The following is a 141,071-nucleotide window of genomic DNA, read 5'->3' on the forward strand; positions in this document are numbered from 1 at the left end:
GAAGCTCGAGGTATTTAAGGTTGAATTAATAGGCGAAGGGCTGGGGGATTTGTGGTTTACGCACAATCGGCACACACTGGACACAAGGCAGCTCTCTCCCCTAGGCTCAGCCTGACCCTTCAGTGACCTTTGACCCCATGCTGCCCAAGCCCAGGTCACACGTCAGCACCGGGGAAAGCTGGACCTGGGGACGTCCGAGAGGGACGAATTATGTCCAAAGATGCCCCCGGATATTTCGCTGCCCGCATTTGCGTGACCCTTAATCTCCAGATGCAAGCGCTATAGTTATTGGTCCCGTCTAGGTGTAATTAAGGTGAAGAGGAAGGAGTAAGTGGAATAGAGATTGATCCGAGAAGTTACACAAACACAGAGGGAAGGAAATGGGCCCATGTGGTGACAAGGATACTGCAGGGTCTGCTGTTCTGGGGGAGTAGAGAGAGCTGTCAGAGTCGCGGGGGCAAGATAATGAACTGTGGAACTGTGGGACAGCGCCCCCTGCTGAGCAGGAGGGAGTTTGCAGTTATTTATACCTTGCTGTCTCTATTCCTGTTCGAATGGGAGACTCGAGCCAACCATCAGGATGTCTGTTTTTATTTCTTGGCTTTGAACGTGGAGCATCTCCACACGTCAGGTCTCAGCGGCCAACGCACAGGCAGGAGGACGTTCCGGACCCTTCTGCCAGCACGCGTCCCCCAGCTGAATAGTTCATAGCTGCCGTGCCCCGGCCACCCGACACCGCACTCTTCTGGCGACATCCTCTCCCACGATCCTCTGCTCCGGCCACGCCGTCGCTCAGAAGGTGGCAGCCATTTGGACTGAGAAGGTGTGGGCGGGGGGAGGTGGTGGGGGGGGGGGGGGAGGGGGAGTCGTTAATTTGTGCGACGGGATGCAAATGAGAGGAGACAGCTGGCATGCGGCGAGTGGTCCGGCCTGCCGCTGCGAGGACCCTGCGCCACGGCCGCCGAGGACCCCGGACCCCGGCCCTTCGGCCGGCCGGAGGGATCGCCCGGCCGCAGATGGAGCCCGCTGTGCTCTTCTCTGTCTGTTTTTTTCCTCACCTGCTCCATGGAAAGGTGAGGAAGAGGATAAGGAAGAGGGGGAGGATGGCCTGCCCTAACCCCCATCACAGATGCCAGGAGTTGTGGTGCCTCAGCCAGTCCCTGTCAGCATGTCAGTTTCAGACCCCTTAAATCCCCCCCCGCCCAAAAGCCCCAGAACTGACCCCCTGGACTTTATTTGACCCTTCGTCACCCGCCTGCTCCCCCCCCCCCACACCCAGCCAATTACCAGTGCAGCGTCCATGCGCGTGGAGCACTGCCGTGTCCGTGTTGTGTGCTGCTCATTCGGTGTGTTTGCTTTGAGTGATCTTGCACCTGGGAGGGGGGGTGGCTTTCTCCCCCACTCCATCCCTCCATGTCTGCCCAGATGCCAATAACCTTGGCAAATGTCTCAAGGTCTCCCTTTGGGGGCGCTCCGGTCCGCTGGCGAGGACCGGTATCTGCGGCCTGAGCCCCCGGCCGCCATGGGGCCCTGCGCTGGCCGCCCCCTCCCCCGTCACCCGCTTGTTTATCACCGCCGGCAACAAGACAAACAGGTGCCCCCGGCACGCTCTGCTGCAAGCGGGCTGCTCGCACTCACTGATGGGGGGGGGGGGGGGGGGGTTGGAGAAAGCCAGCCACCTTGACCTGTTCCCTCCCCCGAGCCGGCTTCCTGAACCTGGCTCTCCAACCCCCTGGCCCCCTGGCCCCCTGGCCCCAACCCCACCCCTCCCGACCTCGCCGTCCGTGCTGAGTTATTATTATAATTTCCTGGGGAGGCATCACAGGGACGGCCGTGTTTTACAGAATGTTTGCTGTTTTATTGCCTTTAAGTGGGCGGCGGGCCGGTGGAGAGGGACCTCGGTGATAGGAAAACCACTCAGGTGAAAAATGAAGGACTCGCGTCCGGGACCAACTGCGGGGAGAATGGAGCAAATAATAAAACACATGACAAATGTGGGCCCCGCCTGTATTTCATGTCTGCCCCCCCCACGCCACACGGCCCACCAAAAAACATACAGAAGGGAGGCGAGGGGGAAAATGATCACTAATTCAACCGACGTCTGAATTACAAACAGAGAACGAGCCTTTTTCTGTTTTGTTTGTTCTCCAGAAAAATGCCACATTAGACGCAAACCCCCCCACCTCTCCGCACAGCCCCCCCCCTTCGCCCCCCTCCTGGCTCCCCTGACAGCCTGACACCAGTGGGATGCTCAGGGGCATTTTAAGCTGCCACATTCCCAGTCATTTCATGTCCCTGCCCACCTGGGAAAGACAAAAAAAAAAAAAAAAAAGCGAGAGAAATTAACTAAACGGGTATGGGGGGGGTGAAGGGGTGGGGGGCACTTTCTCCCCACCCCAGGAAGATCTTTAACGAGGGCCACAGCGGCTGCTTCATCGCTCCTGTTTTTAAAAACCACTTTCTGTATAGATCAAAGGCTGGTATTGATCGGCACCTGAGCCCCGCCGCGTCCCTCCCCAGATGTGACGGACAGAACACAAAGGTTGCCCCCCGCCGATCGATACCTGCCTTGGTGCCCCCCCCCCCAAGGCTGGACAACCAGATTTTAATATTCATATTAACCGTGCTTTTCGGTTTTAAAACATCCAATACCGAACCCCCGCCCCCCGCTAATCGCTGGCTCTAGGTGCCCGCACAGTAACCTCATGGCAACCCAGGGGCATGATCGATAAGGCTTTTTTGCTCAAAAAAGGATCTGGGGGGGATGGGGGGCACAGGGTGCCTTGAAGACGATGTCAAACCCATGGGGGGGGCTGGTCGGACCCCTTTTGTTCCCCCTGCAGTCAGACACCTCCCTCCAGATGACTTTCAGCCTACAGAGTCTCCGCTCACTCGCCAATCAGGTATTTAAGCCTCTTTGGCCTCTTACATCCTGTATTTGGAAGGCGGGGAGAGAAATCTGCAGCCCCAAAGAGGCTCGCCTCTGAGAGCCCGAGGCATCGCGGTTAACGGTTCCGCCTGCCGCTGTTAGAAATCAGTACAAAATGGTAAACCTCTGGCAAAAACAGAAATGAGATGCGGGAGAAGAAGATCAGAGATGTTTGGTGGTTTCCGCATCCCAAAGGATCAGCACTTATGGGAAACTCAGTCATCATCTTACTTTTACGTCCCGTTCGTGAAACGCGGGGCCACTAAGAGAGGGTCGCCACGGAAGAGCAGGACTGGCAACACTGCCCCGCGCGACGGCCTGTCATCAAACGGCCCCGAACCTATGGCCTGAACCCCCCCCACCCCAGGACTCGTGCCCCATCCGTCATCACCGCTCACTCACGCGGTGCGACGTGCCCCGGCGTCAGGCCCGGCTATCTGCCCCGGCTATCTGCAGATCCGCATCGCAGACTTTAATTAAACGTCATCACGCCGCTCCTGGGCCATATGGAACCCAGATATCAGGCCCAGAAAATACGCAGAACTTCTGTCATCACCGCGGCCTATTAGACAGGATGGGGGCACCAGCGCACTCATTTATTTATTTATTTATGCGCGGCCCAATTAGTGCCCCAGATCAAAATGCATTAAGACAACTCCAGCAAGCACAGAGCTGCGGGGGTGGGGGGCATATTTTACGAAGGCCGCTGCACGATTTCATTAATTAAAGCGAAAAAAAGTATAACTTCCTGCGTTCGTTCTCCTTTACTAAACGAGAAAGTCGTTTCCATATGGAGACACAGTCAAAACACGGGCTTCCAGGATCCCGGCCTGAAGCTGTGGCCGAGTGTCACGTCCCCCCCCCCCCCCCCCCCCGGAACCGGAGGCCTGTTAGCGGTCCCATGTCCCGACACGCCAAACGACACCCTAACACATTCACAAGGCGCCTCTGTAGAGAAACACAGAGGCACCAGTGCAGGATCCGGGACCAGTGCAGGATCCGGGACCAGTGCAGGAACCGGGACCAGTGCAGGAACCGGGACCAGTGCACCTGGCTAAGAAAGCAGGCCAGCTCCTTACGCAGCGCAAACCGCAAGTGAGGTGGAGCCCGTCCTCTGATTGGCTGTCGCTCCAAACTCCACCCCTCCTGTACACACCCACCCAAGCACCTACCAGAGGGGAAGCTGGGGGGTTGGGCTTTCCTCCTAACTTGATCTTCTTGATGTGCCCCATAACTGTTGCATCATGGGAAACAAAGTGGCTAGCTTCACAAAGGTGTGTCTGTTCATGCATTTCCCTGGAAGAGTGTACGTGTAGTCGGACCATTTCTGCAACTGCGGAATACCCCCATCGCGCCGGAAGGTCATGGCGAGCGAGGTCCCTATATGGGTAAGGGGCGGGGGTGGAATCGGGGGGCTGGGGGGGGGAGGTCATTTTGAGGAGATGGAACGGGGACCATGGCAGGCGCACGGCTCTCTAATCCCCACTAAGATGCGCCAACATCGGGGCAGCGCCGCCGCCTCTGGGGGGGGGGGCCTGGCGCTGCCATCTCGGGAGAGACAGTTAGAGGTTGTCTCTACATGGATGGGCACTTCGCAGCTCGGCAGGGGCGGGAGGGGGGGGGCCACCGTGGCAGCTGCTCGAGGCATATGGGCAGAATTCATTAAGGCTTGCTAAATAAGCCAAAGGCTCGGTGGGTGTTTGTGTGCGGGGGGGGGGGGGGAGGAGGAGGATGGGGGGGTTGTGAGGTTCTCAGCTGGTCTGGGCACAACTTCCTACTTTGAACCAGTGGGCACGCGTTTCCCAAAGCGGCCTCAGAGGGGCGCCGCGTCGTTCAGGAGACGATCACGTGAAGCTCCTCATTCCGCAGCGTCGCTGGGCCCGACACACCAGCGGGAGTCGCTCACGCCCCTGAACACCGCGGCTGGGGGCCCTAGGGGTGTTAGCGCCCAATGGGAGGGTGGGGGTCTGAGCTAAAAGGTAATCAGCAGCCGCCAGGCACACCACCGCCGTCCAGGAGAGCAGCACGCAGAGTCAGGCGGCCTGTCGGCTGACACGCAGCCCTCCTACTGGGGTAATTCCAAGAATCACAGCTCACGAATCATCACTGCACACACAATAAGCTCATTCATTACTATTATACCCATGAAGTCATTACAGAGGCCTGGTTTGTAACTATATTATCATGTAAAATATTAACAGCAAAATATTAACATAGAGCTGATCCCAGCGCAACCCCTCACCCTGGAGGATAGTCCTACAGGTTTCTTGTGGGGGCTTAACAGGCAGTCATTTGCATGTGCATAGCCCCAGGGGGGCTGAATTTTGCCTACCTGTGCCAAAGCTAGGGAGACATACATGCCCCATCCAGGAAATCACAGCTTACGAGCCCCCCCCAACTGGGAAAGCACCATCCATCCATCCATCCATCCATCCATCACTTGGAAGCCACACCCCCTAAACAATTACACAGGAGGGTCTGGAATCTGGAACCGATAAACTCCAAAAGGCGGGAGGTTGCTGCAGTGGCGGTGGGTAGGCGGTCAGTACAGGCGAGCAGGACCGGGAGCCTTAAGCCCAGAGGCGTCAATAGCGAATCTATCCGTGGCGTTTTGGGATCATAGCGGGCAGCTCAGTGCTGCTACAGGCCCAGCGGCAGGTGAAGTCAATGCCAGGGTCAATAATAATAAGGTTCACTGCGATGTCCGTAGCTAATTGTACCACTGTTAACTGGATTTCGGCTGAGCCCATTATTAACCTCGAAATCCATTCGAGGGTCTGAAACGACACTTTATTCCTCCGTCAGCGCATCTCAGAAGGACCGTACCCCGCGAATTCGCCTAGTCCACTCTGACCGAAACTTAAACTTCGACTCTCCCCCGAAATGCATCAGACGGTCATCCTGACACTCCAAAGTCAATAAGAGTCAATAACATGAAAGTCTTGAAATAAAGCTATTTTATTTTTAAAACGTTGGATATTTACTACATACCGTTTATGTTACCGAAACGACAGGCATCACAAATGATGTTCGGGAAAGTTGTTGTTTTGTGTACTAACGCAGAGGCAGCAGCACCCCCTAGTGGCAAACTCGGGAGGTGACATCAACCCAAAGTGTGGCAGTTCTCAGGCCGCCGGCCCAGCCTGGGATAGGGCTGGACTGTCAGACCCCGGCCAGCGGGAGCTGATCCTCCTTCTCTCCTTGATCCCATTCCGTCAGCAGCTCTGAGGACACCTCTGTAAACAGATGATCCCAGTCCCAGCCCACATCCTCCTGGGGGGGGGGGGGGGGGGGGCAGAAGTAGGAGGGGTGGAGAGGTGCGTTAATCCATGCTTCATAAATCTTAATTACCGGAGGGATGCACCACCAGTCCCCCCCCAGCCCTCCACCTCTTCTTACCCTGTTGCCCCTGAAACAGCTGGTTGCACCCCCTGCCCAGTACGACCACTATATTTAAACACCTTGCTTTGGGGGTGGAGGGGGGGTTAAAACTCACCTCCCTCACCTCCTGCTCAGGTGCGAGAACTTTTGTGAGCAGCTTCAAGTCAATCTCACCATCCTGGGGTGGAAAAAAGCTAAATATTATTAAAACTATTAATCACACTGTTCTACATTTAGACACAGAACATGCAGAACAAGGCCCGCAATCATACAGCTGTACAGAGAGCAACAACAAACAGCTGAACAAAGACAACTGCACATTTACAGTTACAAATACAAAGAAGGCCCTGCTGTGTGAGGCATGTATCGATAGGGGAAACACAGCCGCAAAGACAGATGCTGTATGTCACACTCGTGCTGCTCATCCTGCACCACGCAGCAGTGAGGTCACATCAGACACCATCTGAGAGTCTGTCAGACAGGCAGCCGTGCTCTGGCTGAGATCTGCCCTCTGAGTCCGGCCTGAAGATGGCAGCAGAATAAAAGGCCGCCCTGCCGAGTCGCGTGGCAAAGGCTCCGGAAGCAGGCGGGTAGACGGGGGTGAGGCACGGAGCCCCGGAGCATCCCAGGTGGGACGCGTCAGACGCTGCGTCCGTGCAGGCAGGCTTACCAGCGTCTGAAAGGCCGAGAACTTCATCAGGTCGTTATCCAGGTCCCTGTAGGTCATAACTCGGTTCACCTGGACACTGGGCGTGAGGAAACAGAGAGAGAGAGAGAGAGAGAGAGAGAGAGAGAGAGAACGAGAAAGGCAGAGGCTGGACTCCCATGCGGAAAAAAAAACAAACATTACCCAGCGTACAGTGTGAGTGAGATGCGTTTCTCAGCCGACAGCCGGATAAGATCATCCCTCTGTGGACAAGACAGAGCGTTCCACTGTCCAGAAAGAGAACGTCTCACTCCACGACCAGCTGGCAGAACAGCTGGGAATACAGATCTCTAATATAAATGTCAGAAGCGCGGTTCTCCAATGGCCAGAAACGATAACAGCACTGCCATGTGCAATAATGGCAGCACCAGTAATAATAGCAGCAATAAATAATAAATAATAATAATAATAATAATAATAATAATAACAGTAGTGGCAGTGATGAGGCAGAGAGCTGCCTACATGTCGTGGTGAGACACATTTCAGGTTTGGGTGAATGTGGTTCTGCTGGGGGGGGGGCTTTGCTTTTTCCTGATCCTGAATCGGACAGCGTCCCGAGCGCCCCAGTAAACGCCAGTCACACTTACCAGGCGTCGCACGCAACGCTGCCCACGCAGTGAGCGACACGTGGATGCCATCTTACATCGCCAGTGTGGGGTTTCGCTTAATGACCTCCGGCAGTGTCTCCGATTCGGAGACGGGGTGACATGCCTCTCGCTGGCCCGTAAATCACGGGGCCCCTGGAGCTCGAGGGACGGGCCCCAAGGCTAAATCATCTATTACCGTTATTCCTGCGCAAGGCTTTGATACAGCACCTTGGCGGGAGACACAGTAATGCTGAAAGTCACTGCCGGCAAGCTGACCCCCACCCAGGACGAGCCGGCCAAGATGGACCGCTGGCCGTCTGGGCCCAGCCCCACTGCAAACACCTAGGCGAGCAACACTAGTGATTATCCTTGAGTCTAGTACCGTTAACTTATACCTCATCTGGTATCGGTCTGAATCGGATACAGCCAGTGATTCATTGGGTTAGCTGACTAATAACCCCGATTACAGTCCCGAGTCACCATCACAACGCACGCTGGCAGGAGGGACCATCACGTGAGGTGAAAGATCACCGGACCCCAGCTGGGCGGCCAAACGCCAGCCCCTAAGAGAGGTCCGTAGGTATGGTGCCTGAGCGAACAGAACCACCCGCGAGCGAGGTACCTGGGTGGGGCGGCCACTTGCATGGTGAGGTCTTCCTCCTGCACCTCCTCCAGGTCCGGGATCACAGGAATGTCTGAGGCCAGAGACAGATCCCTCAACATCCAGCTGTTCCCAAAAATCGTCAACACAACGTCAACATCAATGGCGTTTTACCACACGGGGTCAAGAGGACAGCAGTAACGAGCCACGGGGCTGGGCGGGGGTGGGGGGATCGGAGATTATCATCTAAGCCGACTTCCTCTGAGAACTTCCCGGAAAGTAACTCTGACGGACGTCACGTTACAGCAGAGGTGTCCACATCCGAGAGGAGCGGGCGGGATCAAATGGAGGGCGGCTTTTTGTGTACGAATTAGCATCTGATCCTCCATCTCGCCCCCCCCCCCCCCCCCCGTCCTCCTCAGAGCTGCCCTGTCACACCGGCCAGGCGGCCATGAATATTCAGGAGTCTGGGCCGGCAGCTCCTCCCGCTGCGAGCGGGGCGCGGGCCAGGGGCTCCCCGGAAAGCACCCCCCACCTCCCCAGCATTTGGGCCCTGTCAGCGGCCCGCGTCTGCCCCCCCCATCCGTCAGTGCTCGGCGCGGCCGACCTCCGCGTCCGCTCTGCCACTGCGGCCGGGGCGACGGGCGGGGCAGCGGGCGGGCAGGCGGGAGCGGCTGGAGTGCAGGCCCATCTGTGTGGGGTCGGAAGTCACGGCGAGGCCTGGCAGGGGCGGCGAGGCCGAGAGCAGCCAGCCCGCTGCTCGAACAGTAGGGACCCGCTTTAATTGGCAAAACGCAACAGGACAGGCGATGGCGGCGCTCCCAAGAAGGATGGGGCGAGCTCTCCCAGCACGCAGCCCGCAGACCATCTACCCAGAGGGGGAGAAAACAGGGGAAATGGGGAGAAATACCAGCAATAGCAAAAAAGGGGAAAATTTCTAATTCATTCCCCGTGATGGCAGGCTGCGGGCTCCAGCACCGCCGCTATTTCCGGAATCCGGCTGCGGGTTTTTTTCTGCGGCGAGACGGTAAATAAATAAGCAATGGCGGTGGAGGGGCTATGGCCGGGAGGGTGTGGGCTCACGCTCCGCATCTCCAGGGTGTGAGGCTGAAATCCCCGGTCTGGCACCGGTCCGCTTCCTGTCTAGACTCCGAAAGAAGGGGCAAGCAGCGCGCCTCCTTGTAAGCTGGCCAAAATCTTTGGGGGTGGGGGGGGGTGGGGGGGGTGACACGGAGCGGCTGCCCGGAAACCGAGACATCCCAGCTGACCCTGCGCAATCTGCCTTTAATCTTTCCTTTGTTTTTAAATGTCTGGAGATGGAAACTCGGAAGTGTTTGAATGTTGGGGTGACCGGGGGAGGGGTGGGGGGCTTTTGTTTTATTCCAAAAAGCTTCAACATTTATTTCCTTAAAATGCCCCAAAACCCCACTTCCACCCAAAGAGCACTTAAGAGAAGACAAAGGACCATCCGAGCGGCGTGGCACCGTAATGCCACGGTCGAACCCGGCCTGGTGAGCCCCAGCGGACTGCACCGGCTGGCCCCGTTAGCCAGCTAGGCTAGCAGCACGGCCAGGAGCCTCTACAAACATCTTATTTCAGCACGGCGAGGCTAACGGCCTTTAAAAAAGACAACAAAAGAGACGGAGACGGTCAAACCAGAGCCGATAATCATTATCCGTCCCGACAACTGACAAGCTTCCCCCGCGCCACCCCCCTTGTTTTTTTAATTAAGCTAAATTTAAGACGCTAGCCTCGTTTAGCTGCTGACAAGATGCATCTGCACTTCTGATATCCAAATAAATGCGGGTGCGGATCTTTCATATGCATGAGGCCTGGCGGACGCTCTGTCCTCTCATTTACAAAAGCACTGCTTCAGCAGAAACCGTCCCCCCAGACCCCCCATCAAATTTAATGGTCTTAGCGCGGTGACATAAAAAAGCCCCAGCGTCAAGTGCCCCCCCCCCCCCCACTGTCCCAAGTCTGCAGGAGCGTGACATTAACGCCTCAGGCCTGAGAACACAACCCCCCGGTCCAATGAGGAAGGACACGGCTTGGGGGGGGCGGGCTGGCTACCCAAAAACTCACAAGTGGACTTCGAGTGATCGATTCAGAGTGAGCGAGGGTCGATAGCTCCCCAAAAAGGTCCGGGACTTTCTTTGACTAGGGGCAAGTTCACCTCAAGCAGCAAAGCCTTAGGTGATGAGTTCACTTCAGTTTGTACCGAACAGCAAGACGAGCAAACCTGAGGCCACTTACAGACCTGTGACCCCATCACAGAGTACATTTACATTTTTTTATTCAGCGACATACAAGCGAGGAAAGCTCAGGGCCAGGGAGCAGCGTCAGCGATCATCCAGCATGCAGAGTATTCGGGGTTAAGGGCCTTGCTCAAGGGCCAAAGAGAGACATGATTACTCAGCTGGCCATGAGATTGGAACCCATAACCTTCCAGTCGTGGGCATAGATCCCTAACCCACCAAGCCATACACCCAAGAATAAAACAGTACAGCTACACCGAGGGAGTTGATACAACAACCTTCTGATGTCAGGTCCATGTTGTGTTCTAGCGGTAACCCTAATAGGATAGGGTGGCTCCCTAAAATCATTTTATGGCCAGAGGGACAACGTCTTATCAGCCGAAATGGAAGTGGTGGAGAAAGGGGAGAGGAGGCGACAGTCAGACGGCCCGAGTTTTACTGACAGGTGTAGATCTACATGCTGTGAGTACGTGGTAGGGAAGCCACTCCTCAGGGAGTAGTAAGGACATAAATGTGGGCACCAGACCACTCTCCCACAGGCAGAAGGAGCTTCTCCACACTATAACACTTACAGATGGATGCTGGGGGGGGTGGGGGGGGTGCCCTGATGGCAGCCTGTCTGCGACATGCACCAGCATCCGCAAAGCAAAGCGTGGGCAGAAGCAGCTGTTTCTAAACTTTTATTGGCTTTATGAAATGCCATTCTGCCTATTTATTTGCTTTTAGTTATTCATTTATCTTGTTAACTTTCATTTAAAGTGCTCTAGCTGTAACTTTTTGTCCAGCAAAGCAACCCAAGATTCCTTCCGTTGCTAGTAAGGTTCCTCCGGCGCCGCCCTGCTGGCCACCAGCTGCACTAGCACGTGACATTTTCACAGGCCCAAGCCACCTGTCAAGCACAAACTGGAGTCCTGCAGTCGTTTCCAGTTTCCCCAGTCACCTCGAACATAGAAGCTGATAAGCTCTACTCTAGGGGTATTCGGAAAGTGAATGGGGTAGGGGGTGTCCAGTCCAAACAACACAGGAAGAGAAGGCGGGTGTCCCTGGGGGGTGCTCTTACCTCCTTCATCATCGGACTCCTGGGGAGTTTGTGGCTGCAGGCGTCTGCTGCAGAAAGAAAGAGGAGGAGACACTGGATCAGCAACGACCTTCAGGTTGGGGGGGAGGGCTGCTTGGGTTAGGCATCCTGGCCTGAGCGGGCCTGCAGATGGGGCTGATGGGAAGCGGGCCTGCTGTTTGGCGAGCGCTCCCACCAGCACCACGAAAGGCCTGGCCGACGCCCCACAGCGCCACGCTGACCTCCCAGCCTCCGCCTCTCAGACTGGGACCGTGGACGGGAGTCCAGCGTGCCCTAAACCGGCAGGCCAAGGAGCTGGATGCCAGGCTTATGCCCCCCCCCCACACACTTTACAAACAACACAGTAGTTCAGCTGAGTGCATGGACGGTGCCCATTTTCATTTTAACGTTAATCAAGTAAAATCAAATAGGAAACAAAATATGTCGATATAATCTGAGGTAAATAGTCACTCACTCCTCCAGCTCGTCTGTGGCAGGTCGTCTCCCAGACCTAGAGAGAACAACAAGCAGATGTTACCCTCACAGCAGCCAAGGGGCTCCCACGATCTTGACCCGTCACCGCTAATCCCCCCTCCATAGGGATACGAGCCGCAAACACCAGAGGCATTACCAGCGAGACAGGCGGACACCCCGTGGCCGGTTCTCACTACCAAGAACGCAAAGATCGTACTCCTGGTCTCGCTAAGAGCAGTCTTGCTAACTTGCCTCCCAAAAAACAAACTTGGAGCGCAATGAAGCGACCGAGGATGCGACCGAGGATGCGACCGAGGATGCGACCGAGGATGCGACCGAGGATGCGACCGAGGATGCGACCTTGACTTCTGCGGCAGGGAAAGAATGACATCCGGGGATTTTTACTGTGTTCTGTACTTGAGTTTTGCAACTAGTCTTTGGCACTGGAAGACGACGTAAAACAGGTACAGGAGAAGACAAGTACGGTCAAATATGCATACTGAGGAACAGTCCGTGCTTCAGCATAGGATCTTCAGGACAGTAGGGTCACTTCACCAACAGATCCTTTTCCTCCCATACCTGTCCAATGCGGAAGCTGCGGAATAAGCTATTTATGAACTGACAGCCCTCAATTCAGAAAAACATTCAATGCATAAACTCAATTGTAAAAACACAAATTGCTTTTTCATTAATATATTTTTTTGTTTGAATGACATTGAATGACACCAATGCCATCTACACGCATACATAAGTCAATATTCCACTGATTTTGCTAACAAACGCGCATTCAACACAGAGAAAGATGTTGACCTCTCAGTTACCTTATTATGTTAATTCATGAAAGTCAAAGAAAGCGATTTCTGGCAGTTTGCCTGGCAGAGTCAGTTATGCTGGTTGAAGAGCACCCCCTTCTGGTCATAAGAAGAACAACATTTCTCAGTCAGGATACAGCATGGAAAATCCTGCCTTAAAACCGACATACTTCATTCTGCACATATTTTGCTATATGCACTCATACATGGCATGCTGTCCTCCAGGCCAATTTGCGAACTATTAATGTTTTAATTTAAGTTTGTTTAGATTACTAAAATAAGACCCCAAGACAAATATTAGATTTTCTGGTATTTAGAACGGCAACTAAAATAAAAATAACGTTTACATACTTTGTTTTCCGGACAAAGCCATAGAGGCCTTTTAACAACATCCAGGGCTAAAAAGAACATTTAAAGACTCTCCAGGAAGCCACCAATCTGTCACAGACCCAAACCCAAATCTCCATGTTCTAGGTCAACCTACCCCCCCCCCCCAAAATAAAAAATCTATGTGAGGACCACACACCTTTTAAGTCCTCCAGCCACAGAAGGTGAGGTTAGCTTGACGGAGGAAGATTCCTCTCCTACTGTGAGCAACACGAGTAACACGGCTTGGCAAATCCACCAGGTGGACCAACATGGAGATTGGTAAAGCTTTCTGAGCACCACACAGGTTTTGTCAGAGAGCCGCGAGGCAAACCACAGGGATGGAGAGACAGTCTGCCTCATGACTTATGTGGCTGTGGGGGGGGGGGGGGGCAAACGGTTCTGCGGGGGCCTCACCGCCCTTGACAGGGGCAAGGGAGAGGAGCACTTAAGGCCACATTACGGCCCGCTGATTAAGACCCATGTAAGGCAAAGTGACGGACAACCGTCGGTCGGAGATGGAGGGAAAAAAAAAGGTAGGTTAAAATATACTGTGACATCGCAGCTCCGAAGGTTCATCAATAAACTGACAGATCATTTAGTGTCAATTAGGAGTGATAGATCGGCAGATCGCGACATCACCGCGGCCGGCATTAGTAGGAGAAGGCTGGCGTGATTGAGAGAGAGGGGTCACATTGAGAGGGGGAGTACATACTGCTGTCAGGCATGGGGAGGACAGCAGCGTACTTTATTCTACAGCTGCACGGCCACTTAACTTCACGGCCCTCCCCAGACCCGCAGCCCCCCCAGGAGATGCAGATGAGACTCAATGGCTCCTTTAACCAAGGCTAGCTGTCTGCCACCATTCTTCTCTGATATTGGAGGGGGAAACTACAGAAACCAACTTTAGAAACGCCAGTAAATGTTTAGCAGCGCAAATAATATTTACCTGGTCACCAGAAACACCTTCTATTCAGCTTCAGCCTTGACTCTCGGCTGGCCAAGGTGAGAAAGGGGTACGGAGGCAGCTGGACACTCACTTTGCAGAGCCGGTGCCGGGGGTCTCCTCTGCCCATCCTCCCTGCCGTCGGAGGGGTTTTGGAGGGGCTCCCTGACCAGGAGCAGAAGAGGGGCAGTTAGTGTGAGGTAAAGCCAACATCAGCATCAGGCAGACTGACAAACATCAACTGCAGATGCTACAGGAGTGGCTAATGACCCCCCCCCCCCCCGCCTCACCCCAACACTGATCATGGGTCACTACGCATCCAAGCAGCAAAAGCCCCTTTCCCAAGTTTTCCCCCAGCCCAGAGAAGAGGCTACCGCAAAGTGAGCCCGTTTTAAGGGGAGTGTGGGAATGATACAAAGATCTGTGGGGGGGGGGGGGGGGGGGTGGATGACCTTAAATAGCTCAGAACCATTTCCCGCTCATTCTCCAATTCTGAAAAAAGTAGGCCGCTCCCAGCCGGACTGGGATCCCAGTTTTGAGGCGAACTCATGAATGGAGGAAGCGGAGAGCACCGGTAAAGAAGGGGGGGGCGGGTCGGAGCAAAGGGATTCATCAAGCACAACAAGCCTGCTGACCAAATTGGGTCTGCGAAGGACACAGCGCCGATGAGGAATTCCTACCACGCGACATGAAAGAGGCAATAATCTTTCCCCGGCGGCTCGGAGGCGGTCAGATTTATACGATTGAACAGGGGTGTTTACAAAAAAAAACAAATAAAATCAGGTTCAGGCCTCGTTTTGTGTTTGTGCCAAAACAGGAGATTAGGGATGGATGGGTAGGTAAATTCATGCAATTAAAGGAGAAAAATGGGACTTTGACAAGGACGCGGGAGGCAAAATTAACAACAAAAGGGGGCCACTTATCATACAAAGACATTTATCTGGGTAAATCCTGCTTTTACTGACTGCAAACGGAAATCTATGCAGCGACGCCAGGGGTGGGGTAAAGGCAACTGGACCCACGGGAAAACGCGTGCGCTTAGGTGGCGGTGGAGATGTATGAAAGTAGCCAGAACTGCACTCGGCGACAGGTCACAAGTAATAATTAAGTATCGATCTGCGGTGCCACAAATCCCCATTGTCGAGGGAGGGTACAAAGCCAGCTCTTACAAAGGGGTTTATTACAGAGGATTGACTGAACTTTCTGTACACGACTGAGACGTTCAATGCACAGCAACAGACGCTGAACAGTGTGGGCCGATCATCAGCCCGAGCTGCCGCTAATTTTATTACGAAATAACAAAGGGTACTTTGCTTATTCACACAGCTCACCGCCATGTAGAAACGCTCATGGCAGTTTTATTTACACAGAAATGTTCCGAGCGCAGAATTAAAAACGATTGGTTCAGAGGGTTAACCAATCAGACTGCAGAGAAGGTAAGTCTAAGTAAATAGAGGAGGCAGGACCAACTAATCAGATGCCTCCTCTAGTTGCTTGGACCCACCTCCCGTACAATCCGGTTCTCCCTCTGAACCAATCGTTTTTCATGCTGCCCTCAGGACATTTTTGTTTAAGTAAAACTGCCACGAGCTGCAGAACACGGATGCGGCCATTAAACGCCTTCCAGACACACCAAACTGCTGTGTCACTGAACACCTGATGTTAGAGCATCAGGCAGAGATTCAAAACCGTCATAGTCTGAAAAAAACGTAAATTTACTGCTGGCGTAACACAAAAGCTGGAGTTTTAAACCCTTAGAGACCAAGTGTGAGACTCTATTAGTGAGGGCAGAGTCTTGGCACATGGTCATGGGAGGATGGTTAGATGTTATTTGCGTTTAATAAACCTGGTCAGAGATCAAAATAATGGCCATTTTGGCTTTAATTAAAGAGAAACAAGATGGGGAGCAAGTCCACAGATCTGTGGGGGGATCAAGGGCTCTGTACACCTTTCTTTGCCCAATCCCTCATACCCACCCCTCACCCTCGTCACATGCTAAGTAACACTGGGACTTCACATGACCCAGCATATTTGCCACGGCTCTCATTAATGCTGAAGTCTCGCCAAACATGCAGCATTCAGTACAGTAATTCTTCCTCAGCTCAAATCCAGTTAAAACTGGAAAAATAAGCCCAATATGGGGCTGATTGAGGGTTATTTTCAGGAGGATGGAAATATATTTAAAAAAATGTTTGTGGACAAAACATCTACAGTGAAAGAGGCCCAAAGAATGCATCTCACGTGTGCTTTGGGTCACCGGGGTCGCGAGAATCCTGATTTTACAACAGGGAAGTTGGCCTAATTTGGAAAGACTACCGCAAACACATCGCTGGAATTCCTGTTCAGGGGACGCGGGGCCGCTCACGGCCTGCCGCTCGAGGGGACAAATTCAGGCCGCCATACTCCAAATTCCAACGACTTGAAATAAAGCAGATAGATAGATGTCGTTTCTAATTTAACTCTGTACAAATTAGGCCCGCGATTATTTTCTAGGATTCTTTAGGCGATCTCAGGACCTCGGGTGCAAAGGCCAGAAAGCGAGAGGAGTTCATGACGTGGCTGAGACACTGACTGATCTTGTCCCCACGTCGGACAGGAAAGCCCCTGGTTTTCCAGAGGAGCAGAGTACAGAGACCAACAATGGTGACGAAGGTGCAGGAGCATGAATGTCACCTAACATCACAAAATAAAACACAACCCACCTTGAGACTTGTTGGTCCTGATGGTTATTACCTTAGCAAAACTGTGTGTCATATTACAGAATCACTTACAAAACATAATGCACAACCGTCACCTAAAGCCGTCGCCTGTGGGAGCCTAATGGTCAGGATAGTGTGCGTGTTATCGGAAGGTTGCTAATTCGAATCTCCAACCAACAAAGGACCACTGAGGTACCCTGAGCAAGGTACTGCCCCCAAGCACTGCTCCCTGGGCACTGAATAAGCTGCCCCTTGCTATGTCACATATGGGTTAAATACAGAGGCCACATTTTGCTGTGGTGTATCAACAATGAATCAGTTTCACCTCACTATAGTCAAAGAGGTCTTAGACCACCAAGACCAGGCAGAGGTGGAAAGTTCAGGTCCAGAAAGTACAAATCCAGACCAAGATTTTGTTTCAACCAGCTAGTACTCGGTGACTGCAACTCTTTATGTTCAACTGGTTTAGTTGGAACAAAATCTTGGTCTGGATTTTTACTTTCTGGACCTGAACTTTCCAAATCTGCAGGCAGACAGCTAGCAACGTACGCTGAGTAAGGATTAATGGTGGCACCCTGTGAGGCCACAAAAGGCGATGATTAATATGAGTGATACACTGTGGTAGTGAGTGGACTATCTTTCTTGGATTGGGAAATCATGATAGTGACATGTAGGTACTTAAGAAGGATTGAGTTCACCGGAAATGAAGATGGGGGTGAGCAGTGCAGCTGCTCTCAAGGTGAAAATGAAAATGAAGACAGGCCAGATTGTATATAAATATTATTTCAGCTGCCTGTAAAAAGCCGGATTCACACTGGAGCGCAACCGCAACGTGTCAGGAAGCCGTTTAAGTGGCATGTGGATGCTGGTCCGGCGACACGTTATAAATCCCGTAACACTTGGTTAGTAAACATCTTGCAAAACACAGAAGACCACAGCTGTCCGGGAGAGCTGCAGAAAATAAACATTTTGTTCTACATAAATTGTGATACCAAGCAAGAATCTGTAATTAAAAAAAAAATCAGCAGGAAAATTGTTTTTTTTTTTTAAAAACATAACAAAGCACAACATCCATCTCCAACTTCCGTCTATGTAGTAATTTGGTATAACGTTACACCACCCGTTACACCACCCTGTGTGTGTTTTGTCACACAGACACGTTTACTCTTAAGAGATCCGTATAGCTCCGTGAGAGTAAACCAGCAACGCAGGGACTTTGATGCAAAGCCAAAATCAGAGTGCAGACTCCGGGACACCCCGCGGGCTGCCCAGCCACCTTACCTCCCCAGTCGGCGCAGAAGAGGCCGCTGACGCTCCGCGGCTCGTCCGGCGGCGGGGGCTCCGCAGGTTGCCGAGCCCTTCGTCCCGATTTCGCAGCCTGGAGTGCAGTAGCAGTCAGGGCAGTGAAGCTGACATTTTTCAGTTTTATTTTGCATCAGCTTGTCACATTTACGTACCGGGGCAAAGAAGTTAGGAAAGGTGTTGAGTTTGAATCGATCGGGATTAAAATCGCCGGCGTTAATTTACTCTGTGGCGTTTAAACGGTAACATTTACGGCGATGCTTTGGTGAATGATCTAAAAGCTTACTTTCCTTTTGCATCCAGCCGCCTGCTAATTTGCTAATCGTCTGACTAGCGAATGGTCAAACCTCTGTTAATAGCGAAACTTCCTAACCCCAGTAACAAAACAATGAGTATAATCCTCGACAGACTTAAAAGGTTTGAATGCATCGTAATCGGAGGTACATTTAGGCGCAGTCATCCTTCGTTTTTCAATTAACATTAGCTAAAATGCTAACCATGCAGTGTCAAAGGGAAAAACTAGGATGTGAACTGAAGAAAGTCTAATGGTGATCGTCTTTACCTGTGTCGTACGATAGCCTATATCATGTTTTTATTTATTAAAAGATGCCCCCCGACTCACAGTTTTTTTCACAGCGCTGTCTCCAAGCTGCAGACCATCGTCCATTTTCACTCCCGTGTTTATGCTCAGGGAATCTACTTCCTGGAGATGGTTGTCGGCGTCGTACGGCAACCGTTCCCATGGTGACCAGCCAGGTACTTAGTGCGCTGCTGGTTTCCATGGTGTTTGGAAGCCGAAATTACTTGGTCAGTTGATGTTGGTGTAAAGCATCTTCGCGATTACAGATTAAAAGTTCCCCTTCATCTCTTTGCTGCTTATGGGTTTACTGTGCTTTTTACGTTTATTTATTCAATTTGCATTTTGGATCAGTACCATTTCTGGAGTATACTGGCTTAGTTCTCATAAACCAGGGGTAGCCGATCTTATCTGCAAAGGGGTGTGTATGCAGGTTTTTGGGATAACCTTTAGGTCAGCTGTTTACACCCAGGTGTGAGGACTCTTCAGCCAATCAGTCCTCTAATTAGTGAACTAATTAGGGAGTTGCAATGAAAACCTGCATACACACCGGCCCTTTGCGGATAACATTGGCCACCCCTGTCATAAACACTTTAAAAAATTGCTTACGTATGAGGTTACAGGAATGTCATTTGTCATTAAATGAGAATGACAAATACGACAAATGTTGTCAGTAATAGAAGCAGGCTACAATTACAACAACTAATTTATAATGCGGAATTTCATACAAATCAATTAGAAAACACTGCACAATACGGTATCGCAGTAATGTTAAGCATGTTGTGGAATCACATAGCCAAGCACAGATATAATAGTGAGGTCATTTGTGGTTATGGCATCCATTAGGAACGTAAAGTTTATTTTTGTTAGTCAATGGATAGTTGGTTGGGTGCCAGCAATTCAAGGTCTTGTATTGTTTACTAGGACATCGAGACTATGAATGTTGATTTTAGCTCCTTCGTCTCTGCCTTATATAGCAATGTTCAACGCGAAACCTCCCAACACAAGTAACGAATGGCGAGTTACTTCATGCCGGGGTCATATATGCATTCCTTTGTGATCTAGTTGGAGGCCAGATACATCAAACCACTCGCCTTTTCTGGAATCTATTATTGGCTAGGCGGTACTGAAGATAACGCTAAGCAGGCGTGGAATTATCTGCATTAAAAAGACATTTATCAAATTCTATTTGAATGAATGAGCAGTTGTGAATGGCAACAGATATTTTGCTGCAAGTGTCCTGTTGACCAAGTCATTTAACAATGGAAATGATTTCCCCCTGCTGATGTATGGGCACTGCTGTCTGGGAAATGGGGGAGAGTGACAAAAACCAGAAGAATAACGGAATGTGAGGTTGTGGGACTGGGAAGGGGGGGGTGATACATGACCACCGCTTTGCAGAAGAAAGAGTCTCCACTTGATTTGGGAGACAAAACAGCACGGGATCCAACTGGGTAAAATGAGAGAATAAAAAACTGTTATTTTAAAATGGCCAATTTTAAGGAAAATTTAATGTCTACATATACATTTAATTACATGTAACTACAATGAATAGTTTGTATAAAGGCTACTATGACAGACAACCATTCGTTAAAACTGTACAATACAAAATGTTCCAGAAAGGTGTCTTCCTCCATTTTACTCATAGGGGCTTAAAAATTAATAATAAATGCTATTTTGTTTAGATGTTGACTGGAGTGATAATTGCCAAACATTTACCTTAAAAGGCACTTTTCTGTAATTTCAAATTACAAAGCGTTTTGTCCGACACTTTTTGACTATATATAAAATATACTTCAATCCAAAATAGCTCAGGGATATTACGTATGTAAACACAAAAATTACACTGAGGGGAAGAAAACGATAAAAAAGAAAAACGGAAAAGAGGGACCTGTCTGTTTATTAAGTTCTGGTTTATTTCAAGTTAAAAAGATTAAATTGCCGTATAATTCCACCAGAGGGAGCTGACAAACCGAATGTTTTTTAGACTTTAACGACTTTCAGTGGAAAAGCTAAATCAAAATGAAATATGAATTTTAATTCGTTTTCAATTCTTGCCTTGGACATTGTGTTTTATTGCGGAATGTATGGAGTAACTTCTAGCGGCTTCTCATAACCAGAAATATCATAACATTATTAAAAGTCTATGTAGGCTAAGTCAGTCACTTTTAACGAAATCACTTTACAAGGAATACTAAATTGCTAATGGATGATTTGATATGGGTACTCAAAACGGCATATCAACAGTCTAATGAATAACCGAAACATTTTGTAAATCCAATCAAGACGAAAATCCCATAAAAGTAGCTTTTGGGCATATTGTTTGCGCTAGATTGTCGAATGCAATTAAAGCCATCGGAATTTACGGGAGCGACCGGCGACACTCGAAGATGCGATAACCTGCAGTCCCCTCCCCCGCAACGTCACGGAGAAAAGTCGGTATAAATGATCCTCTGAAAGGGAAAAAGTGCGAGACTCTTTGCGATCGCGGAGGGAGAGGCGAGAGAGACAGAGGGGACCGTGTCTGAGAAGCCCGCATCAGCAGCGGCTGCTGAAAAAGGGAAGGAAAGTTGCGATCGAGACGCAATGCTGTACCTTGGTAGACCTGACGACTTCTGATCGTGCGAGCTGCGGAAACGAGATGCTAATGCTGTTCCCGATCGATGAGAAGTACGAAAAGTCACCGGGGAAAGCTTAATGAAGCTTCGTCTGCAATAAAGCTACGCTTTAAAATATGATTTGGAATATTTTTGGGAATATTCGCCCGGATTCCGCTGAGCGACTGCCCACTGTAAATCATCACTGGCAAAAATGGGATCTCCTTGGGAGAAGTATTCATTGAGTAGCTAAATGCGAAGGAGAAGGAAAAGAAGATTACGTAAATTACCAATAAACGTTAATTAAACAGTTTCATAATATTGCATATCCATTTCGTCAACGCACGGTTTGCTGATATTGGGAGTCACTTAGACTAGATGGGAATAAGTTATTTAATTTGTTTACTTTAACGAGCGACTTAACAATGTATTTGAGTAAAGCACTTTTGTTTTTCCTGTTTTTGAACTTCGTGACAATGAGTCTGTCGCTTTCCACTTGCACCACTGTGGACATCGACCACATAAAGAAAAAGAGAGTCGAGGCTATCCGGGGACAGATTCTGAGCAAGCTCCGATTAACCAGCCCGCCGCAAACACTGGGTCCAAACCAGGTCCCTTTCAACGTACTGGCGCTGTATAACAGCACCAAAGAGCTGCTCGAAGAGTTGGGGAGGGACCGGCAGCAGAGCTGCGGCCAGGATAACACGGAGACCGAATACTATGCCAAAGAGATATACAAATTCAACATGATTCAGGGACCTTCAGAAAACAGTAAGTATTTTTGTTGTTTACAACTGCTCCATAAATATTGTGAATAATTTTATTGTTACTGTGTTGAATCTCATAACGTTTTGATTGTCACAAAGCGCAGCTCGAGTCATTCCCTAGCGGCAGGTCTTTCTGCGTAATTGTCGGCGCTCAATGTTGACATTATTCCCTCTCTGGAGGCTCGGAGTGGAAACTAATGAATGAGGATGCCCAGTGAGTAAACACGGTCTGATTACGCGAAGAATGAAACTTTCAGCCCTCTTTCCCCACTTTAAGCCGTTTGCAAAACACCCACGCTAAAGGAAAATATAGAAAGGGAGTCGGGATTCGTACTGGTGAAATGGTCTACCTCATGTCATACGAGACTAAACGTTTCTGCAATATGAGAACAGCGAAAAAGAAAATTGGGGTTCTGTAAAATCCCAGTATAATACCACGGTCCAGTCATAAAACAGCTTTACTCCTAAAATGGTTTTCCGTCCGTCCTTTATTTCTGGTAATGTGGATTAGGTTTACTTTTTGCCTGTTAAATAAATCACTGGCTTGTTGATTTCCCCTTGTTATATAAGAATACGGTTGCCAGTGCTCTGACTGTCATCCCAGTTTTTTTTTCTTTTTGCCTGTGCAAAGTGTGGCTTAATCCAAAATACACTGGCAATAGCATATCCGAAAGAGGAGAATATTTTTGTGCCACTCTTCAAGCCCAAAGAGACATATATTATAAATGACGATGTTAGAAGACAAAAAAAAATACGTAAGGGAGCCGGTCCGAGCGCTTCAGACTGCGAGCGTTAGGTGGGGAAACCACCTGATTTCCCACGGATCGCCATCCCAGCGCAATCAGGCTTATAATAAACGACGATTGGATCCGCTGGATGGAGATGCTGTAAAAGGGGAGAGGAAATGTTAACAAATTAGACTAATGGATGGAGCTCCTCCTAGCTTGGCAGGGGGACCGCGTTCTCTCCATCCCCGTGTGGTTGGCCAGGACTCGGGCCCCGGAGGAGCGCGGAATCGGTGCATACACGCGTCTCGGCCCAGTGGAAACACCGGGGAGCCGGGAGCAAAAGCAAACACATTAATTGCAGTGAGAGCCGCATGACATCACCCTGCGGACACAGAGCTGCAGGTCCACTGCCGGACAAGACGGGCCATTGCATCGGAACCGTTTTATTGGACTACCCCCCCCCCCCCCCACACACACACACACACACACACACACACACCACCGCTGTCCGTGATCTGAGCTTATAGTGTCACTTTTTCCTTTTCAGCTTAATTTGCTCCAAAGCAGTCATTACAATGCGAGTCCTTTTACTGCACTCGGCAACCCCGGTGTTTATTCGTCTTGCGTTTCATTGCCGTCATTTAAATTTCACTCGCTGTTTATACTGCTGTGCCTGGACCACAGAAACGGGGCATAAGCAGCAAATAGGTTGCATTCCTCTCTCCATTATCCTTTCTTTAGCGACGCCAATCCGCTAAGATTAAGGACGTCTCAACAGCCATCGGGAGGTGCTGCGTTGAGCCAAAGGTATCAAAATTTTGCCAAAGAAAGAGGGGGGGGGAGGCGGGGTCTTTCCTGAATGCCTTGAAGTTTTGCGGAGGAATTTTCAGTTTGTGAAAGGCGTCTCGCAGGACACTGGTTTGCTGAATTGGTTGCAGACCTGTTGCGGATAACGCAGGAGCCTGAGCGATTGCGTCATATCGCTGCTTTGAAACGGACAGGTGTTTCATGCTAAAAGGACACATAACAGAGCGCCCCCTGGCTCCCGGGACAGTCGTCCCGTCCAGATCAGTTTCAGTTTGCCAGGAGTGTTATTGACACTTAAAAAAAAACAGTTTAATAGCCAACCTGCAATACAACCCCAGTTCAAAATGTAACTTCTTTCAGTAGACGTCCAGAGGGTACCACTTCCTTGCTAATGCATGCAAGAAATCACACGACTGACAGCCATACCAAGACCACATTCCAAGGCCATATTTTAGGAGTCAAAGGAAAAGATGATAGGTTATAAAATACGTAAAGTATGCCCCAACAAGGCTTAAAACAACTTGATCTGTTTCTCTTGGATGGGCACCCCATTCTCTCTCAAGGTATCCTGCTGAAATGTAATCTCACACGTGGTCGGGCATGTTTCAGTATTACGGTGCCCCGCGCCATGTCCACACTGCCTGCTCACCTTCATTCCATCCACATAGCCTAATGCCTTTAACACACATTGCTCTTGGATGCTGGGAGCAAATTTGAATTATTTTCAGGTCTGTGCTGAATGGGTCATCTTTCCTTCATGCGGTTTACAGTTCCCTGGCAGCATTAGCAGGGTTAGAAAAAAAATTACATATAATAATAAAATAAAAGCCGTTCTCCCGAATCTTAAAAAGTACTAGGAAGCTCCAACAGGTTTTTCTATTTAGTTATAAAAAAATCACATTGTAAAACCTAGTTGAAATCTCAAAGGCTTTTCTGTGTGCTGAAATTCTCAGGTCCCTTTCTGGAGAACCAGCTGCAGATCTGAGCGGCCCGAGAGAAAGAGAGAGAGAGATGGAGAGAGATGGAGAGAGAGAGGGAGATGGAGAGAGATGGAAAGAGAGAGTTGGAGAGAAGGAGAGAGATAGAGAGAGAGAGGGAGAGAGAGAGAGATGGAGAGAGAGATGGAGGAGAGAAAGAGATGAGAGAGAGGGAAAGAGAGAGATGGAGAGATGGAGAGGGAGAGAGAGAGGGAGAGAGAGATGAAGAGAGAGATGGAGAGATGGAGAGGGAGAGAGAGAGGGAGAGAGAGATGAAGAGAGAGATGGAGAGAGATATTGAGAGAGAGAGATGGAGAGAGATATGGAGAGAGAGAGAGAGAGAGGGAGCGAGAGAGAGGGAGAGAGAGAGATGGAGGGCCATCAGCTTTCAGATTACTAAAGGATCAGCCATTGGAAGGATGGCTGCCCTCCCAGAACCTTAGTTCAGATGTGAACAAAAAAGGTGGAAAATAATCTTGTGAGGGAAAAAAAAGCGCTTTCGCATTTTCTATTTTACATAATTAGATTTTTAGGAGAGTGACCTAACTTCATGTTAGAAATATTTGGCGGCTTTTCTGAAACCTGAGCCGCGGGCCGCTGCTGCAGTGAGGCTCCCACGCAGCCGGTCCCAAGGTCAGGGTACGGCCAAGGTGCATATCGGTCGCGACCCCCGCGTGCGGGCTATGGGGGGGGCAGTTTGTGAGATGTTAGGCCCCTCTCTTCAACCAGGGCTGCTCTGAGGTTCTCTGTGAATTTTCGTGTTGTTTTTTCCCCCGGAATGTTTCGCCTGATCGTCACCTTGAGTACTGATGTGTTTTATTACCACCACAAGTCTCGCTCGCTGCAGACGATGCTCTGGGTTTCCCATCCAACATTAACATTTGACATAGTACTCCGGAAGACTGCTTCCAGCAGCTGACCAGCGCCGCTCGGGCTGCTGGGGTGGGAACCCGCTTGGGCCCGGCTGCCTGGTGACAGGCTCGCCAATCAGAATCAGCACCAATACCCTTCCCCCCCCCGCTAATTACCCCACAAGCCACTTCGGTGACAGACATGCTGAATGGGGTTGGCGGGGGGCAGCTCCTTTCGTTAGTCGCCACTGCCAGGGGAGACCGTACCGGACAGGAAGTGATGCGGCAGGACGCGAAGTTCATGGAGGACACTGACATCCTGGAGCGGCCGTCACCACATGGAGGCCCCGCCCCCACTTCTAAAGTCCAAAACATTTATTCTGCATTTGATGCGTGTGCATGAAGCAGAACGAACCAAAAAGACAGGGACATTGGGGGTGTCACATAGTGATTGGTGACACGGGAGCCCTATGGACTGACGTACATAGATATTTGTCATATATGGAAGAATAGAAAGGTGATGTCACACTAAAGCGGGGGCTAACATTCCAGTCCCCGTCTCCTATTATGTTCCCCCTTTCCTTCATCTTTGATGAGGTGGAAGAAAAGCGGACTACCTCCCAGATAAGTGCACATTATCTCATCCCACACAGTCATGGACTCCCAGAGTGCTGGTTTTATTCAGACGACTGGAGACGTTCATGGGTGGGGGAGGGGGGGGGATCATCGGGCTTTGATCTGCATTGTATCCAGTCACCGCATGGGACCCAACAGACTACTGTAATCCATCATCACAGGACTGCATTTTAGTATTTAAACCCCCCAGCCCGGCCCGGCCCGCTCGCCGTCATGGAGTCTGACGCCAGCGGATCAGCGCAAGCCGCTCAGCCAGCAGCTAAAGCCAACCCAACCGACCGCACACTGCTGACAAACTGCATTTCTCTATGCTTAAGTTGGACGGGAGCTTGAAATTACAGCTGTTAATTGGCCAGATAAGGGGCTAAACACATGAATATCCTGAATGTGTTTAGTAAAGTGTCAGGCAAGCAACTGAGTAATAAATCAGAACAAACTGCGATAGCCATACGGCATGAAACCCAAACAGACACATTTACCCATCAGTTGAAGGAAATATATACATGCTGTGTCCAACCAAAAACTATCCCTGGGTTTGCTGTTAAAATTACTCTCTGGGCTGTGAATTTTAAATGCTCACCAGCATACCCTGTTTCTACTGTCACTCCTGATACTGATTGTGTCTGAGTAAATCAGCCCCAGTTCTTTCACTGGTCTTCCAGCACCTGCTCTCCACATTTCCCCATTTCCCTCAGTTTACTTCCATAGTTTTGGAGAGACTGACATCATAGTTAATCTGCAATAGTTTTTTTTTTTTTTTTTTTTTGGGGGGGGGGGGGGGGGTCATTGAGTTCCATCATTTGCTGGAGTGAGCTCTCCAGCCTGGCAGGACATCCCACTTAAAAACAGGGGGAGGGGGGCAAGGGCAGAACATCCCACTTAATAATATATAGGGGGGACAGAACACCTGGCATATTGATACAAACTCAAAAAACAATCTGCAGGCCACTGTAAAGCAAATGGTTATGTTCCAGTCAGGACGGTGAACCAGCTGGCAGTCAGTCACATCCCAGAATGGTCTGTTTCTCTACCTTTAGGACGGTTATTTAACCCGAATCGACCGGATAAAAAAAATCATCTGTCTAAGATCAGTAAGTCATGGGCTGCTGTTACCTCTCAACAACAGAAATCACAGTGTATCATAAAACTGCCCGTCCTCCAACATCCCAACACCCCTGTGAGAGTACCTGGGCTGACTCACCTCCATTAAGGACTGACTCACAGTTCTCACAGTATCATGAAGCGGGGGGGTGGGGGCGCGGGGGGGGGGAGGCGTTCAGGATGAATGGTAGACACAGTTAGCAGAATAACACTCCGGTGGCAACACCACTGCAGAAAATAGCTACTTGGAAAAGCATTACTGAAGTGGAAAAGTATTCATAGGGGCTGTCGAAGGCCTCTACCGCTGGTCGGGATCGACACGGCGATCTTCGCGGGGCTGGAAGGTGCGAGCCGGCCATTTCGGGGGCCAAACCTAACCGGGCCAACAGGTACGGTGGCGCTGGGATTTTCCACAGCTTTGGCCTCCGTCATAGAGCTGACGGACGTACGAGACGAGACCGCCGGCGGCACATGGCACACGGATCTCGATTTCGCGCAGAAGGCATAAACAGCCATAAATCACAGCGGTGGCTTTCGTCCGCCAACGTTCCTCTCCCCTCTACAAGCACCCAGGTTGAGGCACTGCTCATGTGAACGTCCCATCCTGATACTCAGGATCTGATAATGGAGGAGAATAAATTAGGCTCTACATTTAACTCCAATTATCCCAGCAATCCCTAGCAGTCACAGCCATGGAACAAATTACCTTCAGAGTCTTGGAAAAAATAAGCCATGATGGGAAATCCAACTAAAAAGATCGCAATAGGAAAAATGAGGTCATCCAAAGGGAAACTGAAGACTTGATTAGAATTTCAAATCTGCTGTCTGACGGGGGTGATTCCACCTTTGGGGAGGGGGGCATGGCGCTAACCCCTCGCCACTCCGCTTTTGGAAGAGAAGACTCTGCTATTCACATGGGGAGGTCACCTAAAAATAGCCTGGTACCCTTGGAAGGGTAAGATAACAGCTAAGGTACCAGAAGCGACGGCGTGCCCTTAAGCAGCTTCCCGTGCTCGCGAGCAGACCTGCGTCTGGTATGATTATTAAGGGCTCAGATTATCAATCTCATCTTAAGAGGCAATTTTTGTATTATTCACAAACAAATCAATGATATATAATGGGGGGGAAGGGGAGTGAATAGCTGAGGTCCAGGCCGAAAATGAGTGTTTCCATTCGGCTTGTAAAACAGTTGCCACACGCTTGTTTCTGCCGCTGAGGCTGCACGCTGCCTGTTAGACTAATAAACCGCGCTGAGGGAGTGAGCTGGAGCAAGCTCATTTAGCGGTATGTTACCGTAGCGACACCAAAAGCCACTGGCTTCCATCTTGGCTCCGCAGGCCGCTGGTCTGGGGCGACAGTCACACTGAGATATTACCCAGCATCCCGCCGTCCCAAACACCTGCCGAGGGCTGGGGAGCTGCTGGTGTGTGTGTGTGTGTGGGGGGGGGGGTGCACTAGCTTGTCTGGCCGCCATACGACACATTTGTTTTTAATTTCACAATCCCGCTAACTTGGACTTTGGATCCCCAAAGGCTCTTACAAATGGTCTCCTCCTCCCACGATCAGCTAAAAATCAGAGGGAGCTCATGGTGGTGGTGGGGGGGGGGGGGGGGTATGACGTGGTGGTTCCGCCCACTTTCACCTGGCCCCTCCCTTCCAGACGACCTGCTCCATCACTGCCCCAAGGGCATCACCTCCAAAGTGTTCCGCTTCAACATCTCGTCCATGGAGAGGAATGCCACCAACCTCTTCCGGGCGGAGTTCCGGGTGCTGCGTGTCGTCAACGAAGCTGCCACCACGCCTGAGCAGCGGGTCGAGCTCTACCAGGTGCGTACAGGTGCTGTTTTCCTCGTCTCTGTTCCCGGGGGATGTGTGCTCCCGAACATGAATAAAGGGTACAGGAAGTTCACCATCTTCGGCGTCCTATAATTCTACCTTTTATATAAACCATACCTACTGGTCCCTGTATTGTTGTGCATGATACTTTACAATAATAAAAACTAAAACATGAAGGCTCCACTGGAATTCATAGATTCTCAGGAGACGGACCATATGTATTTATGGTTTTTTTTTAGAGGTACGTTTTCACTTACGCACAAAATATTGGATGAGTAAACACTAGGTGACTGTCTTCCCTCCTCCGAAACTCCTGGTCAGGAGCATCTGCATGTGTCTGCATATTTGGGGGGGGGGGTGCTGTATGGAGCTTTCTTTCCATTCCCAGCATGTTCCCCTGTGAGGGGAGGACAGCCACAACTGGGTTCCATCATTTCCTGTTGGGGAGACGGATGTCTCCAGGCTGCATACTGTCTCTTTGGTGGGCCGGGCCAGGCCAGACCCGAGCCCTGTCAGGCTCGCAGACTGTTTTCAGGAGTCCGGGAAAAGATAGACAGCGGATCAGCAGTAGTGGAGGCGGGGGGAGGCTTCAGCTGATTGGCTGGTCGGCCGCCCCCACTCACGGGCGGGAGCCGATTGGCAGGGTCTTGCGTTGACCTTAGCCACAGCAGTCCCACAGGAAGCTGGATTAGACACTGATATTATTTGGGGGGGGGGGCAGTTATCCAAACTCAACCCCGCAGGCTCCCCCACCCTGTGTTTTTATTGTGCAGGATTGTTTTTTCCATTTATCATTAATGGCTCAGCCAGAGAGCCAGTTCCCATTGGCCATATACACTAATATTACTGTCCACTGGCCGCTCGTACAGGAACAGGAGCCACGGGGGCGGGGGGGAACGATTCCCTCGTTCAGGGTGGTGTTAAGGGCTGGAAAACCCCTCCTGACGTGTGAATCGGAGCACTGGGCCGGGCAGGTCCCCACCGGGGTAGATTTCCATGTTCCGGAGGCACCTCACTCGGAAGGTGGTCTTGAGCCTCTGGTAGTGGTGGTCACTCCGATTGTTCGCCCGGCAGATCCTGAAGTTATACGGTCACATCGGTAAGCAGCGTTACATCGTGGGCAAGAACGTGCTGACCAAGGCACCGCCCGAGTGGGTCTCCTTCGACGTGACCGACACCGTCAGGGAGTGGCTCACACACCGAGGTAAGTCGGGGGTGGGAGGCGTCCCCTTCCTGGGGAGCCTGTGGAGGGGGCGGTGAGGTGAGGTGCCCCCCCCCCCAGTGCTGACCATCTCCTCTCCCCTCAGAAAGAAACCTGGGCCTGGAGATCAGCGTCCACTGCCCCTGTCACACCATCAAGCCCAACGGCGACATTGATGAGAAAAACAACGAGAAGCTGCAGGTCAAGTTCAAAGGTGAGGTGGGCGACCCGGACCCTAACCCTCAGCCATCAGAGAGCGGGATGAGCTGGAAGCTGACGATCCCATGCAAAGAACACGAGTCCCACGTGACACGGGGAGCGGAGTAGGATCTGACACAAACACAGGCCCTTTACAGCTAGGAAAAACCTGCCTGCTTCCATGCTTCCGAACAATGATTCAGATGCTGGGAAGGGTCTCCGTCTGGTATCTCACTTACATTATGGCCCTGGGTCCCTCAGCTGCGGGCGGGGGAGGGCGGTTGCAGGTGTACAAATTCCAGGGCCCACGTTAAGGGGCTCCTTCACGGTGTCGTCTCCCCTGGGCTCGCCCCTGCTTTAGCTATCAGCTTTAAAGCGGATGTGCAGGTGGTGAAGGAGGGGGGTGGAGCTCTGATGTGTGCCCCTCCCCTCAGGCCTGGAGGGGGACCCTGAGAGCCTGAGGCTGGATTTGGACCGGCTGAGGAACCAGAAAGAGCCGCGTGAGCGGCCCCACCTGATCCTTATGATGCTCCCCCCGCACCGCCTCGACTCCCACACCTCGCCCCGCCGACGAAAGCGGGCACTGGACACCAACTACTGCTTCAGGTAGGCGCCCTGCCCTGGCCCTCACCAGACGGCACGCTGTCCGTGTGGGTTAGCTCCGTGACTCTGCATCTCGACCCGGTTTGGCACCACAATGAGTGCCGGCAGCACTGCCTGTCGAGATCCGCCCCGGTGCTCCCTAGGGAGCGCGTGTGCAACAGTGGGGAGGGAGTGGGGGCATTAGGCCCAGCGCCGGTGGCCCGCGAGCAGCGGGAGGCACCTGGGCAGGCTCCAGGAAGCCCGACACACCCAACGGTGGAATTCCGGGCCTTCTGCAGCACCAGCCTGTGCCATACAGGAGACGGAAGAGTGTAAAAAGTTGAAAAGAGCCGGCTGTGTTTATCCGGGGGCAGAGGGAGGGAGTGCATGTCAGCAGGTCCACCGGAGCACAGAGAAGCAGAAATAACACCCCCCCCCCCCCATTCTGGCAGTAATTATGAAGAGAACTGCTGCGTGCGCCCCCTGTACATCGACTTCCGGCAGGACCTCGGCTGGAAGTGGATCCACGAGCCCAAGGGCTACTACGCGAACTTCTGCTCCGGGCCGTGTCCCTATCTGCGGAGCGCCGACACAACGCACAGCTCGGTGAGGCCCCGGCACCTACGCATGCCAAGCTCCGGAACATTCCGCCTTGCCGTATGAAGTCAGTGACGACTCTCGTTTTTTTCCATGAGATTCAACAGGGTGTGAGATTCAGTGTCACCTAGACCGGGAACACAGCACTGCTGAAAGAATTGTGTCTGCAGTCGCATATCAGTCTGACCATGTAATAATATGATAATTAATGAATCATTCTGACATGCAGCAGTGTTTAGCGCGTGTGTTGCCTTACAGGTGTATGCGTTGACATGACACTCTGCCCACTCCTCCCTCAGCTCCTGAGCCTCTACAACACCCTGAACCCCGAGGCCTCAGCCTCCCCCTGCTGCGTGCCCCAGGACTTGGAGCCCCTCACTATCCTGTACTACGTGGGCCGGACACCCAAGGTGGAACAGCTCTCCAACATGATCGTCAAATCCTGCAAGTGCAGCTGAGAGCGCTGCCACGGCTCGGCAGAGTCAGCGGGGTGGGGGTGGGGGCTGAGTAAGGAGTAATCGGGCTGGCCCCCAACCGCCCACCCCCCCAGCTCATCAGCCATGTGGCCAGACCCCCACGGCCCTGAAGCGCCACTACGACCGCTTCAGAGTGAGACGCACTGGAGACCTCTAACAAATCCATCTCACTAGTGCCTCTACAATGATCCCAAGATTTTTTGTCTGCCCCCGCGCCCCACACCCCCCTGCCCCCAACAGCCCAGGGCATTTCAGACACGCATGTTTATAAAAGACAAAAATGGAACGAGGACAGAATCCTGTTTCCTTACGGTGACCTGCTGGCTTTGAGGACGTAACTGTAACCCAGACAGCCGAGGTGGAGGCTCCCGCCGGACCTGGAACCGGAACCACAAATAACCGGGCCTGAAGCGAGGGCGTGTCACACGAGGAGGAGGACGGATGGGATGCTGGACACCGGAACGCCAACACTGTTAATCTAGGAGAAGTACTGATTCCCATAGTCTTAGGAAATCTTAGGAATGCTGGAAAAAAAAACTTTTCTTAAAAAAATTAAAACAAAAAAAAAAAATAAAAAAAACAAAAAAGAACAAAAATTTAAACAAAACTATTTCATTTTCGCTTTTACCTCTATTTACACAACACAGTGTTTTAGGGACTTTTTTTCATAAATGAAGTGGATTTTTCCTGTTGTACAAAAAAAAACCACCATTGTATGTCACGAAGTGATCACTGTGCTAAATCACAGACTGTTCATGTTTTTACTTCTGTTACTCATGAAAACACCTTTTTTTTTATTAAAAACAGATCTTGGACAAACTTTGTGTGTTTTCCCCGCAAGGTCACCCCACATCTCAGCTGGAGGTTTGGACAAATTCTTAGACAAAACCAAAATTCAGACGGTCAGGCAGATTTCCCCTCCCCATGTCAGTGACACACGCCACTTCACAACTGAGACAGAATAAGTCGCGAAATTAATGTAAAAAACATACCTTAAGTGTCTCATTGAAAAGAGTCGAATGAGTCTAGAATATTCACATTCTACAGCAAACAGGTATTAGTTACAATATAATAATGGGCAAAATAACCTGAACACCAACCAGAAGCCAATTATCAATGGACATACATGAACCTGCATCATAAAAGAATCCAGTGAAATTGCCAGATAGAGATGGAAAGACAACACCGACGTTTCTTTTCCCTGCTGACAGCAATGTTTCTCCGGGAACGTAATCCCAGCATAGGTTTAGCTCAATGCCTAGACAACTGTAATCCCACTGCCAGCCATGTTAGTTCGTCTGACTGCAGTCACGCAAAAGCCGGTGTGTGTGACAGTCAGCCCAGTGTAAACTTCTACTCCACAAACAATGACTTTGACTTCAGTGGCCCTTAGCCGACGCAGCCTCTGGCACACAGACGCAGACGGGCGTTTCAAAGGCAAAATAAAACGCAGAAGATGTTGTCGCCTTTGAACATGTTTATTCAGTGATGTGCGAGATTGTTCTCCGCTTGAGGAAACGCAAAATAAAAAATATACATATAAATTAAAAATGGTTAAAATCTACAACAGGGGTCTCCAACTCCGGTCCTGGAGAGCTACTATCCAATAGGTTTTCTATCCTACCTGGCTTCTGATAAGCCACACCTGCTCTCAGGTAAATATCAGGAACAGGTGTGGCTCATCAGAAGTCAGGTAGAGGAGAACCTACTGGACGGTAGCCCTCCAGGACCAGAGTTGGAGACCCCTGATCTTGAAAAACAAAATAGCACTCAAAACAGGAATGTAAACATTTAAAACCTGATGTTCAGTGACTAAGCACAGGGAGGACATGCTGTTTCTGAGACTGCACTACGCAGAGCCCCAGCCACAGATGACAGTGACAGCAACATGTAGCTATAGTACCAGCTGCACTATATGATGGTGCCGCGTGAAATTTAGCCACAAAAATGGCCTCCTTAAAGGCAACATGCTTTAATCACTGATGATTTGAAGTCTATTCTGGAAATGCAGAGGAGCTCCATGTGGTAATGATAGAACCTTCTAGAACACACTCCACCGACATGACTAGAGGCTGATATTTGAGAATGAGCTTACAAATATGGGGGGGGGAGATAGGGGCCCTGAGCATCCCTCCCACCGCACGGAGAGTCTCCTCCCTGGCAGGGACCCCAAAGTCACCAATGGAACAAGTGAACAAGACAGATTCCACAGCAGAGTCAGACAGGATTACCAGCAGATCAAACCCCCCCCCCCCCCCCCCCCACTCTGCAGCGCAGACAACACCCTAAAACCCCAGAGCGGAGATGGACAGACGGGTGGACTGCTTTTGCAGGCGCGCACGCTGTCGTCCAGAAAGGGCTGAGGTCTGCCCCTGTGGCTTTGGCAGATGGGGGCCCAGTTTCATGGCCCCTTCCTGTTGGCCCGGTTCAGCGCGGAGCTGCCTGGCACCTGCCTTCCCGTACAATGAGGTTCTGAGATATTTCCATGGCTGTCTCCACTCCCAGCATGCACTTCGGATTCCGAGAAGGACACAGATCCTGGCCTCCTCCCCCATCACCTGTTCTTGGGGGGTTGGCTCTGGAACAGTTTGCTGCAAATGGAAAGACCTGAGGAGATAGAGGTAGGCAGCTGAGAATCGAGCCGAGTGGGGAGTTCAACACCCTATTCTCCAGGTTGAGGGGGTCATGAGGGGTGGGGGGAGGTATCGCTATACGTCCCTCCACACTAAATGCGAAACAGCCGTCATGGCCCCCCGAAGGATCCCTAGGTGTACCCCTCCCTGCAGCCAAAGCTAATCAAATTATCCTGAGATATCCTACTAGGTATTTTTCAAAAGCATACTTATAATATCAGAGACCTCCAAAAAATAAAAAGCTTATTCAATTTAAGCCACGTTACGTCATGTGTTTAGAGAAGCGTTGAGGGGCTGAGTTTTAGTCACGCAAATACCGTGTTTCCCTGGAAGAGTCACTCGTGTGATACGTGATCTGCGGTGTTAACAAGCAGATGGAGGTGTTTCATGTTCCTGCAGCCGGGCCCCAGACGGAGGCAAGGCCAATGCCGGGGCACCACAGCCAGATAGTCTGAGCGCTCGAATTCAGACCATCCAAAACAACCAGAGGAAACCTTATTCAAGCATGTGGGCGTCCTGACAGAGCGGCCCAGACTGGGAGAGAGAACCTCAGACAGAGGGGGGACGGCCTGTTATTTCGGGGCAGACGAAAAACACGAACGACACGCATGAGGGGCGATCAAGGACACCCAGACTCACACCTGCTCAAATATGTACATTCAAGCAACTAACCAACCCGCAAAGGTACTATATACCAAGCCAGGCTGGGTTTAATGAGGGGGGGGAGGGGTCCGCGGACATTATCTGTCATGGCGGAGGTACTGGCGTCAGGGCCACGCCCCCTGGCTACGTGCCAGGAATCCGCCAGTGGAGGAATTCGGTGATCATGCTCGCAAACAGTATTGTCTTTCATTGCGCTCCGCGCAGACGTTTGTTTTGGTGCTCCTTAACGCTCCGGGGCCAGAGCTCGGCCGACGCGCCTCCGGAACGCTGCGCCGTTACATGGTGACGCGATCGCTGCACATACACGGGGAGATAAAAACAAAAGTCTCTGAGTTTCTGAGTTTGAACACAGACTGCCAAGCTGGGAGGAACAGACGAAAGACTAATTCGATGCTTCTTTAATTTTTGCATTTTAAATCCAGAAAGTGCTAATACGTCCCCCAGCCCCCCAAGTTTATGGAGGGAAAGAGACGATGGAAAGAAAGCCTGACAGCCAGGCTCAGCCATGCATATACGGCTCCCTTTTGTCCGAGAGCAAAAGTGGCTTCAAGAACAAACAAACAAACAAACGTAGCCCCGGCCTCCGAAGTGGCATTCGTTTGCTCGCTGTGAGCGAATATTAGGCCCACGCCGGTTCTTTTTTCCCAGCTCAGAGCCCTACGCAGGACCAAGGTGTTAAGCTGTCCCTGTAAAAGCAAAGCGCCCCCCTCACCCCCGGCCTGACCCCAGTGCCCGGTCAGCTATGGTGCTGTGCCAGCAACTAGTGGGGAGGACTGGCTCTGCTAATGCAACCCGACAGCTGCTCAGAGGGAATGCCGTCCGCTTGGTGGAACAAAGAGAAGGCAGGTGAGGGGAAAAAACAACCAAAACAAAAAACACTAGGTCTAATCTCTGCAAAAATAAGCCGTATATAGACTGGGTGGGGGTCCAGGATTCCCGGGGGGGGGGTTTTGGGAGTCTATGTCACTCCTCTCTCATCAATGTGGTTTAACCGAAATTCAGCTCAGCCAAGAGAATCTGTCCCCCCCCCCATGCCAAACACAGGCTGAAAAATGCATTCATGCAGCCCAGAGACCACTCACTGGGATTGGGTTTCAGTTATTGATGAGTTTATAAGATGAACCTTAGAACTGTTTGGGAGGGAGATTTCATATTTTTTTGAAAAAGAACTGTTTTCAATGATGACACCCACATACGGAATCACAGACGCACACACAGGCCACGTCCTGTGGTGGGCTCTTACCCCCCCCGCTTAATCACTCAGCGTTTGTGAGACACGCCAGTAACGGAATACGAGCCCATCGATCTGTGGAAGCCGTGGGGGGGGGGGGGGGGGGTTCCCTGACCAGAGTAACAGACATCCAGCTAAAACTGCTGACTATCAGTGTTACTGCAATAAAATCATCAGCTCCTGTGCTCTAGTAAAGGGAGGAGGTGAAGGTACGGTGGGGCTGGGGGATTATGGGTAAGGACATGCCAGCGACTGGGCTGGATAGACATGGAGGGGGTGGGGGAGTATGGGTAAGAACGTATCAGTGACTGGGCTGGACAGGTATGGAGGGAGGGAGTGGCTGCATTTACGACCCACAACTAAGACAGCCTGAGTCCTCATTGTAACCCCCCCAAACCTACACCAAGGTCCCGCTCAATGGAGGCCGGTCTGCTGATACACATAAACACCAACGGGCCACTGGGATCCAAGCGGATGCTTCCCGTTTAAAAAGGCTGCCAGAAATGGTGTGGGAATGAAAAGTGATGGCGGGGTAAGAACGAGGAGGCCCACCCACCTGCTGTCCTGCAGACGGCCTCGTGGACGGCGTGCTGGGCGCTGGACCCGGCCCCGCTGGCCCACACCTCCGGAGGGGCCTGCCTGTAAAGAGAAAGGCGATAGCAGTGAGTGTTTACGTCAGGTCCTGCAGGCACTGAGCGGGCAGCCCCACCGGGGGAGAGGCGGGGCTCTCATCTCCATGTCCTGCTTCACCCCCTGTCTCCCTCCCTTCTGCCCCACTGTCATCAGGTGCTGTGTTAGAAGGGGGGGGTCATGGTTTACCTTCACAGGGCCCAAGCGGGGCACAGGGCCAGGGAGGGGCACATTCCCCAGGCCCTGTGCAGACATTAAAAGCTGTGCTGAGCGATCAGACCAGGCCATTTGCCTCAATAGGGCACGACGCAGACGCCTTGCCAGGTCTATGCCATCTGAAGCCTATCACCATGGTTACCGCTCGCTTCTACCTCTTAATTCTTGCTGAGGTCAGCCTCTTCTCGAGGTCCCGGGGGGTACAAAAGCACAGCTCTAACATGAGCACCAGGGATATACCCCAGGGAAATGACAGGGCATGGGATTAAGGTGCAAAGCCCGATCTTCAGAGGAAACACCTAATTACTGATTTTGTGGGGGGGTTTCCCCACCAAGCGATGAATGGATGTTGATCTGGCTCGGCCCCTGCTGGGCAGAATTCCTGAACATGAACATGAATCTTCGCATCCACAACGCCATGGAAACATGCTAACGGTTGGCAAGGGAACAAGCTGATATTTCTTGAAAGCAAGCTTGATTATGGGGGGAGCGGGGGGGCTCAGAGGAAGACAGCAGAGGTGAGATAGAACAGGGAGCCCTGCTGGGGGAGGGGGCCAGCTAGACCGACACAGCCGCTGCACTACCCATAAAACCAAATAATCAAAATTTTCCCAAGCTGTATACAAAGCTTCCCAGCACAGAGCGGGTCGCCACGGCGCCTTGCCGACGGCACATCGCCACGGTGACAAGCGTACAACAGTGAGGCCCCGCAGCCACACACGTGTCGCCTTTTACGCGATCATGTGACCATCCCAGCGACTCAGCTACTGTGAATGGTGCAATTACGCAGCACTGCTGCAGGGGTGGGAGGTCAGTTTATGGGTCTGTTAAAACCCTGTGCCTGCCCCTTTAAATGGCGACCGGCGCACACATCAATATGATCAAAGCGGAGAGTGACTTCTTAGAACTTAAATTAAAAAAAAAACACCGCTTTTACAACACATAGTGGTCTACAGCTTAATGAAATATGTTTAATATATATCTGGGATAGGCTCCATGTGTCTTTGACCAAAAGGTCAGAAGATGGATGGATGGATGGATGGATGTTACCCTAAAAAAGCTCCTAAACATGCGACAGAAACCATGGAGTGCTGATCGGGAGTTGACCATCAGCAGTCCCTCGTCTAATCCCATGCTGAGCAATGGGGGCCGATGTTCTCATTAAGGGGGGGGGTGGAATTCATACACTTATAAAAGTCACGCAATACTTTGGCCGGGCTGCCCACTATGCCCCCAGCCTTCCGCAAAGCCCAATGAGGAACATGCTGGTTTGTTTGCGTTACAAATGGCTTCCCCTAAAAGCTGAAACCGGAGCGACCGCGACCCCCGCACGCTCCCAGCCCAGGACGCCTCCCCCAAACCTTCCCCGCCACTTTTGCTGTTTACAGCGCTCCACATCCCTTTTTCACAGAGCGGGAAAAAAGTAAAAATGGAAAAAAGGAGAGATTCCAACAGCTGGACCTGATAAAGGGCGGTGTGTTGACCGGTGCTGCAGCCGGAGGGGAAATGTAAACACCTACCGTTTGGGGGGGGAATACAGGAGGCTTGGGGAGGCCGGGGGCCGGGGATAAGACCGTTAGCAGGGGGGTGTTTGCAGGGAGAGACAGGGCAGCTTCATTTGCAGGTAAGAACCTCCTGAAGGGATTATGATTGGCCCTAAGGGCAGCTTACAGCAGGGCCAGTATTCAGCTTCAGAGGCTGAAAAGCCCAAACGAAAACCCCCCTCATTTGACCTGCTACTAGTCTGGCTGCAAGGTCCCAGGAGAAGTGTCTCACCAAGCCCTCTGAGCACTGCACAGTCCGGTTGCAGCATGGACCCCACCCATAACCTCTTAAATGCCGTGAGGCAGAGACTGAGTGTGGGCCGGTCCTCCGGACGATGAGGGCCACTCGGTGACTGTCAGTGTTTATCGTTACTGTATCTCACTGCTGGAAGCAGGCGAGGACAACACATGTTAGTGATTACAGTGCTGGGCAGCAGGCCGGGGCTCAGACCCGGCCACTCGGAGGGGGCGCCACGGATTGGACGCCACAGTGACGCGCGTACGATCCCGCGAGGGACCGCGCTTCGGGCGACGAGGGCCAGCGGGACTGAGAGCAACAGCGGAGGTGAAGGACTTAAACATCTGCCTCCTCCTTTCTTTGAAATACCATCTCCTCTTTCAGGCCCCCATCCCCCCCCCTGCCTCCATCTTCTTTTCCATCCGTGCATTTTTCTGCTCATGCAGCTTTCCGCTTTTCCCACACTCGCTCCCGACGCTAAGGGCCGGGAAGAGCTTCACGCAGGAGAGCGCGAGGGGGCTCTGGAATTTCGCACGCGGAGGGTAAACACCGTAGCTGCCAGGAAGGCACGCTCAGAGGAGAGGACCTCCCCCCGCCCCCCAGCTCGCATTCAGATCCATGGCTCTCGCTGCTTCACCGGCCCCCGTGTGAATCACACCCCTTTGATGCACTGCCAGAGCGCCCAGTGCATGTGCCTGTAGGCAAACCGCTCTGGTGTTCCCCTATCACAACCAGGTCCAGCAGCTCACCTCCTCCAAGCTGGCAACCCCCCACGACGCAGACGCCATCGCAGTGACCTCGCCCGCGTGGAGAAGGTCCCAGTAATGTGCCGCTGTGGCCCCATGGCCACATCCACAGGCTCGATGCCAGTGAAGCAGTTGGGGGAAAAAAATTGAATTAAAACGAACAAATATGGGCAGCCTCTCTTCATTTCCGACTACACGCTAATGCACACCACAAGAATGAGAGCGGACCGGCACTCGGCTGGCGAGGCCGGGGGAAGAGGCCTGACAGCAGTGGGAATGGATGCTCCGTGCGTGGGAGGCAGGGAGGGGGCGCCTTCTGCGCTCGCCGGGGGAGGGGGAGGGCGGGGCCTCCACTGAAGCCGGTGCTTTAAACAAACAGCCGTTGCTATCATGGGGGTTTGGGGCCATTGTTGTGTAATTTGGCCAGATGTTCACCAATAAAGTCATGCTGCGGCGTGGGAAACACATGGCAGCCACCCCCCCCCACTGCACATAACAAGGCCCCGCGGCCAGGTCGCACAACTCTTCGCAGAATCCCTCGGAAGTCGCCGTGTGGGGGTGGGACAGGAGGGGGCACTCCCGTCATTACCGCGGCCTGCCACTTTCTCATTGGCCCGAGAGCAGCGATCGTGCTGCGAGATAAGCCGGACTCCCCGCCTGGCGGACGCCAGCCTGCGTGACGCAGCGACGCCAAGCTGTGTGATTTGTGGTGCCTGGGAGTCCCTGGGTGTCGAAGCATCTGGCAGATAGATACGGCATGAGGATTACAGTTCAGTGCGGCGCAGATCCACCAGCACCATGTCACTGCGCTCCTGCAGCCTCGGCGCACACGCTTGGCGCACGCGCTCGGCGATCGGCCGTCATTCAGTCAGCAGACACAGTGGTGGGTCCCTATATTTACAGCGCAAATGGGTAACAGATCTGTGAGAAAGCACCAGTGAATGATAATAGAGGCACAGCAGTTATTACTGACATTATTTCATCTCTGTCCTTTCTGCTCTCACCTGTGGAGGCGCTGTGGTGCCGTCTTCCTGGGGAGGGCATCCCGGGCACAGCTGGGCGGCTTAGGGGTGAAAGCGAGGGTCCCAGGGGCTGGAGTCTGGCTCTGCCACAACGGAAGGGCTTTCGGTGGGAGGGCCGGGGCCCCAGAGAGCCTCTGGGGTGGAGCGGCAGAGGCCTGTGAGGACAGGGCAGCCTGTGGACACATGGGATGGGATGGGATGGGATGGGATGGGATGGGATGGGACAGGGCGTCAGGCAGTGAGGGTGCACATGCTGCTGCCAGAATCCAAGAGCAGGAAGCCCGGATTAACTCTGGGAACAAACATCTTAAAAGCTGGCGCTACCCTTAATTCCCCATTTACGAGGCCTGGCAGCGCCGAATTTCTGCTAAAGCCCCAGAACAGAGGTTTACTGGTCCCCCGGCCTGCTGACCCACTGTTTGGTTCATCAGGAGGGTTGGCAATAACCAGGGGCCAGTAAATAAAAATAAATAAAACAGGCACATGGCACTCGTGAATAAAGGCGGTAGAGGGAAAAAAAAAAAAAAAAACACGGAACATTCCGGCACCAGAAGAACAGCAACAATAACCTTAAAACCATGTGACCAAACACAAGCCCAGAGCTTGAACACTCATGCGTTCCAGACATGCCGCTCTGTACACCATCGTTCGGTGAACAGGGCTAAAAGAGAACAAGCATCCTGCCAAGAAATATGGATGCACCCTGGAAGAACTTCTGCAGGAGTGTATTTAAGGGCACCTGAAGTTAATTCCTGAAGAATGATTAACCCTTCACCTGGCTAATGTCTGAAAACAGTTACAGAAAACACAGATGATGCAGGAGCTGGCCTACAACAGGTATTTACAGAGACACACATGCTCACTCCACTTCATAGCAGGTATTTACAGGGGCATACAGCTTCATTGCACGTCTCAGCAGGTATTTAGAGGGACATACATCTACACTGCACTCCAGAGCAGGTACTTACAGGGACTCACACACTCAATGCACTTCGCAGTAGGTATTTACAGAGACACACACGCTCACTCCACTTCATAGCAGGTATTTACAGGGGCATACAGCTTCATTGCACATCTCAGCAGGTATTTAGAGGGACATACATATACACTGCACTCCGGAGCAGGTACTTACAGGGACTCAAACACTCAACGCACTTTGCAGTAGGTATTTACAGAAACACACACGCTCACTGCATTTCACAGCAGGTATTTACAAGGATAAAAAAAAATACTTGTACTTCAAAGCAGAGGGGTCTGCAATATCCAATCTTTCCACTGTCACCTCCCAGCGTGGGTCACTGCCAAGGCAGATTCGGCACCTCGGCAGCTGATAACAAACATGCAGGATCAATTAACAGCCAGGCTGCTCTGTGGCTAATCCTAATAGTGGTGCTGTTTCGCATCATACTGTGGACCGGTGACGCCAATGAGCAGTAATGAGCGACTGCTGTGATGCTATGATTTTCTCAAAGAATAAAAGTCACGTGTGCATGTGTATGGGTCCGTGCCAGATTACCGAACGCAGGGTGTCAATATATACATCAAATTTCGACAGGGCCAGCATGCCAAAAGGAACATTCCTCTCAAATAACGCTGCAGGTAAAGAACGGGAAGTAGGCAAGCTGGATAACCTTAGGAAGGCTAAAGCGTAAAAAGGAGAGAGGAATTTGTAGGGTTGATGATGCTCGAAAAGGACCACTGGCAGGAGCAAGAGAAACATTTCGAAAGGTTTCAAAACCGCTAAAAACGCAGCTGTTACACCACTGGCTCGTCACGGCGAGTGTCGCCACGGAGACCTTGCCAGGCCCGCTGTGGCGTAACCGCCTGTGAACGTTGCAGGGCAGTAAGGAAGACTGCCAAGTGGCCGGCTGCCCGTGAGGGCGCAACGTGTTCCCAATTTGAATTTAAGGGGGGAAAAAGCTCTTATCCTCAGGCTACCGCTATAAACGTGATGAGTCGACAAGTTCAGGGTGACCTGCACCCGTGTCCACGCCCCACACTCCCTGCTGCAGGGTCGGGCGATGCCGAAAATCAGGCGCTAACTGTGAGTCCTGGGAAACATGACCGCATTTCGCTGTGACGTTTAAAAGCCAACCCTTTTCCAAGAGTTCCGTGCCACATTCCAATTCCCCGGCTGCCTTCGCGCCTGGTCTCCGGGCCACTCAGCGTATCTAACGGCCTAATCGCTGTTTGGCTTCTAAGGGGCGCATTTCAAAGGCGCTGGCTGCCGCCGCATGACAGGGAATATTTTGAAACGATTTACGTGTTGATAAATGAAAAGCTGAGTTTCCACGTTGGAGGGTCTGCAGCGGCGCGGCGGTTGAGCCAGGCCAAGAAGGGCACCTTTCTTTGGTTGCCAGGTGGCGCCAAGCCAGGCACGCGGAGGAGCCGCGCAGTCTGCAGCCCGTAACTGAAATACGGAGCGCAGGGGTAAGCACGGGCAGCTGGCCCTGGAACCTCCCTCGCGGCCCGCTCACGCTCACACACACACACAGCATTTACAGTGAGTTTACTGTGAGGGGCAGGGCGGCCGAATGGACTGACCCAGGAACAGTGGGAGTGCGACACTTGTGCTGCCTTGAGGTTGGGCTAAGAATCTGGATAACCAACACCTAGACATGCTCCAGAGGAGAAAGACAGACAGGTAAATGAGAGTCAGAAGGGACAGTGGAAGACAGGAAGAGGGGAACAGGAGACAAGTAAAGGAAAATCAGAGGGGCAAAGGAGAGAGGAAGACAGGAGAGCGGGAGACATAAGAGTGTCAGATGGGAGAGGAAAGAGGAATAAAGGGAGAGGGGAGGGGGAGACAGGTAAAGGAGAGTTAGAGGAGGAGAGGAGAGAGACAGAGAGGGAGAAGAAGGTAGGAACTACAGGGTGGAGGGTATCCTGGACCACAGTCAGGGAGTGTTGGGCAGCTGGTGAGTCACGCCATGACCCTCGCTGCCCCCTCCCTGCCCCCGAGTGGATCGATACTGGGCAATTTCCTGAATTTATTATTATTTATTTTAACCAGCAACCCTCATCAGGGAAACTGTACAAGGGGGGGACTGGAGGTCACAGGGATCACTTTCACACCTCAGCGCCAAGGAAGAAGCATCATCTCCTTGTTGATGATGAGGCCCGACCGGACTGGAACGCTGACGTCACCGTGACGGGATCAGCAGGGAAGGAGGCAATTCAGACAGGGGGTGCGGGGGGGGGCTACCATTACTGGTCTTAAAAGATGGTCATGTCGCTCTCCAATTACAATAGACAGAGAGACATTTCTCCAAATAAATCCTAATAAAACAAAGTCTTTTAAAAATACTTTGCGCTTTGGAAGATGTCCATGGTCACGAGCACAAAACGCAGCGTGACTTTCTCCGCCGGACCCCCTGGGTGAGCTGGCTGCAGGCTCCAGGCCGCTACTTACTGTTACGTCGCTCCAGCAGTTATAAAAAGACAGAAAGCTGAAAGGGCAAAGGAGAACTAAGACAGAGGAGAGAGAAAAGAAGGCGGCGGCGATGCTCAGGAGAGGCACGCTGGGCCGCAGGCAGGAATCCCCAGATTTCCTTCGCTAATGCTAACGGGGGGGGGGCTCTGTTAAAAGTGCGAGGTGCCATGTGTGCTTTTACCGGGGATTTGGATAGTATACAGAGAAAAGAGAGGGACACACTGATACTGCGCAGGCTGTAAAGACGGGGCCTTCCCCTTTTTCCGGGGCCCAATCAGCTTTGCCTGCCTCGCGAGCGGGTCAGGATCACCAAGTGTTTACGTGTCGGCTTTACGCTTCGCACTTTCCCTTTGATCCCCCATCAAAGGAACGGGAGACGGGCAATACAGCGTTTCTCACACAGACCCAGGGTCTGGCATGTTTACAGCCCCCTCCGGCCTCCTCCGGCTCAGCGAGAGAGGCAGCGTGAGCCAGTGAGCCCCCAGTGCGGACCTCCACGCCTCCTCCCCAGAGATACCCCCTTGGCCTGAGTGGCGGCAAGCCCACTTGGGGCTCCCCCCCGCAGAGTAAGTGGGCTCGGGGTGCTCTTCTTATTTGTTCCCATTATTAGCTGCGCAGCTGCCCCCCCCAGATCCAGCTCTGGTCCGGATCCAGTTAGTTGGACTCCTTGTAGTGCAGCTCTGAGGTGAGGTTTCAGTGAGGTCATCCCAGCACCAACAGCCCCAGCACCACTGTCCTCTGCTTCACTATAACATATTAATATTATTATTATTATTACTCAATATACATTCTTCCAAAAAGCAGGTTACCGTTTTACCATTTACATGGCTAGATTTGTATCCGGACCAGCTCATGTTAAATACCTCCTGCAGGTACAACGTGACAAAGGTACAACAGAAGGGCTCCTAGAGCCCGAGGCAGAAACACACACTGTGGAACCCAGGTGCGCTGACACACCAACTTCCGTGCACCCATTAGCAAAGCGAAGGCCCCGAAAGAGGGGAAAACAGACCATCAGGAAGGCTTAGCATCAAGGCATCTGCACGGGGAGCCTCATGTGGCATCGCGGGCGGATTCTGGCATGAAATGCAGAGCCTCATTAGCGCAGGGGTCCGGGGGGGCCCCAGGACAATAAAGGAAATGGACGGAGATCAGAAGATTGAAATTCACTCTTGGAACTGATGTTGGTGAGCGTGCACCATTCGGCTGCTGGGCCCCTCTGACAAGCGCGTGAGGTCGTTTTCCGAGGGCCTTCGACACACATCTGCTGACAGGGATCAGGCCGGGGCCATCTTTAGGGGCTGCCATTATCCCTGGCGTGACTCACCTGATGCCGGGCGCGGCTCTGCTCCAGCAGCTGCTGGGATTGCGCCTCCTGCTGGCGGAGCCGCTGGATGGCGAACTGCAGCTGGTAGCAGCTCCAGGCACGTTGGTGCCGCCGTCTTGGGGGCAGCGCCATGGTCTCGGGCTCCAGGCTCCGGGACTCCCCGGGTGGCGGACTGGCGTCCTCATGCCAAGTCCTGTGGAGAGGGAGCCAAAGTGCGGCGGAAAAACGCCGGATGCGTGTTACTTACACACAGACAGGGAGAAGCAGATGGAAACTTCACATCTTAAAATTCTCTCGGGGGAGAGGGAGGGATCTCTGACAAAGTGATACCTCCACGCTGCACCTCCCTCATTCTTCCTCTTAAAATCGGTCCCTTTCTGCTTTTCAGGACCGTGGATAGAAAGCAGCCACTATATTTACATAAAGGCCTGAAGGCAGATGGAATGGGTGCAGAGGAGAGCGAGCAGAACAGAAACAGGTGAGGCAATAAATGGGGAGAATGTAAAGATCAGGGGGAGGGGGGCGTCATGGAGAGGTGCCCTCTACCTGTGCAACACCCAGTTTAGGCTGCTGCCGAGGCGGGACCCCCCCCCCAAAGACACACACTGGCTGGCTCTGCCCCTCAGTGTTCTGTAAAGGTCTCAGCTCTAAACATCTAGTGGGATTAGAAGAAGCATCAAACCAGCCGCTCGTCTTCCATCGTGTTTGTTTACAAACCTTACTGAGGCAAAAAGAAAAGAACCTCAGACTGTTTCCCAGGTATAAACTTTACTGTTCGCAACCAAACAAACATCGGCGCCTCCTGAACCCCCAGAGTCTCCGGAGGACGTAGCCGTGCGAGGAACCCTGGCTGAACCTGCGAATTTCAACTATTTCAGACAGGTTAGAGCCCCACCGGGAGGCCAAAGGCAATCACAGCCGAACAGGGCAGGGAGAAAGTGCTTAAAAATGCTGATACTGCTATGAATTATAATTCCTACCCTGCTGACACCACAACACAGAGAGGGACTGGGCTTAAACCATGAGCAGACTGTTGTCGTTAGTCTGTTCATTTACAGAGATAACTCAAAGCGACATGGGAGCCTAACTGATCTGCCGACCCATTACTCTCCTCGCTTCAGCCTTTCTAAGTCCAAGGTGCAAGATGGGTGGATGGACAATACCCAGGATCTGCTGGCTGGGGATGCACAGCCACAGGAAAGAGCGCCAAGCCCCAGAATCCCCCCACCCCACTCCGGTTCATGGAGAAAGGAATACTTCCCAATAGTAGCCGGATTCTCTCTCACTTTGACTTATTGGGCTGGTTCTGCTGCCCTGGAAATGAGCATCTCTTTAAAAAGAGCATGTGGTCAGAGAAGAGAAGAAGTGGAGACTCGCTGGAAATGCCACCTGCGAGCTGCTGGCCCTCAGGAAAACACCGCCAGGGCGGGAATGGAGCTGTTAACTAAGCTCTGGCTTAAAGGAGGGGAACTCGAGGTTAAAAGAGGGGGAGAAGATGAACTCAGAGAGCTCCTGGGGATGCAGTAAGACGCAGGGACCATGAGCAGGAGTACCCGAAGGCCACTATGCTCGCGGAACTGACACACCCATTAGCAGTCGACATGCCCCCCTCCCCCTCCTGTCCCAGCCAATGATACACAGAGCCCTCTTAGGGAACTTCATCATACGTCAAGAAAAAGGTATGGGGAGGGAGGGGGATGAGCATGGCCTGGCCACCTTTAGCTCACAGGCGCAAGGCTGACATGAGGCTAACACGAGGCTAATGCAAGGCTAACATGAGGCTAACGTGAGGCTAACGCGAGGCTATTGTGAGGCTAACACGAATGTCACCAGTGCCGATAGGGCTTAAAATCAACACAGATCACACATTGGCGCGAGGCTAAATGGGGTGATCAGCAATGACCACTGAGCTTGAAAACAACACAGGCCGCATGCTGGCGTGAGGCTAGCGCACCAGTAGCTAGATGGGGTACCCGACGGTCAGAAGTGCCAATAAGGCTTAATATCAACACAGGCCACAAACTGGAGCAAGGTTATCATGACGCTAACATGAGGCTAATGTGAAGCTAACACATCGGCAGCTGGATGGGGCGGCCTGTGGTCAGCAGTGCAGATAGGGTTTAAAATCAACACAGGCCACACACTCGCGCAAGGTTAACATAAGGCTAACATAAGCCTCATGCTAGCGCGAGGCTAACGCATAATTTAATCTAACTCGGCATTCCTGTCACCCACCTCCCTTCCCGGGGCCACAGCGTGGCCGTGACCCCTTACGCACTGCCAAACACTCAGAGCCCTCCCCTGCCTCCACACCGTGGAAAAGGCCCACGGAGGAAGGGGTTAACTCCGGAACTTTCCGCGCAGCCCTGTGCGGTCGTTACTGCACCCCTGTTATCTGGGAGTGGAACTTCTCACTCTCCGTTCACAGGAAACGCCGAGCTGTTCAGCGTTACATCTGCTATCAATTAAGGTGAATAAAAGAAAAAACATTTTATTAAAAGGAGAAGATCAAACAAGGGAGAAAAAAGCGCAGCCTCACATCCCCTCACATCCCCTGCCCACGTGAGCTTTTCAGGGTCTTTTTCTCCTCCAAGGTTTCTGATGGTCTTTGTTCCATCTGCAAATTGATTGATGCTGCTTGTATGAAGCCTTTTATGACCTCAGGCACCGATTTGCCAGTACAGTAATGCCAAAAAAATGGCAGCGCTGGGGACACGGTAAGGAATGACCAGGCACACAGCTTGAGCACATTTCCAGGGACTGACACTGCCTGATATCGTACTGAAATTGACTCTGATGAGTTAAATTATTACCTGCCAAATACCATCCAATCATTTGCATACATGCAGCTTTTTTAATGCAGATTTAAAGCCTCGAACGTGGAAATGCCTGCCAAGTCTGGGCGGGTCTCAACCTGACAGCCTCCTGCTCGCCGATTGGCTGAATTCAGCACAGACGTCCATTCGCTATTTCCGGTTCCAATTCCCGACTTTTCATCCCGATTTACTGGAAACCGGAACCTTACAGGAGGCAGAGCTACAGCTAAAAAAAAAACGAAGAATGGATATGATACGTGTGTTTCTGCGTAAAGGAGGCTGGCAGTTACTTAAATATTCGGATAAAGGAAAGAGAGGGGCCAGGTTTAGATGGCTGGGGACGAGAAAAAGTCTCACAGACCAGTATTACATTTATTACTCAGGCTCGAGTTACCTACCATTGTCTGTTCCAGACCCAGCCATCCGACAATTATGACGTTCCATTACAATAAGTCCAAACCACTCACATTAGAACGAAACTGAAGCGGAACCAAAGCGCTTACGGGAAACTTGGCCCCCACCTGAGCCAAGGACGAAAAAAGACCCAAACCCAGAAACCCAGAAGCGGGCGGGATGGCCGAAGCAATCCCATAAGGGTCAGAATATTCCCGTCTCTGTGCGGAGTATTAAGGCTTGGAGACAGAAGGCTGACTGAGATTCGCACTGAGAATCGGTAAGCCACGTGTTTCAGGCCGGACCCCCACGCCAGAGGGCCAGGGAGAGGGTTAATATCCCAAATGATCCGCCCAGGTATACATCCCCGCCTGCTCGAAACAGATGATGGGGGTGAGGCGGAGGATCAGTGGGAAGCGTCCCTCAGAGCACGGAGCCAACATACCTGATGCACCCCCCCTCCTGCACAGGTCTTCAAAGGGCCCGGCTCACTTTGAAGGCCACCGTGCTACACCCCCGCTGCTTCCTGCGCCTGGCCAGGGCGCCTAACCCCTTCAGCATGTTTGGCATGGGCACGGCAGCTGGTGGATCGGGGTGGGGCGGGCCTTAGAGGCAGCCTGTCCCTCTGACCGTTTCATTAGGGGCCTCGGGGAGGGCAGGGGCAATAACACCAGGTTCACAGACACGGATGGTCCCTCGGTCTCCGTGGGAACGGGAAGCAGGCCGTCCATTGGCCAGCTCCACAGAGTCAGGAGGGTGAGGGGAACCAGCAGGAAAAGCCATTTGCTTTCTGTGATGTCCCCCTCGGATGCCTGCTTGCACGGATGATGTGGGGGGGGTTAGACTGGCTTCGCAGTGGAACGGCTGATGGCAGGATTAGCCATTTACCCAGCCGCCTGCTTTCTGTGGGATCTCCACAGCACCGTGGCTACCTCCATTCCAGTTCCTTGTCTGTAATATACATTTATCTGAAAAATTATATACAAAATTTAATAACCCCTCCCACCGTTTCTTTCTGTGGAAATAAAAACATTTTAAAAAGAGAAAAAGCCAGACATTCCATGAATTCCCTGACAGTTCCATACATAAAGAAGGGCTGGACTGGAAAAACAGAGGGGAGAGAGCCAAGGTGTCTGAGACACCGTCACACACGTATCACTGCAAAAATAGCGGCTGAGCAGGCGGGGGGGGGGGGGGGGGGGGGGGGCATTTAACCCTCGGCAGGCCCTGGGGCACCGCACACAGCCCCCAACCAACAGAGGCACAGGCACCAGTGCTTAGGTGACGCAGTGACAGCTAGGGAGGGTGGTGGGGGAGGGGGGGTGGGCTCAGCACCAAATTTTACATACAAAACAGTCCACAGGGGGCGGGGGGTTCTAAACGCGATCCGGTGTCCTTGGAACACGACACAACTAGTGGGCATGATCCCCGAGCTCTGAGTAAGAGTGCTGTCGACCCCCCTGGCGCCACAGTCAGTCCCTGCACCCCCCCCCCACGGAGCTATCGGCTCATTCCACCCCCTTACAGGAACCGCAGTTAAAGTGTGACACTAAAAAAAAAAAAAAATATTAAAAACTATTCTTTTCAAGGGGTTCTATAAAAAGAACCTTGCAAAACACAGCGGCCCCACAACTTTAAAAAAGGCCACTTTTCAATACATTAACTTTCAGTTTTAGCTTTAAAGATTCTTCAGAGGCCGTAAAACTCACTCTTAAGTTTTATTGACTGTGACCAAATACCCCAAACTGAGCGCCAATGAAATAGTCCAATGTGGGTTACGCAGAAAACCCCCCCAAGGTTAATTTGGACACACCGGGTCTTACTCACAGAGAGCCGCCCGTGTCTTAAATGAGGCTTTGTCGAGAGGCACTTCGGAGCTCAGTAAAATGGAAAGACCTTCGTTTCAGGGATACAAAATTCCCTGCCTAAGAGGTGAGAAATTATGGACCTCGGGAAGGGGCGCAGAGAGCCGAGGTTTTAGCAAATGGCCTGTCACACAGTCGGCGGACGCACGTGAAGACGTTCTACTGGCTCGCCGTCGGACCAGGACGGCCAGTTTCGGGCGTCACGCCTAAATAAATATCAGACACATGCTGCTGCTGCTGCTCACTGCGCTCTTCTGACGTGGAGGTGGTGGGACGCGGAGGATCCATTTATATTTCAGACAGGAGCATCGACTCTCCCGGGGTTAGAATCACAAAGGCGGTGGCTGAACATCACAACCAGCCGGAATATTAGAAGAGACAGTTTGCAGGAACACAGACTAAGACGAAGAAGAACACAAAGACGAAGAAGGCGGAGGCAACGAAGACAGAGACAGACAAGAAAAAGATGGAGAAGACAAAGATGGAGAAGACGAAAAAGGAGGTGAAGGAGATGAAGAACACAAAGATGGAGAAGGAGGAGGCAAAGAATAAAAAGGCTTCTCTGTGAACTCCACATATTCACCCTGTCGCCTCCAACGCTGGTATCGGTACCAGGCTCAGACACACTCCAGCCGCCCTCAGTACAGTGACACTGCCATTCCCCTCGCTCGGCCTTCAGGGGGACCAGTAATGGAGATCAGCGTCCAGCATCAGAATCCCCACTGAACCGCTGCTTCAGGAACGTAACCGTGATTAAACACCATCCAGAATATTCTTAACCGCCTCCAATTAAAAGGGAAACAGGCCCTGTTTGTTAGTAAGAGGAGAGATCTGCCCCCACTCCTCCGGACATGGAGCCCCCTCCCACACCAAGTCACTGCCAAACAGCTGGGGCCGCCGCTGGCAGAGTGCTGTGCTTTCCTGCGTCCGAACCACAGCCAGCCTTCACACTGATGTTTATCTTTTGCAGTAATGGCTTCTTCTCGGAGGCGCCGGCTTCCCATCGCTGCCGCCGACCGGCTGCCACGCGAAACACGCCGTCAACGGGCAGAAGCCAAGGCCTCCATCTTGATTTTTTTTTTTCTTCCCTCCGCAGAACGAGACCAAACGATTCCAATCAGAACCACAGCTTACCAGTGCTCAGCACTAAACACAGCAGCTCCAACCCAGAGATAGTGGGCATTAAGCACCCTGGGCGAGGAAGGTACCGCCACCCCCAGAGCCTCTCCCGCCACACGCCCTGTGCGTCTGCAGCACAGCACCCCCTGCTGGGGGAGATGGTGGCTGCAGAGAAACACTGAGCACTGCGCAGTTGAAGATCAAGCTAATATCATTAATATCAAGCTCAGAAGCAGGATGCAAGTTAGCAACACGCTAAGAAAGAAGTGTCCGGGCCCCTCCTCATCACCCCCCAGGACCTGACAGCTCTCACTTCGAAATGTTGCACTACTGCAGAATAGATTTCGATACACAAAAACAAAAGAAAAACAAACCATTAGCCCTATTTCTCCATCATGAATGGGGGACAAGTCTGTCCATCCTGAGCACAGTCATGGCTGCTTTTATCGAAAACAGTCATTTTACATCCTGCATTATCAGCTGCAGTGACGGTATTTAAACACCGAGGTGTTATCATGGTGTAAAAATAAACAATACCCGACACACCATATGTTATTCTCTGCATAAATAGATATGCCGTCACATACTCGCTCGTTCCCACACATCACATCACTGTGATGATCATGTTCCTGTGGACAGAGTGAAATTCCCGACATCCCCGAAAGGCTCCAAGAGATTCGAACAGCACGCCACTAACCCACGGCCTCCGACTCACCTCGTCGTTCCTGTGGGCCCGGTCTTCAAATGGAGGGCCCGGGGGGGCCGGTGGCTCGCGGCCGTGTCCCGGAGGTCCGTGTTCAGCATGATCGCACCCTTCCGACAAGCTCCACTGGCCAGGTTGAGGTTTGTCAGCTGTGCAGAGGAGGAAAATCCACACAAGCCATCAATGCACTGTCAAAGGTGACAAGAGGCTGCTTCATGGTCGTTTGTGCTCCACTGAATCCACAAATGTCAATTTGGAAACATCCATACGTGTTGACAAGTAACCTGTGAACCTCTGAACGGATCAAGCAAAGGTGCTGAGGCGTCCCACCCCCCCCCCACGCAGGTGCCAAACACTTACTGGGGCAGAGATGGCGAGCAGAACAAAGCTCATCTCAGACTGATACATGCACCCCTGAGCCCAAGACTAAATGTAAAGGTATCTGACAAGAGAAATCTGACAACAGAAGGTGCTGGAAATGTAAGGGCCGCGCACACAGACACACACACACACACACACACACACACACACACACACACACCTTTGTGGGGACTGTTCATCCATTTCTATGGGGAAAACTCTAATCCCAACAATGACGACATTAACCCCGAACCAGCCCTAACTTTAACCATGAGTAAATAAATAAATCCTAGACTTTTGGCATTTTTCGTTTTTTGATTGCATTCACAGTTCTTCGTGGGGACCTGAAATGGTCCCCACAACGTTAAAATTATTGGTTTTTTATTACGTCGTGGGGAACATTCGGTCCCCCGCAATGTCATATAAACATAATCCGCACACACAGACTAACACGAAAACACCTCCAGGAATCACGAAAGGGTCATCCCTTGGCCGGGTTAGGGTCAGTGGGAGATCGTGTTAACTCCTCTGCGGCAGCGAGAATGCAAGTTAAATAAACTCACCCTTGATTAAATGAATAGCTGGAGAAGTCAATGAAAAAAAATAAATGATCGCTTACACAATAGCAGAGCATGTAAGCTATGGGAAGCAGGGTGTCTCTCCCATGAGATAACGCCATGCGCTGGGCGTGTGCGGGGGGGGAACAAAGGAGACTGACGGAGGGGATCTCCGTTTCACTACAAAAAAGATTGGGTATCCCCACCCCCCCACCACCGGCCGCTCTGTCCACCACAGCGCCCCCCTGGGGATGGATTCCCAGAAGCTTGTCTCCGCCCTTTAGTGACGAGACCCTTCCTCCGGTAAGTCGTTTTTGCGCAGCAGTCCACAACCAGAATGGGGTAATTAGTGGTGAACCTGTGCCACCCCCACCAGCACCCACCCCCCCCAGCACCCACGCCCTTCTCTGCCCTCTCCCACAGCCTGGGTCACCTCAGAAAGCCTCAGGGTGGGGAGGGGAGGATGCACTGTTCCCCCGGACATCGCGGGGCCTGTGGTTTTGCCGTCCCGCTGCACACACGCTATCTCGGGAACCGCTATTACACTGGAATTCAGTGGGAATGAATAATTCTGCACGTCGCCACGGTGAGGGGAAGGCAATTAAATACCCCCCCCCCCATCCACCCCCCAGGCCAGCTCTAATCAGGAAGCCTAAAAGAAACGGCAGTGATCCGGCCATATAAAAAGGACAGCATACGGTGCGAAAACGAGCAAACATGATAAAAACATGAGGAATATTTGTTTATTTTTTGCCGAGACCAGTAGAAGATGTTATCCCCCTTACAAAGCCATTCAAGTGAAGTATTAAACATTTGTATATAGATAAAACAAACATCTCTGAAACATTTTTCTGGTTTGTTTTGAAGAGACACGCTGATGTTTGTTTTTTTCCGGGGTCTAAGTACCATCTGGGGCAGGTGATGGCAACATAAATCCCAGACAGGTGCTTAAAGGAACGGGGGTAGCGGCTGATGGAGAGGAGGCAGACAAAGAGGGAGTGAGGCGGGGAGGGACGGGGGGAGGGGCTCCGGTCACTGGTCACGCTCATCATGAGGCACGGCGCAGTGGCACGAGGGAAACAGGCACCAGCCAATACAAATAGGACGAGCAGGAGGAGTCACACTGAGATTTCTCTCATGAAAAAATGGGGCGGGGGGGGGGGTGTTCTTGAAGGTTTTCTTGACTTGATGCAAGAAATATTTGTCCTTTGCTGCATGGGACTGCCTCCAGATACCCATTACCAACTGATGAGCAACTTGAAGATGGATGGATGGATGGATGGAAGGAACGAGCATGTGTGAAGTCAAATGACTATGCAAAAACACTTGGATCCCCTTTCTCTTGATATGAGTTATGTTAAGCTTTTAGAGTCCCCCGTAAGAATGGCGCCCACATATGAAGCGCTGCATCCTTCAGCCAATCAGGGAAGGCCGAGCGTGCCGCCGTATGACGGTCACCTGACACACCGGGCTTTCGGTTCAGGAGCGGGGCGGCCTAAGTGTCCCATGTTCACCTGGATCCCACCCTTGGACCCCTGCCCCCCCGAGGGCTACACTCAAAAGAAAGTCCCTGACCTCAAAGCCACACTGTTTCCAGCAGGAAAAGACGGTAAACACCTTTTGTGTGCAACATGGAGGAGGGTGCAAACAAAAGTACAGTCTGTGTGGTCCAGTGGCATGGGGGGGGGGTGGGCTTCCTTACAGCAAACACAGGGTGGGGGGGCCGTGGCTGTGGGGGGCAGAGCACTCACGCCTCTCCTAGTGGTGCCAGGTTCCCACATTCTTCTATTTATAAGCATCAATTACCAGCGAATATCTGAGTGGCTGTGAAACATCAGCGGGAGGCTCTGGCCCCCGGGGCATCTGATAATGAGACCTCACACACAGCTGCAGCTTCCAGACGCGCTGCTTCAGGGCCCCCCCATGGTCAGAAGGGGGGCGGTGTGGGCGTTACCCTGCGAATCACCATCCAGTGTGCATGGCCTTTTGGGACAAACCTCGCTGCTGGACACGCCTGGGACCTATTGTCTGCTCCGATAGAGTCCCTCCCCCCCCCACCCATGTGGTGACACTCTCTGCCCCCCGGGGGTCATGCAACGGAGGCACGGTCGACCCCGGAAGAGCCCCGCGGGAACAAAGCTGAACAGCATGGCTTTTAAAGGCTGCTCTCTCAGCACCTCGCAGAGGTGTCAGCGGAAAGTTACTCAGCGTGTAATTAAACACGGCATCCCACACACAGAGCAGAGCATCCCGATACTCACAGCAGCCACTGCAGCCTCCATGGTGGACTGTCTATATCTTTCTTTGAAGTATGACCAGACTTGAGGTTGTTTCTCAATGTGTGTACTTGACTTCCTTGTTCTTGTGTTTTACTTCATCTTCCATTACCGAAGACCAGTTCCAATACTCAAGAACAGAAGTACAGAGGACAGCGAAAATCCCCGCATGTCATTATTGCTCCACCCCAAATATCAAGAATACATTGGCTGCATCCTCATTGAACGAGACCAATCCCGACGAAGCACGATCTTTGCATTTTTGGTATTGAGAGACACCCCTGGTGTTAATTAAGAGATGATTGGCTCCTATAGGTCAACGTGAAAGGTCATAGCCAAGAAGTCAAAGGTCTGGCAGGGACTACTCACGTGCTGGGTGAGCAGACTGATGTGGTTGGAGGCAGCATACTGCCGGCTGGCCTGCTTCTCCACCAGCTTCCGCAGGGCCACCATGATGGCCTGCTGATTGTGCTTGGTGGTGCTTGCAGATGACTCCTTGGCGCCCCCTTCAGAATCAGGCCTGCCACTACATGGGCTGGCTTTCCGGGATGCTGCAGGGAGACGGTAAATGGAGGGCCGAGATTCTTAGTGACTCACAGTCTCTGCGGAGCACCAGAGCCCCACGGTTTGACACAAACTCAACCATCAGGCCAAGCTGGAGGAAGAGATAGGCCGGCTGCCCGGCACTGCGTTTACCCTGAAACAAGAGGGCGCCACTGCAAACTGAAGGTCTGAGGACTGGTTTGAGAAACACTGTAGTAGAGGGACGGGTTACAATAAAAAAAAATTTTCTCTCCCTCTCTCTCTGTCCCCCTTCTCCTTTGTTTCCTTTTTTCCCCTCTCTCTCCCTCTCCTTCTCTTGAGGAAATAAATAAAAATAAATAAATAGAAATAAAGCAGTCCTCCGCAGAGGGGGGGTGGTGGAGGGAGTAAATTGTTAAAAAAAGAAAAGAAAGGAAAAGCACTATTTCAGATCCGATGCAGCAGATCAGTCTTTAAGAGCAAGGTAATATTGACACAAAGAAAAAGTGCAATATTTACTGACAAATCAACGAGTTTTAAACTTTCATACAGTATAATACTTGGTGACAAGAGTGGGTGTATGAGGTACTGATATGGATTTGAGCAAGCAGTTAAGAGGCATTGGTTCTTAATGTTGCTAATTGTAAAAATATTACTATTGAGAATTTCGTTATTTCAATACGACTTAGCCCTGTCAACCTCCTCTCCTGTTGATTTTCTCACGTGTTTTTTCCTTCTATATTTTATGCCTCCTAGGGTCACATATAGACTGCACATTTAAAATGCAGTGTATATTATAAGATAAAATAATTACCAGTGATATTATTATTATTATGGTGAATAGAGATTGAATGATTTCACGGGACAGCAGACACTTCAATGACCATTCAGGAACTTGGGATTCCCAGGAATTTTTAGGAAAAGGAAAAAAAAAAAAGTTACAATGTATGTATGGGATCCGAACCAACAACCTTGTTGCTGTACTTGTTCAGCTGCAGAGTTAAGAGGGCTGAGAGCCACACCTGAAGGTGCCGGACTGGCGTCTCCCATCTTGCACAGGCCCGTGGTGATACTGCCTGGGGGGTAATGAGGCCTGTTGCTTCATACACATTCCTCTGACTCCATGCCTGCACGTCAGACTCAGACCTCAAGTTTTGGCTAGTGGGGGGGGGGGGGATTACCTGGTCGTGCGGAGATGGGCCGGGACATCCTCTGGCTATAGATCTGCAGAGCGCCGGCCACAGACGAGACTGGCACGTCTGGGGGGGGGGCAAAGCACCGCCACCCCCGCCTTGGGGGATCCATGCTGACTGGCGCCAGTACTTCAGACTGAGGGTCACAAGTGGGCTGGGGGGGTGCAGGGGGGCCGGCAGCGCTGCAGCTGTACGTGGGCGCAGTCCACAATGGCTGGAGATGTTGCAGGGGGGCCGGGGGAGCTGGATGCGGGGCTGGGGGGTGGCAGGCCTGGGGGGGCCCTGTGTTGCAGACTCCCCCTTGGAGGCAGGCATATCTGTAGAAGCAGAGGAGCAGAAGATAAAGCCAGAGAGCAGCGATTTAACATCCACATCCACATATACACACACACACATCCACACACATCCACATATACACACACACACATCCACACACACACACACACACACACACACACACACACACACACACACACACACACACACACACACACAGGGGTATGGTAAATCCGTGCCAAAACCTGTATGAGAAATCGAAAACATTTGGGACAATTCTGAGCAGGCGAGGGCTGGGGTTGTGGGAGGCCCTGACCTCCAGAGCCTCGAAGGCAGGGACCCACCTTCTGTTTCATCAGATGCGAGCACAGCGCCCCCTGAGGGGAGGTTAAAGAAGCAGCTGCAGGCCCTCCATTTAATAGCGTCAGTAATAATAACAAATGTCACTGGAGCGCTTCCCCGGCGCCTCTGCCATGCGTTTGAAGGCTGACTGGGAGTAATCCCACCGTCAGCCGGGGGGCCTGTGGTCTCTGACCACACCGTGCAACCGCAGCCCGTGGCGGGGGGGGCAGGGGACGGAGGTGATGTTCTATATTTCACATTAAACGTAAAGGTAAAGCGCAAGACATGGCTGTATGGGAAATACCTACCCAGTCACCATTGTTTTGCGTTCGATAAATATTAAAATGGCGCAGTAAAGAGATCTAAATACAGGCCGACACCCAAACTACAGCCACAATGTCAAAGCCAGGACATGAGATGGCTTTCTGTTGCCGTAACTAAGGCCCACAGTCGGGCTTGCACTATAAAACTCACACTTATTCATTAAACAAAGGCATTTTTTAGCAAAAGAATCAGCATAGACCATGTGAGCGCCCCCCCCCCCCCCCATGGCTACCTCACACTGGTGTGAAAAACACAAGTCTGAAATCCAGGCTCCCTCAACAGATTTATACCAAAACGTAAAACTCTGCGGTTTTACAAAGCTAATAGGAGTCATATGCACCGAGAACGATGCCGCCACTCGGTTTGATATGGCTGGTGGGGGTGGGGGGCACTAAGTTTGCTTGGTGCTATTATGGCAACGGCGGGGGAGGTGCAGCCAGCGGCGTGAACGTGTTCCTTAGCAGATGCCCCCAGCGGACGAGGGGACAGACAGACAGACTGAGACTAGATCAGAGTGACATGCTCTCTCTCCCCCGACAGGACCCACTGAGGGCACACTTCTGGCATGATGCATGCAGTGGATAACTGGTACCGCAGTGGATGTGCGGGAGGGCCTGACATCACGGTGACGGTCCAATCAGCTCACCGATCCGGCCGGGCCCTTCTCCGGGGTCTGCGTGGCCCCCACTGCTCCCACAGCGTGTCCCCAGAAAGACGCTGGCCGACCTGTTCTTCTGAGTATAGAACGTCAGGACCTCCTCCAGATCGCTCTCACTGAGGGAGGGGGGAAATGCGGCGGGTTAGAAAACCTGTGTGCAAAGGGTTGGGGACTGGAGTAACGAGCCAGTTTTCTTGAAAGCACTGAATGGGGAAGACGCAGGAATTCAATGGCGGGAGGACAGGCAGAGAGAGACACTAACCTGGCTTGGGCCGCAAACTCCCGGAAGACATCTGGATCGAGGCGGCGCTCCTCCTCCTCTGCAGTCCGCATCTGCTCCGTCTCCTGGGAAGAGAGAAAACATGTGGAGGCCTGAGGTTATCTCCAGTAATGGCCCCATCCGGCTGGGATGCGGGAGGTCAGCGGATCCCGCCGGGGAGGTGCCTGACATCAGCAGCAGCAGAGAATCACACGGACCAGCGAGTGGCCAGGCAGCGCTCATTTCCAGTCTGCGATGTCAGCCTTCTAAGAAGCCGGTACAGTTCGGCGAGTGTCAGAGGTGTAGGAGAACCGCTGTGGGAGGCACCTTGTCGTAGCGCTGGATGAAGTTGCCCAGCTGCAGGGACAGGAGGCGGCGGCGGTCAGCTGGGGGCAGTCCGGGGCTGGGCAGGGACATCTGCAACTCTGGATGCAGATTGTTGGCGGCACGCTTCAGGAAGCGCATCACCAGCTCCTGGGGGGGGGGGCATCAGGTCAAGGTCACCGCGTCACACACCCCGACTAAGAAAAGCAGCACAGCTAGGCTACGCATCCCCGCCCTACCTCTGCCCACCGAGACCCCGCCCACATCCTCATTAACACCCCCAGGGACACCCGACGACTTAACAAGAAGCAGCCGCACCTTCACATTCCTACAGGTCTACATTAAACTGTCCCCCTGGCTTAAAAAAAATCATCAAAAAAAAGAGAGATGATTGAAGCACTCGCAATCAGACTCGGCGTATTTAGAATCACAGCGAGACATTCTGTTATGATTCCTCTTCGCCGCGATTCCAGCAGGTAGTGCTCACCATTCCGACGTGAGGACAACACCATTTCCGATCCAAATTCCGATTCAAAACCACCCATTACTTATCCCGATTTGGCCGTGGAAATGCGGCGTTCCCGATCGGAAGTGAAGCGCTTACCATTTGGTCATGGTCTCTGTCCTGCCAGGCCGAGCCGCGCCGTCCCCTGCATTCCGTCAGCAGCCTGACCTGCACCCGCTGGAGGTAGGAGGAGAAGGCGGTACGGGCCTGCACTTTGCTGGAGGGAGGGGGGGCCGGGTGAAGAGAATTCGGGCGCGGTGAAGAGAAGGATTACAGAAGCGAAGGAGGGCAAAAGACAGAAGTGACAGTCGCACGTGTTATTCACATAAAGTGAGATCCTCACTTGACCCTGAACGTGTGAAAACCAACAGCTACACCCGGGTCCTCTAGCAGGGGGAGACACCAGACAGGAGTCATGTGCCCCATGGCAACACTCTCCCCCCATGTTCCGAATGTCATTACAATGGAGAGAAAGGATTCATGCTTTCGGCAAAGGGGGAGAAAGGTGTTTTCAGAAAGAAACGAAAAGAGTCGAACACAACAATGACACAGTGTGCTGTGATCAGCCCGGCTCCTCCGAAACGCTGGCAAGCGCAGAGGAATGCCTGCAAACTCAGACTTGTCATTATAATTCCCCTTCCAATTAGGATTTCAGATACACGTGAAGAAAATAACATGGAAAAAAAAAAACGACAGCAGCAGGAATCTGTACGTGATCCTCATTAATGTCGTTATGGGAAGAGAGCCAGTGTGTGCATTAGGCCACGCCCCTAGCTGGACTCTGCAACTATGATGCATGGAGGAGACCTTCTCGTGTGAGGAGGATAAACACACTTCAGCAGTGAAAGTGAAAGGGGGTGGGGGCAAGGAGAGCCGTCTCACCAGCTGGGGCTACCGAATGCCGGGGGGGGGGGGTGTGGGCAGTGAGGAGCAACCCAGCCTGATGAAGGCATGGTGAGGGGGCTTATGCTGACCTGAGCTCCCAGCCATCCTGCAAGATGTGGAAGAGGCTGATTTTGGACGTGGGCTGTGGGGGAGTGGGCATGTTGTCACCTGGACGGGCCGCTCCCCTCCTCCCATCCTCCGCCTCTTCCCCCTCCATCTCCCGGTCCTCTGTGCCACCCCCCTCACCATCGCTGGTCTCCAGGGTTGAAGCTGTGCATTTTCTGACTGGGGGGGAACATATTTCAGGATCTCAGTCCACATTTGGGGAGGGGGGGGGGTGGGGGGGGCGCCTTCAAGTTTCATATTCAGGCACATGCAGCAGGTGCCAAGTTCACACAAAGACGGTCACAAGAAAACAAGCTAAAGGGGGCGGATCGGCAGCTTGTCAGTCGGCATGGTAACAGGCCCCCGCATGCCCACCTCCTACCTGCTCGCATCATGATTATCCTCCGCCGCTTACATGAGCTGCCCAGGTGGTGCACTGAACCCCCCCACTCAGTGTGCTTTACTCTGATCATCGCCAGGATGACTTTTGCTGACGTTTACTATGATAAGGATTCATGGCAAATATCATCTGCTGTCCTCCTGGGCGACCAAACAAGCCTTGTCATCGTTTGTTCACAGTGGGGGGGGGGGGCTAACGCATAGTTTGCGTGCTTCAACAATCCCGGTGAGGATTTCACAGTGGGCCGAGGCACCTAGAGCCAAAGGGAGCGGGAGGCCGAGATCCGGGGGGGGGGAGAGGGGGGGAGCGATTTTAACCACATGCTCTGACAAAAGACAAAATCTGGAACAAATACACAGGGCAGGTGCTGAAACTGAGAGCGAAACACTGGGAATCCTGTGGAAGATGGGAAGATAAGGCACCCAGTCATGCAGGGTGGCCTCTCTGCTGGCTCCCCTGCGCGTTCCTGAGCCCCGGGGACGAGCGATCACATGACCCCGGCCGGGCACCTGCTCTCTTTCTCCCAAGGGCCGAGTGCTGGGCGGCCCTCCGGCTCCTCCTCTTCCTCACCTCCAGGGAGAGTAGTTTCCGTTCATACTGCGCGGTGCGGACGGCGTGGGGCGGCCTCGGCCACTGCCGCATCTCTGCCCGTCCCGCTGCCCCTGGGCGGGGCAACATGCAGTCAGCAATTACAACCATAGCGAAGCACCATTTTAAAACCAGGAATGAGATTGGGGGGGGTGGGCGGAAGGACACCCACCGGGACTTCCAGACCGGTGCCAGCTTCCTGGACCTGCAGAGTGGAGGGAAACAGAACGGGCATTGTGTGTGTGTGTGGGGGCACGAAGAGGAGCTAACGGATCTGACATTGTGCAACACTGACAGCGGGAAGAGAGAGGAGCCAAGGCGGCGAGCGGCCCCATGGCGGAGGCCTGTCAGCGCGGCTCCTGGGACACGCAAGACGGCCCCTTTATTTCACAACACGAGACCCCCTGAATGTGAGCTTCTCATACACCGGCCCCCCATTCACAGGCAAGGGGCTGTTGCTCAACCGCCGTTTGGGGCCCCCATGTGTACAACACAAGAGATTAATGTGGCCCTGCAGAGCCCCCCCCTTCCACCCCACAAAGACCCACTTACCTCTCTGGAAACAGTCTGCTGGCCAGCATGTAGTTCATTGACGTCTTATACTCCAGGTAACCGCTGCCGGGGCGAAAGGAAAATTTGGGGGTTTTGAATTCCACGCAGAGCCCTCCCAGCGGAGCAGGAAGCCCCCCCCCAGGTCACCCCTGCTGCAGCACCCGTATCCCATCCAGGATTCCCGTGCCTCACCCTGGAAAACCAAGCTCCCAACATAAACACAGCTAAATCGGCCATAAAGCCCTCCCGGGGACCCCCGAAGGCTGTGTGCGGGGGTCCGACCCCCCCCCCCCCCAAGGCACCATGCACGGCCCGGGGTCTTACACAACCGCCCCCGTGTACAGACACAGAGGTCTTCATTCAAGTGACGACGTGCATGCAGGAAAAGTCAGGCTAGAGGCCTTCCTGGTGTGACACAGCAACCGTTGTTGCATGGCGCCCCCCCCCCAGGGCAGAGAGCGCCTCCCACTGGCCGCCAACCACCTTCCCAACCCACAGACACAGAAACTCAGGTTGAAGTATCAGACAGTTGCTCCCTGGCTCCCCCCCCCACCCCCCCCCCGTCCCGTCCCTCTCACCTATAGAGCTCCCAGGTCTCTGCGGTGGGGAATATCCGGATGAAACCGCCTCTCCTTTCGTGCTCCTCCTTCATTCTCCTCAGCACCTTCAGCTGACAAAGGAAAAACTGCCCCGTGACAATTTGCTTTGTCGCTGTGTGGGGGCGACAGAGAGCTAGGAGGAACGGACAGCCGGCACAAAGGGCTTTACCTCCTCCGTAGTGAGGCCCAGGGTGCTGTCCACCTCATTGGCCCCTGGCTTGTCCTTCAGGCCATTTGGCTCCACCTCATTGGCTGACATGGGTCGCTGTCGCTGGAAGGAGGTATCAGCACTGGTCACATATTGGCTATCACAGCTATCATGTCAAACCAGAAAACAGAATCATAAACTAGCCCACTGGCTCTCAGGCCATCTAGAGGATTCCCGCTCCCCAAAGCCATCTCCCCCAAATAAGATCACTGAGCATGCACAGCCTTACACAAGCAGGCCACCCGAAATGGTGTGGGCGGAACCTCAGAGGCAATCGTGCAAAACTTTCCAGAAATTTCCCAGAGTCAGAAAACACATCTAGGTGCTTATTTGTGAGAGAAGCGGGTCCCATATTCATGCCTTGAGTTACACCCCCCCAGAGGGCAATGTAACATTTAGTGCCCCCCGCCCCCCACCCAAATGCCGTCTCTTAAATAAATGGCACATTTTATCTCCCTGTTGGTATTCTATGTCTCTCCCCAAAACACGCATTACCATAAATGACTGACGACCTTGGCAAGGAGGCTCAGTTCTCAGCCAAGAGCCAGCACACAACCCTCTCCCCACCTCAGTATTCGCATATAGATCCTGTCATCTAAACAGCCTCTGGATTGTGTTTAATTTGTCTATGGGGCCTGCAGCCAGCGACTGACGGGCTCCTAATTCCACGTAATGATCCCCGCCGGTGCCTCTTAAAGGGCCGGAGAGACAGACGAGATCCCCGCGGGAATCCAATCAGGTCCGCTGACAGCACTCCTTTACCTCCCTCTGTTACCATCTGAGCGAATCCCCCAAACCCGTTGCCCAATGTCAGCCAATCAGATCGTAATGTTCCTCCAGCATCTGGTCCAAGTACTAAACTGCCCAATGGAATCATGTCTATTAGTCCAATTGGTTGTGCATTAAAGGCATTTTAATACTTAAATAGAACAACTTTTAGAATATTTCCATAATTACAGGAACGCCAGCCTAACTAGCAAAGAAAACACTTAAAACTGTTCTTTCACAATTACCATCCAATTGAAACAGCTCTGAGCCTGAGGACTCCACTGAGCGATTTTTTAAAACCACACTTTCCAAAGGGATAGTCAAAGACTTTCAGTCTCTTACCGGTGACAGAGTACAGCAGCATTGTGAAGCGAGGACAGGAAAAGAGAGCGAGAGAAAAAGGGATGAGGGGAGGGATAAACAGACTAATGGGTCATTTTATGTCCCCAGATGAGTGCGCAGTAAAACTCACCAGTCTAGTGTTTGCAGTGGCTGGCTGTGCTGAGTGTGGACGCTATGGGAAGCACAGATGGGACATGGAGGTGAGAGCTAATGAGCACTTACGGGGAACCAGGCCCTCCCTCCCTCACTCACACACACACACACACACACACACACACACACACACACACACACACACACACACACACACACACACACACACACACACACACACACACACACACATTTGTATTCATATCTTTCTGGGGATTGTCATTCATTTCTATGGGAAAAACCCTAACAATGACAGCCTTAACCCCAATCTAACCCTACCATAAGTAACCAAATGAAATCCAAAACTTTTGAGATTTTTAGTTTGTTGCTTGCAGTCACAGATTCTTTTCAGCGTGTGTCACCTGGCTTTGGCACTGTGACTCCAGCCGCGCCAAGCGGGTCCAGCGGAATGGTAGGAGCGCGGCGCTGTCACTGCACAAGCGCTGGTTCTCCCAACACCGCACCGTGGATCCACAATACACTGGGAACCCCGGAGCGCAAGCCATGGAATGTTTCCAAGGAACACGGGCCTTACCTGGGCCTTGCGAGCCTGGGACCGTGAGCTTGGGTCTGGTGGACCCCGTCCAGCTCGGGTCTGGCGTAGCAGCGGATCTTGGCAGACGAAGCCTGGAGGGAAATTTAAAAATGAGATAAAGATACAACACAGTCATCAATCACGCAGGAGAGCGTGTCACACCCTGGGCTGCACGCGACACAGACGAGGGCCACCGGAGGGCGAGCCCTGGGGCCAGGTCACCTGCCTACCCCCAGGAAGACTGGTATGGAGCCGAGGGCCCGCAAGCACCTCTGTCAGGTTACTGACAGCCACGTCAGCTGGGGGGGGGACGGTTAACAAACTTTAGCAGAAGACTGTGATTATTTAAAGGGCTGGGACATGGCCCAAAGCTGTGGGCTTGTTTGGTGAATAATGGATGGGGTATGTTTTACACGGCGGCGCCCGTGGCCCCCCCCCCCCCTCCCCGGCTGGCGCTAACACGTCCCTCCAAAGATAACTGGCAATTTATGATCTCCCCATTTCGCTTAATGACCACTTGGGATGGGAATTCAAGCCATATGTCGGGGGAGGCTGGGGGGGGGGGGCACACTGCCACTCTGATAAGTTACAGGGAGAGAAGAGGCCACGAAAAGTCACCCCATTACTGAGACGCTGGCACCAAAAGTCACGATTACCGCCCAGCGCACCAATCGGAGCCCCATTCTGAGTGGGGACAGGAAGAAATTCTACCAGGAGTGCGGACGGATGTGCGCCGGATCTTTATAGAATGTTCCAGAAATTATTTCTTGATCCCAAATTCAACAGCTCCCATGAAAGCAGGATTCGCTCTCCCCGATGTTAAAAGTCAGGACTATAATAAAATATCGTGGGGGAAGTGGCGAGGATTCAGGCACAGACTTGCGTCCTGTGCGAGAGAGACTGAGGAGCAGAGCCGACTACCTGAGACTGCAGGAATGACAGGATGTAAAGGCGCACGCCGCCCCCTAAACTCTCCATTTGTGTTGTGTAAACAGTGTTAATCTCGGCCCAGGGCTCTGTGTCAGAGCAAGCGCCAAGGAAAGCTCTGGATGCATAAATGAAAGATCCCGTTTCTCCTGCTCCGAACGGAGAGAGCGAGGCTCAGGAATAAAGCCGTCTTTCTGTTGACAATTTGACTCTGTAAGCCATTTAATGAGAGTTAATAATGCCTGTGGTTTCCAATACCATTAGCCAATCGTAAGGCTCTCTAACTAACCTCAACAGACAATGTTTAATAAAAACGGGCGAGTTTGAAGCATAAAATAATGCCCAACTGTCTCCACGGCAAAAACCACAGCGGTGCTGCAAAACAGCCAATTAGCAAGTGTTCTTACGGAGCATAGATTTACAGAGTGGGGTTTCATAAACACGAGACACCCGGCTCACAAATAAATCCTAGATTCCCAGATAGGGGAATGAGGTACGAGGGTCTAAAAATTCCCGAAACCTCGAGAGCACGGCCCCTGCTAAGGTGAAAGCTGGAGAATAACCCTTATGACAAGACGAGGATATTCATGAACAGCACGTCCAGAGTCACATGATGCTTGAGAACTTTCACCCCCGCCAGAGGAGTGTGCAAGGGTCCCCTCTCTTTCCAGCTACTTGTCCCATTTACGTCAGACTGACTCTGAGTTCTGTGATTAAGATGACAGGGGCAGAATGGAATCACAAATCAAAAGGAGGACCTCTTCATTCCACTTAGCCCATATCAAGCCGGCTTGTCAAGCTATTGGGAGCACAAAGCTATTCATGTTTACACAAGGATCACACACCCATAGTAGGCAGGATTGCTGTCAGTCACCAATTGGTTTAACCCAGTGTTTCTCAACCCAGTCCTCAGAGACCCCCAGACAGTTCACATTATTTGCCCTCCCAGCTCCCAACACATCTGAACCAAACAATGAGATGTTTACAGACGCTCATTGATGCACATTTAGTAGTCATCAAGCTTTGAATTCTGATCTGTTGGCACTTTAGTGATATTTCGTACGATACTTTCTACTAATTCCGGCCGATGGCAGCATCCAAACAGCCACGATTCCAGTCTCTGTAGCGGTGATGAGCGCTAACATCTCATACACTGTTTAACACATCGTACGGTGCTTTTTTTCCTTTGTGATTTATCATATTACATTCATATTCGACTTACGATATTTTCAAATAACAATTGGTTCTTCGGAGCGTAACCCCATCATAAGCTGAGGGGGGGCTGTGTTTGTTGTTTTTCTAAATTTAACCTGAGGACTGGGTTGACAAAGACTGGTGTGACCCAAATGTTACCTTACAGATTCCCATTGAGCTAAAACAAGCACTGGAATAGCACATGGTCCCCCCCCCACAAAAAAAAAGGCAGCCTTTCCACCTCATTCCTCTTTCAGTTTTCAGATGTACAGTCGCCGGGGCGAGATGGAGGCCAGGCCTTCCCTCCAGCCAACACGAGACCAACTTGTTAACAAGTTGTTTGCGGTGGAGATGTTCATCTGAGCCTGCCATCTGCACAGCAGCCGACATCCAGAAACGCAAAACAAGAACCTCCCTAGAACCTCTACCCCCCCACCCAAAAAAGCCGCCCATTAAGCCTGTATTAATCACTCGGAGAGTGCCGAACTCACCCACAAGGGAGAACATGTCAGAAATCATGCTGGCTTTGATCTTCAGGTCCAGCGGAGCATCACTGCAGCCAACAGAGAAGAAGAGATAAAATGTGTTGAGCAATGAGGTCTACGTCAGACCTCCAAAGCAGCCCGGAGCAGAGCAGCACAGTCTTCCATGACAGGAGGAGACGGGGCAAGCAAGATACAAGTAAATATATTCAAAAAGCAACTCCATTCAGGTGTCCAGCTGTACACTAGCAAGTGTTAAGTTTACCAGCACTAGACATTCAAGATGACAGCTGCATCATTTCATAATCTGTTAAAGCTGGTGAAAGGTAAAGCAACGTTTGTGTCCATCATGTATTTCGTTGCGCAGCAAATGATGCAGTTTATTGCTAGTGGCACTGATATCGCCGTTAAAGATTCCAAAGGCAGACTGCTGGGTATCAGTTATGCTGAATGGTAACAAACAAATGGCAGCAGGGAGACGCCCAAAGCATTCGCCCTCATCACCATTCATCATGTCACTGAGACCGTTCGCGTTTGTTTGTGTAGGGAAACATGTAATGTAATCGTAGGTCCCACAAAAACAATAAATACATAATAACAATAAAGTCATTCACAAACCATTTTTAGAATGGGGGGAGGGACAATTACAACGTAAAAACAAAATACATTTATTAATTCAACTGGCAGTAAACAGCTAATTTGGGGTTGCAAATCTCAAAGCAGCCTTAAACGTTGCGCACCATCAGTAAGACATTAATTGCACAATAAACCCTCTTAACGGGGCAACGGACAACCAATTAATTGCATTTTATAAGCCAATCGTAGATTGTTTCCATATTTTGACACATTATAAATGTTCGGCTTGTTCCCTTGTTAACAAAGACATTAGTCAATTACGGGGTTAAAATGAACACAACTGTCACATTATACTTAGAGGATTAGTGAGCTGGAATGTCAGCGAAACTCAATGTTGTTTTTCAAGTGGATACCAGCCTTAAGTCCAGCTGAGCAGCTTTTATTGGTCTAATGAACTGAAAATCCCGAAACTCCCATTTCCTTACGTGCAATATTCCCAGGTCTATTTATAGAACTAACCAGATATTGTTTATGAGTCTTTAGGCAGAGCCGGGTTTCCTAAAAACAGTGTTTGACTCATTCCTGCTTTCCTTAAAACCAAAACCTCTTGATTTTGCACTGTTTGAAGAAATGGGCAAACAAATTTACAGACTTTGACATCATCCCTTGGTCCAGTTGCCATGGAAGCATAAGGAATCGACATCGACTCACGAATCAGAGCCGAGTGGATCCCAAAGAAACGGCCTACAAGCCACAGACAGCGACGTCTCAAACTATATCATCAAAGGGGGGACAAGAAGGGAAGTACTGCTGACTCACCAGGCCAAAGATGGGGACAGGTTGACCTCCAGAAGCCAAGGTTTCAGGTTCGAATCGATGAGGACGTCAAAGCCATAGAGTTCTGCAGGGGTAGGACAAAGGGGTGGGGGGGAGAAAAAGCCCTGAGTCAAAAAACCACAACACACAGGGTGTGTGTTACTAGGATCTCCGGGGAAAACAGAGGCAATGGGGCGACTGGCGGCAGACAGGGCTGGGGTCTCACTGTAATCGCTCTGATTTGGGGGATTTGTGGGGGGTGTGGGGGTGTAGAGAAGCCATCCAAGGAAGAAGTGTCAAGAATCTGTCTGAAGCAAATAAATCATTGGTGGGCGGGTTGAACACTCAATGTTGACGCGAGATGTGGGATCCGTCAGGTTCTGCTACTGATTATCAGTGCATTAGGATCCGATTGCTGACTGTGAGATCAGAGGAGGATGCATGGAGAGTGGCTTCTGATAACGTGCTGTGCCACACGCCGTTACACCAACCCTGCCTGTCCAGGGGACACTGGATGCACACTCACAAACACGCCATTTGGAAACAAAAGCAAACAAACATCTTCAAGGCAGCCATTTCTGACATCAGCTAGAGTCCTTACCTTCATATCTTGGACATTTTCAGCATTGCTGGTCACTTACACACCCTTTAAACCATTTTGACTTAGTCAAATTGGTCCATTTACTCATGGCTGTTGGCTCAATTGTTTACCTTCCATCCTAAGACCAATTAAGTGTCTATTGCTCACATGATAGAATAAAAATCTGCCTGAATGAGGTGGTGCGCTCATTCGACGTCTTAGGAAGGCCTGGTGAAATGGGACCCTCCCAGGGATACCGTGATGGGGGGTTGCTTGTCTGCGTGACGGAGCACATGCCCAGAAACAGCGACCCTCAGTACCCAGCTCCTGAGGAACACTGTCCACTTGTTTAGCAGTCACGTACGCGATCGGATCGTAAAAACAGCCTCGCCTTGCTGGCGATTTACGGAAACCAAGCCAGTAACAATGACAGGCCTATGTTTCAAACAGCACCCGCCCCCAGCCCAATTAAACTATCAGGGAGAATGAGAAGGGCCCCCTGCCTTGAAAACAAATTAAACAGCCAGGCCAGGTCTCCAGAACTTGGAGGAGATCCAGATTAGCCAGATCTATGATAGAAAACTCATTGTGCGGCAATGGCCGTGTGCAGCCTGGGGGGGGGTGTCCTTAACCCAGCAGGACTGTATTGAGTTTCCAAGAATAAGTGCAACAATGACAGCTCCTCTGTATAGAAAGAACACAATGTCACCACGACGTCACGCTTCCTGCAGGCTTCCTGAAGAGCTGCTGCCACTTCGAGGCTCTTTGGTTCTTGGAGAAACAATAAAACCTTTTTTCCCTCTCTGGCAGTGCCATGAAGGTATGATTACATGCTGTAATCTCTCCATCATCCAAATCGGCCCAAATAACAATAACTCACAATGGAACCTCTGCATGCTGACCGTGATTAGTGGAGTCAGCCACCAAGCGGGGTCGTTATGGTCACAAGGCGTGCAAATATTGGGGGGGGGGGGGGGGGGGGGGTGCCGGGATTCCACAAAAAAAAAACAGAATAAACTGTTGATAGGACAGAGTTCTTTTCCCTCACTGCGGCACGGTTGGAAAGTTCTGGGAGGATTTTCCATGTGAGAGGGAACGGCGCCTGGGGGGGGGGGGACCCTGTGTATCCCACCCCAAAGCCAGCCTGGCAAAATGCAACATAATAAAGCCCTTTTACTAAACCGTCTGGAGCTCCGTGTGTACAAACAGGAGTGCCTGCCCCCCCCGCCATTAAACGGGCCCTGACTACATGGCAGGGCATGTCCCTCAGCCCGAAGGCTGCAGTATGGGGGGGGGGTTCCAGGAGAAACCACAGCTTATTATTATTATTTTTTTTTAACGGAGGGGAAAATCCTGCCTAATGCTACTTCAAAACAAAGTCGGACAGGAAAACGGACCGGCAGACCGTGGCTGATGCCTCGCGAATCTGTCGTACAGCATGAACGTTCCTTATCCTCACCACCGAGGTCGAAGGATCAGAGACAAAAAAAAAGGCAGTGAATCCCCCTCCTCTGGTTGCCAAACGCCCCCCCTACTCACCCGCTCATCCTCCCCATGATGACATCATAGCCTCCGTCTGACACGGGACTGGATTTATGCAGGAAAAACGACAATGGGAATCGATCTCTGGCTCGAGTCATTCTGTATGTCTTTATTTTGGCGACCCTGATATTAATGGGGCCTCATTAGTCTAAAGCCAAAGAGCCACCAGGCCACTGGCGAAGACAACAAACACACCGACAACATCTACTGCTGCTTACGGATCCCAAAACCTCACCTTTCAGAGGTGATGGCCTGGCTTCCATTCCAGAGCAACATGGTGGGTATTCGAAAACCTTCTCCCACATTACCACACAGAGACGGGAAGGAGCCCCACTTTAAAGCTGGAATTCCCAAAAGCACAACCTCAGACCCGTCTCAATCCGACACTGAGTATGGAAGAAGCCGGCATGTTTACGTCGATCCTGCTGAATCTGCAGGACTGGAGAACGGGTCGTTCTCGACCCCGGCCATTACAGCGGGAGGAAGCAAAGCGAAGGCGCCAATGTGATTCAGAGACCCCAAAACCCCCAGGTCCAATTTCTGAATGGCTAAGGAGCTACATCAAAAGCCAAAACAGTAGTCGCCTGCCCACACCCTCAGAGGAAAAACAAGCCGTCGTAAAAGGACCAGGTAAGGGTCGCAGAACCCTGCAGTAAATTGGTCTCAATAAAAAAAGCATATGCACACACCTTTGGTCCCCACCACCGTAGCAACCATGTGTTGTTCATTTGGCCCCAATTAGGAGTGGGTGCTGCCCCTGCCCAGCCTCTCCACCTGCTCCCATCCATGCCATTTAACACTTTATTGGGGTGGGGGGCATATATGAAGGGAACGGGCAGGGTGGCCGGCTTCTGCTGCGGATAGCACAGGCCACGGAGTCTGCATTCCTCATCCCGCGGAGACGAGGAGTCTGAGCGCCCGCTAACTGGGGAGCGGGGACGCCGTATTGTTTGAACCTCCCCCTCCCCCCCAGACAGAACTGCTCGGTGCAAACACAAGCCAAACGCCGTGCCGCCGTTTACTTTTCTCAGACGCGCCGATGTGCGGAGGAGGCGGTGGGAAAACAAATGTGAAATATCGCGAGCGATACGCCAGCATCCCACGGGACGGCTAAAAAACATCAAAAAGCTTAATGAGAAAAATAACAATAACGCCGTCCAATTCATCAGCGATAAATCACGCCCCTCTGCAGAGGCACAGCCCACAGTTGAAGGGTATTTGGGAAAATGACGCTATTTAATTTCACAACAAACCTCGAACGTGGAGCTGTGGTTCGCAGGCTACTGCGGCAAACGGGAGAGACGGACACAGTAATTCACTGCCAGCTACGGGGATGTTCTGCGTGTAATAAAGCAGGCGTCGAACCCGGTAAATCAAGGCTGGGTAATAACATCGTTTAATCAGTGGTCTAAGGCGGGGAGAAGGGGTAATCATTAATCATGGAGCAGAACAGGAGGACCAGCATGGGTGGGCATAAACACACTCTGATTTTTCCCCGCTAGAACTTTCAAACAGAAATTTTTTATATCTTACAGATCAGAAGGAACGGTGAAGGATCCCAGCGCTTCACCGAGGAATCCAGTGCTGAACGGTACTGAGTGCGTGGGGGCCAGGATCATGCCATCAAGCAGGAATGCCGGGCATCATGCCGTCAAGCGGGAATGCCGGGAATTGTGCCGCCAAGCGGGAACGCCGGGAATCACGCCGCCAAGCGGGAACACCGGGAATCATGCCGCCAAGCGGGAACGCCGGGAATCGTGCCTCCAAACGGGAACACCGGGAATTGCGCCGCCAAGCGGGAACGCCAGGAATCGCACAGTCAAGCAGGAAAGCCATCAAGCAGGAAGGCTGGGTCCCTATTTCGTGGTGGCCCCCTCGAGTCACGTCTCACGTCATATTAAAGCCTACATCTGTTTTTTCTTTTATTGGAGCACAGAGATGTGGGCTAGCAGTGTTTTAGAAGATGAATTAGCATCGTATTCAATTTTTCTTTCCTGGGTGTAGGGGGGTGGTAGGTTGATGAGGCCGTTGTGGGGGGGGCAATGTCTAAGATGAGGTAAAGGGATCTATAGGAAGCAGATGAACGCAGGCCTTCCTGGGGGCTTTTTTCCATTTGAGGGTGTGGATAAATCCCACACCAGTACTACCCAGGACATTCTGGAGCCAGGCCAACACTCCCGACAGGCATGGTGCGCTCCTGAATGCCCCCAGACACACACTTATTCGGGACCTGAGGAGGATGGGCTCCCAGATAGGAATTTTCACCCATGCGGTCACCTCCATTTGTCACTCCCCAAAAGCGTAATTTTACCCAAATGACACAACGGACAGAGCGGCGGCTCCAGCTGGCGTGTGATTGGTGCTGGTGGCGCGAAGGGAGACTGTAAAGTCACCGCGCTGGACGGGGGCCCGAAAAAAAAGAAAACATTCGTTACGAGCCGAGGGGAAAAAAAGAAAGGAAAAGAAAAAGTGCCGGTTTACAGTAAATCTAAATTACAGAAGGGGCTCTCGTCGTATCTCGTCAGATCTGATCTGGGAGCAGCGCTAACAGCCACGCCGTATCATGTTCCGAATGGAAATTTCTCCCTTTTATATCAGATGAATTAATGTGCGGCGCGGCGTCGGAGGCGCCTGTTAACCCTGCGAACGGCCAGCATGTGCCCAGTGTGGACGCCGGCGACGGGGGGGCAGTGGAGCCAGATAAACTGTGCGCGACCCCCTCCCCCCATATGACCGCCAGCTTGCTGGACAGGCAGCCATGTTTCCTTTGGCCTGGCAGCCGCTTGGGGGCGAGGCTGTGTGTCCCTACATCTGGTTGCTGAATATCACCACCCCCCCCACCCACTCCATTCTACTCATGAATGTGAACACGGCAGCACCCTGCTACGCACACCAGGCACACGGAGAGGGTCATTCATGTATGCACAAAATACATGTACACACATGACACCTAACTGTACAGACAAAGCCCACGGAAAGACATACAGGAACACGCATGTACAGCCACACACACCCACAAGCCGATCATACTCCATGTGCCTCACATACATCTTCCCATCAGCTGATAGCTTACTGATAGCTTAGTGTAAGAGACATAATTTAGAAAAGCATGACACAGTATGACACAGTCCCCCGTCGCCAGGGAAACCACACCAGCACAGCACAACTGCCATCTAGGCCTCTGTCCTCATCACCAGTGCCACTGCCGTCCAACAGAGGGCGCCTGCACCCAAAGACTTTTAATGATGGCCTTGCTTCACTTTCACCACAAGACGATTAGCGCCTCGTTTACCTCTGGCCCAGCATGGCCTGAAGGTGACTCCCCAATCTGGCCCCCGCACCTCAGCCCTTTGTCCTCCTGAGAGACTCTCTCCTCCGCCCCACCCCCCACCAACTAACCCGGGTTGGGAGTCCAGCTAGCTGAGCAATTTCATTTCAGTGCCAGAGCCGCATGTACTAACTGCACCCCCCACCCTAAATCAGCATACCCTAGTGCTGAGTAAATGATTGCCAGCCTCGGCCAAGGGGGGTGGGATCAATCACACCTAAAAATAGAGCCAGGCTCCAAAACCTAGGCATCCTCCGTCACCGTGCAAGGGAGAGCGCTAGCCCCATCCAGCTTGGTGGAGACGCCGCCAGGGCCAACAAGGGAGGAGGGGGGATTGGGGAGGCAGGCCCACGGAGCCAATACTAACAGGCGGAACGCCTTTGAAAGGAGTTCACAGGAGCCGGCCCTGAGACCCAGCAGTTTGGAGGTGCCTCTGCTGGGGAGCTGAATGGAAACAACTGAAAAATGAGGGGAAGTGGAGGGGGGCTGAATACCTACACATGCCCTAGGGGGGGGGTGGTGGGGGGGGAATATTTTCTCTGCTCGAGCCAGAAGATCAGCACTTCCATTTGGAGGCATTTGGACTGGATTTGTACGGGTTTGAGTGGTACTCTTGGGGACTGCAGAGGCTGGGCAGGGGCCATTAGTCCTGGCGTCAAAGATTTAGGCAAGAGGTTCCTGGGATAGGTCACGGGGAAGGGGGTGTGGTCCTTAAGAAAAGGGGGCGGGGCTTAGGAGAAGGGAGTGGGACTTACCAAAACAGTTGGTCCTATGGGGCACAAATGACTTGCAGGCTGTGGCGATCTGCAGCTCGGCGCTGAGGACAGCCTTGATCACCAGGTCCTCCACCTGGACCATCAGCGCTGGAAGGAACCAAAAAGCTAGGTCAACCATGGCACAAGAAGCCCCTTTCACTCACCGTGCAGTACATTGTGCTGCATTCGGCCTGTGCCATCACCACCTTCGTAGACACATGCCCGACATCACTGGCCAACCCGACAGGCTGAATACAGAATGAATATTCAAGAGTCTGTACTATCTGTGAAGTGAACACCAAAGCCCTGTCACAGTGTAAATCCACTCCAAAACACAGGGGGCCCCCCCATCAGCAAAGTAGAGAAATAAAAATATTGGCGCAGACCAAATTCAATGTGCAGAGTGGGTATCGACGGCAGGGGTTAAAACTACAAGCACTCACATGTTGTGTCCTTCCCTTCCTGCTTCAGATACCGCAGCATGGCGCTCATGCTCCACTTGTTCCCATAATCCTCCACCTCAGGGTCATCGCAGCTGAAAAATCACTTTAGAGAGTCAGTGGTATTCTGTCTGCTTCCCAGGGGCTTCCTGTGGCTGATTATTCTTACATTTACCTTGCTTTCACTACAATAAAGACTCGTAACCCTTCCAAGAAATGGCCAAGATCACATGACCAAAAGACTAAAACACAGAATAAACACAGCAACTGAAATATTAAGGTCCTGATGTACAGTATGTGTGTGTTGAATATGCCTTATTCCTTTCGGTTTAACCCTCTGGCACATGAAGCAGCACTGAGTGGCTGGGTGGGGGGGGGCACCTGACATAATCGCTGCTCTTCTTGTTGACACTGTAGTTGGTGAGGTGCATGAACTGGTTCCTGATGTTCTTCGAGGAGTGGTCGTACTTCACCGTGGCAAACCTGAGCGTGGACGAGATCAATCCCGTTTACCGCAGCACCTTGCCGGGCTGTGACCCCTCCCCCCGCTCCCCCCGCTTTCACACCACTCCTGCTGATAGCTACGCGGATTCCCTGCTCCACCCCCCTTCCAAAGGAGCGCTCCAGTTCAATGTGGACCCGATCAGGATCTCAGGATCGCAGTGTGTGGCTTCACTGAGGATAGGAGGCCTTGGGGTTTATGTTTAATAGGCACTCAGTCAGGAGACTCTCTGCAACAGGCAAGGCTTTCTCTGTTAATTTCAGAGTAACCTGGAGCCTTCCTTCCACTGCAGGATGATAAAAAGCCTGTTTGGACAGCAGCCGACTCCTTCTTGACGCACAGCTGCCGTTTATCGGGAGAGCTGAGATGAAACGCCCCAGAAGAACTGAACCGGGAGGTACGGAAGCCTGACTGCAAAACTCAAACGAGCCAGGCCTCTCGAACAGAAGCAGCTTTGTGGGAGGGCTGCAGAGGAGGGCGCAGGTGATGCAAGGCTGCCCTCCTACCGTGTAGGTTTGGGAGGACTGGATGCCACATGTGAAATAATGAGAATTCCTTGGCATAGTGCAGCCACCTGGAATATCTGTGAGGCTGCAGGAATGTCAGAGATAAAGAGGTGAGGGGAACAGGAGCTGGCTAGGAGTTGCCCGTGGCTGATCCCTCAGGGAAATCAGAGGCAGGGAAAGAGTGAATCCTCCAAACAAATGTCAAACAAACATCTGATGATGGGAGCACAGCGGCACTTTCGTTCGAGCTGCCTGTGGCTGACCAAGCAGGTGGTCTCCTTGCTTCATCAACCAATGACATACAGCAGATCCAGAACAGAGTTGTAAAAATCAAACTGGCGCAAAAACAAAGGCCCGGAAAAAAACCTTATGACTCACGGGTGTTAACACTGCACAGAGCTGGTCACCTGTGACGGCCAAAAGTCTGAAAAACATGCTTTATACTTGTTTTTAGCCCGTAAAAAAACGACTTTTAGAAAATAGAATAAAGTTGTGTTTTCAAGGATTTGAACAGTAAAGTTTTCGCTGCCATCTAGTGGTCATTTCCATGCCAACACAGTTTGTTCATCACTCTTCTGGTCAATGCAGTAATGTGCTGTATATGTATTTAATTAATGAGTGACGTGAGTTTTCATCAGTAGGGACTGGATGCAGAGAGAAGAGTGGATTTCCTCTACTATACTGCACCGCCAGACCTCTTTTTCTCTATGCTCCTGTACTTCAAAACATGGTAATCATCATCGCCATCGTCGTCACCGTCACAAGCGCCATCACCGTCACAGCACGACCACCATCATCACCATCATTGTCACCATCACCACCATAACAATCAATGTCACCATCACCACTTTTATCATTGTCATTCACCATCATCATCACCATCGTTACCTACAGCAAGCCTTAAGCTGATATGCTACAAAAGGCACATAAACAGCTAAAACAAACTTCCAGAATCACCTTATTACTTAAGGCATAAATAAAGAATTAAGGCTAATTAAGACGGGGGCCTTGCATGGGTGAATGAGAGCACTTGTTTTACCTGGCTAATCCTTCTTCGTAGAGGTAAACAATCAGGGGTTCATAGGAGGTCACCAGAACATACAAGCGTAGGTCGAACTTGAAATCTGAAAGGCAGGTAGAAACATGACTCAGGCCGAGCAGGACGCGGCACTCAGAGGCGGCCCAATGCTACGTGAGACGAAAACAAACGGGCCGTGTTACTACAACGCACGGGTGATCGGGGCACGGGGAGGGGCGCGAGTCGCATTCCTCGCACGAGCGCACGCTCACCGTCAATCAGCAGGGGCTCGCTGATGTAGCGAGACACAAGGATGTTCTCATCCAGCTGGACCTGGTTTGGCTGCCACCGGGGGAGAGAGAAGGTATTACAGTCATGTGCTGTGATGTGAAGGGTAAGAAAACATTTGTAGTTGAGGAGGGGGGGGGGGGCACAAACTGAACACACCCATTGTGCCCCGATGATGTTGTGGGATTTCTCATGCTTCTAATGAGACTGATAATCGCTGACATCCCCGCCCTCCCCTCAAAAGAAATTATTCAGAAATAGACAAGAAATGATAAAGAGAACCTTTGGCACCTTTCATCTGCAATAAGGCAGAAGAGGCAGCCGGGGGCAGTTTGGCGAAGGGGGGAGGGGGCGTTTTCACAATATCGGTCCCCACGGAAACAAACAAGTGACACAATCGTTACTCCTTCTAAGAGCAGCCAGGCCCCTCCCCCCTCCGCGGCTGCTCCTGTCTGGAACATTCCACCAACAGCCCGTTTCAGGGGGGGGCTGCCGGGAATTAGCAGGGAAAAAATGGCAACAACATGAAATGGTAAGATGAGCCAGCAGGGGGCGTGAGGCCGGCGAGGTGGCCAGCGCGTGCCGCAGGTGCGGCTCCCGGAGAGAGCCCTAGGCCGCGGGCCTGGCAGGAGATCACACGCGGCGTACAGATCGATCCCTCACCGTCCAAGTACATTCTTTCCACCATTTCATAAAAATTCTTCCAATATAAAAAAAAAAAAAAACTCTGTTTGATGTCCAAGTGGGAGAGCCTTACAGGGCTCTTACAAGCAATCGCTTGATTTACTTCAGGGGTGTTTAATAGGAAACACAGTCCATGACGACTCTCTCGACTAGGCTTCCCCCTCAGCTGACACTCTTCGCCAGCAATCACACTGGGTGTGAGATCTGGGCCGGGTCACACCAAGCAACCAGATTTATGTAATTACACAACCCTGCCTTCCCGTTTAATCCCGCCCCTTTATCCCAATTGGTCCAGCAGCATTTCTTACATTGCTAACCAGGTAGATTCCGCGCCCTCTGGAGGACGCCACCGGCTTCACAATCCACGGTCCCCTGTCCTTCGAACACGAGCCTGGAACAAGGAGCACACAGACGTTGGAGCCTCAGCAGGAAAACCCCGGAGGCGCGGTCAGGCTGCAGGGAGGCTCTACGGGCCGAACGCTTACTGCAGAAGTCCTGGTACTCAGCCGGGAGCAGGAAGGTGTGCGGCACGATGTGAAAGCGCTTGAAACCATGAAGCTGCTGCATGCGCTGGATGTTCTTGTATAGCCGGTCTTTGCGGGTCAGTTCGTAGGACCTGGAGTGAACAGGGGCAGCAAGGCAGCACGCAGGGGGGTCTTTAAGAGACTTTATTCAAGTCATTATTTGGATGCTGTAGGGGGGGTGACCTGCGCTAACTTGAACGTGTTTTCAGTAGCTGCAAGATGCCAACAGGTAACAGGCTGCCCCCCTTCCAGGCCCGTAGCAGAGGTCTTGGACATGTGGCGCTGTGGGGGTGGGGGAGTATTACCTGGGGAAATGGTTGACCTTCTGGAAGTCCTGCAGGCTCCTCAGGAGGTGCGGCTTGAGGTGCGAGCCGGTCCACATGAGGTTGAAGTCGCTGCTGTTGGGATGGACCTGGAAAGACACATCTATTCAGGAATGGGACCCGCTAGCAAATCGTCTGGGCTGCGGTGCCCCCGACTGATGGGCCTGTTGCGCAACAATCTGAAGCCGAAATCCACACCCAGAGCGAAGGCAGCCAAGCCAGTGTCATCCCGCCCGGCCCGGCCCGGCCCAGAGGCCCAAACAAGAACAGAGCCCAGAGGCCCGGCCCAGAGGTCCGAACAAGAACAGAACCATGCTGACTTGCGTCATCACTCACAGCTCACCCCCGGGGGGGGGGGGGGGTGGGTGAGCAGGGAGAGCTGCAGTTCTGCGCAGATACATTGTCATTCAGTTGGACAGTGCCCCCCCCACCCCCGCCAGAGGCTATTTATATACCAGCAGCACTAACGAGATCCCCTTCAGTTTTATCCGCACCCACAGCGCTCCTGCTTTCCTCATGCAAACCTACCAGCCGCAGATGTTTGTAATAAGAGTTAATAAACGCTGGCCTCTGGGCTGTGGGGGGGGGGGGGTAAGGAACAGCAGTCAGCGCTGCCCTAACCGCCAATGGAGCTGAGATTACGTCAGCTCTAGAGCGACCCCTGTTGGACACCGCCTGTACAGTAACCCCAGGCTTAGCTGACCTCAGCAGCTGCACTACTGAACGTTGACGTCACGTTGTACCCGTGCTCACCTCGTGGAATCCGTGACCGGTAAGGATGCTGCGCACCAGCCGGCTCTCCGTCCGGACGATTTTGAAAGCCAGGTTATATCGTTCTAGATTATTTTTTTTATTAAAAGAAGGGAGAAAACAGGGGCAGTTTAAGTAGAATTTCCCACGTTTTTACACCCTATTCTTCCTGGTACTGATTGAATAATCCACTAATAAAGACGGACAGATGAATGGATGGATGGATGGATGGATGATTTAAACCAATTTTTCCCCTTGCTCATTTTCGCTTCTCTCTCCTAATACTGCACATTACCTCCAATGCTACGAAAGTTCCCATCTTTGGAAACGATGGTCTCCGCATAGAACAGCAGCACTGGAACCTTCCGGCTGAGTCCGCTCCAGATGATGCAAGGGTGGTCCCTGGGGAGGGAGCCCAAGTGAGGCTGAGATAAATGGCATTTAAGTCACAGAAATGCTACAAGAGTCTGGAATCCTGAAGGCCTCTGGGTGTCTGCTGGGCTCAAAGCTCATTTCCAGGCAGAATCAGAGGCATGGAGAACTTTAAATCCAACAATCTGAGGACTTCTGGCCAGTCAAGAAATAAAAATCAGTCTCCGCAGGACCTCAAAGGCAGCAACTGTCTGCTGTGCAACAGAAATGTCCCCAGCTTCCTTTTTCAATTTTTTAAAAGCAATAAATTTCCTTTAAAATGAGGGAAACAGTCACAGAAGCTTAGATCATGATGCTGGAATGCAGTTTACCAAGATCCTTACTTGTGCATAGTCAAGAGATGTGCTATTGGCTGACCAACCCTTATAGCAGGGGTGCCCAACTCCAGTGCTGGGGGGCTGGAGTCCTGTGTAGCTTAGCTCTTTCCCTGTTCCACCACAAATGATTCAGCTCAAGAGCTGTGTGGTGATTAGCACAAGGAGTTGAATCAGGTGTGCTAAATGAGGGGAAACCCAAAAATGTGCAGGGCTCTGGCCCTCCAGGACTGGAGTTGGGCACCTCTGCCTTATAGGAACAGTGCTGTGAATATATGAAATGGGAAACCATACAGCCAAGAGGTACATATCTGATGGCAGTGATAAGGAGATGATAAACTAACTAAACCCAGAGGTAACCTGAAAAATTAATCCTGGCCCATTTCTGCATGGCGAGATCCAGATTATCATTCCGAGGCATTCTGAGCGATTGCCGTCGTGGGCCTCACACTGACAGTCTCGGCAACCCCATCGAGCAAGCACCTTTGAAGATGCCGCTGAGATACATATTATTGCCCTTTAAGGGAAATTAATGGGAAACATCTAATGCAGGGCTTGGCAAAGACCATCCAGGCTTAGACAAGATGGGAGGAAAAGAAAAACAAGACAAAAACAAAAGCAGTAAGTGTATTTGGAACACAGCCACGTTGCTTAGAGCACTAGCCAATAAATAGTAGGGTCATCCTGAAGAGCAGTAAGCCTTAATAGGATAAAATGATGCTTTTCCTTGGCTCTCTCTCCAGAATTAATACGCCCAGTCCATGATTGATGCAAGCTCAGGGGGCACATTAAGATCAGGACCATTCCAACAGGTATTGGTTTTTAAGGTTTGCGGTTTAAGGTGATGCCTAGAAGCAGCAAACAGAATATCCACCAATGCTAACAGAACCAGTCAGCGTTTATTATTAGAGATTCCGAGACCTAAGACACCGGGGATAGGTAGAGCAGTTATATAAAAAGTTATCAGAATGCCAACTTAGCAAAAACACAGTGCTTATTCACAGTTACACTCATATAACATACCGTCGTTATTCACCTTGACCTACATGTAGAAAGGCTTTTTGGTTCTACGTATGTCTAAAAAAAAATCACAAGAGGATAGATAACTCATGCTCAGTGACCTCACAGGAAGTGAAGGAGCCTAAACAGGAAGTGCTGTCAGCCCAGCCCCAGGAATAACAGGAAGCTCTCGATTTTTTACATCGCTGTCATGGGTGATGGTTTTATTAGGCGAGCAGCTTTTGGACTTGTAAAGCACTGTGATAAAAAATTCATCCAGGCAGAATTCTTTGTCAAGCACTTAAGACTCTAGCTCTGAATAATTTAGAGTATTATGCCAGAAAAATGATATCCTGTATATTTATATCCCTGACGTAGGCCATTTCATGACAGACTCTCTGTAACTTGAAACATGACAACTGGATGAGAGTTAAGAAGATAAAGCAGTGGAATTTTTACGAGAATAAAATGCAGTAGAGTAAGCCTGGATAAATGGGAGAGAGAATTTACTAAACAAATAGAAACCATGACAGATGGGAATGGCTATTTTCCATAATCAATCCCATTTAGACTAATAAACAACAGTTTATTAAAGCAGTACAATAACAAGCACTTGAATGTTTCGGTAACATTATGCAATTGTGGTGCACATACATTTATAATTTCTGGTGAACATAAATCATTTATATTCTATTGTTGATTTTTTTAAATGTTTTGTCTATAAGCGATACTGAAATTATATGGTATGATCTCCTATGCATTATAATTATTTTAGGGGCAAATGGAATTAGGATACATTCATTAAAATCGAGAATCAACAGACCCCAAGCAGCGACATGTCTCAGCTCTGCCAAAGCACGACAGCTTTTGGGTCACCCACTCACTCGTGTTCATCTTCCGAGGAGATCTCAGGATCCACTTTATCCTGGATCACCGCAGGCATTTCCACCAGCCTGGGGGTTGGGTAACCACCAGAGGAAATCTGCTTTGTGTCAGCTCCGAGAGGCTATGGCCGTGCTCATCTCCAGACACCAGCAGTCCCACGTACTGCAAGGAACCAAACTGATGAGATGCGGAAAATTAGTTACGATTGGCTGAAACTAACTAGAAAGCCTATGTGTTACATGGGCACACATCTGACAGCATCTTTCACGCTGCGGACTCGAAATCCGCTATTTCTTGGTTCCGTGCTTATTTTAAATCACAGGAGATGATCAGCTTGAAAACCGCGAACGTTTAAGAGTTTCATCCAAAATGTTAAAGAAAGGGTAACGATAAATGAAAAATAATTGCGAAGTAACAGCAGAATACAAAACCAGCTATGACCACAGACTGTCAGGCATGTAACTGCATAAATAAAGCTGTTCTCCAGCTTCGCTGCTACAGACTTGTCACGTTGTGATATTCAATCACTACTAACTTAAATAGTTTAACTTAAAAAGATAAGCTAAGAACCGACATCTAATAGCTAGCTCGCTAATTAGCCACTACTTTTTATAGCAAATGCACAATTTTCAATTTTGAATACAGCAACATGACATCTTCACAAGATTTAATTTACATACCTATGTTAAATAAGTGTTTAGTATGTTTTAACAAAGCTCCGAGCCCTTGTCAGATTTAGTTAACTAGATGGTTAACTCATATTAATTCAGTCTATACTACAGCTTGCGTTTTCCCTTCAGCTGTAACTACAACAACTAACCGGCAACCTACAAACAGGGCATGCGCACACCACGGCGTCTGATTGGTCGTGACGTTTTTGAACGCTCGAAACCGCCGGAGCATGCGTCAGGTACAAAGTTGCCTTCGTGTCCCATGGCAACACTCTCGCTCCGTTTTGTGGTCGCGTTGACGTTTACGTGATTGGCAGAGAGAGTAAACGTGGGCGGGCGCAAAAACCACGCAAGTACCGAACGACTCGGAGCTGGCGCTGTCTTACATTATAATTGGCTATATTACACGCCCGTCAAACATTCCATTGTTGAGCGATAGCGACTCAGTCCAGAGCCCTTCGCCTTTTTTTCTGACAGGTTGTAACAAGTAGCCAATTAACAATAGAATGGGTGGGACCGTACTGGTCTGTCAGTTATGTTTCGTGTTGGAGGTAAGTTAACAAAGCGCGTGAGATGTGCCAGTCTACGGCAGTGCGTGGGAACAGCAGAAGGTAGTAGGATACCTGCACTGAGCCGTGGCGTCCAGTTCCGTGTCTAAGTGCCTGAGAGAGGCAGCTTGCTCCCCGATTAACCTTGTTTCTGCGTTACGGTGTCGGCCAGCTGTGATCTGGTACGTTGCAGTTTTAAAGCTTGTAGAAAAATGCTGTTTGGCAAGCTGAGCTAGGTATAGTGTAGTCTGACTAATGATGCTGGCATGCTGAAGGAACAGACAGCATATGAACGTGCCGCTAAACGTATTCGGTGCCGTACCCAGCTCTCTAAAATGTCTTTTAAATGCAGGTAGCTGTGTTTCAACATTCACGGTGGTGCCAGTTTATTTAACCGTGTGTGTAGAGCAAACGCTATCAGCACAAAATCAACCTGGATGTTTTGCGATAATATGCTAATGCGTTGCCAGTACAGAAGAGGTATAACCATTTAGAGTGTTAAATTTAGCATCGTTTCTTATTGTTATTCTTCATAAATGATTCGTCCCTTGATACATGATTCATGCCTGATGAGATGTTTTGGCGAATATCCCGTATTTGCTAATAATACTTATTTCTCTATGTCATCGACACAACGTTTCACAGTGGCCCATGTGTTTGTATCACACCTTGTAGTTCCAGGTTGAGCTTCTGAAAGGATGAGCCGGTTTCTGAACGTGCTGCGCAGTTGGCTGGTGATGGTGTCTGTTATTGCCATGGGCAATACCATGCAGAGTTTTCGGGATCACAGCTTCCTCTCTGAGAAGCTCTACACTGGGACACCAGAGTTTGGTAAGTGGCAGCTGGTCTTCAATGATATAATTGGTCACAGTGATCAGGAATACGTTCTGAAAAACATCTCACCTCAAGGTTCTGGTCTTGATGTCATTTGGAGGAGGGGATTAGAGAATCTTGGAAGAATGAAGGCAGAAGGCACAGATTATGCACACAGGGAGCTAGCCCTGGGCCAGAAAATCCTAACCCTAATGTACAACCTTGGAGTTGTGCTGAAACATGCCGAGATCACCCCCGCCATTGTTTCCGAGGGCCAGGTCAAATCAGGGAAACCTGTCTGTATGGCTAAATGGGAAATTTGTGGCTAAATCAGAAATGATTGAACTTTAATCTCAGGAACCCTAAGGTTGGCCCAGCTCTTTACAGTGAGGAAAGAAGAGACCAGAACCCTGGAGCCAATGCATATTAGTTTGAAAAACAGTATTAGCCCACCCGGTTTGAAAGCACCATGCCTCGATACGAGACTGACATCCCATTGGTTTTGGGGATCGTAAATTTGCTTTGCTGTGGGCCCAGCAAGCGGAGAGCTCTGGGTGGCTCCCTCAATCCGCAGCTCGGGGGAGCTTTCCCAGCACGCCCTATTTCAACCACACCGCGGCCCCTAATAAAGACCAGACGCGGCTTAGCGGGACATGGGCTGGCCTCTCTGCTGGCGGTGTGTGGGGAGGGGGTGGGATTGCAGAAGCAAAGTCAGCGCTGATGGGGGGACAAGGCAGATTAGGGGCGTGCTGATTTCGTTGAGATGTTATGCCACCCTCTCTACGCCAAGAGTCTGTTTAGAGGTTCGCCAGCAAGGGCTGTTTGTAATGGATTTGGACTCAGAAAGCTGCCATTACAAACTCAACCATGACAGAAAGACCCCAGAATAAAGTTCTCAAATTTTTGCCCTTTATATGTCATGATGCCTTAAATAAATTGAAAATATATGGAAAACTTTGTGGCTTCTTGTGATGCTATTATGACAGCATTCAACAGCATTCTAATAAAAGGTTATGCCATTGGATACTTTCCTACCGATTCCACCAATAGCTACAGGTTATACTGGCTGCTGCAACTGAACGGGTGTTCAGCTCTGTGTTCGTTAGCTTAGTCTTTAGCAGCGCTGCTGGCCTGACCGCTACAATGCTATGCCCTCACAGTGAACGGACTTCAAGCACGAACCTTCGGCATCTGGACCCTGCTGTCGTCGATCATCCGTTGTGCCTGTGCCTTCGACATCCAGAACAGAACGTAAGGCAGAGGGCACTGTGCTGCGCACAAGGGGTGTTGGCTTTTTGGGCAGGTGGAGGAGGCTGTATTTACCCAGGCTGCTCGCCCCTCCTCCCTCTGCAGGCTGTATCACATCACACTGTGGACCTTCGTATTGGCCCTGGGCCACTTCCTGTCAGAGGCCTTCATTTACAAGACCGCCCCCCTGACGATCGGTATCATGGCGCCTCTCATCGTCGCAAGTGAGTAGCAACTTTCCTCCCCTGCGTGGAGGCAGTGAGGTAACACCTTTACCGTTTACTCCTCTGAGTCCTCTTGTGATGCCGTCATTTACGATCCCGTTGAGTTTGATCTGCAGACGCAGCCTTACCGTAACCCGTTCGGTGGTTGTCATGGTAAATTCGACTTCTCTAGGCAGTTGAGTTGGGATCAAAGCCACACATGCCAAAGAGCCTGCCCGCCTCCCCCTGGTTTTCCCCAAGGTTTCTCCATCGTGGGCATGCTGATTGGCTTCCAGTGTATCGCCGAGCCCCAGGAAGTGGTCGGGGCGCGACAGAAGAAGCGGAACTGAGCGCGTGGAGTTGCGGGGGAGTCACGCGGACCCTGACCCAATGAGCAGGGACTGCCAGGACTCGTTCCAGAAGGCACCTGCATGAGCCTGCTCCAGCCCTGCCCCAACTCGCCCTTCCGAGCCCCCCCCCCCCCCCCCCCATCACTACGCTACGGGTTCCCGTTTTTATATGGTCATGATTGCGCTCTACAGAACGCTGTACTTTTTTAGTATTCTAATGGAGATGCATTAATGTTTTACACTTAAGTTGGATGGATGGTTTAGCTCCCGAATAGTGAACACATTTGCTCAGTTACATGCTTTGTACATGAGAAATTGGTGTCCCCCCCCCTCCCCCCTTCTGGACTAAGTGCAGATTTCTGTAGATTTTAATGAAGCCCAAATCTTAAGTGTCAGTGTCCATTTGGGACATTGGATTACGGTACCAGTACTTGACCCTCTTGGTGCCTTCTCAAACTGAGGCAGCCCGGTCAGGCACCTGACCATAGGAGAAACCGCTGCATAAGGAGATCAGCCGTTGATCAATTAATCAGCTGATTCATTACCCTTTTCCCTTTTAGCATCGTTTGATTCATTAATTTAATTGGTCCAGTTGTTGCGAAATCTCTCTCCTTGAATTCAGATTTGGACTTGCCCAACATTAAAATAATTCAAGTGATTGGGATCGATCGGCCAAGTCAGGTGGAATATATTTGATAGCTGGGACAGCGGGGGAGTGGGTGGGGGCGGTTGGGGTTGATGGTCAATCCAAACTGGAGTGGTTACACCATGCGCATGTGTGTTACATTACTAGCCATGCCGGGGTCACCCGCAGCGCAGGCAAGACATCAAGCCAGTTCTGTAATGACAGAAATCAAAAAGAACGTTCCTCATCGGGTTTTCTGTAAATGTACTGGTGAAAAGTAAACAATGAATCTTTTCAAGAATGACTGGAAAGCAGCTTTGTGACTTTAAGTCTTTACTTTGAGGGGAGAAACATAGTGGATGACTTTTTAATTTCATGTACAGCTAAGAATTATAATAAAATTACACCAAACTGACGTCCTTCCACTCCATTTCAAATGTGTCACATCACAGTGGATAGTTTATAAAAGTAAAAGAGACCAAATTGAACAGAAAGGAGGAAATTTTGTGTACTTCAGACTCCATTTCTCAAGCACATTAGCATGCCCCAGATGGTATAAAGCGCTCGGTATTGAAACGAATAAGTAGACATTGTTTTGAATTCAAATCGTAAAAGGTTCTTTTGTGGATTTTTTTCTTCTCCCTCCTCATCTTTGGAAATCATGTCCTCTTTATCCTGAAACTTTGACACCAGTTACTGTGCCAAAACAATTATTTAATCTTAAACAATTATGTAAAATTCACCCAGCGGTTCCAAAACCCATCAAATGACACGGAGAACAGCAGCCAGGAATGGATGTCGTCCCATTACCCAGTGTATTTTCAAAGAGCTTTTTGTTCAGTAACATTAAGAAATGGCAATGCGCACATACAAGTATTAAAATAAATAGTTTGCCTGAAGTTTAAACAGGAAACAGATTTTGGCAGAATCCATGTTAATAAAAAAGAAAACAAATGAACCTTATTGGCATTTAGTTGGGCGGCATGGTGACTCTCAGGCCTGATCACGAGGGACACAGAGATGCCTCGGTTGCCGGGTTACGACGAGGACAGCGAGTGAGGTTAGTGTTTCAACATGTGCGTGTGCTTACCTCAGTACATCCCACGGCAACGGGCACCCAGACTGCGCTCCGATTGGTCAGTCAGCCCTGCAGACCTCATAGGCGCACTTACACACACACAACACATTTACCGGGAAACACCTTTTCCAAGACACCCATTATTAGTTTGTGTGGAAATATAGTATCCACACAGGGGTCTTCACTTTCAAAAAACAACAGTATTAACAGCAAGAAAGTCTAGCTTTAGTTACAGATCGCATTAGACTAACATGAATAAAGCTTGGTTTGTATTAATATATGAAAAAGCTCCAAGTCAGCAAATGTAAGAGCTGGCAGTTTAATATTTGCACAAATATATATATTGGAATGGAAAAAAATATATATTTGTATAGTACTATTAGTTTCCATGGTGACAATTCAGCAGAGAGGCTGAGGTGCCTGCTGAAGTTTTTGATGCTCTACTCCAAAGTACAGCCTTGGTCCGCGTCACATGGTGCTGGGGAGGTGTGCAGGGATTGTTATTGGAACAGTCCAAGACGCATGGGTATCATCAGTGTGGCTGCCCCCATATCACGCTCTGTTCTTTTTAAAAATGGGAACGCCAGCTTCAGAGCCTCCGCTCCGGACAGGTTGTTCTTTTACCATTTCCTTCCATCGCATTTTTAGACGTCGAGAGAGAGAGAGGAGGAGGAGGTCCAGGCCAGTGGCTCCATGTGGGGGCAGGGTCTCGCAGCTCCATGTGGGGGCAGGGTCTCGCAGCACCTGGTCACTCTCGTCAGCTGGATCCCCTTCACGTGTGCGTCATAGCCGTGAAACCTTGGGTGTTGTTTGGAGTGGGGGGGTGGCAGTGCCCCCGCTTGTCTGTCCGGTAAACCCTTTGCCCCCATAACATGAATCAGCAATGGCAGGTGAGGTCACAGCTCCCTCTTGATCCGCCATCCTCTGCCAATCAGAAATGCCGCTGGATGCAATCAGCCAATCATCACACATACAGTCCTTAACATATACGTAGGACAACATAACTGCTCCTCTGCACCTCTTCAGCGTGAACGTGCATGTACCCTTACTTATATACTCCAGCCGGTCCAGACACAGAATTTAAAGTGGGGAAAACAGCAAGTGAAAATATACATTCAAACAGCCCAAGGAACAATGGCAAGCAGCTGAAGCTACTGTTGGTCATTAAGTACAACACATGAATCTAATCCTGCTTTTAATCCAGTCATCACACTGACAGAATACCTCATACTCCAGCACCCCCATCACCCCCATCACCCCCATCTAGGCACCAGGAGGCACTATCTCACGGTAACCGCCCACTCACCTCCCCCAGCACCCGGGTGGCCCCCACGAATGCTGCCCCTACACTCACTTCTGAAGACTTACCTCTCAATAAATACAAAACATTTGCAAAGGGGCCCCTTCATGTGCATTCATTGGGGGAGGTATTCAGAACATGCCAGAACCATACACGTGGGTGGGCTATCTTCCATTTGACCTTCAGTTTTGTTCCCCCTCCACCCCCCCCAGAAAAACAAGGACCTCCGGACTCACACACGCATGTGACCCCACCAACATAATACTTAACCAATTAACATGGCAGAACAGCTGTGGGCGAAAGCAGAGAGTGAACGTAACCACGCTAAATCTCCAGAACGCCCCCCCCCCCCCAGCTCCTGCGGGTAACAGGAAACAAATGTTCTCCCCAGTGCTCCTCAGGAGGATCCCAGATGTGGCTTTAACCCCGACCAGCTGCTGGAAGTGCTTTAGCCTTTCGAAAGCACCCGATTGCCTCTCATGGTGGTTCCACGCGAATGGAAGGCGTGGAGGCGAGTGTAATGACACGAAAACAAACACGTGTGTGTAGGATCCCGACCCCACGCTGACGCATCTGATTTTCAGGTTGGGGTTCATAACCAGTGCGGATGCTACTGGGGAAAGCGAGGGTCATTGTCCTAACTATAGCACCCCCTCCCCCCTATAAACACACTCACCAGGTCCACGCCCACGCCAGCAGGAACAGTACCCGCCCACAGCCGAACACTTCACCAGTCCCCGCTGACGCTGACTCAACCCGTCGATGAATCATTTGCTATAACATGTCAAAAATTCTGGAGTGCGGCTGTAAGTGGGAACTGTTAGAATCCAGCCCCATATCCATCTGAAGCTAAAGCTAAAAGCAGAAATACCCCAAATTGTCAAACCCGTCACACGCAGAGCAGGGACAGACGCCAGCAACTGAATTCTCTTTAAGGGCCACAAGGGCACGTGATCATTCGCTGGAGCTGGTGCTCGACGTGCTTTTCAAAACCGTACGTGGAAATATCATCGAGTTCTGGTGAAGGGAGAGCTTATTGTGAAACCGCCCAGCCCACTGGAGATTCACAGCTGCGAAAGGCAGCATTTCAAATGCCGGAAACGTATGGCTGCCAACTGGAACAGTGCAAGAAACCTGTCACTTTTTACCTGCGCTTGCGCTTCCATTAAAAAAAAAGAAAAAAATTTGTTTGCTAGTTTGTGAGGCACCACCCCCCAACCACACCTCCCCATCCCGACCAATCCCCTGCTGTTTGCTGGGTACAGACCTCGCACGACCCTCTTACATTGGCCTCGGCCTGTTGGTTCGCTTTCTGCCTCCGGAGGTCTGACTTGATAAGTCCTGTGGGGAAAGAAACAGGGGCCTCCGTTAGCTGGATCGGGGCTCTCACTTCTTACTGCGACATTTGCTGTAATTTTCGTACCAGTAGATGGCAGCATTGAGCTAAACACACAAACACACACACAAACACACACACACACTAGTTAGCTGGAGGGCAGAGCATGCAGCATTGTACTCTGATCTTAAAAGTTGTGTAATACAGATCCTAAAAAACCGCCAAGCCTCCTAATTGAGCTTCATTACATAAATGGATTCAGGCGTGAAGGGTGAGCAGCTGAGCCAAAGGAGCACAGCCGTGTGAGCGAGCGAGGGAACCATCACCTGTCATAACCGTCCCTATGAAGAGGAAGACGCAGAGGAAGATGTTCCCGGGCAGAGTCCCAAAGTGGTCAATGATCTTCCCCTGACAGACGGTGAATATGATCCCAAATATCTGGTGAATTGGGAGTGACAACATGGTCAGCAGAGATACAAAAACGCAATTTTTAAAAATATATTTAAATATATATTTTTGACAAATAAGTTATGTGTTGACAGTGTTCCCACATGACATAAGCTACATGTCTGTCCTCTGAGCCACGGGGGGGGGGCGGGGTACCCAGACCAGCAGGGGTGAGAACCCTGACCTGCGCGGAGCAGTTGAGTAGCCCCGAGGAGGTGCCCTCCGACTCCGGGTACGTCAGCTCTACGGCGAACTCGAAGCCGAGGGGCAGGTACCCGGTCATGAAGAATCTGCCGAAAGGGCCGACATCACAAAGGGCCTCCAAGAAGGGGATCAATTAGCAAAGGAAATGGACTACAACTGTTACAAAATTAAAATGGCAGATTGACTAGGCTTTGAGGCAGAATTGTTTTGTGGTTGATCTTTTAATCATATTTGCCCGTCTGCCTAACTGCACGCTCATGGAAGTTTTACTTACACAAAAATGTCCTGAGGGCAGAATGAAAAATGATTGGTTCAGAGAGAAAACCAATCATGTTGTAGATGAGGTGGGTCCAAGTAACTTGAGGAGGTGGGCATTTGAATGGTTAGCTCTCTGAACCAATCATTTTTTGTTCTGCCCCAGAACATTTTTTATAAGTAAAACTCCCATGAGCTAACTGCACGTCAGAACTATGGGAAGAAAAGTATGCAATATGGAAAGAACAGAATGCATAAATCAATGAGTAGATGGACTCCATCCATTTCCTGTAACCACTTATCCTATTCTAGGTCACAGAGGTCAGGAGCTTATCTCAGAGGCTACAAGTGCAAGGCAGGGAACAACATAGAACAGGGTGCCAGCCCATCACAGGGCACACTCACACACCTATGGACAGTTTGGTAACTCCAATCAACCTCAGCATGTTTTTGGACTGCAGGCAGAAACCGGAGCACCCAGAGGAAACCCCACCACGACACGGGGAGAACATGCAAACTCCACACACATGTATCCATGGCAGCAACTCGAACCCAGGCCCCAGAGGTGTGAGACAACAGTGCTAACCACTGCACCACTATGCCACCCCTAGCAGATGGACTGTTGCAATTAAAGTAATCCAGTAAAATGAACAATCAAATTTGGCAAAATAAGAGTCCCAGATGCATTTCTTTCAGAGCATTCCCCGAAGCTTTCCGGCAAACACGTTAGCAATGTCGCAACAATGTAACTTGGAATCATGGCAGAATATGAGTCACATGACACATTACCCAAGCGTCCCGGCCGTGACGAAGACCACCCAGAGATGGCCAAGGGTGAAAGTAAAAGCGTAGACCAGCATCCCCACGAGGGACAGAAGGTAGACAGCCAGGGTGGTCTGCCTGGGCGGAGAGAGAGAGAGAGAGAGAGAGAGAGAGAGAGAGAGAGAGAGAGAGAGAGAGGGCACACTGTCGTCAGCACACACTTCTCCCGCCTTCTCAGTCACGCTTTCTGCAAAGAATGACCGGAAACCAATAACAAAGGCAGAGCGGTGCCCCACCGAAGACAGCTTTCTAGAAGCTAAAAAAAGCATGCTGTCTCTTTAAGGTGACCCCCCACCCTTGCACCCCAGTCACAGTGGAGTGTTGGAGGCATATCTCAGGGATGTGTCCAATTCAGTTCCCTGATTTCTCGTGGGTTGACAGTAGATAATAGGGAGACACATGGTATAACACACATAAACCTCGATGAATTACCCAGGTAGGAAAACATGGCCTGTCTTTTCATATCATCTGAAGCTCTTTCAAAACATCCGTTTCATTCTTGGGCATCCCTGAGAGGTAATGTAGCAGGGATGACTGCACGGCACTGAGGTGGAGGCATCTTGGACAATTCACTGCAGCTCATATCCACCCCCACACAGTAGGCTTACATTCACCCATAGAGGGACCCCACATGCGATCACGATAACATACCATCTATCAAAACATTGAGCTCATAATCAGCCTTGACCAAGCTGACCATTTTTAAGCAATCTGTTCCTAGTATATTAAAGTGTATTAAAATCATAATAAATCATAGTAATTCAAATTGCCACTCATCATGTCTAACAATAATTATTATATATAATGTATGCACATAAAGTAAAACTTATTTGGAAGGTCAATAAGAATCAAATTTTGACATCCAAGTCTGCTGGGTGATGTTGATAAGATACCTGTTAGTCCTCCCAAAAAGTTGAAATCAGGATATTTTTTATTACCCGGAGAAAAAATTCCCACCAGGAGATACTGAGGTGTGACGGTACAGGGGGGGGCAGCCCTGCTGTTCCAGAGCCAGAGCCCTGCCAAGCCAAATGTCCCTTAATCCATCACTCAGACCCCCGCACACCAGCTACTGGGGGAGAGTTTAGCCGAGGGGACATGTGGAGAAAGGCTGCCAGCTCTGATCCGCAGGGAGACGCATCCAAAGTGGCACCCCCCCCCCCCCCCCCCCCCGCAACATATACTCTTGGTCTCAACTTGAGCACCTCTGCAGTGGGACACTTTGCAAGACGGGGGCCCAAGCCTCTCACCATGCGCCAGACCCATGAAGAAAAATGAACCTGATCAGGAAAGAATAATCATAATCTATTAAGATGAACTATTTAATACCCTCAGAAATGTGCTCCACATTCAGGATTCAAGCACTTGCTTCAGTGGACCCAGGTAATGTCACCGATGACCATTATGCCCTGTTTGCCTCTTGTGTCTATGAGTACTGCCTGTGCATTTGATTCTGAGGACAGAATTGTCCTCACAGGAGATAATATTTAGCTTACTAGCGGTAACTGTGTAACTGTAACAACACTGACTGCCCAGATGGTTTATGTGAACTACACCTGCACAAACAGTCTGCACCCAACATCGGAACAACATGCATTGTGTGGTTTTCTCCTGCAACTGCAAAGTTGTTTATATTATCGTTGCTTTTGTTTTGGATTTTTTCATATCTTGCGCCAAACATCTGGTCCCGCTGTGGTACTCAATATACCCACTGGGGGCAGCAGTCCACAGACGGGAAATAATCGTACAACATAAATTATGCAAGCAGATACACCCAGTGATTTGTCAGTCTAAGCAGCGTGGGAATTTGGCAGTGTTTCTCACAGCCGACATTGACCACTCGCTGGTGGAATCTACATTTGGGAGCGACCTTACTCACTTGTAGGTTTTTGTCCTATCAAGCCATAAACCGCAGATGAGGGAGCCGAACATGCCGGCAATGACAATGGTGAGTCCGATTCTCCCTGCATTCACCTCCTCCCCCTATCGGAGGAGAGACGGAAGTGTTAGCACAACATCACCACAGTCACCGACAGCCACATGAAAGACAAGCTTACTGTCCTAGACCGGGCACAGAATTCGGTTTCATATAAGGAGCCATCCATCCGCTGTCATAGCTATGGTTCTGGCTGTGTGTGGCGGGGTTGAGAGAGGGAGATTCTGGAGCAGACATATCCTTCAAGTTATTTTATGGGCCATTTTTTTAACGGAACCAATTCTAAACAACACCAGGCAGCTGGGGAAGAAGGTCATTGTTTGGGGTTGGAAGGGGAGAATGTTTATCAGCCTTTCGCATACAGTGCACTGATATACTCGTAGGTCCGAATGAAGCCGCTTCACAAAGTGATAAGGCCGAGGGCTGGTTGGGAAGCTAGGGCAAGCTTCAACCATGACTAAGGCAACTTGATGCTTTGAACTCCAGTCTCCAGACAGGGGAAAACTATCCAACAGTCCCATCAGCCAGAAGCTACCACTGCAGTTGACATGTCAAGCGACCAGGGGCGCAGATAATGGCAGGGATAACAGTTACCTCAGCCACCAGGCGCTGCAGGTGTTAGCAGAAAAGGACAGCAAAACCATAAGCCGACAACTTTACGCTATATAGTGAAGATTACCTGAAGGGGGCGACTGTCATTCAGAATTGCTAATGGTTAAGTGCTAATGAAACGGGGTAGCCATCTTGGTGCTGGGCACAGGGTCAGAAGACAACTTACAGGATAGTGCTCAAGGATCATTTGATTCAGCAGCGTGGAGACGGCGTAGAAACATCCCACGTTCAGTCCTGCCAGGGGAGACAAAGCGACATGTCAGTTGCAACAAGCACTGAGGGAGACCTGTGCAGGCAGGGGCCGTCCGAAAATAGAGCCCGAAGAATCACCCAGAACTCGACCCCGTTGACCATTTTCCAATGTCTGTGGTAAAAAACATAAACAGTACCGTCAACATCTGGAGCCGGTGTTTGTCTGGGAATCGCTTTGTGCCCTGAAAAAGACTTGGCCTACAGTCAAACTCAGCACGCCAGAGTGAGGATGTATGGCAGTGACATCACAGGCTTCCAGATTCACGTTGGTTTCACTGTGAACTCCCTGGGGGGGGGGTTCAAACAGCCATAACAAGGGCAGAGAAGGAAACAGATGGGAAAAAATAGTTAAAAAGTTAAATTAGATAAATATCTGTAGGGATGACTGAAAAGTATCAACCAGCAATTATCTTATGAAAAGACGTGCAGTTGATTGAGAAAAACTGAAAAGAGAAGCTTCAGCATCCACTCAGTTTGAATTTATGACGCCAGAAAGTCAGGAGTGAACAAAAAAAAATGATATCTAGTACAAAATCAGATTTCACTGAAAACATCCTGTCCAAGTTGATCTGAAAGAGCTGACAATCGTCTGGAACAATTAAAAAAATAGTTATGTCCCCTGAAAGTCCCAACCATTCACTCGTCTGGGTGACCTTTAGGGTCAGTTCTGATAACGCAGCCGGATATTGACCCTTCATGGAATTGGACTCCTCATCTCATTTGCGTGTATTTTACTGTCTCAGTCTTACACATGGGGCACCTGAAAACTATTTTACGGTCAGCATATGGAAGAGCGGGAGAGACGCTCTGGGACGTCAGCACAGTACTCTTACTGTACATCCAGCTTCTCAGCATGAACCCTGACGTGGTCAAAAAGGGCCAAAGCAACAGGATTCCGGTACTTTCTCTCACGTGTTAGCACTTTAGCCTTTTAGCTCACCCATAGCACATAGCAAACTGTTCAACGGAACCTTTCCATTACATACCACCCCCTCAAAAACCACACTGGGTATTACCATGAGTTAAAATCTCTATATCCACATGATGTTTGCTAAAGGTATTTTTTCACTGGTTCCCCAGTCCTCTGACTGAAGGTGTAGTGGGTGTTAATGAAGTGTGTCTCTATTAACCTTTGCATGTTTTTGTATTGTGGGGATTCACACGCTGGCGAAACGCTGCCTTTCATCCTGGCAGACGCAGCCTCGTTGCAAGGCTAACTGCAACCAGCTAAACCTCAACAGGCCAAGGGAGAGGAAGACCCACCATAGGTGACGATGAGGAGGATGAATGGTCTGTTCTGCAGTAACCTCAGGACGGATGTCGCATATGAGTAGTTCTCCAGTGGGATGCTGCGGGCGATGACCTGGGCCTGGGAAGGTGGGATGTCTGGCTTTTCCTGGAACACTGTGTTTTTCAGAACCAGCAGAATGAGTTCCTGAGAGCCAACATCAGGTGGTACCAGCACTGCATCAAAGAAAAACTCATCTCTGACTGTCAACGCAACGAGGGTGACCATACGTCCGCTGTGTCCCAGACCTGTTTCCTTTTTTGGACCTAAAAAAGCCTGAAATGCCAGGGATCTCGATTTGTTTCATGCTGGCTTATGCTTCCCACAGTCACACTACTTCCTGTGTGCATATTTGCGTTGCTTTGACTTCCCTCCTGACAACCCGCCCCTGGTGTTTTTTTGTTTGCAAAGTAACATATGATCACCCTACATGCTACAGACTGGCGGCTTGGGTCTTCGCAGGCCTGTGTCCTGCAAGTTTTACAGTTCAGTTAGGGTTGATTTACACCTGAAACATGGAGCGAGGCACCTTGAAGTAGATCTTCTGACTTTTGAGAAGGAAATCTGCTCAGCTCAGACTGCTACGTCACTCTATTGAGACAAATATGTCTTCTAAGCAAATACTAAATACATAAAAATGAAAGCAATCAGATCAAAGAGGCATAATCCTCAGCTCACTCTAACTCAGGACCATGTTCCAGAGGCCTGGAAAATGGGGGCCAGTGCTGAGAAGGACTGTCCCTCACTGTATTAGATAACAATCCGTCCTTCTCCTCCACCCTTTTCCATCACAATCTTGGGCCAACAGGGGGAATGCTGCCATGTCGCAGTACAATGTAGTTCTGGCAGCATCCTGGACCTGCAGGTCACCTGGATGGCTGCGGTACACAATATGCATCATGAATCACACAACTGGCAGCCTGCCGTGAGTCACAACTCCCCTGGACAATGCCCTTATCATTTTAGTTTAATAATGTTTGTACTTTATCTACCAAACAGCACAACTGAAAGTGAAAGCTGCTTTTAATTCTGCTGCCATTATTCAGTTATAAGCTTTTCATTGTCTGATGGATCAGCTCCCACATCAAAGAATCTTCCCCAAAATTATAAACATAGAACCAAATCCAGGAGCCAGCGGAATTGTTTTCCAGTCCAAACCAGTGCTTCTGTCACTGTGGAAGTGACTCACGCGTAGCTGGCTGTCACATAACCAGCAGTACTCTTTCAGATATACATCACACTGAACTTTATCTGACTTCTGGGAGCCTCTTGATCCTGGACCTTGGATGGCACCCTTCCAGCGTGGACAAAGACCAGCGACGTGGAGCAGCAGCGAGAGCGATGAGATCAGACAAACCTACAGCCAGTGAGACTGGAAACTGTGGGCTTTAAGTCCCAGCTAACAAGACAGTGAGCGGTTTAAGTTTGTACCGTAATGCTAATCTACGGCAAACAAAAATAACGGCATAAATCTTGGCAAAAACCAAGCATGTACCCTTTGGATGATGCATAAGGACCAAAAGCGTGACTACAACCGAACACAAGTGTGGGAACAGCAGCATTTTCCAGGATTAAAACAAGGACGAAGATGGCAAATGACCAGTTTTATCTTTCAGTCTCAAGGTACATCTGTTCCCAAATTATAGTGTTTACCTTCCTTGGGAAAACCCGTTTCTTCGAAGGGTTGAGTGAGAAAGCTTAGACTGGCCCGGAAGATGTGGCTCGCTTGCCGTCATCATCTGCGCAACAAACCTTCCTTTATGTAGGGCAAAGAAAGCCATGAACGTAGCTTAAATCTCATGCCAACATCTGAAAGGGCGTCGACGGGCCAAAAAAACAAATCTGCAAAAGTTCCTAAAACAATCCGTCCACCCAGCCGTGTTCCAAGGGCTTATCCAATAAAGGGTGACGGGAAGGCCTGGAGCGAACCCACGCAGCACGGGGCAGAGGGCTGGGGTGCCAGACCATGCAGGGTAGACACAGGGTGTAAGGATGCCAGTACACACACTAACACTTTTAGAGATGCCAATTAGCCAAATGTGTCGCATGTCTTTGGATGGCAGAAAAAAACTCGGTAACACTTTACTGATGGCCATTCATAATGCATAATAAGCATGGCTATAATGCATTATGCCTTTTGATGGATATTTATACCCATGCTTTATGAATGCATTACAAGGCATTATGATCGTGTTTATGAATTACTAAAAACATTGTGTTACCAAAAGCTCACGTAACGTGGGGCCCACTAAAACTCCTCGATGTGCTAAGCCGCTTAGCCCCCAGGTTCCCTTGAAACGTCAAAACGGGGGGCGTTGTCTGAGGACCCCTAGTCCTGCAGCTGCGGTTATTAGTTACTTTTGAATTAGTAGTTGGAGAAACCCCTTCAGGGATCGGAAATACCTGCTTTCAGACGTCATCCTTGCTGACCAATATAACATAACTGAGCTTTCAGAGTAAAATCATGAGAACCAACAAATCGATGGCAGCATCTCGCCTTTGGGACAAAAAAAAAAAAAAACTGTCAAACTACAGCTGTAAATTATCGCACCCCCACCCCCTGTGGTACTTTCTAGTATTACATGGCCTTCTGTGAAAAAGCCAACTGCAGATCTACATGTGCTCCATCTGCAATCACGTCCATGGAGGTCTTTTCAAAAGCCCGTCAATTACAGCAATTACACCGCCGCCTTCTCGGCTGAGAGAGCTGCAGGGCAGCGGGGGTGACACGCTACACAGCGCACACGCTCCAGGCTCACCAGCCCTCTTTAAGAAGGTCACATGACCGGAATGGAAGCCAAGCACCAGGGAACAGTAAATTTGACTTACATGGTTTTATAATTTAAACAAGTGCTTTGTTTTCAAAAAGAACTATGTATGTTATATGGATTCATATTCAAATCAGTAGACTATAATTTTTTTTTTTTTCCCTTCTTATGTTCACAAGAACTCCATTCAAACCAAATATCACTCTTCTTCAGTTGTTCTCTATGGCTGGTCACACCAAGCACTCCTGTTCAGCACTTTGACGTGATAGCGGGCTCACTGTCCGACTACAGCAGTGTTCCCCAATCCGGTTCTCGGGACCCACAGACAATTCACATTTTTGCTCCCTCTCACGTCCCAAGCAAAAACATGCACTGTCTCCCAGGGATCCCCAACATCTAAATGGTATTGATATTAACTGTGCAATATCTGTATACTGTACAATATCATTGCTCTGTGTTCAACATCCACTACTCACTGCACATGATCATCATTAATGTGTAATATTTAAATAATGTGCAATAACCCACACTGCATATCACACTGTATATAAAAAAAACCCATTTAGTTATGTATCCTTTCCATATGTATATAGCACTGCAGAGCTTTTTACACTATTTGCTTATTGTTTGTTGTGTATTCTAGATACATGTTTGCACTGCAGGAGCTGCTTTTAATCTCATTGTACACGTGTATAGTGACAATAAAAGGCATTCTATTCTATTCTGTTCTATTCTATCTTGGAGAGATCAAGAACATGGACTGACTCTGGGTCCCCAAGGATTGGACTGGGAAACCCTGTACTACAGAATCCGTTTGCCATCTCTGAAATTAAAATCATTCAACATTCAGGTGACAATGAGATAGAAATCAGACATTTTATTCCAAGTATGAAGCTGTTTTCCTTCAACTTTCTGGCTTTTCTGCATCTGTACTTCTAGCAGTAAGAAGACTCGCTGAGTCTGTCTGTTTTATAATGCTCTTTGAGTTGCAATGTAAAATCTTTAAAAAAGTTAACCCAGATTAGAATTTTTGGCAGGTTTTAGCATTGTGGAACGTGAAATAGGGGCATGACAAAGTCTGCTTGTTGTTGTAGGACTGTATGGTTACATAGGTCTGCGTTTTGTATTTCACAACCCTTTAATGTGATTTTTCCAATGATGCACCAAGAAACTGAGATATAAATAGACAGAGCGGGACACGATGTGGCAGATCACTGAGGAAGAGTGGGGTCTTACCAAAGATGACGAGGATGAAGAGCAGGGTAGCTACCCCCGCCGTGATGTAGAACATGATGCTGATGTGGTGAGCCAACTGGTCCAGGTCATCCACGTTAGGTACCAGAACGGGTGGAACCAGGAACCCCAGGGCAACACCCAGCTGTGGGACATTTATAGCAGAACACCTCATGTTAAGCCAGGAGGAACATTTGATGCTAGCCAGCAAAAATTTGAGTTGGATGACCAGGACGAAATCTCATTGACAAACACATCAAGTTCACGATAGTCAGAAGCTGTGAAATTCCTGTCACTTATCATTTCCAATCTAGTGGGTTGAAAGGTAATTAATGACGACTGCTGTCAATAAGGAGACCTTCCGTTCTAAAAATGCAGCTGTTTGGGTGGCAGTGGAGACATCGCTTGCCTATCAGCCTTAGAAATATTTCCTACAACAGCAGGAGAACAATAGTAAAAAAAATAGCTCAGCAGGAATATTCGGAAAGTCCACCCGTCTGAATCTCACCTGTGAAGCGCTCCGGCTGCATTACAAAGCAAACCCCAGGCCTCCATTCAGAGGTTTGGGGTCTGAAATGTACCCAGACTCTCCTTAAGTCTGCTGTTCATTGGCTGAGCCCTACCAACCACTTTAAGCCCAGATCTTGACCCCGATACTTGTAAATTTCCTAATATGAATCCTGCTGAAAAAGATGCTAAGACAAAATTTCTGATCCTTTAGTTGATCAGATACATTTATCAGGTGTAATTCAATCCAGCACACAAAGCTAGACAATTTACTGAAGTTAGGACCATCCCTAATCTGGCTCTAGTGCAGTAGTTCTCAACGCCCCCCCCCGCCAGAGTGTTTTCATTCCACACTCCTTTCAACCTGCCACATCCATTATTAGCCTATTAAGGACCATATAAGCCGGATTAAAGTAGAGTTGGAATGAGAACATTCTGTCAAGGGGTCTGATTCTCCTCAGAAGAATCTATACGATTATCACAAGATGTAAAGACCCCCTTAGTAACATGGCAGTCCTGGAGACGCTCCCCGGGACACACAGGAGCCCCAAGGCCCTGCACGTTGCAGATGACACATTCAGGAACTGTTGGTATTTCCTCATTTGCTGACACAGCTTCGTGCTTCACACTGTGCCAGAAAAATACAATGACGGCTCCTGGGGCTGGGGAGCCCCTGACAGACTCCCTAAGAGCGGGATCCAAAGCGACACAGAGGATTCCACGCGCTGTGACCATCCACGTGTACTGCACAGTGGCAGAGAATGTGTATGAGGATTTCAAAACGAGAAAGGTGCGGCTAGAATACTTATTTAGCTTTACTGACTCACTGGCTTAGCAGGTTAATTTTGGCCTTGGAGAACACAGGGATAATTTTTCTATCAAACGCTCAAGGATTTTTAGAATTTTATGTGAATTATTGCATTACCGTCAATATTGACGTCAATAGTAACATTTGCAGAAGTTGCACCTTGACGGTACCTTGAGCTCATGCCCATACCTACCATTAAGGACACCAAGGTCAAGTCCTTAGTATTTATTTTGTACCTCCAATGGCCATGATCCATCCTGGGGTCCACCTAAGAGGGGCTGATGCTTCTGAGGTCGGTATTTTAAAAACCCTGGCTACAGCCCTGCTTGAGTTAATTTTTAATTTCACACACAATTTATTGTCAAACACTTGACAAGTGGTCAAAGACCACATTGCCAGAGCTCAGCTGAGACGGGAAAACATGAGCAGACTTAGTCTATGACTGAGTCCACCTCACATGCTAACTGCCCTTTGCTTGTGCTTCCCGCCATTAGTGTGCCATGTGAAGGACAGTCTTGCCCATCGTCAGCCTCTCCTTTGGGCTGTGCCCAAGCGGGCAGGTCAACACCCCGCCATAGCGATAAAGAACCCAGTTATGCACTCGCTTCTGACTCATTCAGCAAAAGGGAAATAAATCCTCGCAAGAAAACAAAACATCCATTATGGAATCGTATCTGCCTAATATTGTTAATCGTGTCTTTATTTATCAATCAGCCTCTCATTAACCCTTTTGCCAAATTGGCATCAATCTTTACTCTCACGTGTGCGATTCTGAAAGCAGCCCTCAGATCACATAAAAATATCCAATCCGATTTAGAACTTGCCCTCAATTCCCCAAGCATTAACGTGACTAACACAAACACATAGGAAGACATTCGCGCATTATCTTTTGGCTAATTCTACCACTTCCTTAGCTGTATGTTTGCCTGATGCTGCTTGCCCTGATTATGAGAACGTGTTGTCATTTAGAGTCATGACATGTGTCTCACAGTTCTCAGAAATATTGTTTTTCTCTGAGTATCCTGGGCCCAGATATCTTCATATGAGAGATTACCACTAACCATCACATTGTTGCTTACTAGAGTAATACCTAAAGCTCTGGAAAATCCACTTATTTACACTGAAAACCATAACCTTCTGTAGGCTTTGTGACAAAGCAGAGCTGTCTGTGTTCTGAGCGAGCCTTGTCTTTTAATGGGAAGCCCATTTCTCATCAGTCCTGATGAGTGTATGACGATGACTCATTCGCCTACACGATGTAGTCACCCAGCTGAAGCCCATATGATGACCACAGAGAGGCACCAAATGGACAATTTCAGAACAAGGTACCAGAAGATGGAACCAGAGGCAAATTCCCTTGTAGAGTATCTGGCATATGTAGAGTATGCCGGATACTCTACATATCTTGGAAGGATGTACCCATTCAGGGATTAAAAAAAACGCCCTTTGGACAACAGGACCAACGTGACCCAAGGACCCTTGTACAGGTTGGTCTCGGCAAGTACACCCAGGCCCAACGGGCATGGAGTTTATCTCACTTTTTTTTTATCTCACCATTGTCCTTTCCCAGCAAATTCATCGGCAAGCCATTATCATCACCGACACTCATGCCAGTCATAGCTTTCGGTGGATGGGCAGATATCAGGGCTGCAGTCACACACATGACAAATTCCTTCATATATATTCCACGCTTCTCCAAACTGACACACAAGTGGATCTGACACAGGGCTGAGGAGAACAGCCCCCCCCCCCCCCCCCCCCCCCCCCAACATCATGTGTTACATAACAGGAAGCCGGAAATGGTTTCCAAATGCAAAGTAACAATATGGTGGCCTGATCTTCAGTGCTTCTCGAATAGAAGTGTGATTCAGGTTGTCCCAGTCCATTTCCTGAATTCCCTTACATCCCCATCAGCCTGGTCATACTCAGTACTGACAAGCTGCTGTACCAGCTCTGATAAGTGCTGATGCCTTCTTAATGTTTGTGTTGTCTGAACAGAGACTGAGTTTGCTTGCAGTTTTCTTGAGAAATGGTGTAAAAATAAACTTAGCGCACGTCCCCCTTATAAGAGGCGTGCTTGTCTGAAGTTTCAATGATGTTTTCGTTTTACTGTGAATGGAGATAGAATTCATTTGGTTATGTAGATGCTGTATTTTCCCTCTTTTCTCTTAGCAATAAATTCTCAAAGAACGATTGACTTTTTTTTCCAGAACCAGGACGCCTTTTCAACCAGACAATACAAAATAAGCAGTTCAAATACTTGTAAATCATTAAAGTAAAGAGTTAGCTGAGATTAACGTTTCAACTACTTAATCACACCATACGATATCGACTACTCACGACATCACGGCACCAACTATGTCTGTTGTAACGGCGCAGTTTGGCAATAATTGGGTTTAGAGGCTGCAGAAGATAAAAACACTTTACATTGTGTGTGCATGTATAAGAGTGCGAGAATGGGCGTGTGTGCCTAGACAATACGCAATATGCGCGGGATGTGTAAATACCTCGAATCTTAGATCATCAAAGAGTACAGAGAAGAAACAAAATCTACTTTCCATCTAAGTCAAATATTTCGGGAATAAGTCACAAGAGATTATCACGCAGATCTGACCAACAGCGATTAAATCCGCGATTCCTGTTTCGTCAAATATACGCATGTTTATGAAACACAATATGATTAGAAAATATTAGCAAACGGTTTTCTTAAGGGAATTTCAAATTGGATAACCTATGACGTCTATGGTTATGGTTTTTTTCCCAACATGTTCTTCAGCATTTCGGACGGCCTTCGTCCCCTAATCGAACGACGGAACGTGCGCTTTAAGAGGCTGTGAAGGATCAGCTTACACGACGGTCTGTTTTATAGCGTCAAACCAAAACCAAAATCAGAAAGACAAAAATCACTCAAAAGTGACGCAAAAATGTCTGAAAAGTGAAAGCCTACAAATCTTTATAACTAAATATATAGGCCTAACCAATTAAAGTGGTCATTCTCTAGCTACGTCTTATCACCCACCTAAAATTAAATGTTACAACTACACGTAAATGAAAAATAAAGGATAATGCGCATTCTTGCCCAAAAGAATCCCAATTTTGTGTTGAAGCGCAATAACTTGCAACTTTGTTTCTGATTAATAGTTTAATATCATAACGTATAGAGCCAATGTCTGTGTGAGTGTATGTGTGTCTATGTACGTGCGTGTGTCACATCAGCCTTTTTGGAGCATCTGACTACATAACAGATCGTGACGCAACGCATCTCCAGGTGCGTCTCTTTGCACCTTACCTGGTTGCCAAATACTCCGATGGCGCAGGCTGTAGATACCTCTTTGGAGCCAAACCATACCGAGGCGATCCGGGACGGCATTCCAAGGATGAATACTTGGGCAAATGAGCAGGTGAACTGTCCGAAAATCGTTACAACAAATAGGTCTGGCCTGACGCTCGTCACCTTGATCCATGTTCCCACGCAGTTTATACCGCTTGCCAAGAGCGAAATAACACGAAGACCCTTCTTGTCTAACAACCAGGTGACCGGGAATATGAATGGGATGTACGTTAGCATGTAGATCATAGACAAACAGTCTATGGTGAAAGAATCCTTACTGTAAAACTTCATAAAAATATTGTTGATGATCCCATATTGGATCCATTGGAATGCGTTGCAGAGGGAATATGAACTGAACAGAAAAACTATCACCCATCGCCTCTTGTATAACCGAATGGTCGGCTTAGCGTTCTTGTCGTCTTTCAAAACTTGGTTTAATTCCACCCGTACTTCTGTCTCTTCGGACTTCACCCTCTCCACTTTTTCCACAGCAGAAACGGTCTTACAATTCTTGAACTCGCCGGTAGCGTTATCGCCCATATTAAATGCAACGTTTGACTATTTCAACATGTAAGTAAAATTCCCGACAAATTCTTTGCAATTGACGGTATCTTGATTCTACAGTGTCATAGTAGGCTATTCTGCAAAAGGCACATCAATACATGCTTAGGCAGAAGTTTATTTAACGTATTATGTATCCTAATTACATTACGATCTATATTACACAATTAACTCCAAAATGTATAATTTAACCGGTGAAATACTGTACCAAGTTATTATCGAAAATATTCGCACATAAATCAGGGATAACTGGAAGCAAACTGAATATAGTAAACATAAGTATCGAAAGAAATAACTAAGCCATTATATTCCCATGTCACGTGTAGTACCTTTACCTATGAGAAGTGCTATAGTTGCGTTTTTGGTCCAGTTATGGGCAGGCGCATTTAAACACCACCCCCACCCCAACACCCCCCCCCCTCCAACCCGCACACACATCCCAAGTGCATAATTGGTTTTCGCTCCACAATTCGTCCAAAGTTCGTTTATTCCCCCATTTGTATTTTTTGACCACGTGATGTTCACACTCCACCCTTTGAACTTTAACCAATGCCTCTTAAATTGCTATTCTTCGTATTGACTGGACCCAAAATTAAGTACCGAATTGGGAGTTTCTTGGTGATCGGAGAGTAATGGAAGTGTCGAGTTCCTGAAAATGAACATTAAAGAAATGTGCAAGTATAGCAGTAAATAGGTGAAAATGCAATGATTCAATTAATATAATTCATGAGTTACTTCTGTATTTCAACCAGTACATTCACCTAGATACATGCTATTTATTTTCAGACCAAACTATGAGTGTATGTGCCAGCAAATAAAATGTTTTAAACGTCAGTTATTGAGATAGGCTGTCAAATGTAGATAACCATGTGATTATACTTAAAAGTTAAACATGCAGTTGTCCATCATTAATTTGACATCGCCATGTTACACCAGTTTTATTTTACGCTAATACAATGAAATTCTGAGATTACATTCCTTTCCTGTTTTACACTAAATAAGCCCTTTGTTACTCACGAAAGCAAGCCTATAACCTGCTTAGTATCATAATCGGCTCAGCTAGAAGAGGAATTGGTCAAAGGTTTTAAATATTGGCACAATGTATGAGTGAGTTTTGCAGGATAGCATAAAATATTTGACAGGTCTGAAATGCTTCAAGTGAAGCGATGTAATCTTCTGCAAAGAAGTTTCCTTTATATGTACAATGTTTTTTAAAACGCCAAGGTTTTTTCAAAGTGTTCGCTTGCATAACGTCGCTATATATCAGAAGTGCAGTCACAAGAAAACACACTAAAGGTAGTTTTTTAAACATTTTAATTGTAAGAAAAATAAAAGCCCATAATAATAATAAGACGTTTGTGATATTCAGATATCACAGATTATGGTGCAATAAAAATAAAATACATTCATATTCCGTGCTTTCCAAGCGGATAAATAGCGCCCTCTACTGTAAGCACAATAATTGTTCCTTACCATGTTGACGAGCAGCTGTCAGTGAAACATAATGAGCAACAAAACATCAAAAAATCACGGGTACTTCGCCGGTTTAATATGGTACAAGAATATATTCAAGAAAGCAGACATGAAGACATCTCAAATGTGCCTGTGAAAATTTCGCAACATTTAAATCCAACAGCTCTATTAGGATTCATTAGACTGTTACGCTTTCCGTCTAAAAAAAATTAATAAAAAAAATCCCCGAAATAGAATTCAGGGGAAGGTGTTTTTTCCCTAAACCGTCTTCCTAAAACACAGTGTGATCTTTCGCTGTCTTCACTTCTTTGCATAACCAAAAGCACAAATTAATCAGCAGATGTTCAGCGGTTTCTGTAAGATGGATTTGATTACCACGCTCGTCGATGCTGCGATAGAAAACTAGAATCTATATAACATGTGCACCAAGCAAACACACTACATTACAGCTTTGGAAGCAGGGCTGGAGGCACATTCACAGACAGTGACACAGGTAATCGAAAGCAGAATAAGCCAATGAATCCCCGCGAATCTCCACATAAAAGCCACAAGTTCACACTAAGCTTTCATGACCAGGCTTTCAAGTTAATTTTCTCATACAGCCCCATGCTGGTGAATTCAAAGGACTGCTGACTAAAACGTCTTGTAATATTAACAAAACTGGGAATATTACGCGTGATATTTTGTTTCTGAATACTAATTCCATTCAGGAAAAGGGAAACTACGAAGTAATCTCGTATGACACGTTTAATATACAGTCAAAGCATCGCCAGTATGTTTGTGCTGCCGAGGTATTTGTTGAGTTAAAGTGTTAACCCTAAAACATTCTTTTACGATGAATGCAACAACCAAAAACATCTCTGTTCTACATAACCAACAGACAGTATCCTTTAGAAAATCCTCGTTTTCTCGTTATAAATGTCGGCAAAGGTGACTTTTTCCCCTCACAATCCCAATATGTAACAAGAGCAATCTCCACTACAGAAACTGAATCAAAAATTCAAGGCCATTTTTCATAATACTTATGATTCACATCATAATCACTTAATATAAATAAGACATTTAAAAATAAAAATCTACTCACGTATGACACAAAAATAAGTCTGCCGTCATTGTATTACATTTGCATTGTATTACACTTTACTCACAAATACATTACTTGTGGTTGTTACTGTTTATTAGAATGAAACATTTAAGTTTACTTTCTGGAACAACTATTTCACCCTGCTGAAATCTTACATACAAAACATTCAAATATTCAGACATTCAAATATTCAAAACTCATAGCTAAATCAGTTGCTGAGAAATCATGTTAAACACCATCATAACTCAACTGTCCAGTGGTGAAAGTGATAAGTTAATTCAGTTTCTTAAGGATGCGTCATTGAGGTGGTTATTCCATTTGTCTCAAGAAATGATTCCTTATACGTACCATGTAACCGTAGACTCACGCTTATGTCAGGTTACAGACAGCCTGATTTGAACCCAGTGAGCTATCCTGGAAGGTTCATTGCTCCATGCTTTGAGACAGACAATAGAAAAACTGAGAGGAACAGGTGCACTTCTATGCTGCCCCCAGTGGTCAGTGCTGGTAGCGTGAGGTCACTTGAGGCTGGTGGAAGGCCCCCTGGTGGGGGGAGTAGAGGATGTCGGTGGACTGAGGCAGGAGCGCAGAGCATAGTGGCTCGTGGCTGCTGAGAACGGAGGACAGGTACTTGGCCTCCTCATCCAACTGCTTCACCTCCTTCCGCAAGGCGGCGTTTTCCTTTTCCAAGTTCTCACTCTCCTGAAATGGCAGAGGAGCCGTCAGCAAGACCCAAACCAGGTCCTGAAAGACCCACGACCTCTCCATCCCAACCAAAACCAGATGATGTCCAAGGCAGCCCAACCCTGACTGGTTCATCCGCATTTTCCATAAGTCAGTGACTTTAATATAGTACCAACCTCAGTACTATGATCACTGAACATGTCCTTCTCATTCTAACATGGTCATTATCTGCTCATTACCTGCACTGAGCTGATAGCTGTTTTCCTAAAAAGGATCTCTCAAATCAATCACTATAAGCTGGAAGGCTACGTGGGGAAGGCGTCTCGCTGGAGTATGTGCATATAATCCTTCAGGAAGAGCCAAACCTCCATCTACACTGGCCTGCTGCAACCCTCACATGGATGTCCATGAAGAAGCTATTCCCTTAAGACCTTTTGAGCAAGAAGAATCCCACAAAGCGGTCACCTGTGATATTAATGTGATTCCCGTTGTTTTCCGGAAGCCATATCTAATGGTCAACATTCGGAAGCATGACAGTAAAATAAAACGTTTGACTTGACTTCTGTTACCCTTTCAAAGTGGAAAAAAAGCCACCCCACTGTAATGGTGACAAGGAGGTCACATGACTAAGAAAGACTGAGGGACCCTGAACACCACAGCAATGGTGAACACTGACGAAACGCGAATTAGGTCTCAGAGCACATCAGCCATCATTGTTCCACTATGATTGGGAGATAAACACCTTCATGGTTCCACACTTTTCCACAGAGAGGCCTGCCCACCCCACGGAGGCATTACCGTAGCTTGGACTTACTGTAAACAAAGCTAAGGGTAAACCCCATTCTTAGGAATAACCTACGTCATTTGCCCAAACAGTGTGATGTTATAATACCCTTACCAGAAATGATGGCGTCTCTCATCTGCCCACCGACACATTTTTCATTGAAGAAAATACAACTGAGAGAAAAAAAACCAAAGCCTCTGACAGGAAACGTGTCATCTGAGGGAAAATTGAGCTTCCTGTTTACCATGCGGGGGGGGGGGTGAAACCGAAACCACAGAATATACTTGTCCCGTCTTCACACAAAAAAAGTGTACATTTTCTTGCACCCCCACGGGTGCTTGGAATAGGAGTGACCAGAAGTCATCCTCAAGCGCAGACCCCCAGAGTTGTAGCTGCTATCTTAGGGGGGTGAGAGGCAAATGGGTCATTACCAGATCCCAGCAGGGGTGTTTTCCGCCCAGATATTCTCGAGTGAGCCTTTTTTCTGACAGTCCTGTTAATAGCTCTGTGTGGGGATTTTTTGACTGTCAAGACAACAAAAAAACGTATGCAGTGACACGAGGCTGCAGAATACACCCGCATCAGATGAAATTGCCTTAACTGATCTCACCCATCCATTTATCCATCCACCAAACAACTGAAGCCTGCAGACTCATAATTCATAAGAAGTTATGGGCACAATGGTGGTTCCCCTCAGCTAGTCATCTCTGGATGGCACCTTAATCACACGACATCAAATGATCTCGGTGTCCTTCTACAACAAGACCGAATTTATGTTTTCTGATGTTAGCCACTGCTGGAGCCTGACTGAAAAGCCCAAAGCAATAGAACAGAGTGGGGTAAGCTATAGGGTGAGAGATGCTAGCTGTGTGTGTCAAGGGCGTGATGGTATCTGCGGAAGGGTGGGAGAGGCTAATTCATCACCTTTCATCTCGCAGACCTCTCTAGCAGCCATGCCGGTAGGGAGCAGGGCATAGCTTAGATATGGCGGACGGTGCGCTGGTGAAAGTGCAACTGCTGACTGGTCTCGGCCTTAGCGTAAGCGAGGCCTCGGGAGGAAGTGGCCTTCGTCATCGCAGCTCAAGTGAAAGCGACTGAGTAAAACAGGGAATCGAGTATATCTGCCATCCCAGAACCAGCGATACGACTCACAAGTTGTAATGACCAGGAAACAAAATTGCTATATGTGTGTGACAAATCACACTTCTGTGCTGATGCAGAGGGACCTGAGCATCACCTGAGTAAGGCTGGGGGAGATGGGTAGGCATCCCACTCTATATGTACGGGATGGGGCTTTGCTATTACATTTAACACCCAGCACGAAATGCTACTAATTTCCACACGAAACTCACATGCACGTGCTGGTCTGCTGCGCTCCAGGGGACCGGCGAAGGCAGGCTCGAACTCAGCCGCATGCTTCAGTCCACACCTACGGCTCTCAGAAGGGACCGTCGCCTACGCCTTATTAATCGATGCAAAAGTCTGCTGTAAACACGAGGAAGGTCTGCTCCGTGTGTACATCACAACAGAAGCCGCGGGGATGACTGGGCTCCGTATGGCCGCAGTAACGTCGCGCGCGATTCTAGGCTGCACCACTGGCTTCTCGTAAGCTTCCTAATCCGCATCCTGCGCACCGCCCGCTACTTTCGGCTCCTGCTTTCCCGCCGGCCTGGACGCTCTGGTCACCGTGGCGATGTTTACACTCGGCACCGAGTTCCGTTTGGCTTCCCGGCGAGGTGCCTCGAGAGAAAGTCGGCCTAGATTCCGAGACAGTGGAGGACTGCCGAAAGCTTAGGATGCTGTTAGCCCCGCCCCCTTGACCGCAGCACACCCTGCCAGACACAGCAGGAGGGCGCAGTAAAAGCAAGACAGTCTACGGCGGAGGTCCTCTCACCAAGTGCAGGCTGTCGGCCTTCTGTGTCTGTCTCAGTCTGCTCTTCTGAGCTGCGATGCGATTCTTTTCCCTCCTCATCACCTTCTTCACGTCGTCTGAGGAGTCCTGAGGAGCAGGCAGGGGAGGATCAGGCAGGGGAAGATCAGGCAGGGGAGGATCAGGCAGGGGAGGATCAGGCCCCGCTATCAGCTTTATTTTTATACCCAGTACTGCTTGTTTTCTTTGCTTTTCAATTGGTATTTAAGTTTTTTTTAATCAACTGTTTACTGGATTTTCTGTCATCGTAATATAGGTCAGTAACCCCATTCTGCGCCACAAACGTATGGCAATTAGTAGGAAGCAAACCAGCAGCTGGGTTAAACCTCGACATCCTAAACCACATAACGGGCTGCCGCCTGCGACCGCGACGCACAAGCGTAACGCGGAACAGCCCGTTAAGGTACGAGGTGCCACTTGAGAAAGAGAGAAAAAAAAAAAACGACCGCACTCATCAAAGCAGAGGACTCCCGAGTTAGAGAATGACGATTAGGAATCGTCCCAACTGATCAATGCAGCGGGGGGGGGGGGGGGCGGGGGGGGGGCGGGGGGAGTTCACCAAAGGCGCTTCAAAGAATGACTCTCCCTGCCTGACCTTCCGAGAAAGAGGCCTTTGCTTTTGACACAAGAGTGACGTTTTGGGCAGTAACGGTGGCTTCTCGCCCTCACAGCAGCCAACGGCTACAATGGCACCTGAAGGGGGGGGGGGGGGGGGGGGCGGCGCAGGACGAGAAGCAGAATGCAATGAGGACACACCTCCCAGCAATGGCATCACCAATGGGGGCGTCGTGCCGATTCGCATTGGCACACTCCTGAGGTCATTCATTTGGGTGACGCTGCCATCATCTTTACATGACGCTCCAAGGCCGTAACCAACCGCATCCAGTTTAGCGACCATTACAGATTCATAGCACTGATAGTACTCTTCAGTGTCATATTCATTCATTCAGTCATTCATTCATTTTCCTTGTCCAATGCAGGGTTGTAGAGGTCCGGAGCTTATCCCTGAGACAAGGGACACAAGGCCGTGAATAATCCACCACGGGGCGCCAGCCAATCACATGGCTGTCATATTTTGTAGCACATCAAATTAAATCACACTATTAGCTGGAACAATACAATCTAGTTTCGTTGTTCAAGCGCATAACAGCCTGTCCCAGGTGAGATCTGAACAAGCAACTTACGAGATCAAGGTCTTAACCGCCAAGCTATCACAGACCAATCCTGCACAGCGGGGAACTCTTTGCACGATGCACAGTTCCCGTTACAGCTCAGGCTGTGCAGGATGTTCATTCATTCATTCATTCATTCATTCCCGCCATGTTCCATCACAAAACCTACTCACCCACTCCATCCATGCCCAGAGCAAGACCCTCCACTTTTGGCAGAGTGGAACCTGAATCAGGTGGCCGCTAATGCTAATCCCAGCACTCACAGCCAGAACACCCCTCCCACCACCGGCCTGCGCGACTCGCAGATGCGCGCAGAGCTGCGAGGGCGCTGCACGTGCCAGGCGACGGCGAGAGGAAAGGCGGTCCCCGCCGGCGCGCAGCTCAGGGCACGCAGGAGGCTGGCATGCGACACGACACGTAGCGTAGCTGGCGGAGGAACCGGACTCGTGAGCGAAAAAGTTGCCGAGCAAACATTCCTGAGGGGGGCGAGCTTCAATCGGGGTGTGGGAGGGTGGGGTGTGAAGCCTGCTAATGTGCATCACCTGCAGCCCGTCCTAACTTGCATCCTTACAGCTCACCCGCCTGCAGAACTAGTCCCTGTCCTGTTTCCCGGCTGAATGTGAGAGGTCGCTCGTTTACCTGCTTGCTGCCTGGAGATGGAGACCTGGTGTAACTTGCATCGTTGCTGTCAGAACCTTGTGCCATAGCCAGCCAAGTCCCCGAGACTCTTCTGTTTTCTTCGTGCTTGTGCGCTCGCGTGTGTGTCTGTGTGTTCACTGAGCCGAACAACTTGACGGTCTGGTTAATGAGTAAGAGAACAGTCACTCCTCCTTCTCTCTTGCGCACGACTGCTCTCCCGCGCGCTCGCTCTCTCTCGCTCTCTCTCTCTCGCTCGCTCGCTCTCTCTCTTTCTGAGCTTTAACATAATGGTTCTGATGTGGTTTCTGGTAAAAACATACGAAGTGACACTCGACTGGAAGTCACATGTGTGGAAACTTTTCATGCAAACATAGAGGAATATTTAGCAGCTTGACAACACAGAAAAAGCCCACCTTGTGTTATTGATTAAAGCACAAGGATAGCGTTTGCAAATGAAAAGGCTGATGACACCTTAGATGACTATTTCAGTAGCACAAAGTCTCTGCAACTTCCTGCGTGGCTGATAACACAATATCATTTAAACGTATCATGCAGCTGAGTGATTCAGACGTTAAAGGGGCGTAAATGTGAAATTTAGGAGTAAAAATAAACAAACAACAGAACATGCACTATGAATTCTTAAAAAAAAAAAGGGCCAAGATGGACAGCACTGGATTAAGAGCATTATTGTAACCCTGGGCTACATAATGTATGACATCATGTCAGAAAGAAAGGAGCTGATTGGTGGCTCACAGACATCAGAAATGCACCCAACGCAGGGAAAACGTTGCATAGGTTTTTCAGTGAGTGCAGTATTAAAAGAACAATATAAAATCATATTAAATATATCAGATATTAAATCGCATTTACTTGTTCACGTTCGGGGGGGCTACAAGCGGGGTTGCCCCGCTTGGTGCCCTGCATGGACGTGGTGCCCCTGGGCATGTGCCCAAATACCCATATGGTAAATGTAGGCCAGGTGCAGGGCAGGCAAATGAGGGCACACAGGTGAGCACCGAACCCACTGCATGGGGACGCTATGATGTCACATGTGGGGGAGGGGGGACGCGAGGGGTTCCCCGCCATCCGCAAAAAGCCCGCTCACCCAATGTGGTGCACTCTCGACCAGGTTCCGGGTTTCTCGCTCAAGACACACATCAGTGCCCCCAGATGTGCCGCCCCGAAACGGAGATACTGCTTGGGCCCCCCCAGGGCCTATGGAGACACCTCACTCTGGACATTCCTACTCACTGCACGGCATCCGCAACTTCAATCATTCGCAGAGCTACTATTTCTTTGAACTGTCCTATTTGCCCATTTCTGACTCATTAACATAACTGAATATTTTGCTACAGCAGTTCAGGTCCAGAAAACCTCGCCCCGGGGTCCAACGGCCAACCCATCCTAGTACATCAGCCCGCATCCTTCTTTAACCATCAAAAAACTTAGCGGAACATTGTCGTCCAAAGACATTTAAAGGAGATGCTTCGGCGATTAGTAACGGTTCACGCCTGAATTTAGTCATTTGTATTCGTGCCTCGCATCGCCGCTTCTTCTTGGAAGGCAGGTTTGGTCCTTCGGTAAAGTTTATGCCGTGCAGGATGCTTCTGTAAAGTTCCGTCCTGGAAAAGCATCCCTCACCGCCAGCAAGGCAGCATCCAGAGGCCGAAAGGACACTCTCTGACTTCTTCGCCATTTCTTCATCAGCGGCATTATAAAGCACATGCACAGAGGGCTTGTAGAGGAGAGAAACATCGCGGTAAATAAGACCGGCACGCTCGCACTAAAGTTTTTGTGTCATACGTGCGGCATTATTTACCAATAGCAGATCGTTGGCCGTAAGTTGCACTTGTGCGTCACGTGAATCGATTAACATAATTAATATTCATGCTGTTGTTGTTGTTTTCTTGATCACTTTGCGAGGTGTCATTTAATGGCACCGTGTCAAGGTCTCCCCGTGTGCCCAAAAACCGAGGGAAACAAATTCTGCCTGGCAGCTCAGTCCTCCCACACACAACAACATGTTCTGCTGGCGACTTACCGGGGAGGAGGAATTTTAAAGAGCTCAGAAAATGTCCAAAAGTGGAGCGGATATTTTAGATGATCTGCAGCAGAATTTCCAAAACAAAACAAAAAAATAAATCAAAAGCTTAGAGATCAAAAGGTATCGTGTTCGGGAAGACGTTTTGGCTCGATGCAAAATGTAGCCCACCCACTGTGGCTCAATCTCGGCTGCTAGCCCCCACAGAGAAAGTCCCTCTTAAGCTTCACTCCTAGGAAAGTCTAGTGGGAGGTGTTTGATAAACGGTAAATAATAGGGTAAGGATACTCTGTTATCAGTTTTAGCGTTCTCAAATCTACAAACTTGCAGTTGAACAACGGGGTGCAATTCTACACCAATCTGGGGCAATAAAGTGAGTAACTAAAAGCAGCTGCTTTCGCTCACCTTGCGGGGAATTGACAGCTGAAATTCTCTTCGTATTCACGTTTAAATGGTTTTCACATTTACCCAGCAAAGTGAAAAGAAAAATAAAGAATATCTCATTGCGACAACACGACGGCTTGACCTTTGCAGTGATGGGAGTAGCGGCATTTTAAACTGATCTCATCTGTCAATTCCAGTGTACTAATGCGAGTAGGTGGAGTCTTATATAGCCTCTTACAACACGTCTTAAAGTCAATAAATCAAGAATCCGGTGTTGGGAGAAAATATTTTTTTAAGTGATTCAAATTAGGTCCTCTCTTCCTTCATTTGTATGGGCGATGCTGTAGACATTTTATCTTCTACATTGTTATGTGAATATCTGGTATTTTCACTCTTTTCAGACTAAAAGGAAAACAATGGAAAATATGAACGTATATATGATGGGAAATTTCTGCTGGCATGATAGAAACTGCATCACCAGCAGTTGTGTCTCTGACTTTCGTCTGCAGTAACGGATCTGCTTGCAGCACCAAAAGCAAATGGTAAATAGTGATAAGTTAAACGACAGCCACAACAGGGGGGATTAACGGGGGATGCCGGCCCACACCAGCTGCAGACCTACTGGGCTATGTTAATGGGTACTTCTCATTCCCTCTCATTTGCAAATTGCTGTATCACGATCAGTTACTGTAAATGCTCAATATTCTGGTACGAACTCCTAATCAACGACATACAAAACCTACAAGGAATTTACTGCGGATGATCTGAGAGAATAGGTGCAACCCGACCCATTAAAAAGGCAATGTGTCACCCAAAAATTCCTCCGCCCATGAGGCAAGGACAGCGCCATTTCTTACTCAGATTTGAAATTTTCACATCAATGACAAGGGCGTGCTCAGGATGGACCAATCAGAGCAAGGCGAGACAGTCCATTGTGGTGGCTGTGGGGGAGAGGTCACTACGGCTTTTACCATGTCATCTCATTCTTGAAATTTTGTTTACGGAAAGTGATATAACTGGATTGCACCCAGTACCCAAGGGGAACCCAGTAAGCCAGTGCAAACCGCCTAAAAGGACACTGCGCTTCAACCCCTTTTCATCCAAACTTCTGTACAGTTCAGACCTCGCATCGGTTTTTCCATACTCTTACGATTTCAGTCTCAAGCGACAGCATTTGTTGCACGACCATCATCAGCACAAGCAAGAGACCGAGAACTGACAATGAGGATATGCATGGCCAGTATGCAAATGGTATTTTCTGAGAACGATTTTTAAAAAATGGGACTAGACACAACTCTGTAAAAGAGAAATGTTAACTTCTGTGCGGCTGTCAGTGCAGCTCATTCTCTTTAAATGGGGCACATTTAAAAAAACTTGACAAATTGGTTCGCACATTCTAGGCTAAAATTCAACATTCTCAAGACGTCCCTTTAACATTCTGTCAGCAGTATAAAGGTTTTTTTTTTTTTTTGCATTTGTTTTGGAGAAGGCCATTTTAGTAACATCTACCAAGCAGAGATAACTAAAACGAGCAAATTTCTTCCATTTAGCTGTGATTTCTTATTTTGCACATTATTTGCTCTTTTACAATACAGAATTGTCAGCATCCCGCGGTTGAATCCTCAATGCTGAAGGTTACACTTGATATTCTGAAATCCAAGGCCGATCAGTCTTATTGGTGACATAGACGGCTGTCCATCCAACTTCCTCTTTCCCTCAAGCGAGAGGGTGGGCGGGGCGCGATGGCGGTGTTCCCCGCCTAGGGCCCGACATCAGCTACAACCGGTTCTGCTTTAATCTTGTTTACTGCACTGACAGGTGCAATAGGCAGACCACATAAGTATCTAGATATTAAAAATATAAGTCGCTTCCAATATCGTCAGTTACCCAAGTATACTTAATGATCAGACCTCCTTCAAAATGCCACAGCATAATTACTTCTGAAAAACCTCACATATGTACACGTATGTAACATCTACCGACATTATATTTAAACTGTGACATTAGTTATCACATTTGACGGATCGAGCTGTTTCGTCTTCTATAGTTGATATATAATAAAAACACGCTTCAACTGCCTCCGAGACACCGTAGCCTACCTGAACGTATTTCCCCATCGGGTGATATTTTCACACCCAGTCACGTTTTTTCCCCCCGTACCATAAAAAAACTCATAGAAATTTTAGCACAAAACTAAGCGGTATTTTTCTTTTTTAAGCTGGGGGACTTGAAAACGCGCCAGCGTGCAATTTTAAAGCATCAAATTGGTTTTTTGGAGATAACACCTACATTAACGTCCTGAATTACGTCATGCGTGGGTCGGTCTGGTCACACTGTTTGGCTCCGTCTCAAAAATCCCTCCGAGACCACTGACATTTTCAAGGCAGAAGTAAGTGTCAACTTCGAACTTAACGCAAATGCTGATCATGCAACATGAGAAGAAGCAAAATCTAATCAGTTGGTGTCACGCAGGGGCGTTTCAAGCTATCGAAAAGATCAGGGGCTGAATCAAAGTCAAGTTTACCTGAGGTTTGACTTTTATTTTTGAAGGAAGATTGGCATCGGGGCTAAAATACTTTTCTCTCTGTTGGACGTTGTTTTGGATAAAAGCGTCAGATGAATGAGTAAATGTAAATATTGATTCTATTACTTATAAAGGATGTAAACAGTCTTACGTTTTTCTTTGAATATCGGTTAATTAACCAATACATTTCATTCTTTCTGTCTTAATGTGTATTTAAACACACGAACGCACACACTTGTGTTTATGTATTTATTTCTTTTTAATGAAAAGTCAATATTACTCTGACGCAAACGTGAACCTTCGATTAACCCAGACTAAAGCAATTCTGACACAACTCCCAAAAGCGGATATAATATAAATTATACAATTGTATATACAAAACTGGTGATCAGGTGACCTAGTCGTGGTCTGCTAGACATTTTGGAGTGCATATGATAGTGGGTCCCCATCCTAGACCAAATTTAATTGTCATCCAATTTTTAGGGGTTCTTAATCATCCTAATCCCCCGCCCCTCTTTACAGCTCACCAGCGCGTTCGTTTAATGTTTTAGTTACTTAACTCTGCGAATCACGTTTCACTGACTGCAAATCCATGCAAACAGCGACTACTAGCGTTTTTCAGAAAACTGTATTTTTAAAACTAGGCACTACTATAGGCGTCCACTAGGTAGTTCAAGTGGAATGAGCAAGACATCACATAACATCATAAAACCGCATATAACAAGAGGAAAAGCGAAAGCTTGGAAATGTAGTTGAGTTTCATATTTAATTAGATTCAGTTAGATTCGACATTAATACAATTAGAATTTTTTTTTATTTAATTTTCCGTTTAAATTGCTCGTGATTATAAATTATTTATAATAATCTAAGTTAATGAAAATACGGTAAGAGACTGATGAGGAAAAAGTTAAACACTTTTGCTGAAGAAGTGAAAAGACTGTGTCCCACTGTATTGCTCAGGCTGCACTACAGTGTCTATTCACGGGCGCGATCCCACTACTGAGCGGCACGGGGGCTTTGACCTGCTCCGTTTCCGACCTGGGCCGGTTCACCCCTCCTTAGACGACCTGGTGGTCCCGGGCTCCCCCAGGCGCACCATATCGATACCGAACTTAGTGCGGACACCCGATCGACATAGTCCACAGCAGCCCAGAACCCCTGAGCTCAAGCGGTTCGCCAGCCTCAGCCTCCCAGTAGCTTGGATTACAGGCGCACGCCACCGCGCCCGGCGAAAATAGCGCGCTTCCTGCAGCAGTTCAACTCAGATGTTATGACGTCACATGGCTGCAGCACCCGCCCTCTAGTGGCGGAGTGAGAAAACGACAGTTAATCTGTGACTCGCCCTAAACTCTAGATTCCCCAAAGACGTACAACTACGTTATCCCCAGCGTCTGAGCATGACGTGTCCCAAGTGGTCTATTCCGTTTTCAACAGAGAACTATACACAGAAGAAATTACTATTAAAATGGTTTTACTATTTGAAAATAAGATTTAATAATATGCAACAGAGTAACAAAGACATACATGTTGGAAAAGTTTAACAAAGACATCGATTCAGAGTTTAAAAAAGGTTATATCCATTTGTAACAGAACTATAAAACGCATCACATCTAGTGATAACATACAATATATATTTTCTATAACATAATGTGGCAGTATAAAAAAATACAAAGTGAACTGAAACCAACAATGACAGAAACAGGACAACTGTAAACATGTCATATAAATGTGCTTTTATGACGCCTGCGTCACCACAGAACCGGGTCAACCGGACACTGCCATCGTCAAGGGCAGAATATAATTCAGCATAAAATACTTAAACTGCTTATTCCATCAAAGATGCATTGGCAAGTAGAACAAGTACAACATACTCTCTCTGTCTGAGTACCTGAGACAGATCTACCATACTGATTTAGAGTGTTTCTTCAACATCAACCAACTGTAGTTTTTCATTGCGTTTGTTAGTTTGTAGTGATGTTGACAGGAGCCCTGACGCACTGGACAGGGACGACAGATATAAATGGCTAATGGCTTCCAGCTCCCAATCTCTTCGCACTTTAAAGAAGTTCACCATCCCAAAGCCATTAGTTGGTATGCCCTCTCTCCACCCTCATAGGCCTAGAGAGCAGAGCTAAGTGCTGCTGGCTATTAGCTGCGTTGTAAACAGTCACCATGGCAACAGTTGCTAAGCGACCTTCTCCTCCTGCCCCGCCTTCACTCCACACCCAGCTGTTCCAGCAGGGGGTTGGCCTCGCTCTCGGGGGTCTTGACGCTGTCCGTCCTCACGATGCAGGTGGGCCGGTGTCGGTTCAGCATGACGATGAGCTGCTGCCTTTCGTGTTTCAGCTCCTCGATCTGGGCCTTCAGTTCCGAGTTCATCACCTCCAGCCGCTCCGACTCCTGCGCCCCGGGGAAGGAGAACGGGGATACAGTTAGAGGGAGCTCCAGAACACAGCCCTGCAGCTACTCCTTGAAGATCCCCCCCGGCTAACCCGTGGCGCTAAAATGTCCGCAGAGGAAGATACCAGGCGGTTCTCAATATGCACACTTGACCGTACTTGTGTTCTCCTGAACCCATTTTATGTGACCTTCCATTGCTGAAGACCAATTCCAATACTCAAGAAGAGAAGTATAGAATATGGTAAAAATCCCCGGATGTCATTTCTGCCCTGTCCCAAAGATACGTTGCTCGCATACTCGCCAAACGAACACCAATCCCATGATTCACTGCGCCCAAGTTCATTCTTGGGAAGCAAGTTAGCAAGACCACTCTTGGCAAGACTGCAAGTACAATCTTCATGTTCTTGGTATTGAAACACCCACGGTTCTGCAGAGACACAAGTGGCAACTAGTATCCTATACTAGTTATGACCCATTTCTGCTTAAACCCACCCTTCAGGTGTGATTATCGAGTTCAGCTTTCGAGGGCTGCCGGTAACACAAGACTTGGAAGAGTACAGCCGCACCATGAAAACGTTTCATGAGTCATAGTTTACACTGGGGGATTAAAAATAACATGAAAACAATCATAAGCCGGTCAGAACCTCAGGCTTCAAACTAATGTCGTGTTTATTTTCCATAGAGCAAGTGCACAGGTCCCTGGAGACCGGATTCCTGGCTGTATCCTCCAAAGGCTACGGACAAAACCGGGGGAATCCCAGAGCTCTCGTCCAGGGCCTGGCCCCAGGGCTGCAGAACGCGGTGCCCACGTACCCTTTGCAGAAACTCCGTCCGCTCTTTCTTTTTGTTTCGACATCGGGCTGCTGCCACCTTGTTCTTCTCCCGCCTTCGTTTCCTCCGCTCCTCTTCCTCATCCATCTGCACATGGCGAAAAGTTGGTGAAAGGTGACATATTTTGATAAGTCCCCATCCAACAACTACCCCAGGCAGTAAAATAACAAAATAAAATACAGGCATACAGCTTTGATATTTCAAAAGCTACACTCTTAATCTTGCCATTTTTATCATTTCTTTTCTTCCCATCAACATCTTTAAAGCCGCAATAAATTGTACCCTAGCGATGCGCAGATGGAAGCGATTCTTACATAAAATGTTTACTGGTGCAATTCCTAATTTGTCCACTAGGTGGAAACATTGGTGAACATTACAGAGCCCCTGACATAAAGATTAATGAGGGGAAAGTCTTTCAGTGCCTGACTGAGCATTCCAGCGCTGAGGGGGAAGTTACACATGTTTTTCAGCACTGAAACCTACTGCTGTGTTTACTAAAATGTACCAATTTGTTTTAATATACGCAAATATTCCATAACATGTTCTACCCCTTAACCACCCTTTACAAGGCATAAGGTCTCTCTCAAGATATTTAAAGCTATATTAGCTTGAAGGTGCTCGATGCCAGGCTGCTGGACGCACCCCGATGTTGTGCCCGCAATCTGTGCTGCGCGATCTACGCCGGTGACCTCACAAGTTGAGAGAAACACTCCCTGGCCGCATGTCAGCGAGAGAAAGCGGGACATCTGTGAGCAAGGGGGTGGGGGGGGGGGGGGGGGGGGGGGCATTCATCCAAGGCGGCTTTATCTCAAGCCACATTTCAGGCTTGAGCAAAAACCAGCTTGGACACGATTTTCCACAAGGCAAACATGATCCGTTCTGCGTGCGGAAAGTTGTTTTTTTTATATACTAACTGCAGAGAGCAGGCTGGGGACCCCAAAAGGGAGCTTGGAAAATGCAGTAGAGGATGGCTGATGCATCCATTGCTGCACCCAGGAGGGGGCGCTCACCTGTCATGCCCTTAAAAATGCATAGTACAGACTGTGTTTTGTTACATAAAAAGCAAGGGCGAGAGGGGCAACCAACCGGAGGAGGAATACAGCGAGACCACATTGAGATTTTGGTAACCCACGGATCTGATCGTACTCCTAGACAGTGCCAGCCAGTCTCACCTCCGCCTTTATTGGCGCTGGCCTCTTCCCCAGCCTGCCCAGGAAGTGCAGCGGCGATAGCATGGCCCCCAGGCTGCGGAGGTCGGCGAACTTCAGCTGGTCTGTCAGCGTGGTGGCAGGGATGCCGGCCAGCGAGCCGAGGCTGGGCAGGGCACCGGCCGGCAGCGAGGGATCTGGGATCTGTCCCGGCATCATGTCAGACCCGGCTGGCAGGAGGGGGGCAGAGGGAGGCACAGATGAGGAAACGTCAGTCACAGAAACCTTTAGGAACAATGACGATAAAGACATGAACGTGTGACGTCTAGTGCTCTGCCAAGTCCCGCTGCTCAGTGTCATACAGTCCATCCTACGCATGACGGCTTCGGTCGGAGGGAGACTCAGGCTCAGGGTCATCGTCTATTTGCCGGCATCTCCGTGCTCCACGGAATGTCCTTCCCATCCCTGCCCTTTCAAAGCCAGTGAGTCAGGGGTCTTTGATATCGATCCCGTTGACGTGCGGCTGCAACAAGCTCAAGAAGGGCTGGAGATGAATCGCCCATTTCCTGCTTGCTGTGCGACTCAGTACAAGCACGTGGCTTTTGGTTACCGTGCCACCTTAGAAACCTTCGATGGTGCCGTGACTGCAGTGCAGCGGCAGGCAGGCCAAGTGCAGAGAGGAAATGACTACAGTAATGAACAATCTCTCTGATTATTCCCGAAGAAAACTGCGGTCAACAGTGACCAGCAAATGAAAAGCAAATTGCGGCGAGCAGTGCTGCGAACGCAATCCATCCCAGAGCGTTCCGGATCTCCATCAGGAAGCGGGCCCGATGACGTTCCGCAGCCGGAATGCGATTCTCTAAAAACCGGCCACGTTACCTTAATAATGGCGATGAATTTCGCGGCAAAATGGGGCTCTGACCACTTTACTTCCCTTATATATAAATCAAGGAAATCCATGCAGGTAAAGAGATTTAAATCAGGCTAAATGCACCCAGAGCTTAACCCGACAGCACAGAGCACCACAATGTGGAACATTCATTGCCGAAATTGCCACCCCCCGACAATTTCATCTTCAGCTGCCGGTAGCCAATGATATAGCAAAGGACCCACCAAAACGGGGCCTTTCCCAGAGTGCACCTGGGCCAGTCTTCAGGATGAATTGTTGGCCTGTTGAGAAACAGGAGTCCAGAGCCAGTCTCCAGCAGCACATTTTATTATTTCATTTTTACCCCCCCCCCATCCAACGGTATCTGTACTTCCATTTACAGAGTGCTTGGCAGGGGCCACAGTGTTTTTTCTGGAGGGGCTGTTAGAGGCAGCCGTGCCGGAGAAGCAGACCCAGACGCATTCCCCCACCCCCCCCCCGCATCTCGAGGGGAGCGGCTGCCAGCCGGCGCCAAGAAAACACGCGCCCGCTACGCATCTTTAGAGTGCGTCAGTGCGACGCGGAACCGGCACAGAGCAGCGCCACCGGCCCCCTGCACCGATCCACTGCATCCGGCCTTATCAGACAAGGGCTCATCTCTCATAGGTAAGGCCAGAGACCCCTGAGGGAGCACCCCTTATATAGCACCTTTCCTCATTAGGGGGATCGGCTAATACATTAACATCTGGCAGGAGGCCTGCCGGCATGGAGAGGCCTCAGTCAGGACATGCAGCCGTCACTGCGCCGTTGTCTTACTCCTGCACTGGGCACTGCATGAGGCCCCCCCCGCATGGTCGAGAGCCCCGGGACAGCCCACTCTTTCATCAGAAACGCACCTCCCAGGAGATCTGCTGGTACACGCTGCTATTTCAGTGCCAGTAAAGTGACTTTCCCAAAAAGCTCTTTAAAAAGTATAAAATAAATATCCAGGGTCCCCTTCCAGTGCATCGCACTCACAAGCTGCACAGGAGGAGTTCTCCGAAATGTTCTATAAAGTTCTATAAATGGCCCCGGACGGCCACCCTCCACCCTGAATAATCTGGCGGGGGAACACGTTACTAAGGAAGACGCAAAAAACATTTATTCACAGACAAAAAGAGGAAAAAAAAAATCTACAGACTGCTAAAGCGATTCCCTAGTCAAAGCAGCATCTGAACTAGTAGCAGCGTCACGCTCGAGCCGTCGGACGTGGAAGACGCCCGGGATGGGGCCCCCGGCGAGGCATGACAACACGCAACTCTGTGCAGACTGACAAGAGAGCAGAGTGGATGCGTCGCATGTTACTCATCGAGCAGGAGAAACACGCACTTCGCCACCTGGCCGGCCTCCAACACAAACCATATTTGAGGCTTTGGCTCGCTCGCGGCATGCCAGTCTGTACGAGAGCCTCTCTCTCTTCATTCCTCCTCCACACTAAAACTACATCTCCACCAAGAAGCACCCCAACCAGTTTCTACCAACATCTCACAATTGCTCTTTATAGATTCCTCACGGACAGAGTCAATCCGAACAGGATTTCCGGCCGCATTCCTGGAGCCTGCCAGCATCACCATCTCCGAGGGACCCCTCCTTCCCCACCCATGCTAGGACCTAGCTGAGCGCCAGATGGTGAAAAACAATCCGATAAAATAAAGGGGGGGGGGGGGGGAGAATAAGCCAGACAGACCACAAACTAACTTAAACGCAACAAGCTGCATGTGCGGTCAGGTGAAGATTTCATTATACTGACAAGAGAGAGCAAGGGAATGAACATAGAGATCAGAGCACATCCTCCATTCTGAAGGCATCCACATGCCTGGGGGGTCCTTCCTCCCTGCCTCTTGCCACCAGACCCCACCCACCCAACACAAGTCAAAAGTGCCAAAAACTTCAATTTATAACCAGGGACAGTCAGCAAGCTCTGCACTCCTGTTCATTCTAGCCAAGACAGGAAACTCCTCTGTTGCCAAAGGTCCTCTGTTACTCCATCGCCTGCTCTCTGTCAGCCATTATTGCATGTGACCCAACGCTGGCACTTGGGCCCACAAGAGGAGAATGTTCCATGGTGTGAGGCAGCGTGTCACTCAACACCAATAAACAGTCCTGACATGCAAACAACTCACCCTACAAGGCTCAGACCTGTTATATCTGGACAAAAAGCTGTTTCACAAGAACCCAGAGGTTTGGGGTGTGCCCCAGAGGCAGAGATACCTTTCTGGCACATGAGCACCCCCTTGACAGGGCAGAGTGGATAGGTTCTCCCAAAAATCTTAAGCGCTGCCACGATGCCACCCAACAGGATTACAAAAGGGGCGACACCTACAGGACAGTGATGGAATTACACACAGGAGTTCAGGCTCCTGTGTCAAGATGTCACAATGTCAAGAAACTCACCAATGACCAACTGCAGCAGCTACAGCAACTGAGCAAAGTTGACCCAGGGAAAATCTTCGAAAGGCAAGAGCACAGAAGCAGGGCAAAAAAAATCCTGACACATAAAGCCCAACACCAACAAAGCCTGGCTTGTGAGTGCCTAACTGCCCAAAATCATGAAGTAGTTCACTCCAACCAGCCCCCCACCCCAAAAGCCCAAAAGGAAGGGGCCCCCCTTCAATGAATAACCCCCCCCCCCCCCCCCCGCCATTGCCTTACATCCCCTGGCATGAGAGCTCTGCTGCACCCCAGCAGCGCCAAAATGGAATAAGCTTCTATTAGGGTGTGAGTTGTGCTGGATCAGATGTGGCTTTTCAGGCACTGGAAGCAAACGCATTCCCCTGCATCAACGACCCGCCCCCCACCCCCAACCCAAATCACTGCATGCAGGGCATAGAGGGTGGGCATCAGTGCCAAAAAAATACATTAATTACAAAGGCAGCCCTTTTCCCTGCTCTCCATCCACACGGCAACCTAACTTTGGGCACTTTTCGCACCAGGTACCGTACTTTCAGTACATCCATAAAATACCAAAGTTCTTTTGTGTCGGTTTTCCACTGGTGTAAAAACTGATATTGGCGCCAAATGACATCATCAGTGACCGCCCCTGACGACATCATCACAAAGCGCGGTGCGGTATTTCTTTCGCTGAATTTAAACATGTTATTATGATCCTTCACTTTCCTGTAGTTTTTTTTTTTATTTTCAAGCGGCATTATTCGGTGTTTCGCGTCTGCCCTATTTCTTCCAAGCGGCTTGCTATTACAGCAAATACTTTTTTATTTCTAGTCCATCCATCCATTTTCCAAACCGCTTATCCTACTGGGTCGCGGGGGGTCCGGAGCCTATCCCGGAAGCAATGGGCATGAGGCAGGGAACAACCCAGGATGGGGGGCCAGCCCATCGCAGGGCACACTCACACACCATGCCCTCACAACATTGGCTATTTGCATAACCAATCGACAGCAAATATGTTTGCCAGTCCAACACCAAAGTACCGAAGTACCAAAGAATTAACCCAGCTGGTTTGGCACTTTCGGTACTGGTACTTAACTGAAAGTCAATGGAAAAGCGAAAGTACCGTACATTGTGCGGTGGAAAAGTGCCCTTTGTTACTTTGCCACTGCTTGTGCTTAGGTGACAGTCAGCTGGCTCGCGAGGAGTTCTGAGGCAGGCAGAACTGGGTCGGGGGGGGGGGGGGGGGGGGGGGGGGTCAGTACTGATCTACACATTGCACCATAAAGGTCAAGTGTGCAATCTGTCCTAGAAAGGATGCAGTGTGCCAAAACAGGCCCTTCATACCCTGCTCTGCGCAGATGCACAAACCACTTCAGCGCAAGAGCAGAACGTCCATCCAGCTGGTCCAAATGAGCCGGCTCGCAGGTTTAATGCAGGGCTTACGCATTATCACAGCAATGGCGACAAGGAAATATGCCGCAATGTATAATTATTCACCTGAAAGCGTGATCGGCATCACGCACTTATCACACGTTAAGCTTTAACTCGGTTACAGTTTCAAAGTTCCTCAAAATAAGCACAAGCATAAGGAAATCTCGCAGCGATGGCCGAAACTCAAGTGACTCTCTTGCATAATTGAGCCGTTATGACACCAAAGATTCATAGTGAAAGAAGCATGGTGAGGTCGTTCACACGGAGCAGCTGCGGTGACCTTAGCTTGTTTTGCCTTTGCTGACCTGTTAAATGCGTTCCTGGTGTCTTTTCCCTGGGTTATGTTGGTGGGGGGGGGGGTTATTTGGGACTGATACTAAATGACTCAGACTTTCAACAAGCAGCTGGCATGAAATCTGGCGTCACTCGCGCACCGTCTTTTTTGCCACAGCAAAGACGCCGCTCGGTATTCCAGCTCAAAATAATCTGCACCCCCCCCCCCCCCCCAAAATCCCCCCTTCATTTTTCCATGTCAGCGTGCCACTGACATTTTTCCATTCATCTGCTGCGGCCTCTCTGTCTATTTAAAACGTATCCTGCGGACAGATGCCAAAATGCGACCGCGCTCCATGCCAGCCGGCCGCGCATGCACGAGGTTGCAGGTACGGCTGCAGTTCCTGCCGAGAAGAAAACATGGAAGGAACAGGAACACAGTAAACAAATGCCACCCCCCCCACACACACACACACACAGTTTCCTGTGAACAGGCATGAGGCATGGGGGTTAGACTGTTCTACAACGGAGTGATTTTCAGAGAATGCAGACCAGGCAAATATGTGACAAATGGAAAGAAAAAAAACATCATTTCCCATTTTTACAAGTTCTAAAACAAATATACACTTGACCTACAAGAAAAACCACAGCTGATCAAGATCTGCCTTGCGTATATGCAAAAAATGCAACGCAATTTATATGCAACAGATGGAAATAGAACTCCTGTTTAATTTGGCTAGAAAACAAGATACGAGCTATTTACCAAGCTATGCAGCTAAAACCGACAGCTGTACAGAGGTCGATATTTCCTAAATTAACGGTCTGGTGTTATGATGGTTATCAGGTCGGGCCATTCAGTGTTTATGCCTGATTACATCTCTGGAGTCAAAAAAGCACAATGTTGCACAATGAAGCCACATTTCAGGAAGAAATCAGCACATTTTCCTTATAATTACGCACAGTCACAGAAATACCCTGAACAAAATGCTACACATACGCGCAATATAATACATTTCACACTAAATGAGTCATTGAATCTTCCTGTTCAATATTCTGTGATCAAGCTAGCAGGACCCTCACTTACAGTTCAGCTGCACGAACGGCGTGTGACTGCTGTTGAATGGTTTCACAATATCTGCTTGCAAGGTTGCCTTATTTTAACCACCTCCATACTACAAACCATATGATTGCATAGCTAATGCATCAATCATTAGTTTAAAATATTAGGCTCATTTAATTTGTTTGCTCTTCAACCATACCGAACAAAGTTACTCATTAGGAAAATTAAAGCTAAATTCCTTAGGAGATAAATTAAATAAGCATGCGTTGACGTACCTCCCTAGTTTAAAAATATTTACATAGTCTAAAAAGCTGCCAGAGGCCTTGTATAAAAATAAGCATCACGGGGTTGTAGGTGTTTGTACAAAGAGAGGAAGAGATCAATTACTGGATGGCTAGCTTTAACAAAATAATCGAGTATTTAAGTAATCGTAGATGACTCCTAAAGCACATTTGTTAAAACATACCTTGCGCTTTATATTTATGAATCGAGAACCCGCCAGAATTAACGGGACCTACAGAAGCATTCCTTAGAACAGTATTTAACAACTTTTTTAAACACACAAGGGATAACAGAAAATTTTAAAACTAAGTTACTAGTATAGCTGTAAAACAGAAGTGTCTAAAGTAAAAGTGATGTCAAATAGAGTCTATTAAGAGGCGTGGCGCGTTTTAACACAAAAATGTGTCTCAAAAATGACAGGTAGAGGAATTATACGGTCAGATCTTTTGTCCTGCAGGCAACAGTAAAGTGCATGCAAAACGTCACCATCAACTACTGGCAGGCTCAGCGTTAATATTATTATATGAATCAAAAAAATACTATGAGATCTTTCTACTATGAGACCTTGTTAAGTAATGTGCCTTACGCGAGTTTAACGTGCCTGCCATCTGCACGTCTGCCCTGCAGTTATGTCCTTAAAAGTCATCAAGCGGGTTAACACGCGAAATTAATGTGCGGGAACATCAACAATAAGAATAAGGGAAAGCCCATGTCAAAATCATCATTAAAGTTCTACTTCTAATGCTGAATGGACCTTTTGGAACAGATACATTGTAAAGATATGAATGGCGCTGACTTGCTTTTCAAAGCGGAAGTTATTGTTCGATAAGTTATGTACGTAAACTCGGCATTTGCGGCACGAGAATAAAATAGGCTTTAATGTAATAGGTGGGGAACTTACTGTAACTACATTACAAATATATGATCTTAATGACCTATTATTACTGTTTCTAATTCATATTGACTGTTTCTTCAACTTGTGTAACAGTCGGTTTAAATTTTACATAATATGCAGAAATAGCTGTGCAACACGATTCTAAAGGAAGACCCAAACGGCGAAAGCCAACGTATGCGGTAAAGGGACAGCGTGCATGCAAAAATAAAAATCTGTAAACCCTTTTAATAAAATGACAACCATACTCTTCGGCAAAACATACGAAATCGCAGAGTCTGCATGAAGTTTTAAACTGTTACCGAAATATCAATGCTTTCTAAGTAATTCGTTAACTTTATTCAAACTTCTTGCGTGACTCCAAAGTAAACAACGTTTACAAAAAAAGTTCGCTATTTACCCGACTTTGGTCCTAAATCCGATTGATATTCCTTCTTCAGCTCAGTCGATGGTCGGGTATAGATTTTAAAAAGTGGAAATCGTTGCATCAGCCCGTTTATATAGCGATAATTTTCTGGGAGGGTTTGGGAATGCGGAACTCGTTTAAAAAGCCAGCCCGACGTAAACGGGGGATGTAAGAAGACAGCTAGGCGTAGAAATCAGAAAAGATGCGTGAAAAGTGTGCTGGCTCCACCCCTGACAACCGGGAAACAGAAAGCACGCCAACCTGCGCATATAGCGATTTGCTACGATCACGTAAGGAATCGCAGGGAATCCCAGGCTCGTGAGACAGTCAGCAGTCGAACATCTTAGCTTTCTAACTCAATGCAACTTTATTTTCTAGAATAACGTGCATTAGACACAGGAACCGTCCTTCTTTAACTTTATCAGTTTGATCAGTATTAGGGGGATATTGTTGTTATTAACTAGAGTGAAGGACAAGTATTTTTTTCGCAACATCCTTAAACAATACTTGTAGATATGTTCTCATAGTGATCTTTATCTGGAATGTTACTTGTATTATAGGACATCTGATGAATTACACACCCTGTGTTGATTTTTATATGCGTGCTATCCAGTCTACATCAAGTAGTATTCAGTTGAAGCCAATAGTCTTATCTTTCGGTCTATGTTGGGATTAAATTGTTTGCTTTGCCAAGCAAGTGGACGCAGTGATCGCAGCTGGCCTGAACTGGTTTACATTACTCAAGATCACACTTTACCAGTTCAGACCAGAATAGTTTACGTTACCCCCCACCCCCCCACCCCCCCCCCCCAAAAAAAAAAAAAAACTACTTGAAAAATGTACTGGCCTCTCTAAAGTTAACCACAACTGCTTGAAAAGTTTAAGGTGCTCGCGAAATTACGTGGTATACTAGTGTCTTGAGAGGTCGGTATAGTGTGTAAAACCATATACGCATTCCTCTTTCACTGAGACGTATTTCTTAAGATGTTTGGGTGGGTTATACGGTAAATCCATATTTTTACAAGTGGGTATATACGCCGTATATCAGTGTATACCCACCACTACACCTCTGGAGTATGTTAGTCCATGCGGGTATAGGTACCTTCTAATGTATAATTATTCCTCTTGTAGCAAGCAAAGTTAACTATTTCAGCAGCGGTGACATTGCGGAGGTTTTCTAGTAATGGCGCATAGGAAATGTGTAGACGTGCGGAGGAAAATCACGAGAAAGCAGGCGGTACCTACATAAAGCATACTGGATGTGACCCAGCTTTTTTAGTGCACCCGGAATGTGACCCATGACCCATTTTGAACAGAGTACGTGTCTAGCCCGTGAATTCAGTCTGTTTCATTTACACATCTTCATTCTCTGTTAAATATACCGTTTGTTTGTATAACACACCTAGATAGAGTGTTACAACACGCAATTGCACATAAATTAATAATAGGCCATGGAATTCTATACAGCAAAAATCACATGAGACAATAAAGGAATTTGTATTACATTACTAGTCTTGCATTATAGGGATTACATATATGACGGGTGTAGGTATGGAGGTATAGGAGTTGGGAAATACTTGCCAGCTACAGAACACCTCGTTCTTTTATGTATTTTGAAATGCCTGCCTCCAGGCATTTGAAATGCATCCACCTGCCCTGGATAACCGGTTGGGAGACGGATGGATGAATGAACGAGTACTAATAGTTCTTCTCTAGATAAAGGCAACTGTGGACATTTGAACAGAGTGAAGTTGTGAAATGTGGTGGAAAGCGACAGTAAAAGTAGAATCGTAATAAAAGGGGAAGGTTGTTTTTTCACACGGACAGAATATGAGAGATGATCTAATGAGAGAATGGAGGTGAACGGTTTTCTGGAATGGTTGCTGGCTGTGTGAGTGGTTCGCCTGAACGGACCCACGAATGGTAAAAAACAACGGCACCCTGATTTCTAACTGCATGTAATTAACACTGTGGCACTGTCGTTAACAAAGATCGAGGTTTTTCTGGTGTTCTGGTGTCCTTGACTTGGCAGTACAATATAATACATCTCTAGTTTCCTTATATGGGTCACATTTTGCAAAAGCATAGTTGCTAACAACATTAGCAACTTCCGTAGTTAGAACCATGAAACTGAATGTTTCCGACTATGTAAGATGCTAATGGGAACTTTTGGGAAACGTACACCTGGACACCTGGATAGTTCTCTGAACCCAACTGTGGTCGAATCCCATGGTTGTGGATCCGGCGTAAACTAATTGCTAAATCATTTACTTATCTACAAAATTTGCTTTTTGCATAACAATTTTCTCTCTGATATTTGTGTAAGTGATCACCATTTAAAAATATAACAACATACACACACATCTTCGTAATTTCTTCATGCAATTATGACTGTTTATGGCATCAGAAGAAGACTCCACTGTAAAGCGGACTGCAGATGACCTGCCGATTTCACTGTAGCACAGTGATCCGAGCTAAGCTCTCCGGGACTCCGTGAAAGTCTCGTTTATGGAGAGCGTTTCCACGATCCTGGAGTCACGCAGTGACCAATCCGAGGCCCTGCGGCTGCCTCCACAGAGCCCTCTTTGTGCCAAAAAAAATCAGAAGCACACCAGGGACCTTTAAATGCTTTAACACGCCTATTTTTAGACCATTCATGTCAGAGTGGTGTCTACTATGCCCATAAACTGGGTCCAGAAATATTCACTGTCAAATATTTTGTCTTTTATGGCTTTTCCTCCCAATGGCAGGTGAGATTATTGCATCATGTTCTTGCTGAATTTAGAAGAATCCAGGGCTTAATATACTCCTCTGGGGGGTATTTTTGGGTGGGCTTTCTCGGCTAATGACATTAAGATTTTTGAGAATACCTACAGTTACATTGTATGGTTATCGATGTATTAAATTGATTTATGTAAGGTTTTTGGACTGATTGTGGCAAAAAAGTCCAGTTGTTTTTCATGACATTGTTGCTGACTATATTGTTTTAAGCAATGAGCAGTGGAATTAGATTGTACCAAACGTTTCACTGCAATGATGAGTGGCAATGGTTCACATACCATCCATCCACTCATGAAACACTTTTCCTGTCGTCAGTAATACAGGGCTCGAGGCTGGGCTACACCCTGGGTGGAATGCCAGTCCATATACACACTATCATACTCTCGGGGCAATCTAGAGGCATTAACGATCCTAACTGCATGTCTTTGGACTGTGGGAAACTCAGGAATCACGCAGGAAATATGCAAGAGGCAGGATTTGGACACTCGAACTGGGAGGTGTGAGGTATCAGTATTGCCCACTGAGCCGCCATATCACCCAAATCAGGGCGCTATATAGATGGGGAAAGTTAGGATGATTCAAAGGGCCCCCTGAGTGAGAAGGGGCCTAAATAATTTGGAACATAATTGGATTGGTCTGGGTTGGGGGCCCAGTATGATATAATGTCATAGAGTCCAGAATCTCCAGCAGTAACCCTGATGGAGAACAAAGACCAAATACCAAACATACATACACAGTTGTTGTAAAGTATCTTCGGATTTATTTACTGAATGACCAAAGTGAACCAACTAAACACAGAACTGGGTTGTTTTTAAAATACGCGGCGCTTGTGTGGGCGCTTGTGTAAAAGAATAATGAGGAGATTCATCACATGCTGTGTCAGCCAGTCACAGAGTGCGTCCTCAGCGCAGCGTCAGCGCGCCCATCGAGGGCACAGTTTGGCCTTCCCAGCGTACGTAGAGAACAGATGGCTGTTGTGTCTGGAACCTTCCAAATCATACCTTCAGGTCTATTTTTGTTCCTGAGCCTGTCTGTCTATGATTTACATCCAGTTCCTTTGTGAATCTATGTGTCACTCAATCTAAACATAGAGTTATGAACAAAATGTTTATTTTCAGATGGGGGTGGGGGGGGGGGAACTGTGTGTTTCACAATCCGTCCTGAAACGGGAATTAGCCTCGTCATTTCTAGGCTGCCGAATGCTCAGTGTGAAGCCTCCGATTTTTCGGACTATAAAACCAGATTTACGGCTCCCGTTTTTGCAGCTCTGTGTAGCATGAAATAACAGCCAATGAAGGACTGTATTTGTTGGAAGCCAATTTTGGGCACGTTTAGCATGTCTGGGTGGAATCTCACTAAGCTTAAAGCAGTCTTCTCTCTGATCGTTTTGGGTTGACATACAGAGATCAGACGTGCGAACACGTGCGAAAAATATGTAATTTGTATAAATGGGCCAGAAAGATATTGCCCATCTTACTATGCTCCCTGGTTGTCCCTGTGTACTATTTACATTAACATGGAGATGGTCAATTATCTCTTTCCAGTGTGTCCATGACTGCTTTCCCTCTTGAGTGCAGAGACACTTTGATGAGAGATCAGTGTAATTTAACTGGACTCGTCTGAACATGAGGCATGAAGTGTGTCATTTAGGCATTAAACTGTTCAGCTTGAAAGGGTGTCCACTCGACATTTTTGTGCCACATGGCGGGTATGAAAATGCAAATAATCTCCACGCTGATCTTTGCTCTACATAATTGCCCGCACATGGACTGCCGCAGTCCCACCAGATCATAGTCAATGAATACGATCTTCTTAGGCAGAAATCCACAATAGTTTAACTGAAGTCCCTTTACTGCCAGTATCAAAGCATCACTGTGACTATCTGAATGACTGTTGTCTTTCCTCTGAATGTGTTTTTCAACTGGATGTTTGTTTTTCAAGGGAGGCAAGGAGTGACCTTTATTTCATCATAATTGCTCAGTCCTGATAGGTAACTGCAACAACAAAATGAAAGATTAAATCCATGAAACCCCTTTCATAAAAGACAGTTCCTATTGAAAGTATCTTTTCAATGCTTATCACTAAAATACATATTCAATCTGTCGGCCAGACTGTAAACCTCAAAAGTTCTACACAATTATGAACTTTATAGCACCCTGACTCTTGCAACATTTCCAAATAAAAAATATTCCTGCTGCAGCAAGTTCTTGGTAATGTCTCTGCATTTTTAGAAGTTCTCCTTTTTCATTTTTAGAATCGCTCATCCGAAATGCATACCATCCGAGATCCATGCCATCCGAGATCCATACCATCCGAGATCCATGCCATCCGAGATCCATGCCATTGCTCCTTTAAAGATCCATTTGAACCTTGTCGTTTGAATGCTGTGGTGTGGTAGCATTTTGCCAGAAGTTTACATCACGTAAGATTCGCTCCAGGTGTGACAGAGAGACCCACAGGACGCAGGAATGGGTGGAGGGACTTTGGCTTTGGGAGGTAGGGCTTTCAAAATGATGGGGGATAAGAGGGAAACAAGAAAACAAAACAGGTGTGTACAGGATTATAACAGGATGTGGGATCAGGCCTGTGTATGTGTTCTGGGCCTTAGAGGGGAAACAGAACCAGGTTTGCTATGATAATATGACACAGATGAAGTGATGCCCAGCCATTAATGCGTGTGCCCAGCCTCATCTTACAGAATTACAGTGTCAGGTGGTACATAAAAGCTCCCCATTTACTCCTCAGGATCTGTGGCATTGTCTCAGCTGGGCACAGTCAGCTTTCTTGTCCAGGCTGTTCCAGCCTCGCACTCGGACCAAACAGGGGCGAGCCCATTACTTACTGGCAGAGACAGTTTGGGCCAGAGCCTGAGTGCGACCGTGGAGCTACACCTGACCGAAACTATTATCCCAGCAGTTAAAGCGGCGAGGAGCCTGGCAGGCACTGGAAGGACGCGTCGTGCCACCTGCCCGAGCCAATCATCTGCCCCCTCTCTTCAAGGCTCATTAAGTCAGGCGTCTGCTGAGTTGGGTCCAGACAAAGAGGGCTTCCCAGACAGCCTCTCCCTCGTTTCATACAGAATACGGGCATATAAAACCCACAATAGGGTAAGGCAGCACAAGATGGCCGCTTTTACGGGTTATCGCTGAGCAAGGCCAAGGCATAGGCAGGTGTGTCACGCAAGTGAATAAGAATCTCCGGAGTCCGGTCATCATCACACCCATCCAGCTGGGAACAAATGATGAAGATGTTCATAACTGTGGCTCATCCGTCGCGTCGGAATTATTAACAGGCGCTCTATTACTGGACTGTGGAAACACACCTGTAGCTTGGTCATGCGCAAATTCACTTCCTGGTCACCCAGAGACTGATATGTCGCAGGATCACGTGCTAGTTACCAAAACAGAACAGTATGCGGATCATAAAGGTTGCCTTGTCTTGCATGTACTCACAGATCTAACACAAACACAGCAGGGTCTAATTAGACAGAACTGAGTGGGAGTTTTATCAAACCGCAGGAAGGCATGCTGGTCAGGTTGGAGGGGAAGTGAAGGTGGGTCTGTTACCATCAAATTCTCCGTGCTGCAATTGCCAATCACCTGGCATCGCAGCAGGCCTCTAAGGGAAACCACCGAACAAACAGACCCCAGCACCAGAGCAAAGCAAGCAGTAGACATGGAATGATGCTCAGCATTCCAGAACCAAGAACGCTACCTGTCCTATCACTGGTTCAGGCCAAGTTCCACTTACTGAAGAGCTTGACCATATTTTATGGATTCTGAGAATGCATACAGATCCTGAGAATGCATATATAGAACTCAGTGTGTTATTTGCATAAAATTTTAATTCAATCAAGTAACCGGCAGTAAATAAGACTGACAAATGGGTCACTTAACATAGGCAGTTAGATTAGCAGCTATGAATGCCACTGGAGTTTAATTTTATGCCCTAGAAATTTAAAAAACGCAAAAAAAGTGCTCAAGAAAAAAACATATTCTTTCTGAAAGCTTCAATAAAGTCAGATTGAAATATGATAATCAGAATAATGCCTTAAAAATAGTCTGCTCCCTAAATCAGCTTTCTCGAGTTAAAGATAGGTGTCGATGTTTTATGTGTTAATAGCTAATATCTGCATAAATGATCCCCCAGCACTTTCCCCAGGTGGAAAGTTCAGGTACAAATCCAGACCAAGATTTTGTTTCAACCAAATGAGTATAAAGAGTCACAGTCACTGGGTACTCATCTTTAAAAGGGCCATCATAGCCAATGTCTTCTTCTTCACTGCTGTTTGATGGGGGGAGTAAAATTAAGGTGAAAAGATGGGTTGGGGGGGTGGCATGGTGGTGCAGTGGTTAGCACTGTCGCCTCACATCTCTGGGACCCGGGTTCAAGTCTCCGCCTGGTTCACATGTGTGTGGAGTTTGCATGTTCTCATCATGTCGTCGTGGGGTTTCCTCCAGGTACTCCGGTTTCCTCCCACAGTCCAAAGACATGCTGAGGCTGATTGGACATGTTAAATGGCCTGTAGGAGTGTGTGTGTGAGGGCATGGTGTGTGAGTGTGCCCTGCGATGGGCTAGCCCCCTATCCTGGGTTGTTCCCTGCCTCATGCCCATTGCTTCCGGGATAGGCTCTGGACCCCCCCGCGACCCAGTAGGATAAACGGCTTGGAAAATAGATGGATGGATGAGAGATGGGTTGGCTGAAGAGACTTTAGAGGAGCTCTGTCATAGAACTGAGTCGGGATTCCTTTGAAACAGTGGTAAAGGGAGGGATGGTGTCAAGGTTGAACTCTGTTCCAAATAATGGGGCCCATCTTCTCAACAAGTAGCTTGCACAGTAGAGAAGTACCTTCAACCACAGGTTCATTTCCCAAGGTGACAACTGAACACTTCAGGTGCTCCTATGTATGTGCTGCCACTCATTGGTACACTGCTTCTGATCATCACCCACCAAGAGGACATATTTATAATTCTGCATAAAATCCATGCCAGGATTGGTGCAGTGATTAGCACTGTCATCTCACACCTCCGGGTCCCCGGTTCGAGTCTCCACTAAGGCTCCATGTGTGTGGAGTTTGCATGTTCTCCCCATGTCGTCATGGGGTTGCCTCCAGGTACTCCGTTTTCTCCTCAACATGCTGAGGTTAACTGGAGATACTAAATTCTCCATAGGTGTGCGTATGTGAGTGAATGGTATGTGAGTGTGCCCTGTGATGGGCTGGACCCCCATCCACAGTTGTTCCCTGCGTTGTACCCATTGGCACCAGATGTCCCACAACCGTGTCCGGGACAAGCGGTTTCAGAAAAAGGATGGATCTACATCATCAGTACGGTGTAGCCAGAAATGTTATTTCAGGCTAATGTACCAATGGTGTAAATTCTCATCAGAAGTAAAAATTAACCCAGCTCTCACCATATTGTTTCAGCTGCACTAAATCACATACACCCTCATATTCCTATCTCACTTGCATTAGTACTATACAGACTCATGTTTGGGAGATAGCTATTCTACATTCACTTTAAGTAAAAGCTGCTGCACAACAAAGATTTACCTATATGGATCAATAATCTTTTTTCCCTCTTTTAAAGGTTTCAGCTCAGTTATAATGTGTTAAATTATCATTATCATTGAATATTTTATACATAGGTATGTAGTTTCTCAAGAAAAATTAAAATATTAAAATATTTATGTATTTTGAAAAGGAACTGAACTAATGTAAGTTCCAAAAATATATGCAAGGTTGTCCTTAACCTGGCTAGTGAAGTGAAAAGCAATTGTGCAATAGTGCCCCCTATCAAACATCTGTGCATTTCCCATTGTACATGGTCGCTATAAAAGCCGTAAGATAGCATAATATCTGCAGTGTCTAAATCAATATGTCTAAATATTGGCCATCTAGACACATTTGAATAATCACAAAATTTACTACATAATAGAAATATAATATATTCACCAAAATTGACAGCAGCGCAGCATGTATTCCACGTTTTTCAGTTGCTTACACAGAATATTAGTACCCTGAAACACTAGAATGTGATATTAAGAAGAAACTGAAAAAACGAACATTACAGGCCAGTGTAAGAAATAAATTTGCTCATCAGTACCAGTAGTTTATTGTGTCAATCTGAATGACTTATTTTATATAAATGAGTGTAAAGTTATAAATAGCCTGCACTTTGTCGGACCTTTTGGTAAAAAAAAAATGTTTTTGTTACTACACCGTAGTTTTTTGATATTGTTGAGAATATCAGCTTTCCAGATCTGGAAACAGCAGTTGGAGATGCAATGACACGAAAATTCAAATTGAACTGGACTTTAAGTCACTTGTAAAATGCCTGGGTTACAGTCAAACTCTAACTGGTCCCTATGGTATGAGGTTTCTGCCAGTATTATCAAGCAATTTTTAATTTTTAATATCAACCAAAAACAAAAATTTTACAGAAAATAAAAAATAAAACTCACTGAAGCAAAAAAAATAAATGTCATCTCAAAAGTAAAATTTACACCCACCAAACAAATTATTGACAGCTCAGGCCAGGTTGGGGAGCATGCACTGATACACCGTGCTGCCCAAACGTATTATCCACCCACCACACGACAAGACACCTTGGTATCCTGGTTGGCAACCCCGCAGGCCCACATGCAGTCTAGTCCCGCCTCTGGAAATGGCCATCTATCTGCTACTGCCAGGTGTTACATGGGCGACCCCTTGGCCTGGGCATTCACTTGGGTCTTCAGCAATGAGGATCCTGTGAGCCAGATCATTCTCAGGAAAACATGTCACGTGGCCTTAGTGCTGTACTGTAACTGACGCTCCCTCACAATAATGTGCCACATTCAGGACACCCTGAGCAACCACTTGCTTGTCACAAAGTCAAACCAACGGTACCCAAGGATTCTCTGAAAAGACACCGTACCAAAGGTGTCCAGTCTTTGTCTCAGGTCACTGTATAGTGTCCATGTCTTGCAGCCATACAGCAAAACAGGGAGCACCAGGACTCTAAAGACTTGGACCTTCATCCACTTACAAAGATATCAGGAGTGCTACTAACCACTTTCCAGTGAGATCATGGCCCCCTTGCTCTGACCTGATCTGTATACTGACTTCATAGGAAGAGTCACCAGAGACA

The 141,071-nt window shown here is 49.1% G+C and overlaps 7 protein-coding genes across 9 annotated transcripts; 2 read left to right on the plus strand and 5 right to left on the minus strand.

Annotated features, from left to right (window-relative positions):
- Nucleotides 1-5,869: 5,869 nt before the first annotated feature.
- LOC125707938 (intraflagellar transport protein 43 homolog A) lies at nt 5,870-18,800 on the minus strand. The gene is made up of 9 exons (XM_048975374.1): nt 18,741-18,800; nt 18,128-18,194; nt 14,212-14,302; nt 11,995-12,030; nt 11,523-11,569; nt 8,226-8,298; nt 6,981-7,056; nt 6,426-6,488; nt 5,870-6,202 (listed from the first exon to the last, which is right to left on the minus strand). Exons 1-9 carry the CDS (start codon nt 18,783-18,785, stop codon nt 6,092-6,094), a joined length of 609 nt encoding a protein of 202 aa, XP_048831331.1. The 5' UTR covers nt 18,786-18,800; the 3' UTR covers nt 5,870-6,091.
- Nucleotides 18,801-21,151: 2,351 nt separating this feature from the next.
- Nucleotides 21,152-32,868, plus strand: tgfb3 (transforming growth factor, beta 3). Its single transcript, XM_048974296.1, has 7 exons — nt 21,152-22,063; nt 28,820-28,986; nt 30,070-30,199; nt 30,303-30,410; nt 30,829-31,000; nt 31,429-31,582; nt 31,873-32,868. Exons 1-7 carry the CDS (start codon nt 21,718-21,720, stop codon nt 32,029-32,031), a joined length of 1,236 nt encoding a protein of 411 aa, XP_048830253.1. The 5' UTR covers nt 21,152-21,717; the 3' UTR covers nt 32,032-32,868.
- Nucleotides 32,869-33,090: 222 nt separating this feature from the next.
- Nucleotides 33,091-84,210, minus strand: ttll5 (tubulin tyrosine ligase-like family, member 5). The gene is given in 34 exon segments (XM_048974084.1): nt 33,091-34,656; nt 37,133-37,215; nt 40,955-41,145; nt 45,733-45,925; nt 52,641-52,777; nt 56,191-56,372; nt 57,366-57,419; nt 57,525-57,594; nt 57,597-57,853; nt 59,125-59,252; nt 59,399-59,481; nt 59,723-59,869; nt 60,324-60,441; nt 61,199-61,394; nt 62,124-62,407; nt 62,755-62,817; nt 63,333-63,424; nt 63,523-63,624; nt 64,802-64,843; nt 65,360-65,451; nt 67,972-68,033; nt 69,358-69,439; nt 75,560-75,667; nt 76,003-76,094; nt 76,381-76,482; nt 78,047-78,131; nt 78,298-78,367; nt 79,306-79,388; nt 79,483-79,613; nt 79,827-79,933; nt 80,598-80,680; nt 80,890-80,996; nt 83,224-83,401; nt 83,905-84,210. Coding segments are annotated over 33 exon segments (3,738 nt in total). The 5' UTR covers nt 83,283-83,401; nt 83,905-84,210; the 3' UTR covers nt 33,091-34,603.
- A 91-nt stretch (nt 84,211-84,301) lies between these two features.
- On the plus strand, nt 84,302-88,097 carry erg28 (ergosterol biosynthesis 28 homolog). 2 transcript variants are annotated; one of them, XM_048974298.1, is made up of 5 exons: nt 84,302-84,446; nt 85,119-85,274; nt 86,417-86,507; nt 86,610-86,728; nt 86,969-88,097. In XM_048974298.1, exons 2-5 carry the CDS (start codon nt 85,142-85,144, stop codon nt 87,055-87,057), a joined length of 432 nt encoding a protein of 143 aa, XP_048830255.1. In that variant the 5' UTR covers nt 84,302-84,446; nt 85,119-85,141; the 3' UTR covers nt 87,058-88,097. The 2 variants fall into 2 exon arrangements, with proteins under 2 accessions (XP_048830255.1, XP_048830254.1); XM_048974297.1 differs by lacking the exon at nt 84,302-84,446 and adding an exon at nt 84,453-84,625.
- flvcr2a (FLVCR heme transporter 2a) lies at nt 87,999-106,789 on the minus strand. 2 transcript variants are annotated; one of them, XM_048974295.1, is made up of 10 exons: nt 105,818-106,789; nt 101,217-101,358; nt 97,188-97,328; nt 95,839-95,906; nt 95,004-95,107; nt 93,092-93,202; nt 92,028-92,133; nt 91,723-91,834; nt 91,346-91,401; nt 87,999-89,684 (listed from the first exon to the last, which is right to left on the minus strand). In XM_048974295.1, exons 1-10 carry the CDS (start codon nt 106,397-106,399, stop codon nt 89,544-89,546), a joined length of 1,563 nt encoding a protein of 520 aa, XP_048830252.1. In that variant the 5' UTR covers nt 106,400-106,789; the 3' UTR covers nt 87,999-89,543. The 2 variants fall into 2 exon arrangements, with proteins under 2 accessions (XP_048830252.1, XP_048830251.1); XM_048974294.1 differs by having other exon boundaries at nt 91,328-91,401.
- Nucleotides 106,790-107,717: 928 nt separating this feature from the next.
- batf (basic leucine zipper transcription factor, ATF-like) lies at nt 107,718-114,381 on the minus strand. The gene is made up of 3 exons (XM_048975413.1): nt 114,187-114,381; nt 112,340-112,444; nt 107,718-109,679 (listed from the first exon to the last, which is right to left on the minus strand). Exons 1-3 carry the CDS (start codon nt 114,250-114,252, stop codon nt 109,476-109,478), a joined length of 375 nt encoding a protein of 124 aa, XP_048831370.1. The 5' UTR covers nt 114,253-114,381; the 3' UTR covers nt 107,718-109,475.
- A 5,732-nt stretch (nt 114,382-120,113) lies between these two features.
- On the minus strand, nt 120,114-131,379 carry LOC125707596 (jun dimerization protein 2-like). The gene is made up of 4 exons (XM_048974842.1): nt 131,154-131,379; nt 123,539-123,744; nt 122,349-122,453; nt 120,114-121,535 (listed from the first exon to the last, which is right to left on the minus strand). Exons 1-4 carry the CDS (start codon nt 131,239-131,241, stop codon nt 121,350-121,352), a joined length of 585 nt encoding a protein of 194 aa, XP_048830799.1. The 5' UTR covers nt 131,242-131,379; the 3' UTR covers nt 120,114-121,349.
- Nucleotides 131,380-141,071: the final 9,692 nt, after the last annotated feature.

The sequence above is a fragment of the Brienomyrus brachyistius genome, chromosome 14 (genome assembly GCF_023856365.1).
Source record: "Brienomyrus brachyistius isolate T26 chromosome 14, BBRACH_0.4, whole genome shotgun sequence".
In the NCBI taxonomy this organism is placed as follows: domain Eukaryota; kingdom Metazoa; phylum Chordata; class Actinopteri; order Osteoglossiformes; family Mormyridae; genus Brienomyrus; species Brienomyrus brachyistius.

Excerpts from the sequence above, each read along its gene's own strand:
- LOC125707596 (XM_048974842.1), bottom strand. The coding sequence starts at position 131,241 with ATGCAACGATTTCCACTTTTTAAAATCTATACCCGACCATCGACTGAG. Across the intron at positions 122,454-123,538 it reads CAGCGCCAATAAAGGCGGAG|ATGGATGAGGAAGAGGAGCG; the intron begins GTGAGACTGGCT and ends CGCCATGTGCAG. Across the intron at positions 121,536-122,348 it reads GGACGGAGTTTCTGCAAAGG|GAGTCGGAGCGGCTGGAGGT; the intron begins GTACGTGGGCAC and ends CCCGGGGCGCAG.
- LOC125707938 (XM_048975374.1), bottom strand. The coding sequence starts at position 18,785 with ATGGACGATGGTCTGCAGCTTGGAGACAGCGCTGTGAAAAAAACT. Across the intron at positions 14,303-18,127 it reads GCCGGACGAGCCGCGGAGCG|CCTCTTCTGCTCCTGGTCAG; the intron begins TCAGCGGCCTCT and ends ACACTAACTGCC. Across the intron at positions 6,489-6,980 it reads TCTCGGCCTTTCAGACGCTG|GATGGTGAGATTGACTTGAA; the intron begins GTAAGCCTGCCT and ends TTTCCACCCCAG.
- flvcr2a (XM_048974294.1), bottom strand. The coding sequence starts at position 106,399 with ATGGGCGATAACGCTACCGGCGAGTTCAAGAATTGTAAGACCGTTTCT. Across the intron at positions 97,329-101,216 it reads CTTCATCCTCGTCATCTTTG|TGTTCCAGGAAAAGCCAGAC; the intron begins GTAAGACCCCAC and ends TGAAAAACACAG. Across the intron at positions 91,835-92,027 it reads TACTCAACTGCTCCGCGCAG|ATATTTGGGATCATATTCAC; the intron begins GTCAGGGTTCTC and ends CCAATTCACCAG.
- batf (XM_048975413.1), bottom strand. The coding sequence starts at position 114,252 with ATGGCACAAGGTTCTGACAGCAACGATGCAAGTTACACCAGGTCTCCA. Across the intron at positions 112,445-114,186 it reads CATCTCCAGGCAGCAAGCAG|GACTCCTCAGACGACGTGAA; the intron begins GTAAACGAGCGA and ends CCTGCTCCTCAG. Across the intron at positions 109,680-112,339 it reads AGGCCGACAGCCTGCACTTG|GAGAGTGAGAACTTGGAAAA; the intron begins GTGAGAGGACCT and ends CTGCCATTTCAG.
- tgfb3 (XM_048974296.1), top strand. The coding sequence starts at position 21,718 with ATGTATTTGAGTAAAGCACTTTTGTTTTTCCTGTTTTTGAACTTCGTG. Across the intron at positions 30,411-30,828 it reads GCTGCAGGTCAAGTTCAAAG|GCCTGGAGGGGGACCCTGAG; the intron begins GTGAGGTGGGCG and ends CCCTCCCCTCAG. Across the intron at positions 31,583-31,872 it reads CCGACACAACGCACAGCTCG|CTCCTGAGCCTCTACAACAC; the intron begins GTGAGGCCCCGG and ends CTCCTCCCTCAG.
- erg28 (XM_048974298.1), top strand. The coding sequence starts at position 85,142 with ATGAGCCGGTTTCTGAACGTGCTGCGCAGTTGGCTGGTGATGGTGTCT. Across the intron at positions 86,508-86,609 it reads TTCGACATCCAGAACAGAAC|GCTGTATCACATCACACTGT; the intron begins GTAAGGCAGAGG and ends CTCCCTCTGCAG. Across the intron at positions 86,729-86,968 it reads GGCGCCTCTCATCGTCGCAA|GTTTCTCCATCGTGGGCATG; the intron begins GTGAGTAGCAAC and ends GTTTTCCCCAAG.